This window comes from Pseudonaja textilis, chromosome 6 (assembly GCF_049901715.1).
Source record: "Pseudonaja textilis isolate UNSWEBS1 chromosome 6, rPseTex1.2, whole genome shotgun sequence".
In the NCBI taxonomy this organism is placed as follows: domain Eukaryota; kingdom Metazoa; phylum Chordata; class Lepidosauria; order Squamata; family Elapidae; genus Pseudonaja; species Pseudonaja textilis.
The window spans coordinates 40,636,217-40,780,395 of NC_141995.1; the positions used below are offsets into that span (position 1 = coordinate 40,636,217).

The 144,179-nt window shown below is 36.1% G+C and overlaps 1 long non-coding RNA gene across 1 annotated transcript; it reads right to left on the minus strand.

Annotated features, from left to right (window-relative positions):
* Positions 1-18,582: 18,582 nt before the first annotated feature.
* On the minus strand, positions 18,583-81,932 carry LOC148125456 (uncharacterized). Its single transcript, XR_015744213.1, has 4 exons — positions 81,855-81,932; positions 27,555-27,606; positions 23,146-23,202; positions 18,583-18,605 (listed from the first exon to the last, which is right to left on the minus strand). It is a non-coding gene; the product is annotated as an uncharacterized LOC148125456 (long non-coding RNA).
* Positions 81,933-144,179: the final 62,247 nt, after the last annotated feature.

Here is a 144,179-nt window from a genome sequence, read left to right on the forward strand (position 1 = left end):
ATATTTGTAGCTTGAAAAATCAAAAGTTGTTCCTATTTAAAAAAATATTTTTCTAATTTATTGTAATTATATTTTCAAAGCAATCAATTGTACTTTATAACTTGAATCAAGAGTTACACTGAGTAAGTATGTAAAATGTATTTTAACTAAGAGTTAAACACCAAGTATATTTAGGTAAAAATTTAAGTAACTTGTTTTTTTTAAAAAAGGAATTTAGCTACCCTGTCTAGCTTGAATCTTATGCAATTATTATATGCAATTCACTTGTTATTCATGCCATTATTAAAATTTTTAAGTACACATTCCAAGAACATCTGACACCCACTTGTTAATTTATATTTGTTTGATGAGGAATGGTGAATTCCAGAAAATACGACTTCACCAACAGAATGGTCAATGTTTGGAACACTCTACCTGACTCTGTGGTTTCTTTCCGCAAACACCAAAAACTTTAAACTTACTATTGACCTCGCCCCCTTCCTAAGAGGCCTGTAGGGGGCATGCATAAGCACACCAATCATGCCTACCGTTCCTGTCCTATTGTTTTTTATTTTTCTTATAAGTATCTATCTCATGTATTCAAAACTATATTTATTCTTATACCTGTATCTTGTAAGTGATTGACAAAGCAAATAAAATATAATGTAAATGTAAAAGTTTCAAACCAAGTCTGAATCCAAGGTTAACTAATGCATTCCAAGTTGAATTAACATAGTAATCAAAGTGCAATGGGAAAATGTATTAAATAATTCCTAAAATCAAACTCATATGCATGTGCCAGCTTCAATTTTTGGAATTCGATTCAATTGCAATTTTACCAAACTTCTGAATTGAATTGACTCATCAAACTGTAAACAGGTTTTCAATCATAATTTTTAAATCAGTGTCAATTTGAAATTTTCTGTTAGAACCGAGCAAACTACAACTTATTAAGGTAATTACCCCCCCAAAATCTGAAATTTTTAATAGCACTTGGTTTTGACAAATTCATACTGATTTCTAGTCATCATTTTCAAAATGCTAATATACATATTACTTCATGGTCTATTCTGAAATTTAATCTGTAGTTGTTTGATCCTCCTTTTCCGAATGCAAAATTATACTTCAGATACTTTACTTTTTCTTCATAATCCAGATAGCAAATTACTCCTATATAGTAATCCCTGTAGTCTTGAATTCTCAATTCATTTAAAGTCAATATGTACAATTATACTTCTATTTAGCTAAAGCTCAATTTAAAGGTGGATAACGTAGACTCTGTTTAGAGAATATAGAACCAAAGCTGTGCCTGTATTACCACTTAACCATTTTCTACCCTTCTATTTAAATATGACATGAAAAGTACTTTTTCTTTTTCTTAATATTCTTTCCTAACGCCTTAGCTCAGCCTGAGGTTTAGGTTTACTGATATCAATTCTATAGATCTGGGCTTTCTTCTGTGTATCTCCCTTTATTCTCAGGAAGTTTGCACTTCAGCTTTTGGTATTAATACATAAATGTCATGAATTAAATTATATTATTAATTAAGTATATTGTAAGTACCGTATTAATAATTTACTATTGATATACTCTGGCCATGACAGTTTATTTTAGTAAGTTTACCTACAAACTTATATATTTAGCATTCATCACATATGTAAATTTTTACAGGAAAGAAAATTAGGATATTAAAAATACAGCATTTATCGAGCAAACACCTTTCCAATACCTCCTCTCCCTATTCTATTCTAAGAGTCTCTTATTTTCTTATCTTATCAACACCTTTTATTAAAAATTACAGCACATAAGCTCTTTCCCCTAATTTTTATCTAAACAAAATGTTCTTTATTTTAGGGACCTTCCTGATAATTGATTTGTATGAATTTCCTTTCAATTAGGGTATAATCATATGCCTGAAGCATAATGCTAAGGAACTCATTTCTACATTATAATCAGTGTTAATAGGAGTCATAATGTTAACCCTGGCTTTGGTAGGTTCTATGCTGCTGCTTCTTAATATTGTTTTGCATAACTATTCTCCTTTTTATAGTTCATTGTTCAGCTAAGAAGTGTCTTTGGGGTAAATGCTATGACCTTATAAATAACTCAGTGCCTGACCTTGTGTGCTCTTAATGACTAACACCTGGAACAGATTTTTTTCTTGGTGTAAATAAATGCAAACTGAAGTATGTTTGTGTACATGGGTAGTTAATTTGATTCATTTATTGGTAACTCATAGACATGAAGTATTTAGTCTACCAAAGTGGCAGAATGCATCTTGAGACAAAATAGCAGAATGCATCAGAATGCATCAGGCTGAGAGCCAAGAGGATGCATAAGCTGAGGCTCTAGGGCGAGGTTAATGGTTCCCACAGCCATTATCTCCCTATTGAGTGGCCAGGAGGGACTGAAAAGCTATTAATGCAGAACTGCTGGAGACACTGCAATTAAACTGAGATGCCAAGGGAGAGAGAGGACAAAGGACAAGTAGAAGCAGTTTGCTTATATAAAGGGCACTAATATTATGTAGTCATACAATATAAGGTGGAAGAGCATTGAAGATCCATAACTACATTGTAATTTCTTCTTTTAGGGTTCTTTTTTTCCCCTTCTTTTTTCTTATTTCATTTTTAAGGCCAGGCCTTTTGAAAAAATGAGATGTCCAAGAGTAGATTTTGAGATTCCTTCCTGAAATTTGCTTCTCACTGAGTCTTCAGTAAATGTAATTTCTTTGCTCATTTTTTTGTAAAAAATTGCTAACATGCGTATATAATTTTAATAAAATGTATATACTTTATCAGCAAAATTAAGGTGTATTAAATTACACACTGTCAAAGTGAAAATAAAAAAAGTTCAACTAGTTTCATTTGTAAAATGTGAGGGTCTTGCATATGATCTTTATCATGTTTCACAATGAATGATGTTTAGATGCATTTGAAAGGCAACCTCTGCTAACTTTCATGGAAGCAATGGCAGAGAGATATGGTGAATGGATCAGTTCCTTGGAATTTCTCTCAGGAACAAGGAACAGGGCAGGACTGCCTACAAGTATTCTATATAGAGACTCCCCATGAGGATACTGTAAGAGCACAGTCTCAGGTGGTGTTAAAGTTATGGGAACTGGGGAAAATAATGTTGCCTAAATTAGAAAACTGAGTTGGCTGTCTAATAATTTAAGAGACTTCTTAAATTAGTGAAAGAATTATTGAGAGGAGTGGGACATTATTTGAAATTTTTAAAGATCCATGTTTTAAAAATTAAATGGGAAAAATATAAAATGGATTATTTGATCAAGGTGTGTGTGTGTGTCTATACTCACATGTCTATACATACACCCACACAAACACACACATATATAGGCACACACACACACACACACGTGTGTGTGTGTGTGTATGTTTCCCCCAAAATAAGACTCTGTCTTATAATTTTTTTGCCACTAAAAAAGGCACCAGGTCTTATTTTAGGGGGGATGTTGTCCACTGAATCACCTCACTTGCACGGGTTTTCACCATCAGAGGCATTCAGGAACTTTTTCATCTGGCAAGGCCAGCAAGGCTTTCCTGAAAACCACTCTGGATCAATCCGTTATCAGCTACAGAGGCCTTCAGGAAAGATTGGCCTGCTCCAGAAGACATGGGCCACCAAGGCAGGTGTCGGGGTGTGTGAGGCCTGGCTGCAACTGTCCAACTTAATTTTTACCTGTGCACCCTAGAGTGGGCAAGTTCATAATTGGGGCTTATTTGGGGGGATAGGGCTTATATTGGGCATACGTGTAAAAATCAGTCTAAGACTTACTTTCTGAATAGGTTGTATTTACAAGGAAACACGGTATACATACACACACACACACACACACACACACGTCTGTTTCTAGCTTTATCTCTTCCCCCAATGCTGATAAAATGCAGTCATAATAGTATCCTGATGTATGTGTGTAACTTTAACTGTCACAGTCACTTTTAGCATATTGACATTATGCAGCTGTAGAGTGGTTCAGAATAAGTGTAGAGTGGCTTCTAAGCAGAAAAGCTTAAGGTTGTTCAACATGCTGAGTGGTGCTGTCTATATCATTTTTGCCAGTGGAAAAGGCTTTCTCTCTAAAATCTTATCATTTGTAAATAGACACTGAACAGATAGCAATATAAACAACTTTATTACATAAAGGCTTATACTATTCATACTGGTCATACTGTTTTCCCCTGCCATATTCTAACACAAGGCTAAGCACATTTTTTTTTTCTTGATGCCCATGTGAACTGATTATCACATTCCATGTGTCATCATGCCTATTTTCTGAAATCATAATATTAAGGTCATATTTCTGAATTATCCTGATGATACAAATTTTATCCAATATAGTTGTCAATTGGCACAAACACAAAACTTGCTCCTTACTTTTTATTGAAGAAAACTGAAAATAATACGAAGCAGATCTATGCAAGGCATCCTTAGAATAACATTACCATTAGGAGAAAAAATAGTTTGTACTTTTAATCTTCTGAATTAATTTCATCCAAATTTCATTCTCTGTTAGCTAAATTACCACAGTTTGTGAAGAAATATACAAAACAAAACTTTTTGTGCTGCTCAAGACTTTGCTCTCGCAAAGGCTTTTCTGTCTTTAAAATAAATTCATTATACAACATCTTTACAACATCTTATTTCATATTTTACTCTTAAATCATTCAGCTGTTGTATTTGCAATATCCTTTGGAAAAATCATGATCTGCAATGCTTACATTATTTTCATTGTCTTTGGATTTTTCTCCCCTCCACATTTCTTCCTACTTGAAATCCTGTTTCTAACGAAACCAGTTTTTTATTGTGGATGAATGTGTTTACAGACAAACAACAAAACATTTCTCATGGGTACAGAATATAATAGCAGTTCCGGTTTGAGCTTCTTCAGCGACAGACCGAAACCTCGTCTCTCCAAGGCTTTGATTTGTGCTCGCCACTGGAGCACCCCGAGCCAGCTGGTTTCAGGGCTAAGCCACCCCATAGAGGTGGTGAAGAGGGGGGAGACTGCCTGCAGGGTTGAGGAGAGCCGCATCTCTCCTCCCCAGCTGGCCATTACTCCCTTTCCCGAAGGCAGTTGTATGGTGGTCAGAAATGGCCACCACAAAGAAGAACTCAACCGAAAAAGAATGTGCAGGAGGAAGATAAGAAGAGAAAGTTTTGGTTGACCGAGTCAAACAGCAAAAGCAACAAATAAGGTACCCTGGAATTTAAACTTAACAACGTTGTTCCCAAAGAAGATTTTGAAGCTGCGAAGGAGAGAGAGAAGGGAAAGAATTAGGTTTTTTTTCTTCCCTTCCTTATACTGACAGCTAAGAGACTTAAGCAAGAAACTGAAAAAAAAATCCACTTTGACATTAATAGGCATCTAAGCTGAAAATAAAAATCAAAGGGATAAATAAAGATTTCTGGACATTTTAAAATTTTTAAAAGCTGGAAAGGAGAAAAAAAAAGAATAGAAGGGCAGGATCTGGAAAAATGGAGGAGACTGCCTGGAATTAATGGAACTGTAATTGAAAGGAACTTACAGTGAAATTTTAACAAGATTCCTTAAAGATACCTTTTAATGGAAACTTGGTAACAAAATAATAGAACCCCAGGAAGAGAAAGTAGAAAAAAGAAGCAAGTAGAAACAGCCTTGGATTATTTGGATTACTTGGTGATTTTTGGTTTTTGCATCTAGATGACTAAAATTAACTGGGTGGTTGTTTAAAAGTTTTTAAAATGGTATCACTCTTAGAAAAGAGGATGAAAATGGAACTTAAAAAATGGAAAGAAGATGCACAAGAAGGGAGAAGTTCTTTTGGCTTCGTGTTTCAATAGAGAATAATAAATAGCACACTGACACTAGATAGACCTAGATTGGACCTTTAAATATGCACATTATATGCTGATGTATATGTTTCCTATTCATTCAATAATTTCTGAACATATCAAGCAATATTTCTGTCCATATAAAATGGACAGAAAGATTATACTCTTTTTGAGGTTTTTTTCTTGTCATACCATATGACATGTGGTCCTCTATATGATATCAAAGATATACAGTCACTAAAGTCTTTGATCTTATTGAGTAATCTGAATTTATGAAGTCTAGATATTAGATTTATACTGTTCATTTATTACAAATTTAATGAGTCCTAAACCAGAAACTAGTAAGTGACTAAGAAGATGAGACTTAGATGCTTCTCTGAATCTACTCAAATGCCCCCAGAGATTTGCAATGAAAATAATTTTATAACATATGGGTGCTTTATAATGTAGTTTTCTTGGTGCCTGTTTTTGTTGGCTGTTCCACTTGTGTGATGTTATGAAAATATGTGAATTATTGCATATTAATGCCAGTTAGCTGTTTCTGTGCCTTTCAGGCTCTTATAGTACTCTGGTTGAAATGGCTGAAAGGTGAGTGCTATTATTTTGTGATGTTTATGTAATACAACTCCATCATAAGCCATAGCAAAAGAAAATTCAAAAACACATTAATGTCACAACAAAGTAAACAAATAAATAATAAACAAAACCTAGGTAATATTGACACTGTTTATTGTTCTATTTTGTCAATTTTCCTGTTGCTCAGTTTGACACATTGTTTGTCAATTAGGTGCAAAAACAGGATTTTCTAGAAGGATAGATTTTTGTGGCCAACATAACATATAATCTGGGATATTTTAAATACCGATATATTTATCACAAAGGAGCTTCTATCATATGCATTTAGTTCCAGAGCAGAATTAACAGAACAGAACAGAATAATAGAGTTGGAAGGGTCCTTGAAGGTCTTCTAGTCTAACCCCCTTCTCAGGCAGGAAACCCTATACCATTTCAGACAAATGGTTTTCTAATCTCTTCTTAAAAACTTCCACCACTTCAGGAGGCAAGTTGTTTCACTGTTAATTGTTGTTAGGAAATTTCTCCTTAGTTCTAGGTTGTTAGAAGCAGAATTGATAACGGAAAGCAGAGTTGATTTCAGAATTATATTCTTTAGATTCTCCAGTATACTTTTTTACATCTCACAACCAAGGGATAAGACACAATGGGGAGAATGATTAATTGTTATTGTTATGGCTAAATTATTTGAATAATTTATTTCACTTATTTTGGTTTATTAAGGAGGCCATTGTATGGGATTTGTTCTTTGTTTGTTTATTACTGAAGTATGAAGTAGTGGCTCATTTCCAAATTTTGGAATAGGAGAAATAGCACAGACAATATATGTTTCAAAGGAAGGTGTGGCTTTTCATAATCTTCCTCTATTTAATATTTGTAAACTTAAAATGTATGTACGTAGTCTTTAAAGGAAGAAAAAGTTGGCATCTCCAAAATTTTAATTTCTTTACTGACAGAGGGTAAAAAATATTTGAATTGTCCTGGCTTTCACCCAGACCAAGCTCAGAACAGATGATGCATTAATAGCTTTATGATTTGGTAAATTGAATGTAAAACATATATATCTTTTGCAGTAAAGAAGAAATGAGAGCAGACAGCGGACTACCTACAATTAAGGCATATTTCATCTTCACATAAGTCCTTGTTCTGCACATGGAATTTAATATAACAATTGCAATGTCTGTGAGAAGTTAAATCTTTATGTACACATCTGGTTTTTGTCCCTAGATATCTCACATGCTTTTTCATAATGTCAGGAATAAACATCTACACATGAACAGTATACAGAGATGGTATTCAGAAGGTTCCGGTAGCGGAAATTTTGAGTAGTTCAGAGAACTGGCAAATACCACCTCTGACTGGAGATCTACAGTATCCTTCCCCTGCCATGCCCACCAAGCCACTCCCACAGAACTGGTAGTAAAAAAAATTGAATCCCACCACTGACAGTATAGATGATCTATTCTAAAAATTCAGTTCTGTAGAGTTCCTCAACTCAAAATAGTTTTCCAGAATCATATTTTTGTAGGTGACTTTTGAGGGAATATATTATTTAATTTGGTGCAACTATAAATGGGATAATTTCAAGATTGTATAACAGGGGTGTCAAACTCAATTTCATTGAGGGCTGAGTCAGGGCTGTGGTTGATCTTGGGGGGCTGGGCGGGCATGGTTGACTGGATGGATGTGGCCACCTGGGTGAGCATGACCAACTGGGTAGGCATGGCTAGTTTGGCACCACTCCCCAAACTGCTGGCATATTTCTTTTTTGTATTGGGTTGACCAGGGAGAAACTACATTGATCTGATCTTTCCTCTTTGCACTGGATAGTCTGGGCTGAAGCCATACTGGACTGATCTTTCCTCTTTGCATTGATAAAACTGGGCCAAAGCCATACTGGACTGATCTTTCCTCTTCACATTGAGTTGACCGGGCCGAAGCCAGACTGGCTTGATCTTTCCTTTTCACATTGAGTAGACTGGGCCAAAGCCAGGCTGGCCCAAACTTTCATCTTCACACTGGGGAAACTGGGGCAAAGCCACACTGGTCTGATCTTACCTTTTTGTATTGAGTAGACCAGGCCCAAGCCAGGCTAGCCTGATCTTTCTTCTTCACATTGGGTAGAACAGGATGGCCCATTGGACGGATCCAACCATGCATCCAGCCCGTGGACCTTGAGTTTGACATGCCTGCTATATAACCTGCTTTGTGACAAACCACCACTATGTATACTACAAGTGCATATAAGCTTTTCAAGCTTGCTTTATCTTTCAAGACAAATTGACAATCTTACAGTGCAAGTTGTGATATGTTGACAAATTATGAAACAGGAAACACTTGAATCTGATTACTCTGCTGTAACAAATGTTTCTTCTCCATGTCTTCAGCATTAGAAATAGTTATTTCATAGCACTGAAAAAAATCAAGTGGAAAAGGGATTAAAGATCTCATTGATAAAACCATTTGGCCAGTTACTTCCCCACTAAGAAACGTTCTATTTCAGCTTTGACAACTAGTGGAAGAATTGTGATACTTGGAGTAGTGTGATACACAGACCATACAGTTGGCCCTAGGTATTTTCACTAGATATCTCTCATAAATATAAACCTCCAGCTTAGATTTGAATCTGTGTGGACATAAAACTTTCCAATAGAGTTATTTGACATAATGGACACGATTCTGCTATGATAGATTATATTATTGCTTGTAGCGATAGTATTTAGATTTATATACCCTCCCATAGTGCTTTACATTATTCTCTGAACAGTTTACAGTGCCAGCATATTCCTCCACCCCAACAACCTGGGTCCTCATTTTACCGACTTCACAAGGATGGAAGGCTAAATCAACCTTGAGCTGGTCAGAATTGAACTCCTCAAGTTAATCTGTGTTTGAGTTTGCAGCAATCCAACCAGCACACAAGTAAATAAATCAGCAGGATTCATTTATAGAAGAAACTTGTTTATACACAATAATATAAAACATGATGCATGCATACAATACCCATGCAGTTCTTGCAAATGGTAGCAAGTATAAGGTAAAGAAGCAGAACCAGTCAGAACCAGTAGAATTGAACACAGAAACGTGGAAGCTATATAAGCACAGAAGCAATATATTACAGAGGAGTTACCCTCTCCAAGCTGCCTGACATGGCTGTTTGGTACTCCGACAGGTACTGTTTCTTAATTACCAAAAAGTTCTCATTGGCTTATTTGTTTGTTATGGCTATCCCAGCTCATAATTTCTTATATACTGATTATCTCCAACACTGCATTCTAACCACTGCACCACCATAGCTCACTTGTGTAATAATCTTACTGGTGGGCACTTGAAGTCCATTCACATTCCTAATATCTAATCATGTCTTCCAGACATGTTGGTCTTTGCCACAACAGGAATCTAAATTCTGGAGTTTTATCAGCTTCTAAAATATTCCATAATGTAATTTGGGGCTACACTACAAAAACCCCTTGAAGCAACTGACTTCATGTTATAGTTATAGTCATGATATAGTTTTTTACCATGACTCATTTGTGCTGTCCTTGCATCATGTTATAATGATCTGGAAGGGACCTTGGATGTCTTTTGGTCCAGCACCCTGCTCAAGTAGGAGAACCTATACCATTTCAGATAAGTGAGCGTCTAGCCCAAACTTGTGGCCTGTGAATGCATCATATGCTGGCCATACCTACGCCCGGTTTAGTGAAGGGAAAAAGTCGCAATACATCAGATGACAATGCCATGATGATGTGAGTTTGATACCCCTTGTCTAGATTCTTCTTAAAAATATCCAGCGATGGAGTTTGGAAGATTGACTCCAGGGCAGAGATGCATTTTCTTTACTCACCCAAAGGTTAGGGTTAGGGTATGTCACACACACCTTCCTTCATGGTACTATTGCTTCTAGTTCACCCTGTTTGTTACCCAAGCTTTGAGCATTTTTATATAAGCATTTAAGACTTTTATGCTTGTCCATGGATGTTATGACTATGTTTCCTGCATCTCCAAGTTGTTTGAGTTTTTATTTTTTTTCTCATCATTCACTGCCTCATTGTTTGATTTGTTTTCTTGGAATTTATGATTGGTTTTTTTTTGTCCTAGAGATTCTAAAGATTGGCCACCTCCCCTTCAATTTTAGTTTAAAGCCCTTCAGATGATTTGGACCAGTCTTTTTCCGAGTACATTTTCCCCTGTTTTCATAAAGTGCAGCCCATCCCTTGCCAAGAGTCCTTCATTAAGGTAATACAGTCCATGGTCCAGGAAAGTTTTCTTGGCAACACCAACCCTTTAATTGGTGGTTTATTTCTTGAATTCTTTTTACCCTCAATGGGTGATGATCTTTTTTGGGAAGTACTGATGAGAACAATACTTGTGCTCTTAGCTCCTGAACTTTGTTGCCTACTTGCCTATAATCTCTCAAAAGGTTGTTTGTGTTATTCATCCCAATGCAAAGGAAGAGGAAAGGGTAGCAATCTGTGGGACTAATTATTTTGGTTATTTTCTCAGCCTCATCCTTGATTTTTACTCCAGAGAGACACCATATCTCCCTAGATTGTATGTCTGGTCTGCAGATGGTTGATTCTGATCCTTTGATAATAGAATCTCTTATTATCAACACACACCTTCCTTTTTGGAGGGGTACCCTCTGGGGTGCTTTTCTATTTATTTCAGGTGGTTTATTGATTGATTATTTTTAGGAATATTTGATCATTCCCACTGATCAACAGAAAATATGTATGAACAGTATTTCCAACATGATTCCTTAAATATGACTTTTGTTTGATGCTGATAATCACCACAGTCACTAAGCTAAAATTCCTTTTTGTGGCACTCATTTAGTTATTCACTTAGAAATTTTTCTAGTAACATGCAGTTAGATGATCCACTAAGGTCACCAAATGGCTGGTAAATACTAGAGGACTCTTTTGAGAATATATTTTGTTTTTAGATATATTTGTTCAATGGATCATCAAGTTTGTTTTTACTGCAAGTGGTAGACTCACACTTCAGTTAAGTGTCATTCACAGGTTGTCCTCCATCATGACCATGTCTGTAGTCAGTGTAGATTATTGTGATTTCCTTAATTGTAGCTATTTTTAGTTGTTATTGAAATTACAGTTGCCATTCCATAGTACAATTGTTCCCTGCCATATCTATCAAGCCAGTAATTCCAAAGCTAGATAATGTTTTCGCTGTGAATGGCATACTTACTGTTTTCAAAAGTGACAACTGACCACTGTTTCAGAAATAGAATTTGTTCAACTTTCTTGTTATTTTTTTTATACTTAGGTATCTCATCTGTCATTGACAGAGCCTTGTGAGGAGGTTGAAAGATTTATGCATACACTATAAAGAGTTCTTCAAATTGTCATAGCAGAAAGTGCCAATTTGCAGCCAAAACTGTTCTAATTTCTTAAAGAGTTTCTTAATAACTATTATTAAAAACTGTTCAATATTCTTAAGAATTGTTCAGAGTGAGAACTGTTCAAAATAATAATTGTCACTAGAAATGTGTCTTATACCAGGACATTCCATAATATATGATTATTTCTTTACTGCATAGAAGAGTCTGCTTCAAATGAATCATCTATTAGTATGGATTTATTGGTCTAGAATGTTCCAACACAAAATAATCACAATTACTCATAGAATACTATTTGGTCATCTCCAGATGATCTGCAATACTATACCTCTGTCAATGGCTGCTTTCTTCAGCTTCAATGTTACAATGTTTCTTCAATATGTTATGGTTTTTATCCTGTTATTAGTGTTGTACAATTTTTACTTCTTTGGCACACTTGGGGAATTTAAAACAGTTAGTCCCTTTTAATAATTTAAACAATATGGTCAAAACATGAACAGAGATAGGTGCAAGCATTTTGTATTGACTCATCAATACCTACATAACAATAACACAGTTTAAATCACCCTCAAATATAAGATCTAGCAAAAGCATTAATTAAGCCAAACATATTCAGGTAAGCAATCAATGCCCACGAGAGCCATAGTTTGACATAAAGCTGTTTCTGTACACACAAGGCGGGGGGGGGGCTTCAAATGGTTAATGGCATTCACCTCAGCAAACTTCAGGAAACAAGAGTTCCGATGGCACAGTAGAACTTTAAATGCAGAGTTTTGATCCACCTGGTAATCTGTAGATATTAAGTGTCTTGCAATGGCTGAAGAAGGCATTTTATAGCTATGATTTGCTGTTGTTGCTGGATTACTCAAGGCTGTTTGGACCCATTTCGGATGATGTTCCTTTATTCTGAAATCCAAACACTTATCAGTCTGCTGGTGTAACTGTGGAATTTGGGGAAAGAAAGCTGTGGTCAGAAGATAGGCAGAAGTGGGACAGCAGGAGGGAGAATGCATGCTTCACAAATACTGGAAGAAACAAATAATTAGCTCCGAGAAATATAACAACTGGATGGAGCATCAGCTTCAAAGGGTGAAGATAGTTCACGGACATCAGGGTCCATTGGTGGATCAACTGAAAGCTGCTATCTAGACCATCTTCCTAGTCCATCTTCTTAGCCAATATTGCCTGCACAAGGAAGCTGGATGGGAAAGGATGTGATAGATATTGTAATCAACTGTACTATAAACTGCCACTAGTATGGAACAAAGACTGGAGACTCTCAACTCTTAAGAGTGTTGAAGTAGGAAAACAGCAATTTTGAATCAATTTGTGAAAACACAGAGATAGATTGTGTTTGCAATGATCATGGAGCAGGAGGAGGATAATATCATCTGTTCTTATATTCAGGAAGCAGTGAGAACTGCTGATAGTGAAGTAGAAAATGCAGATATGCTCTGGGACTAAATATAGACTGGATGCCATATCTTCAATTAAAATCAAAATAATCAAATAATCAAAATAATCAAATAATCAAAATAATCAAATAATCAAAATAATTCAATTAAAATCAAAATATAAAAACGACCAAGAGAAATTTGGAATTAAGATAGAACCAAATCAACTCGATAAACTATTGATAGGTACAGAGGAAAAATTTGTATCAAAATATATAACTATTTATTAGAATATGGTATGGCAGAAGAAATAATGAAAGGATTGATGATAGCATGGTCCAGGAATTTGGGACATAATATAGAACTGGAGGAGTGGGAAAAGATCTGGAAAAAAATTATACGATGACAAAATCAGTGATGTATAAAGAAAATATAAAATGAGCTACTGGTGGTATGTAGCCCCTTCGAGATTGGCTAAAATGTATCCTAATTTAAGCCCAAGTTTTTTACAGGGTACCTTCTTTCATGTATGGTGGCTATGTCCAAAAATTAAGAAATATTGGACCAAAATACGAAAATGGTTAAATGAAATTATGAAGGTCCAAATAGAATTTAAAGCAGAAATATTTCTCCTGGGAATTATCAAAGGGAATTATACGAAAGAGATAAAATATCTAATCTTGCATATAACAACAGCAGTGAGATTAGCACTCGCACAATGTTGGAAAGAAGATTCTATGCTGACAGATAGTTTAATTATTCAAAAGATTTTCAATTGCGCAGAAATGGGTTATTTTAAGTTATTTTAAATTTTCAATAAAGGTTTATAAAAAAAGAAAAAGAAAATGCAGATCTGCCTTTAGTTACTTTCTTTATTCTTTACTCTCATTAACATGATAGCACTGAACAATCCTTCAGGATTCTGTCACCATCAAACCAATATTCAACTTACAGTAGAAATAGAATGCTGCAGAGGATTGCTATTGTTTTATAAACTTTAACTTCAGTGGAAAGAGAATATTAAAAAAAAAATAAGTATATGAAGAGTACTTTAGTAATTCAGATGTAACTTAGAAAGAATAAGACTCTTTCCCCCTTGTCACTATTTTTGGCACCAATAGCCAATCATTTCTATGTTAAAATCTTGGAATTTTCCATTGATTCCACTTATCCCCAGGCCACATTTAGGAGTAATTTCTCAATGTAAACCAGGAAATGACCTATCCAGAAGAGATGGATCATTCTTGCCCTTTTAATATTTCTTGTGTCTCTTCCTCAATTTTCTTTTCCTTTTTATTCTCAATGGGATTTGATAGATTAGATTCTCTTTCATCTAGGGAAGCTCAAAGACTATTATTAGATACCTTCTGTCATATGCAGGCTTTACTCCCACAAAAGTAGCAATTGTGGTTGAATATGGTATCTAATTCTATCAAAGACCAAACCAACCTCAAATATTATACTCACATTCTTTTTTTAAAAAAAATATTCCAGTTGTAAAGAAGCCAATCACAATAACTATTCTGCTTTCATTCTCTGAGCAAGGTATAATGTACATTTAAGTTACACTGAATTCAGATAAAAAATAAAGACATTATTAGCATTTGTTGATTTTCCATGCTCATCAATGGCAGATGTAAAGCCCTGACTTATTAAATCAAATTGAATATTTACATTCAATTTCAAGTCTAACTAGAGGACCTCCAATTTGAACTGAACTGAGCTATTTCTGAATTGCCAAATCAAACTCCTTGTTTTATCAGGTGACTTAAGTACATACTTAGTATTTACTGATGTGTATTTAATAAAAATCATTTTTAAAAACTGTGGACATTGAACTGTATTGGTATTAATTATGTTCTGTTGCTTTTCTCCAGGACTTCTATGTTGTATATGTAGCACTCCAATAGCCAATTTTATCCCCATAATAATCATATAATGTGAGGTATATTAGACTGAAAGATGATGAAAGTCGCAAAATAAGCAATGAGATCCATGGTCAAGGGACATTTGAACCCAGATTTTTCCCACTTTTAATTCAGCCTTCTAACTGCCAAACCATACTTGCTATCAAAACTTATATTTCTATTATTGTGGGAACTTGCTCTTTTGGTCTGTGTCCTGATAATAATATCATGGCATATTTCAGCAGTGGATCCAATTGCAGATAATTCATTCTGTGGTTAAAAAAAGAAATCATTATGAAGAATGCTATTTTAAGTTTCAGTTTTATAGATGCTCAGTTCTGGCCACACAATTCCAAAGACCTTTTTCAGGATGTGCATGGATCATTGTAAGCCAAGCTGAGATGCAGTATGCCTCTAGGTAACATTTGATCACATTTTGTGCACCTATTATACTGTATATATCTAATCATTATGAAAAACAGGATGCTCAACTAAACAAATATTTTGGTTGTTGCTAAAACTTTGAAGAAAAATTCATTCTTCCATCATTTATCATATCTGCAGTGGTGGGATTCAAATTTTTTTACTACCAGTTCTGTGGGCGTGGCTTGGTGGGTGTGGCAGGAGAAGGCTATTGTAAAATCTCCAGTCAGAGGTGGTATTTGCCAGTTCTCTGAACTACTCAAAATTTCTGCTACTAGTTCTCCAGAACTGGTCAGAACCTGCTGAAAACCACCTCTGAATATCTGCTATACTTACCAATAAAGATTGCACAAACTTTTGATTCCTTATCTATTTGGCTATGATTATGAATATATATAAAAATGTAACTGTATTGAGGATGGTATTTTAGAATCCACCGTATGCTAAATTGCTTGCAAAAAGTATATAAGCACACAAATAGTATATGAATTTCCATTTTCACTTTTTTTGAATGATTTGTAAAACTGATGTGGAAACAGAACTTAATAGAACTCATGGCAGGGAAAATGATAGACTTGGCAAAAAAAAAAAAAACTGGATAGATTTGCTTCTTCGTAGTCCGAATGTCAATAAGGCCTTGAGTGGCACCCAAGTGCTTGTTTGTTTACCTTCTCCTGAGAAGCAGTGAGCCTATATTGTAGAAGTAGAATTTGTATGCTGACAAGAATGCTTTCTGAATACCTTCACTAAAAAGCTGCATCTTCAGCCAGTGAAGAGAAATTGTACTTTTATTCAATGCACAATTGTCTATTTGAAACAGCTTTTTAATAATTTCTTATTGGAAAGATTTATTATTAGTTTATAATTTTATATTTTTAAAAAATCACTAACCTGCAGAAGCAAAACTATGGTAATAAGTATAATTTAGTTTGTATTTTCTTCATCAAAGTGGCATTTTATTTTGAAACAAATGGATAAAGTAAATATACAGCCAAAGAAATGTGTCATGTTGTAGCATCGTAAGTCTGTAAAATAGTTTTCTTTCAGCACATTTCTTTTCATTCAGAAACACATTGAAAAAAACTAAACCTATTTTAAGAAGGAATATGGCATTGCTAAGTATGAATCAACCATGTATAATAAAAAAGAACATAAGGTGATTAAGATGGCTTTATAGTTGGCCAGTCAATGGCCATCATAAGAATAATGTTTTATTCTGTTTTAAAATATTTCTAATCTTGTGACTGTTGCCAATAGTAAGGCTCAAGTCTATAGAAAATGCATGGGTTCATTTCATAGAAGCTACGAAATGAATCAGATTCCAAACCAATCAAATACAATGTATTAGTGACATTGTGTATGAATAAATGCACCTGAGCAGTTCACAAGGCATATATGATGGAATAGTACCTGTTTGTGTGCCAGAAACTGTTACTGTGAGATATATTGTCTTGCATGCATATATGAAAATACTATGATTAGTTGCCATTTACTTTCCTATCATCCATATATTTGTCAAATCCATTTTCAAAAATCATGCAAGGTAGAATATGAATGAATCCAATAGAAAGCAAAAGATGAAGTACCTTCAATTCTATTTTTACCAGTGGGAGCAATCTTATAGAACAATTGTATCACTTGCTTCTAGACTTTCTAAATCAGAGCCTCTACTAATCCCAGTGCTCTGACAAGCAAACTCTTAAAAGGTGAGGGAAGACAAAATCTTCTTAGCAGGTTATACTGATATTTTAATATCACACAGTTATTTAGGCCAGCTCTTGATTTGTGAACATGGCAGAGAGCCAAAATGGGCTAGGCTTCACATTCTCCTTCAGGTTTTGAGAAGAATTAGTTTAGGAGGCTGATAAGAATGGAAGAATATAAGGTCAGATTTAACTTAATCAGGTCATACTTTAATTCCTAATATACGAAGAGAAAATTGAACATATTCTATGTATCTCAGGAAGACTGAAACTTTTTCAGACTATGGGTTATATTAATTCATTTTATCTATTGCATTTTGATATGTAGGTCATGTAAAATGTATTTAAACAACTAATTCAATGCATTAATTCAATTAAGTAAGTAGAGTTTTATTATTATTAATTGTTGATTCAAAACTCAGAAAGGAGAGGTTGATTTTTTTTAAAAAAGACTAGAAAAATAAAGTGACTACTATGAGCTGATGCTATACTAAATTTTAAAAAATGAAAAAAAGTTCTGTAATATGCAATTTCAAGCTATTTCTCCATTATCTTATTTAAAAAAAAAATCATCATGCCAACTTTACATTGGATTAATTATAATGTTCATGTCAAATCTTTTCTCATTACACCAGTACTGAGGCTTCAGAATTCACATTAAAGAAAGTTCCATATTGAATCATTAATAGGGTTTAAATTGCTGAAAATTATATTTTTTCATAAAGGTTTGTTTAAATTTTAAATGTACTATATATATGTACTATATATAAATGTACTATATATATGACAGGTTTCTATTTCTTATGTAGTTTTGAAATTGTTGATGATTTGTAGTTTGTGGTTTTCACAATTGTACACATGAAGGAAAGCTATATATGAAAAGAAAAACTGGGAAAAATGATCCTTTGTTGTGTAAAAATTGCCCATGTGTCAGGATGCAAAATAAAGGTACAAAAAATTCCACATGAATATTTGGTAGGGAAATCTATTGCACAGTACCCTACTCCTAACCTAGCCTACATAGCTTCACAACACCTAGATAATGCATGTCCTCTTTCAGATGCATATAATATGAATCATGACTTTAACAGCTAACAGCTAAATACAATTAAAATGAAACATGCTCACTTTGATTAAAATAGGAACAATTCTAAACACACTCTAAACTGTACTTTTTAAAATCAGAACCTTCACAAAAGTCAGACAGATGCTATAACTGTGAAATTATTATACCTGGGATTACCTGATCCGCTACAGTGGTTACCTCAAATGTTAGGCAATTTTAGCTGGTCCCAAAACTGTGAAATGTATTCTGGTGTCATTGTCATCTTTTCTTCAGATCAGAAATCTGGAAATTGACTTCAGAGATTGACCAGATGTTTTAATTAACACTGGCAAAACAGAAAGCAGTATGTAGGATTTTTCCCCCCTGAAAACAGAAAACAATGTATATGCAAATTAGAAAATTGTGATTTCCTGTGGATGTCAGAAATTAATTGTTAAATAGTGCATCATCTTCATCAAACCCAGGTCTAAAAACAACAATAACATATTATAACCTGTGTCTATCAACATAAACATTCTAAATTATCCATTTCATGTATTATATATGCAAAATAAAATACTTAAGGGCCAAAAAATGAAACCAGTTTTCCTAAATACTGATTATACAAATGATATAAATATAGCAATGCAAGATTTTGTTAAGTGTAAGAAAGAATTTCTATTTAATGATGAAATGTAATACCACTTTCTCCCCACTTCATACACAGGCGTTATAGATACTGTATACTAGATTTTAATAGCGCTCAGTCCTGTATACCACTTCATAGTGCTTTAGAGCACATTCTAAGCTGTTTACAGAGCCAGCATATTGCCCCCAACAATCTGGGCCCTCATTTTGCAACCTAGAGCCACTCAGGATAAAACTTCTAGCTGAAGGTCGAGTTAGCTGCAATACTGCATTCTAACCACTGAGCCACCACAGCTCTTGATTATAATAATAATTAGATTGTATTTTCTTAAAAAAATTCTTGAGGGATGGCAACAGTGCATCTATCTTTGTACTTCTCTTGGTTTCAAAACCATTGACCATAGTATCTAGATTGGTTGTGGGTATGGATGACATCTTTCTCCTTCTGGAGCTAGTTCTGATTGGTGCTGACAGGGTGAGAGGTTCTGCTTTTTGGGATTCTCTGTGCGGTTTGCTCTTTTTTCTATCCCGTTTCAGAAACTATGGGATGAGCTCATGCTGATAATATCCAGCTTTACAATTCCAGCCTTGTAGGTCCAAATGATGCTATGGAGCTCTTAGTGTATGGGGGTGGGGTGGGGGTTGGGTAAGAAATATCAGGTTTCAGCTCAACCTTAGCAAGACTGAGTGGCTTTGCAGATTTGCCTCTGATTCTGGGTATTTTCCATCCTTTATTCTAGATGGGGTTCACTATCCTTAATGGAACTTGGGTACAAATTGGGAGTCCCAGGATCACCTAGCAGCTTGGCTAAGAAGGTCTTTATGCAACTTTGTGTTGTGGTCTAGTTTTGTCCAGTTCTAGAACCAAAGGCTCTGCTCATAATCACTCACTTCCTAATGGAGTACTGAAATGTGTTTATATGGGACTGCCCTTAAGGAGCATCCAATCACTGCATATGGTGAAGAATATAGTGGAGCACTCAATGAACAGAACGATTTGAGGGACTATTTTTTCACAATTATGTTTACCTGTCCCATTAATTCTGGAGGACAACATGTATTAGGTCCCAGGGATTAGCTTGGTGCTGAAATTACTGGGTTTTTTTCAAAATAATTGCAAAATAATTACAACAGTTCATTTAGTGACCATTCAAAGTTACAATGGCACTGAAAAAAAGTGACTTATGATCATTTTTCACACTTACAACTGTTGCAGCATCCCATTGTCATGAAAGGCCGGGTGAGGAGAAGCGTCCCTTGACGTGAGTGACATGAGTTGGTTACTCCCACCCAGTCACATGACACCAAGCCACCTATTAAGCCTTAGTATCCTACTAAGCCTTGACCAAGAACCGGTTAGTTAAAAAATTGAATCCCACCCCTGATGAAGACTGAATATGGACACAAAAGTTTTTTGTAGTCCTTTATAGATTTTCATTCTATTACCTATGGAAAACTGATTTCTGCATAGTAAAATTAAGTATTAAAGTCCATTTAATATGGCTTTAATATATGCTAGTAAACTATATTATAAATTGCAGCAACACTATATCTGCATCTAGTTTCTAGTTTAGAGATCATTACTTGCATAAAATAGTGTGAGCATGCTTAGAGATTGGTTGTTCTTGAGATTTATTGACCAAATGAAAATAAGGAAAAACTTTCTGACAGTGAGCACTATCAACCAATGGAACAGCTTATGCTCGGAAGTTGTGGGAGCGCCATCACTTGACACTTTCAAGAATAGATTGGACTGCCATTTGTCAGAAATGGTGTACCGCAGTGGTGGTGTTCAAACATTCTTACTACTGGTTCTATGGGCGTGGCTTGGTGGTCATGGCTAGGTGGGCATGGCTTTTTTGCAGCCATCCTCACTCGTTTTGGGGGCCTTCTGGGTCTCAGAGGAGCCTCTGAGGTCCAAAGACATTTTTGCTCCCAGAAGACTCCCCGGGGGCTCAGGAAGAAAAAAAAACCAGAGCATGGGAGGGGCATGCAGCACTCTTCCATGCTCTATTTTGAGACCTTCCTGGCCTCAGAGGAGCCTCTGGGGGACGTTTTTGCTCCCAGAAGGCTCCTTTGGAGTTCAGGAAGGGTAATCGTGGCACAGTGGATGTATGAATAGCTGATTGTCAGGAGGGGAAAAAAAGATCTTAAGGGACAAGCGCCAGGCGGGTGAGGCAAACAAGCATCGAGTGGGCAGGGCAAGCAAGCCAGCAGCTACTAGACAACCAGGTTAGGGGTGTGGCCAGTCAGAACTTACCACAGTTCTGTGACTCATGACAAGTCCTTGCTACTGGTTCGCCCGATCTGGTGCGAATGAGCTGAATATCACCACTGGTGTAGGGTCTTCCGCTTGGGCGGGGGTTGGACTAGATGACTACAAGGTCCCTTCCAACTCTGATTATCTGTTATCTGTTAGTAACTGTTGGTTAATAGAGAAGAAACTAAAGAGATAAAGCTATTATATTGGCAATAGTTTGATAGGGCAATATAATATATGAAAATATAAGCTGATATTCTTTCTTTTGCAAAGGTTTTAGAAGTTTGTCAGATATTAATTTTCTACTTATGTTGCCAAGACTGTTATTTTAAAATATCTTTTCATGTGGCTCAACCATTGGGGGGGGCGAAATTTTTTTAAAAGAAAGGGTTAGGGTTAGGGTTAGGGTTAGGGTTAGCAGTTTGAAAAACATTCCTTTCAAGGCTTTTCTCTCATATTAGTTTGAGATTTTACCAGTCTTAAATTTTAAAAAATAATTTCCAAATCAAGTTTTTGATGCATACTCTAGGGAATTCACAATTTAGGCTTGTGGTGATAAACTGTTCTAAGAGAAGAAGGATTGTTGCTTTTATGCTAATCTCCATTTCTAACCTCACAAATCCAACCTTGCATCCTAGTAGCTAGACAGATAAACACTGGAGAGTGTATCCCTTCCCTATTTTCTGCCTCCTCAGTCCTCTGCACCCAATTGACTGATAGCAAGGCTTGGCAAGCAAGCAGCTATTGACTGCTTTGGCATTGGGGCTGAAATGTCTTAACAATGGAGAATGGTGCGGGCATAACAAGATAGTGACTTGGAGGCCTGTTGGCAAGGTAGGATGCTGGTGGGTGCTGTTGGTCAATGGGTGAGTTTTTTCTTCTTGGAGGGAGAGGACTATTGGTACAAGTTAGAAAGGCAAGTAGGGGCACAGTTTTCTTCATTGTTCACTATTCCCTTTATTCCCATTTCCACCAGCAAATGGCAGGCAATTCTGCAATCAGGTGAGGAGAAGGGGAAGGAGACTTTACAGGGGCTGTCCTCAGAATTATGAAATGAAGGAGAACAAAACAAGACTATATTATATGTGGAAACAAAAATGAGCCAATGGTCATGGGATTGTCTAGTCCTAATTAAAGATAACTGGCTACAGCCAGATTTAAGAAATTGTCCTGATCAAAGTTTTTAAGTTAGAAACAGTCTTCTGATTTCCTGTTTGAGCCTGTTGTTGCTGTGAACTCTGTTGGTATAAATCACTGAACCCCTAATCTTTTGACTGACTGATAAATCTGATTTGGTTCTCTGAACTTTGAACTGGATTTTGATTATTCTTCTGCATGTTCCTTTTAAAAGTCTCACCATTCAAGCAAGTTTTTATTTTTAAGAGACCCTGTTTTATTTACCGTCAGTTCTTCATTTTCTGATTATCTGTTCAGTCTTAAGTAAATTACTATTATTACTTAATAACTGAATTTGCAACCGAAATAGGACAGTAATTATGTAGGTGTATGGATAAATTGTTTTGTTTACAGAACCTACATGTTCACAGGTTGTGTCCTTCAGGAGTAGTCTAACAATTTGTGTTTTAAGTTTGTTCATCTTCTTTGATCCATGTGAATAGGATAATATCCTGTTTTTTATTCATCTCTTCTGAATATATAGCTTTTACCTATCTGTAGCCATTCTTCATTCATCCTCTCTGTTTCTTATCCAAAGCGGCATCTGTCTTTCCCTCCCCACTTGTCCTGTCTTGCCTGCCTACACCTTATCACCCTCATTATCCAGTTGGCTGGACACATACCTTTGGCATAACCTGCAGGCAATTTGTCATCAGAAGCACTCACATCACCCTTTCTATCCCTCAGTCCTTCTGCCAACTCAAAAAAATGGCAGAGGCTTACAGGAAATAAATCCCTGTTCAACACTTTGGCCTAAGCAATATGAAAAATACCAGGAAGAAAAATCAATCAGCTTAGTTTTTGCTATATAACAGAATTCGAAAAGGTAGTTTTACTTACTCTACTAATTTATCAACAGAATGTTGTAGCAGCTGGGGTCAGCCATTAGATACAGATCTTTGTAAGTAATATAGAGAAAGAAATACATACATAAAAATAAGATAGATAAAGTAATCAATGGATGTTGATTCTATGCTGAGACCCTGACCTGTATTTTAAGTGCTAATTATCTGATATACCCAACCCACATATTTGCTCAGATTATTGCATTGAGAGTAAACTGGAATCAAAGCACCCAGTGAATGGATACTTCACAGCTTTTGAAAATCATAGTATTTCAACTTATGACAGCAAAACTAAATTAAGAGAGAAATACCAGGATATACTTGTATTTTTTGAAACTATGTGTAAAAAAAATTGACACATAAAAAGGGACACATTTTAACAACTAAATAATTTATTGCATTTTTTGCTATAAAGTACAATCTTTAGTTTAACTAAACTAAAGATTTCTGCTGTAATAAAACAGAAATAATTAAATAAATGTTAATGTCAAACTTCCAAATCACAACCAAAATATAAACATATAATGTATAAAAATATAATGTATAATGATCAGAAAAAATTGATAATGAGAAAAAATGGTCAAAACTGAATAAATGATATTTTGATAAACTAGATATATTTAATTATATACTTGTGTCTGTCTACAGGTAGTTGAAAAATTCTATTCTATCCATGGATTTCTAGAGAAAATACTTTTAGGATTTAGTTTCAGTCTAAATCTGAAAATCTGGGCAGTCATTTTGAGTTCAGTAGTAAAAGAAAAAATGCACAGTATTAAGTAGGATTTGTTCCAGGCTATAAACTTCATTGAATCGTTTTATGGGGGGGGAAAGGAGCAAAATATGTGAAATTCTATTTTACTTTTTCTTTCCAGGTACTTCAATAAATTCTTAATTGTTCACTGTTCCTGCTGACTGCAGTTATATTAATACTATAACATGTAGCTAAGACAAACAATACTAATACTCTGGAAAAGAAATAGGGATGTCTCAGCACTTGAAATGAACATGCACAAGTGAAAAATAAGAAATTCTCCTTAACACAATTACTCACAGATTTACTACATAAATATAAAAATCAAGAGAGAAAATAAGAAATAAGAAATTCAAAGATTCAGTGGTCTGAGTTACTGTTGTTAATAGTTGTTTAAGCAGGTCTTATAGCTGCTCTGTTACTTTGGCCTACTTGCATACATTGTAATTGATGGGAATTAGTTCTTTCAGAATGTCTATGGAGCTTCTCAGTCATCCAGATCATAATCGTATCAAAGGTACTTTATTTTCTTTTTCCTTTTTCAAAAGGCAGCTGGACTGTTTTTTTGAGGAAAAAGATGTTTCGCTTCTTATCATGGATGAGGCTTCTTAGATGAGAAATAAAGCATCTTCTTCCTCAAAAAATAGTCCAGTTGCCTTTAAAAAAAAAACACCTTTGAGTTCTCCCAGAAGACTCAGAAAAGGAAACAATGTCTTTTTCAGATTACATAATATTTTCATATTATAATAACTAATGTGAGTATTAGATGTATTATAATTACTATAGAAATGTCCATATTCTAAAGATTCTATTATTATGTTCTAAGTATTAAAACAGTATAAATTAATAAAAATAATTCCTTTTACAAAGCATTATGGGTATAATTAGAGAATAATCATACAAATTCATTTTAGAAGGGGAATTTCAATGCATGCAAGAATGATCTAAGTGTAATTTCTAGATATCTTGCATGCTTTGGAATGACTGGATATAGAGATGACTGTGAAATATAACTGTGAAATTTATTCTAAGTGGTAGCTGAGACCAAATAAAAAATACAGTATATAATGATATTGAAATAGACACAATAATAAAAGTTTCCAAATTTAAATATAAATGTGAAGTTCTAAGTCCAAAGTGATCATAAGTACTTAGTAAATATTTTTAAAATAAGGGAGAAGAAAAAGAGAAAACAAAGATAAAGGTACTTTTCAGAACTTCAGTAATAAACCTACTGTGTAATACTAGGTGTAACACATTCTTTTTCAGAAGACTTGCCATTATTTCATAACCACATTAAATATTGTTCCCTAATCAAACTAGTAACTACTTACAACAACATGAGAAGAAGAAAAAGCAGTACCAATTGAAACCTGCTCTCAAAATTAAGGAGATTATAAAACAGGTGTAATGGCTGGGAGACTGGGTTCAGGATGCCAGCACCTTATATTCATCCCTTCAACTTCCTGAAATGAGATCACTGAAATTCAGAAGTAAAATATCCTCAGAAGAGATTTCATTTTGACAAAAAATTCAGCTTGCTGTTTTTGCCTTTGGGAACTGTCTTTTTTTTTAAATTCTACCATGACGACTGAAAGTTTTCTCTAATAGTACAGGTGAAACTCGAAAAATTAGAATATCGTGCAAAAGTTCATTTATTTCAGTAATGCAACTTAAAAAGTGAAACTAATAAATGAGATAGACTCATTACATGCAAAGCAAGATAGTTCAAGCTGTGATTTGTCATAATTGTGATGATTATGGTTTACAGCTCATGAAAACCCCAAATCCACAATCTCAGAAAATTAGAATATTACATGAAATCAATAAAACAAGGATTGTACATAGAACAATATCGGACTTCTGAAAAATATAAGCATGCATATGTACTCAGTACTTGGCTTGGGCCCCTTTTGCAGCAATCACTGCCTCAATGAGGCGTGGCATGGAAGCTATCAGCCTGTGGCACTGCTGAGGTGTTATGGAAGACCAGGATGCTTCAATCGCAGCCTTCAGCTCTTCTGCATTGTTCGGTCTCATGTCTCTCATCTTTCTCTTGCAATGCCCCATGGGTTCAGGTTAGGTGAGTTTGCTGGCCAATCAAGCACAGTAATCCCACGGTCATTGAACCAGGTTTTTGTGCTTTTGGCAGTGTGGGCAGGTGCCAAGTCCTGCTGGAAAATGAAGTCAGCATCCCCATAAAGCTCGTCTGTGGAAGGAAGCTTGTAGTGCTCCAAAATCTCCTGGTAGATGGCTGCATTGGCCCTGGACTTAATGAAGCACAATGGACCAACACCAGCAGATGACATGGCTCAATACAAACTGTGGAAACTTCACACTGGGCTTCAAGCATCTTGCAGTGTGTGCCTCTCCATTCTTCTTCCAGACTCTGGGTCCTCAGTTTCCAAATGAGATGCAAAAGTTGCTCTCATCAGAAAAGAGGACTTTGGACCACTGAGTAACAGACCAGTTCTGTTTTTCTTTAGCTCAGGTAGAACGCTTCTGACGTAGTTTGTTGTTAAGGAGCAGCTTGACAAGAGGAATATGACATTTGAAGCCCATGTCCAGGATCCGTCTGTCTGTGGTGGCTCTTGATGCACTGACTCCAGCCTCAGTCCACTCCTTGTGAAAGTCCCCAACACTTTTGAATGGCCTTTTCCTGACAATCCTCTCCAGGCTGCGGTTATCCCTGCTGCTTGTGCACCTTTTTCATCCACACTTTTCCCTTCCACATAACTTTCTATTAATGTGCTTTGATACAGCACTTTGGGAACATCCAACTTCTTTTGCAATTACTTTTTGAGGCTTTCCTTCCTTATGGAGGGTGTCAATGATGGTTTTCTGCACAACTGTCAGGTCAACAGTCTTTCCCAAAATTGTGATTCCTACTGAACCAGACTGAGAGTCCATTTAAAAGCTCAGGAACCCTTTGCAGGTGTTATGGCTTAATTAGCTGATTAGACTGGGACACTTTGAGCCTAGAATATTGAACCTTTTCACAATATTCTAATTTTCTGAGATTGTGGATTTGGGGTTTTCACGAGCTGTAAGCCATAATCATCACAATTACGACAAATCATGGTTAGAACTATCTTGCTTTGCATGTAATGAGTCTATCTCATATATTAGTTTCACCTTTTAAGTTGCATTACTGAAATAAATGAACTTTTGCATGATATTCTAATTTTTCGAGTTTCACCTGTATGTAACTTTTTGAAGAAAACTTGTATAAATAGTCTTAATAGGTTTGCTTGTAGTTACTGTTCTATCTCTTACCTGCAGCCCAAATGAACAAACTGTAGACCTCCCAACAGAGTTATTTCAATAATTTTTGTCTGAGTTACTTCTTTATATTGGATATAGTGAAAGAATAGAACTTGCTACTTTGATATGTAAGAATGGCCATTATGCTGGACTGCTTCCAAATGTGTTAAAGAAAAATATGCCGCCACTGATGACATCATTCACCGATTGTCATATATTTGTTCCAAGTGTTAGATACAATATATACACCTCTAACAAACAGTTGCTAAGCAATATGAGAGGCACATATCTTGCTCATGGGTTTTCATATGCATTGGTTGGCCAGTGTAGGAACAGAATATTAGAGTAAGTAAAGCTTTGGTCTAAATCAGCATGAAAGATCCTACCCTGTTGTCAAGTTTTCTCAAGTCTCTGTCTTCTGTGTGAATTTCAGCGTTCCTATGATAAAAAGAAGAAAAGGGAAAAAAGTTAATTTTTCTTTTTCTTTAAAATAGTAAGTTTCTTTGCTGAGTCTGCCAACAAAAGTGCCATTTGTGAAGATGCTTTCATAGGAGTCTTTTGATAAACTGCTGTAGATGAGTTTACACAGTGACAAACTGCACCATATGCCTGATGTTGCAGTCTTTCCTACTCACTTGGCTTGCTGCTGTCTCTTTCTTTACCTCTCTGGAATAAAAAATTGCTATAATTCCTGCTGAGTTCTCTAAAAGTGTCTTTCATTCCTACAAACTGTGGAGATGGATAAAAGTGGCTCAAGCAGAAAAATGCAAAGCATCAAGCTTCCTAATGTTTTGCTGTCATGGGTTGTCTTTAATTATTTTGGGAACTTAATAATAAACCTAAAAATATTTATAAAGGTAGAAGCAAGTAAAACAATCAAGGCTACATTCCTTGCATATTTTCTTGAAAGTAAGATCTTATTCAAGCATAACTAATGTGTCTACACTGGTTATCTGCAAAATGACTGCATAAGCATATCATAAGTTTGCATTATAAATTCTGAAATGTTATGCTAGTTACTTGCTTTGAAGTATCTACTTTTGCAAAGACATATCCGGAACCCAGTTGTTATTGTATATGGTAAGGGGGAAGTTCTCTATTGCTGAGATAACTTATGGAAGTCTTCTGCTCATTGGTGCCTTTCCAGTGTACCCAACATAGCTAAGAAATTAACAGAATTGAAATCTTTATATGTAATATGTAGGACATCAGAGTGAATAAAGTTGGTCTATATATTGCCAAGAGAGTTCATTTTATATGTCTTTTTTCCAAGATTTTCTAATCAAAATAATTTCTCAGCTTCTCTAAATCTGTACCAATAGAAGTTTTATATTCTTGAAGATATTCATTCAAAGTTTATAAGAACTATTGTTCTTATTCAAGATGTATAAAGAAAGCAAATATATCTTTAGACAGGGGCTGAGTCTCCATGGATGCTAGAGCATTTTTAATATTTGTCTAAAGTTGACTTTCTTTTCAGTAGGGCTAGTTATTAGATATTAATTAAAAATTAATAATAATGAATTTAAGAAGACCAGAACACACACAGACACACACACAGTTTGAAATTATTGCAAACTCTGTAGTCATGACTAAAGTTTTAATTTTAGAACATTTGCCATTTCTTACTTTCTTTACCATCAACCATTAATGATATTAAGTTCATTTATGAAGCATTCATGTTTTAATACATAGCTTAACTGGCAGAATAATTATTTTAATGACAATGGTATAATCAGAATTGACCTAGTAAAATATTTTAAAAGATTATAATAAAACACCTTGGATATTTTTTCTGAGAACATTTGATAGACAAAATGTATAGAATAAAGTGTCTGTATACATGGAGATGAAACTATATAAACATAGAAATAATTCAAAAATATAGGCAAGAAAAGGTTTTTAAGAACTTTATTGTTTCAGTATAATATTTTATTAGTTAACTAGAGTAATAAAAACATGCAGATCTGTAATATAGATTTTTATTGTTTGAGTAATAAAATGACTAGGCTTGTAGAAAAATTACTTTTTGGATTTTGTGAGCCAAGAGTCATTTTCTTTATAATAATCAAAGAAAGAAACTGTTTATTTACTCAAGAGAATTTCTGATTATCTGTTACCATTTTATCAGGTCGACTGATAATTCCCAGACATTTTTTTTAATAAACCAAAGACCAGTTTATTTACCTTTCGATCTTAACTCATCCTGAGTTCTTAGAATATTGACAATGTATTAAATAATGCTTTTATATACTATAGTCATCGGACTGTCTGGATTGAAAGTGGGGACGAAATAAGGTATGCTGTCCTGTTCTCTCCATCCCACACTGTCCTTCCTTTTCATTCCCAAAAAGTAAAATGGGAAATAAAAAATGGGTAAAACACTTGTAGGAGGGGAGAAAATGGAGTGCTAGTTTAGTTTAGCTGTTTTAATATTAATTTAATATATAACTTCACAATTTTTAAAAAGTCTGTACTTTTTAAGGAAGGTTTCTTAGAAGCATAGTAAAAAAGACTTTTCCCAAAATATAATTATTATACAATTCATTTAAGATTCAGTAAAAGCATTCAACTCTTTCGTTAAAAATCATAAAACAGACAAGACAATAAACCCTGCAGCATAATAATTAAAGTTTGGTCAAACAGTAGAATAAATAAATTCCAGAATTATGAACACAGCATATGTTTAAAATTCTTAGTGATGAATATAGTTTTGCATGCCATAATCTTTTAACCACAACAAATTTAAAATGACATATGGTCATGGCATCGCTACCATCTCTTTCTCAACTCACAGAGAATGCAGCAGAAATGATCCATACTGTTCCAGTTTTAAAGGAATGTTTTCCATCTTTTCGCAACACATTTTGCCATCTGTGGACATAATCTTTGCTAGCATTATGATTGATGACGTGATCAGGGACTAGGCTCTGTCCTAGTACTATTGGCCACTTTACTCTACTATGGTCACATTCCATTACTATTCTTTATGGTTGTTCTGCCTTGGACTGCAGGAGAGATCAGTCTTCTACGGAAGCCCATGTAATATAAGAACAGAAATACAGAAAGACATATGAGCTTTGCCAATGCAATACAGATTTTCAATTTGTCAAAGGTAGCCTTGTTTGATATTCATACTCTTTGCCAGAATCTGTAATTACACCAAAGTCAATAAGTGGCATTTTGATAATGACAACTTGTAAAGTGACAGAGGCCACTAAACAATCATTTGTGTTGCCTATGTGTCATAATGAAAGTAAAAAAGTATTCATATCTGGTGCTTTCTCTATGCTAAAATGGAGTTATATTTTCAGTAAAAAAATCTATACACATTCTTTTCTATAAGAAGAAAATGATTTCTCAGGTTAGTCATTTAACAGCTGGCTCAGTGAGATATAACAATCCTAAGCTCCACTGACTGTCATTGATCACATCTGCTGACTCTGAAATTTTAGCTATCTTCTTCATTACTCTGATCAGATTTTCTATAATGAACTTTCTGATCAGAGTACATTCATGTAAAATATAGGGATTAAAGAAAATGTGCTTCTTCTTTATAGGTTTCTTCTCACTGTTATGAAATTATGTTTTTATGACATTCCTATTATATAGTGTGTGATTCATTGTCTACTTTTGAAATAAACAATCACTAGCCAAACTTCCAAGAGAAAACAATGGTAATTTTATTCTTCATTTTGCAAGGAGAGTGGATCATGCACACACAAGTACAGTGGACATACCCTAAATCATCAATACATTTACCTTATATTTTCTAGACCCATTACAAATTTACCTCTCACCTCTTCTTCATTGGTTTAGTAATAATGATGTCACAACCTATCCTAAGTATCTAAAGTGAATACATTATCTCTGCCCCAATTACATTTACCACTACTCAAATTCTATCTCCCACTGGCTTTATTTACGAATTTCCTTTTATGGTCCTTGTTCCTAGGAGTTGTCTCTAGAGTAACTATCATATCAGTAAATTCTGGTTATGGCTGGTTTCCAGCATAGCAGAGGTCTCTAATCCTAGTTCCTACTTACAATTCTCAAGCTTCAGCCTAGGTTATGATATTAGAAATGCGTACCATATATTTTATTCACAGGCCAACATGTCTTCTTACAATTCTGTAAAAATAATACAATGTTTCCCACAGTAATATCTTCAGTACATATTATTGTACTGAAAAGACAGATTGTTCCTATTTTCAATAAAATGCCCTCTTCTTAAAGTGAAGTTTGTAAAGGAGTGATAAGGCCAAAAGTCTATTGATAAAACTTCTTAGAATTCATTTTGCTTTCGTAAATTGAATTCCACTGAAAATGGTAGTGTTGTGTTTCTCAAATAATATATTTGATTAAATTATCTATACCTATTCTTCAAGTTTTTGAACATATAGAAGAGTTACCTAAACTACTTAAATAGAGAAATGTCAGCTTGGTTCAGAACCTACACAACATATCATGCTTACATGATTATGATATGTATTTTAAGCAAATATTCCAGCAGATAAACAGTTGTAAAACTAAAAACAAAAAAGAAAGAAAATCTATTTTCTTTATACTCAAAGAACAAAATGTTTTTATCAGCTAAAAGAGAAAATAATAGCATAGATCAGTAGAGATTCCCACAGCTGATCCACCTGTTAGAGAAAATATGCCCTTCCAGATTAAACCCAGTTTAAAGAAGGGCATATTTTCTCCAGCAGGTGGATCAGCTGTGGGAATCTCTACCAATCTGTGCTATTATTTTCTCTTTTAGCAGATAAAAAACATTTTGTATGTTGTTGTTTTTTTAAAAAAAATAGGATTCCCACTAGTTGACTAACAAGCAAAAGTCTACAAAATGCTTTTAGCAAGGCCAGGCCTCCTATTAGGCAATGTTGGATAGTTATTCAGGTGACAAATGTCAAGGAATGTATAATGAATAACAAGATGAGAAGGAAGATTCTGAGAAGGCAAAAACTTGTGTGTAAAAATGATGAACTGGTTTAGAAATCAGGAAGAAATAGCAGCAGTTAGAATTTCAAGTGCAAAATCTATATATATCTAGTTTATATATAGATATATATGGGTATGTTTATTTAGAAATAATCTGTTGTGAATTTAACAGGATTGATCCTTACCTAATTTGCACAGAATTGCTGTCTTAGACTGCAGGTCTGAAAAGAGTAAAACTGTCAATCAGTAATATGACATAATTTGCTGTAAATTGAATATAATTATTTAAATTGATTCTGAGTCATATTATGTTTACCTTTTTATTTTTCCTGTCATTCATATAGATTTAAAGTATTTTTCAGACATATCATAATATATAATTTTAATTATTCACTTTTCAAAAATTATGTTATTTCACAATTGTTATTATCTGTTTGTTGCAAATAAAATATTTGGGTAACTTATCTAGAATGTAAAGTGTACAATTAGTAGCCTATGGTTAATACACCATCAATAGTTGTAATAATTGTACAAAGATTTCTTCGCTTTATGCAAAGCAGCAACAAATAACTGATGTTACATGAATTAGAAAAACATTGAATGAATGAATGAATTCTTTAAGTGTAATTAGATACACAAGGAATTTGTCTTGGTGCATATACGGTCAGTGTACATTAAAAAGAAAAGATACATTTGTCAAGAATCATAAGGTATAACACTTAATGATAGTCATAGGGTACAAATAAGCAGTCAAATACTAGGAAACAGTCAATATAAATCGTAAGGTAACAAGGAACAAAGTTACAGTCATACAGTATTGTATTTCTACCTCCTTGCATTATCTTCCTCATGGAAATATCTGTAGCAGATATACAGCACATGCACTATTGGTTCTGTGGGCGTGGCTTGGTGTGTGTGGCAGGGGAAGGATACTGTAAATCTCCAGTCAGAGGTGGCATTTGCCAGTTCTCTGAACTACTCAAAATTTCTTCTACTGGTTCTTCAGAACTGGTCAGAACCTGCTGAATACCACCTCTGTATACTGTTCATGTGTAGATGTTTATTCCTGACATTGTGAAAAAGCATGTGAGGTATCTAGGGACAAAAACCAGATGTATACATAGAGATTTAACTTCTCACAGACATTGCAACTGGTATATTAAATTCCATGTGCAGAACAAGGTCTTGTGTGAAGATTAAATATGGTATTTGATGGTTCTCCAAACTACTCAAAATTTCTGCTACCAGTTCTCCAGAACTCGTCAGAAGCTGCTGAATACCACTTCTGGTACATGCATACTTTAAGCACAAGAATACACTAAGGCAGAAGCTTGTCCACCCCAAGGATGAAACATCCAAACACAAAATGAGCAATGTGCTATACAAATGATACAAACAAAATGTTAACAAGTTATGATATTTATGTAGTTATTTACCAAGCACCAAAATATTTTTACGATCCCCAAGGTATATCACAACCTTTGAACACCACTATTGGAAATTGAAAGTTTAAAAATTTGACACACCCTAAAATGCTGTACAATGCAGTGAGACATGTGCAGATCTGTACATTGCCTCCCGAGTCCTAACTGATCAGCTGGGTCTTTTTTTGTTGTCCTGTAGAGGTGAACAGAGCTGGAAAACAGGTTAGTGGGGTGAGGAGGGAATGGAATTTTGCAGTAACCTTCCCCTGGAGTGGGGAAGGAATGGGGATTTTACAGTATCCTTCCCCTGCCATGCCCACCAAGACATGGTATGCCCACCAAGCCACGCCCACAGAACCAGTAGTAATTTTTTTTTAATCCCACCACTGCACGTGACTGTTTGTTTTGAGAAAGTAGAAAATCTTTTATTTTTAATAGTCGGTTTTCACCAGATATGTGCCAATATGATTTCTGAGCCAAGTTTAGCCTAATCTATACTTGTGCTTTGGTTTGCCTAGATGTAAAAACTTGTTGTCCACAATAAATTTCATGTTGTTGGATAGGGCCAATTGTCAAGTCTGTCAATATATTTTGGATCCTGGGCTTGTATTATGAGCCGCGGTGGCACAGTGGTTAGAGTGCAGTACTGTAGAGTGCAGTGCTTCTGCTGACTGCCAGCTGATTGTAATTTGGCAGTTCAAATTATAACCAGGCTCCAGCTTGACTCAGCCTTCCATCCTTCAGAAGTGGTAAAATGAGGACCCAGATTGTTGGGGCAATATGCTGACTTTGTAAACTGCTTAGAGAGGGCTGTAAAGCACTGTAAAGTGATTTATAAGTCAAAGTGCTATTGCTATTGTATTCTATAGAGTGTTCTATTCCTGCCAGCTTAGTAGCATGTATAAATTTGATGAATTCCCATTCTATTCCCTCATCTAAGCCATTTATGAAGATATTGAACAGTACTGGGCCTAAGACAAAAGCTTGTGGTACCCCATTGCTTCCTTCCTTCCATGTAGATGTAGTACCATTAAGGATTACTCATTTATTATGTTGTGTTACCCAGTTACACATCTATATATTGGTGATGCTGTCTGTCCCACATTTTTCTAGTGTACCAAGAAGTAGGTTGTGGTCTACTTTTTGAATGCCTTGCTGAAGTCTAAGTATACTATTTTCACAGCATGTTGCTGGTCTACTAAGTTGGTCACTCTGTCAAATAATGAAATAAGATTGGTTTGGCATGATCTGTTTTTAACAAATCTGTGCTGGTTACTATTCATAGTTTTATTTTGTTTCTAGATGTTCACAGATCTGTTTTTTAATTATTTTTTCCAGAAACCTCCAGTATTGATGTTAGGCTGATTGGTCTGTAGTTTCCTGGTTTGTCCCCCACCCCACCCCACCACTTTCTTTTTTTTTTTTTTTTGAAGATGGTAACTACATCAGCTCTTTTCCAATTCTCTGGTAGTTTCCTGGTGCTCAAGATTTTTTTAAATACATGCTGCAATGGTTCTGAGACAACATATGCCAACTCCTTCAGGTATATAATCTATCAGGTCCCAGTGATTTATATTCATCAAGGTCAGACAGGTGTTCACTTACTATAGTTTCTTTTTGTGTTAACAAAGTTCAGAGACCACTGATGACCCCAAAATATAGGTGCCTTATATCACCACTACTAGTTAAGTTGTAGCAAAGAATTCTAAAGCCTTGTCCTACGTGTTTTACCCTAATTTTATTATACATTAAAGTTTGAACTGATTTGCGGAATCAACTCATTAGTTATTGACAAGCATCACTGAGAATTATGAGTGGGACTTCAGGCTATAACTATGAATTATAAGATTGAGTGAAAATAGTGAAGGAAAAAAATTAGTAAAAATCCTTTTATTCTGTATTTCTGATCTAACTAAGAGCCTTTGTAGTCTCAGTGAGTTAAAAAATATATAAAGAAGTTTCATGGAATTAGAAGAATAACAGAATTGAAAGTGGCTTTATATACTAAATGTTCCAACCTCATTGAAAGACATTCAGAATTAAACCATTTTCAGCAGAAATATTTCAGGTTTTTGAAAAAAACTAGGCAGTGAAAAATCTACTGTCATCTATAAAATTAGCTCCATTATCCATCTATTGTGAATGATATGCTTACTTGACCCTTGGTAACATTTCTACTCTGGACTGGCCATTCTTTGTATGCGGTTTTTTCTCTAGACAGAACAGAGTTTTGTATTGACATCAAAAGTGTCATGGTAGTTTACTGAACAGCAATCATCTATCAGGTTCTATGCTGTTAAGGAATCCATGAATACTCAAATAAAAGTTTAATATATCATCTTTACTATTTTTTTTCCGAATACACTATTGCATTATTTTCAGTAAAGTGCTTGGAAAAGCAATTTTGTTCTCCCACTACTATTATGCAGTGCTCTTAAAACAAAATATAATCATAAAAAAGTGCTTCCTTCAGAATGGTATGAAGCTGATTTTTCTTATAAAAAAAAACAATTACCACATCATCTTTGAAGTAAAAAACACCTCCAGCCTATTAGTCATTTTCAGACCAGGCTTATAGCTAATGAAACCTTTAAGTAGCTTGACAATAGGCTTTTGTTTGTTTGTTTTTATGACAGTTGCTCTTGACCTTTTATTTTAGTATATTTTCCTAGCATTCAAACGATTATTTGAAAATAGATATTATGGAAATTAAAAAAAATAAAATTCTTAAATGATAAATATGATGAGCTTGAGAGAAAAATGTGTAAACTGATTGGTCTATATTTTGACTGAGATTTGCATTTCAAAATGTTGTAAACTTTTTTTAATGCTTCTATGGGTCAGATAGAACAATATTTGTAAAAGTGACATTGGTACTTTGTTTCCATATCTCTGATTGGATATGCTATATCAAAAGACTCAAAATATTGATTGAGAATATAAAGGAATGGCAGATGTTTTCTTTTCCTTACATATAAGAATGTAGAAGAAACTTTCCTAGATTACACTAGGAATATGTCTTATCCAGCAATATCAAAGTGGCCAAACAGAAGCTTGCATGGAACTTATTTGTAAAATTTCTGCAAAATATTTCAGAACCAAAGTTGGAATGATTACTTCAAGAAAAAATTGGATTTTAAAAGGAAGTGACTATTTCTCTACTTGAATGTAACTAGAAAGTGGTTTTTTGTATGTTTATGATTCACATTTTTATTCAATGTAGTTGATTTATCAATAATTTATCTTTTAGAATTCAGGTACGATTTGCAATTAAGTCTGATAATGAATGGATTTTCATTTCAGAGGCTGCTGTAGCTAACATAGGTCTAAACTGTTCATTCCTGTATTTTGCTGAGGTCGCAGGAGGCAGGATTTTTTCATTTATTTAGATGATTGCTAAACAAGTAGCTTACCCATTCTACAAATTTAATTTACAGTAAAATCAACAGATAAAATATATATGACAAGTACCATTAACAAAACTGGAATTTTAAAAACACTTTTCACTTCCTTCCAAAAGCATTCCCATTTATATTCAAAATTGTCATTGATGGGAGTTCATGTATCTTAAAATGACAGTTCCAGACTTCAGTCAGGCCATAATGAATTCTGAAAGGTTTTTTCAAAATATTCTGTTAGAGAAACTTGATGAGCACCCCGAACAAATAGAGTCAGAAATCCATTAGGAAAGTTGATTGTCATTAATCCTGTACACATCCTCACTTGAAATTTATTAAAGATGGCCAAGTTAAAAAGCATGACCTGGCCGGTGCTAGAGAGGTTACTGAGGACACATTATGCCCCATGTGAGGCGGCACGAATTCTACTGGCAAGACCAAAAAGAGAGAGAAACCATCAGTGAGTTTATCACCAACGTACGAGAAATCGTGACCACGTGTGAGTTCCTAAACATTGATGATGCTATGAGGGACCATCTAGTGCTGGGACTTTGACACCTCACTCTACAAAGCCGGCTACTAGCAAATCCCCAAATCACCTTCCAGGACGCCATAGAAGAAGCAACAGCAACGGAGGCATCCCAATAGTCAGCAGCAGCGATAAAAAAAAGAACAAACCAAATCAAGAAAGGGAAAGCTGCTGCTGTGCACTACAAGGACGTAGAAACCAAATCAGAGGAAGAAGATGGGAAGATGTGCACCAACTCTGCTCAGAATGAAAGGAAGAAACCCAGTAAAGAACAAAAATGCTTTGTGGTGCACTGGGTGCAAAGGGAACCACCCCAGGAGAGAATGCAGGTTGCAGGCTGCCATTGCCAGCAATGTGAGCAAAAGGGACATGGGCCTGCAGGGTATCTCCCTGACCAAGCAATCCAGCCCTGCACAGAATTCCAGAAACTCCCAAGTGGGTGGCTGGAGTAAATTGTTCAGAAGGAACTGATGAGGCAAGAACTCAGTCACCAATAGAGGGGAGATGCACCAAACAATCATAGTGGGACATTCGAGCACTTGCAAATAAAGATTTCTGCAACTATAAGCATCAAAGGGAAACCATGCAAGATGGAGGTTAACTCAGGGTCCTATCTCTTCATCATCTCCTGGGCAACTATCAAGAAATTGGTCCCACAAATAAACAGTGAATGCACTAAAACCACAGAGACTATCAGGGAAAAACTATCAGGGAAACCAAATTCCAGTTTGGGGATCAGTTACTTCAACATAGCCTTCAAAAAATTCAAAGGACAATTATCCCTAACCATAGTAGACTGGGACCGACCTAGTCTGCTGGGATTAGAATGGTTTGAACCCCTGGGACTAGCAGTGATGGGAATCAACTGGATTGACAATAGCCACTTTGAAGACAACCTCTAAAAGACTTCATGGATGTGGTCAATGGACAACTGGGCAAGTATACCAGAACCCCTCACTCTATCCACTATTCAACACTAAAGATTTTCAAAAAGTAAGTAATCTATGGGAAATAGAGTGGGGAGGACTAAGTGGAATCTGGGATGCTAGCAAAGCTGACACAGTCTGTGGAAACCTGGCAGGGTAGGATGGGGGAAGCAATTGTGGCAAGTCCAGGAGAGCATGAGGTATCTCAATGGATTGGGGGAGGGCTTGGATGGCCTGCTTCAGCACTAGGCCCCCCATGCTCTTCCCCACTCTGAGATATCTCGTGTGAATTTAAAGACCAATGCATTTGGTTAACAAATACATTCGGGAAATCAAGAAGTGATCATGGTCATTTAACGTGATTGAATCAAATTAATCCTTGGGTTACAAATGTGATTGGCAGTCTCTATATATAATGAGAGTGAGGGAGGATCTCAGGGAAGTCCCGCCTTAGTGCTTGGCCAAAACAGGTGCCCTTCCAACATGAGTCCCATGTCACACCCACCTTGACCATGCCCACCCAGGCCATGCCTACCATGGCCATGCGCCATGGGCATGCTCTGCCCCCATCGCTCCAAGGTCAAATTCAACCCTGATGTGGCTCTCAATGAAATCGAGTTTGACACCCCTGCATTACATGAACCAGATAACAAATACTGTGCTACCAATGAATATGGTATTACTAATTTCTTTAAAACATTTATAATTTGAACTATTTTATGCTTAATTTCTGGGTCAAATTTTCAATCAGTTTTATTGGAAGCTTATAGCTTAATGAATATTAACTGCATGATTGAAAAATTGGTCAACTTTAATGATTTGTCTATACTGAAGTCAAAATGGCTATTAATTTTTCCTCTCCATAAAATATGATTAAATAGGATAGCTTACATATTCATAGTTTTGAGATTTTGAATGTGTCATTAGGTGTAAAAAGGATTGACATTCAGGGTGAAAAAATGTACAATATTAGTGATACATTATATCCATTGTGAAGGTAATTCCCCACCACTTAGGATTAACAATAAATAATTAATTAATTTACCACACAAAAATTCTTTATCACTTTTTAATTATTCATAAATTACATTAATTCCTTATGTAAAATAATGTGGAGCTCTGCACATTTTTTTTTTAAATACAGGGTGCAGTTATAGTTAGCAGAGAGCTTTGGAATACAGTGGCATGCTAATAAATAAGATGTCAGGGTTCAGACCAATACCCTAATAAAAGCAGGACCCCCAAGCCATTTAGCAAGAAAAATCCAGTTGTTTATTAGGAGTGCCATGTTGGCACAACCTAAGTGAAGCCAGCTCTGACTTCACCAAGTTCGCACCTTGTCTCTGACCCAGTTGACTGGTGACACACTAGGTGTCATTCCCCAATGCCGCAATTTCGCGGGTCATAGAATTCACTGCCTCTGGATGTTGCGGGTCTCTGTGAAGATGGCCTTGACTTTGGCTGGCTGGGATATGTTTTGCTTTTACTGAGGTGTGAATTCCTTGGTGCAGCTGCATGGCACAATTTCCTATCCCCTGCCTATGGCAACTTAGGAGCAGGTCAGGAAAGCTTCACAAGTTTTCATTCTCTCTTACTTCCTGAACGCAACCTGTGCAGAGCAAAAACAATTTGAGGAAAGATATTTCTTTTAAGGATGTGATTCCCCCCATAGGCCTGGTTGTGTTCTTTTCATGGAAACTGGCTATGAGGTGATCAGCTTGGATGCTTCTGCTCTTTACCCAGGATGCCTCTGATAGAGGGTAGCTCTTGATTAAATATTGGAGTTGCCCCCAGTGCCACCTCATAATGGGTTGTGACCTTATGACCACTGGCTCTGGGGGCTCACAGGGTGGTCTCAGGGTTGACCCAAACTGTGCTCCTTCTAATCTTGAGCTGCAATTCCCAATATTTTTGCGATTGTCTGTATGCACTAAAATTGATGCAAACTGGATTCTAATATTCAGAAAGAGCATCTTCATATGTGTATGATGTGGGAAAATTAATTACACTTCATTCAATGTAATTTGTGTCCTTTAAGTCAGATTAATATAATTTGTCTGCATCTAAGCTTTGGATGATGGCATGTGTAGGGAGTGAGTATGTGCTTTTGAATCTATGTGTATATGTAGTGTGTGTATATTGTGCACACACACACATAGACACTTACAAACACACTCCTGAGGATATATCCCATTAAAGCAAAATGATTGCAGATAAGTATTTTGGACAAATTATTATGTTCCAATATAGTTCTCAATCCATAACATTGGAATAAACTACTTTATTGTATTTTTAAAAAATTATAAATTCATAATTTATTATATGTGATAAAATTGTTAAAACTAATTATTTTCTTATATGAACTTATAATGAGAACAAGTGAATTTTATAGTCTCTATTTTTCTAGACATGCCAGTGATGAAACTACTACACCACATAGGCATTTTGATTGAGTTTTACCTTTCATAGAATTATGAATTAGTTTTAATTTAGATATGTCAAGATAAGTCATTAGATAGGCCAGTAGATAGATGCCAAAGCTCATAGAACATTACCTGTAGCTGGTTATTTTATTAAAATACCATTATATATTATTGAATGCTTTTCCTTTTATTGCATACATTTTGATAGGTGTATGCTAATATGTTAGAAAGCAAAAGAAGAATGGGATGGCAGAGAACGAACTGGATGGCAGAGAATGAGAATGGAATGGCACAGAATGGCTGGGTGGAGTCACTGAAGCAGTCGGGGTGAGCTTAAATGGACTCTGGGGGATGGTAGAGGACATTGTCCCTGGAGTCGCGATGGGTTGGACACGACTTCGCAACTAACAACAACAACAACAATAATAATATGTTAGACATTACATTACTTTTATTATACTACTTCTTACCATTTTCATAATTTCACCTTCCAGTAATGTTAGACACCTCACTGAGATATGAGAATTATAACATGATTAAATTATTACTGAGCATAGGTTAGAATTAATCCTTGTTGTAGATTGTTTTTTAGAATGTCTTCCTTTGTGGTTCAGTTTAATTTCTGGGAGAATAAATTAATATGTTGAAGCAAATGACAAACTTTTTCTAAATGCATTTTTAAAAAAAAAAAAAATTAAGCAAACATATGCAAATACTGATTTCATTGAACAGTTGTCTGCAATTCAGCATATTTCTTATTTCATTTAGAATCTGACTTCCAGTATGATATGTGGTATTTTGTGAGTTTAATTTATTTGTTAAAAAATACAGACCTGTCTCCTACTACTTAAACAAGTAACAATAAATTCATAGCTTGCTGCTACTTATCTAGTTAATTATAGAGATATGAAGAAGGAATACATCAAAAAAATACTGCCTCTGGGACATGGGGATAATTCTCCAGCACAGTTGAAAATCCAGATACTGTTATAGAAAGCTTAATGTTCCCATTAATGGTATTTTTTTCCCTTGTATGTTCAAATTGCATAAAAGAAAAAAATTGTGGCATTTTTAGAGAAGTTCACAAACTGTAACCCAGAAAACTTGCCATGTAGTTCCTAGTGCCCTCTCAAAGTTACTACCAATTTATGATTATTATATGACTGGGCAGACATTCTAAATAGAGGAGCTTAGTGACATAATTGTATTTAATTAATTAACATTAAAATTAAGACATTTAGTTTTGTCCAGATCCAATCCTGCAGCAATCCAAATATAGATATACAAATTATGAACTCCTTATTTCAACATACTAAATGCAAGAGCTGCATTTATTTCTGTTTGGAATTTTACAAAGATGCCTTCTGAGAATTGCAGTGAGAATGATTCAAGGTACATTATGGATTTGGAAGTACAAGTCTAGGATTCCAAAATGAAAAACCATAGAACTGTAGACAGCAGCAGCAACAAATAAGGTGGGTCACTAGATTACAGGCCTTTAAATTTTTCAAACAATATAAAAAAAGTGCAATAAGCAAGAAAGCAGACTCCTGGGGGCCTTTACTTGAAGAAAATGCAGGCTGAACTTACATGGGTATACTTTAAGAAAAGAGCAAGTGATTAAAACTATGCTTTTCCTGACTACTTACTGCTCTACCTCGTTTATTGAAATCAGTTGCCGCTCATTTCTGTGAAGAAAGAATGATATGGTCCTAATTTTGCTTCTTTCATGAAATTCCCTCGGCTTTGCTTTTTCTAAGATTTAATGAGCAGTTATTGCTACTCACAGAATTATCTCAATCAGAAAGCGTGCTTAGTAAGAAACTAAAATTTTGTATCCATGGATTGCAGGTTCCTTATTCAGGCAAGAGAGAAAGAACTTCTCAACTTTCTTGCATTTATATACTATCAGCAATGAAGTAAATACCTTTGTCTATGTTTTCTTTGATAACATTAGTAATTTTGAATACAGTTTTCTATATTCTATATTTCAGATTTAAAATGATAGTCTGAAATCTGTAGCAACCATGTATGAGATCCATTGATAACTACCATTCATTTATCACAGTTATAAATTCAAACAGTGACTGAGTAGTTGTTCAACAAGGGCCATCTGTACAGTTCTGTTGTTGTAACATTTACTCTTTTTTGTATTTAAACTCCATTGCTAGTTTATGTAGACTTATGACACCCAAATTCTTTTAACTCAGAATGGTCCTTTGATTCTATTCCTATACTCTCATGTCCTTGATTTTTCCTATCCAAATGTAGGACTTTGAATATAGTTCCATTTAAAGGCAAACAGAAGCCACCTAAACATTTAGGCACTCTATAGGACTGTCAGTTATTACTATTTTACCTTTTATCTATAAGTTCAATCTTTTTTCCTGATGATATAAATATCAAATTAAAATAAACATAAATGATAGATTTTTTACTTGTAAAGATTTATTGCCATTTCATCATTAATATATTTTAGGTTCTTTAAAGCAGATTAATCTGCTTCCTTTGAAAATGAATGCAGTACATTTTAAGTTCTAGTACTTAATCATGTTTTCCAGTTTTACTCTTAAATAATGCTGATATTTAGAAAGTTAAAAGAAAATTATCCTTGAGTACCACTATTTTCATTTGTCTCTCTCGTGTGCCATTGCAGGTGAAAATTGTCATTTAGAAAACATGGTCAAAATAATGCAAACTATTTCTGTTAGATCTGGGAGGACGGTTCAAGAACGGAGGCAAGATTCAGATAGCAACAACAGCTCTTTATTTGTGACTTCAGATCTGAGCAACTAACCCCAGCCACAGCAGCCCCTTATATAGGGCTGGCTGCGGCTAGGCAGCCAATGAAGGCGATTTGAGTTTGCCGCTCTTGGCAGGGCCAATCGTGGCAGCCCGTTTACTGGCCAATCGCATCAGTCTATGGTGACCAATCACGATCGGTTATCAGTGGGCCAATCAGATTTGCAGGCTACGAGCCTGCTAGTCCAGAACAATTTCTTTATCCTTTGTTCTTGTCTAATTGTGATATTATTTCAATTATTTCTAATGAACTGGACACTTTATATTAGCTACTGGGAATAGACAATACAAATACCAGCAAAATAAGCAGAGATTTCATCTGATGAAATTCTTATTGTTAATCTCTTTTCAGAAGATTATACATATAAACCACAGTCTTAAAATGTTTAATTGCTAATGTATTCTCTCTAAATGTTGGTTGACTATACTTTCAGACATTATTATGTAATGTAACTATTATGATACTTAATATGGTTGATAATTTTTGGTTAGTGAAAAGTACAGCTTCTTTTTTAATTCTTTCTCTTTTATTAGAAGTGCTGGAAATGTCACTTAATAAGGGGTTCACCGAAATGAATAGAATATAAAAAAACACTTCCTTTAACTAAAATGTGTCATGGTCTTTTGCTTTGGCTGTTGATTAAAACATACAATAAAAAAGGAAGCAATTATCTATCCCATCAAAAAAATAAAGGCAGAACCACAATTTTGGATTTCATTTTGGCAATCTTATTACTAGAATATTGACACAAACAATTCAGAGAAATAAAATACTACTCTAATCTGAAAATTCCAAATTGTTGATTCAACTAAACTATTGCAGAAATCATTCTTTAACATAAAAACTGATGATGTTTTAAGCTAATATTTAGAACAAATGAAAATCTGAAAATGCTAGTTTTAATTTTCTTTTTAAGCATCAATAATATAAGTTTTCATTTTTTGTTTGTTTGGTGCTTTTAGAAAAAAAATGACATATATTAAAATTCAATATGAAAAGAAAGACTTTATTTGGTCATTTTCAAGTTTCTGTACATAAGTAAACAAAATTATGCATATTAGCAAATAAATCTACAATTGTAGATTACAACAAATTTATTCTCACGTACACAAAAAGAATTATCTTTGTTTTGCTCAAGCCACTATACAAAATTTGGTATTCCCTATATAGCTCTGTGAATTACAATTTGTAAGAAAAAAATCATACACTTGCTCTATTCTGTTATCTTTACAGAATGAAGAGTTTGATGAACCATATTCTTTAATCTTTTCTTCATATTGGATCAAGCATGCCAAGAGTGTCTTTAGAAAAAAGTATATGTTTAGAGTTTAGTCTCCAAAAGATGACTCCAAAAATTGACATGAGTTTATCAAAATAAGGAGATCCAACTCCAAAAGGTTAAATTTAATACCAGTCAATACTTAAAGATAGCAATCCATATCCTTGCCTCTATCTTCAAATATCCAGCCTTGAGTCACAAATTGACACTGGGAATACAGTTTTGAACTTGAACGATTACCTAAGAATTTGATTGGATTGATTCCAAACTAGGGTAAATTGGAGGATGACCCAAGTTCAACTTCATATAAGATTTCTTCAAGGTTCTTTCAGGTTTAAGCTTTGAAACGTAAAGCCTGCCTGAATAAAATGGGGCTATTTGGAAAAAAAAGTGGCCAGAATAATAACAACATTAGCTATTTCAGAAGGAAGATACAAGAAAGTGCCATACGTCCTTTGATTATGCCCATTGGATTCAAGTGCATAGTATATATAGTTGTCCCTGTATTATTTCATTGCTGTTTTTATAAAGACATTATAAATATTTTATTATATACAATATAATATATTTTGTTTTATTATAATATATTTATATTTTATTTTGCCTCCTTTGCTATTTATTGGCAATTCCTTTTATCTGACTAGGAGGAATCTATCTCATGGGATACTGTCAATATTCGTTATTCTGTTAGTGAAATCAGATGAAATGACTGCTCCTACAGCTTATATAATTATATAATTAATTTATTTGGCCAAATTATATGTACAAGGAATTTGTATTTGGTATAGAAGCATTCAGTGTTCTTGCAAAACAACAGAATATTATATAGTATAATAATACGAAGGTGTAGAGCCAATAAAAGAGAGAAGTAAAAAATAATAAAATGGATAACTAGTACTGCAGTCACACCTGTGATTTAATATTTATTCATATTAGGAAAAAAAAAACCAGTAGTCACTGTATTTTGTCAACTAGAAGAATTAAGTATTAAGCTTTATCAAAATGAAAATTGTAGGTTTAGGCCTTTTCTGGAAGCTTATCTCTCTTAGGTTAAGGTGACCAACCATCCTCCTTTAAGGGAGGACAGTCCTCCTTTTGTAAGTTCTGTCCTCTCTCGAAAAGTGTCCTCCTACATGTCTTCCTTTTTGATATTTGAAGACTAATTTGTAAATCTCCGCATTTGATCGATGCCGATCCGATCCGTTGTGTGTGATGTGATGTATTTGTATTTGACATGACGATTCATCAAGGTTCCGTACAGTGCGGTGAGATGCTATTATGAGACACATGCGCTCCACACATAATTGTTTTGAGATAGTGCGCCGTGCGCAAGAGTGCACCTCACGCAAGTGGCTTTGTTTCTTTTCTTCAATTTATTTGTGTCTTCCTTTTCATTGTAAAAAAGTTGGTCACCTTACTTAGGTCATCCCACCAGAATTAAACTATTGAACTTCCTGATGAAGCAGTTGGTAGAAAATAAATAACAAGCCTAGAAAGATAGAATGATATGAAAATTAAGATTCCTTCAAAATATCAAAGTTTTCTGAATGGGAGTACTTTAGATATAAATATGGATTTCTATAATCCATTATAAAATTTATATTTATTTATCTAGAAACAGAGATGGCAATCAACATAAAGCACTTAGTATATTTGCTGTTTCTAATATAGTCAATAATTTCTTACAGAATGAAAAATATATCAGCTTTAATGGAATTTTGCTCCTATCCCATCACTCTTTTAATTGCCTAAGAATATTTCTTTTCCAGTTTTGCTTTTTAAATCTTTTCTATGATAATCACCTTTCACTTTTTGACATATATTTCTTTGGTATATCTCTAGAGCTATTTCTGATAAAGCTATTCAGTCATATGATACATATGATCTTAAATTGTCTCCAAGTCAACAAACAATAAAATTAATTCAATAAACAGAAAAATATTCAAATTCCTTTACTTAACAATTACAGACTTTAAAGTTTAGAGTTTAATTATGGTTTAGTATTACATGGAATACTAATGCAAAGATTTTAGGTATAATTTTTATTTCTCATCAAAAACCAGCTTTCTTGTGTATATTAAAATATAGAAAGAGAAAAAATTAAAAGAATAGACTCTATTATTTATCACTTATATTTTGTTTTTCACTTATAACAAGCTGTGTTTATAAACAAACACACACACATATGTATGTACATGTGTGTGTGTGTGTGTGTGTGTGTGTGTGTGTGCGTATCTTGCTATTATGCCAAAGCTAATGCAAAAAAAAATAATCTTATTTACTGAATAGTTCATAGATCAGCTTCCCAAATTTAAACAATCTACAGAAAAAATGACGACTGATGTATTTGTTTTATACTGTATGCAGTCCTTTCTTGGCATAATTTAGGAAAATATCTTCATTTCTGAAAGTAACCTAGTAACCTAGTGGAACAATGTATAGGCTGTGTTAAGATAATTTTAGTAATGTCCATTTTATTTTTTTATTTTTCTACTTACGGTATGTATTCTTTCAAAGTTCTATGTTAAAGAATTGAATAAAAAGTTGCTACTAGTACATTAACTGCATATCTTCTGATATATAATTCAGTTTTTTCAAATGCAAATAAAAAATGAAAGTCTTATGTTGTGATGCATTGCTTGTTAAGCCTAGATGCTATTGAAATCACTGAAACAAATGATTTTTTTCCAATTGCAATACTTAAATACGGAATAATGCAGAATGAAAAACTTTAATTCTTAAAACAAGAAAAAGTATTTTTTATATCAACAATTAAAAATGTTTGATTAGCTGTCTCCCCACACTTGGATCAAAATGTGCATAGAAAGATATTCCTTTAGATAGCAAAATAATCTCAATCGGTTTAGGATTTTAAAATGTAAAAGGCAAGATGAATTAAATATTGCTGCAGTTGCTGAAGCTCTTTTAATAGTTATTTGCTGCAGGTTGTTTTGGTTAATTCTCTGCACTAAGTTTTGAACAAATGTAACAATGTTAATATTCCTCTTGGCAGCTCTGAAGATGCTAGCCACTATTGCTGGCAAAACATCAGGTGGTTAAATCATTAGAAGATGGCCGATTACTCAAAAACCTGGATTAATGCTGGCTGTAAAAGTCTTCATGGATATAATATTCAAAATGATTCCTCATAAAAAATCTCTATCTTGTTATCTTTCCATCTAAAAGAAGTGATCTCTGAAACAAAAGTTACAAAGCTGGGAGAAAAATACTCATCTGCATAGAAGACATATGACTAATGTAATTAGTCATAGAATAATTATAGTAGTAATTCAGTGTAGACTGAGAATATGAAAATACAAAATATCATAAGAATTATTCAAATATCAAAAATGAGATCCCACAAAAGATTATACCTTTTAACTGAAACAAGCATACGCTGAAATTTTCAGGATGTTTACATACAAGGCCAAGAGTAGATGCAATTAAAAATCTTACTAAACAAAAACAATTAAAAGAATTCCAAATGAAAATACCATAAAGCAGCTACATTGATCCTGGTATTATTAATTTGAACAATGATTTGTTAAATTTAGAGATTTAAATATTTGTAACATTATGGAAATTATATGATAACTCTTATGTGTTTCCCTTTCTATTTGGGTTTTTATCTTCCTATCAGTAATGCTAATTCACCAATAGCAATCCCTTAGAAGGTTGTATATTCTTCCTGCAATTTTGATGGGGTTCTGTGCTGCTCAAAATAATAGCAATTTTCTATGATTTTATCAATCCATTTCATCTGCCCCAGATCCATTTTGGGTTATTTGCAAAGTGCTTGGTAAACAATTGCAAACAGACATGACAATGATATAATGGAGCCCATTGTATGAATTCCTGAAATGTCTTCACTGGCTTTATTTGTAAATTTTGTTATTCATGATCATGCAGCTGCAAGCATATTAAAAGTTTGGATAAATGACCAAGTAAAAAAGACTCCCTTAATTTGAAGTGGTTCTTGCTGAATACATAGTTATGTCCTTGTAGGTTTCTTGGCAATGTTGCAGAGGTTTGCCATTGCTTTTTTGTTGTTTATTTACTTTCCAGACTAGTCAATTGCCCAGTATAATTTAATGGTTGCTTATCTAAAACTTAACAAGATGTTCTGAATGTTATACTCTTTTGTACATAAATCAGGTAGGTTTGTATCATAACGTTTTTCTATTTTCATCATTTTGATGAAAACTTTGGATTTTGCAATCACCTCTGACCCTCCCCACAATTATGTGGGCTGAAATAATATAATCTTCCTATAAATGACTGCACTGAATCTCCATGTTTTGAAGCTTAATTTGTTGTTGCTGAGATCAGCAGTGGAATTCAAACTGAAGAGGAAACCAAGTCCCATAGATAACACATAATTTACATATGCTGTTAATTTCTTCCATTTTATTTCTTATTTCAGTAAAAAAAGACCTCCAGAACTTTAACTGAGCATTGAAATGTGGCGGAAGACTGGGAGTTTACTGATAACTGATTAGGACATTTGTTTAACTAGTAGCTTCAATTTATTTTTTCTTCCACATTTCTAAAAGAATATGCATGAAATATTCGTTAACTTAATAGTAAACTCGATTTATGCTCCTTGGTTTGGCATGGCTGTGAGGCCTAAATATATTGTTAAAAAAAAAAAATCTAACATCACAATTTCTAATTACTTTGAAAGAGAAATGTGTATATCATAACATAATATTATTATTTTAGGTATACATTATAATTTAAGCATTATGACAATTCAACTATTATTTATTATTGTATTTATTAGCATATATTCAAAAACTATAATGAATATAAATTCAGAAGCCAATAAACCCTCTTGTCATAAAAACTAATTGTACAGAAGTTAATAGTAGTAACGAGCAATGTATCTTGATAAAATAGGCTATTCTCCAGCATGTCAATTGAAGAATCCACACCTGGGTTGACACATGCCTTTTTTCCCAGAGACTTTCTCAATCTTTTACCACGCCTCTCTGCCAACTGTCACTTTCCCGGTTTTACAACTCAGTGTAGCCCAATAGACATGGTAATAGATTGGGTCTCAAATTTTTGGAAGAAACATCAGATTCTCGATTGAAAAAAGCTGCCAGGTTTGAATTGTAGCACTGTTAAAGGGCTACCATGGCTCCAGTTCACTCGATTTAGCCGAAGCAGTGCCCTTGCCTTATTTACAGCTCTGAACCTCACTTCCTTATAGAAAGTTCCTCTCCTACGTGAGACTCTCCCCGCCACTTGTCTGAAGCACCACTGCCACTTTACAGTTGATTTTCAGCTGTCACTTTTTCCAACCTCGTGGCTTTAGCGGCTTAATTTAAATGCATTTGCAGGCTTAGACGGGCTATTCCAGACCCCGCCTGTGCTCATTAGTGCCTTGCAGCCATCCTATTCAAACTCGGACAGATAACTGGCCTTCAGACAGACAGCACTACAGCAGCTTCAGCAGGCATGAACGTGTGTGCAGGCTGCCCCAGTTAGCTGGTCTTGTCACCACAGCTCAGAGTTTCATATCACCCTATCCAGACTAAATGCTGGTTAGTAGAGCAGAGGTACATAAGATAGTATGGTTTATTAGAAACAGAAATAATTTTAGAAAATATGAAACAATGTATGATTAAAATGTCTGATAAAATAGCTATCGTAATTCAATGGAATGCTTGTCAATAAATAAATGTAATAAAAGGTATATTTAATGATTTGTAAAACATATGTAAAGAGAAATAAGGGAAAAATTAATTATGGAGATTATATGTGTTTTTCAGGAAGTATGATATTTAATTGAAAAAAAGTGTTAAAGATGTTAAGATTTTAATGATTATTAATGATAGAACTGAACTGGAATGGAATGAGGGTTTATAATTACATATATTTACAATCTTTTTTAAAAAAGAATATAGTGTGTATTATAAGAATGTATCAAGCAGAATTAGATTGGAAGTTATGTATTATGTATGATATTGAAGGTCATAAACTTAAGGTATATATTGAAGTTTAAATAAGAGTTGAATGGATGTAATTAAAAGATATAAAGGTGTCATACTCCAATTAGTAACTACAGGAGAAAACTTGTTTAATGAGAAAAGATAATACGAAATTGAAACAGAACAGACAAAAGTATAAATATAATGATTTGAATTGAGATGAGATAATCAAATTAAAATCGAGAAAATCAAACAAGGGGAAAAACTATATAGAAAATGTAAAATAGTATAAGATATGGAATAGAATACAAAAAGGAGCATGAAATTGAGTTTTGTGTCTGTATAAAGAAGTTCAACCCGGGACCATGCTATTTTCAAAAAAGATGTTTTACTTGTATTTTGTATATGTGAAAACCCAAATAAAACTTTATTGTTTAAAAAAAAAGGTTCAAAATGCAGTCTCTGCAGGCCATCTATGAGGGCATCAGGATGGGCAACCTTCTGACATCCATCAACCTGATCGAGGCATACCTCCATATTCCCATCCTTCCCTTCCACCAAATGTACCTCGGGTTCTGTTACTCAGGCCATCATTTCCAGTATAGAGCTCTGCCGTTCAGCCTATCCTCAGCCTCCAGGAGCTTTACAAAGGTGCTAGCAGCACTGGTCGCACACCTAACAGCAATTCCAGTGCATGTCCAGTGCAACCTAGACAACTTCCTCATTCAGTTCTCCTTGCCTCAGCTAGCACAGAAGGTTCTGGAGATGACAATTCATGTTCTTCAGGAACATGGATTCTCTATCAACTTTCAAAAGAGTCATTAGTACCACCTACTCACCTGCTTCACCTAGGCACAGTTATCTACACCAGGTTGTGGTTCCTGTTACCATTCCAGAGGACAGGAGGCAGCTACTCAATCTCCAAGGTCAAGGTACCAGGTCCCTCAGATAGTGGGTTTCCCCAGCAATAGCCAAGGGAACCCTCTTCAAGGAGCCCAGCTGCCTTACCTTGACCTAGGATGCCAGCCTGTTTGGATGGGGAGCGCTTCTCCAGTCCCAGCTGGCACAAGGACAATGGTCTCAGGCAGACCTGAAAAACAACATAAACTGGCTGGAGCTTCAAGCAACCCACCTCACCCTTCGGCACTTCAAGACCACTTTAGAGGGACAACACTTACTGATCATGATGGACAATGTGACCGCAAAGGCACACATCAACCACCAAGGGAGAACCTACTCCAGGTCCCTCATGCATGAGGTGAACCAACTGTATCTCTGGGCAGAAGCTCACCTGCTTTCCATCCAGGCAGAGCACATCTCGGAGGCAACAAACTCACAAGTGGACTATCTCAGCAGGACCACGGTGGACCACTGCAAGTAGTGGTTACACCTGGACTTTTTCAGGAAATGTGTGAGAGATTTGGCCACAAAGTCCTGGACTTATTCACCACCCCAGCAAATTCACAAATTTAAGTTATTTCATGAGATTTGCGACACTGGGAGCAGAGGGAGTCAACGTGCTTCACTGCCCTTGGCCTGGAGGCCTATTATGTACATTCCCTCCTCTTCCCCTCATACTGGAGTGATCAGGAAACTTCTATTGGAAAAGGTGGAGATCTTACTCATCACTCCCCATTGGCCCAGACGTCCATGGTATGCAGACCTCATCAGTCTATTTGTATCCCATCCTTGGAGGATTCCTCAGGACAGGGTCTCTCTCAGCCAGGGGGTCTTGGACCACCTGGAGCCTCAATGGATCCAACTGACCACCTGGCACTTGAAAGGAGTATCCTGATGAAGGACAACTTCTCAAGGAGAGTGATACAGACTATCTAGGTTTCCAGGAGACCTTCCACCAATAGAATTTGCAACTCTACTTGGAAGGCATTCTGCAGATAGTGTACTAGGATGGGTCAAACCCCATGGCAGTCTCTATTCCACAGATCCTGAACTTTTTACAAGAGGATCTGAAAAAGGGTTAGCCCCTACCTAGCACTATCCCCAGACAACTGGCTGCCTTGTCTACAGTGCTGACTTACGAGGACTTGGAATCCATCGCTGGTGGTACATACTTCCATCAGGAGTGCACTTAACTTAAAACCACTACCTGTACTTCATGCCCTTACCTCAGCACTCCTTAAGTCACTTAGGACTACGACTCTGCAATACCTGTCATTCAAAGTTGCCTTTTTAGTGGCCATCACTTCGCCCAGGTGAATATTGGAACTGGAAGCCCTATCAGTTAGAGAGGATCTTTGCATTTTCCACACAGACAGGGTTGCTTATGCCTGGACCCCTCCTTTATCCCAAGATTAACTCCTAGTTCCACAGGGCCCAGGAGATAGTGCTACCAAATTTCTGTCCAGGACCTTCCCACCTGCTGGAACAGAAGTGGTACACTCTGGACACTTCTGTGGATATATCAGATAACAAATAATCAGAGTTGGAAGGGACCTTGTAGGTCATCTAGTCCAATACTCTGCCCAAGCAGGACACCCTACACCATTTCTGACAAATGGCAGTCCAATCTCTTCTTGAAAGTCTCAAGTGATGGTGCTTCCACAACTTCTGAGGGAAAGCTGTTCCATTGAATAATTGTTCTCACTGTCAGAAAGTTTCTCTTTATTTCCAGGTTAAATCTCTTTTTGTTCAGTTTCCATCCATTATTCCTTGTCTGGCCTACAGGCACTTCAGAAAATAGCTTGACCCTTTCCTCCCTGTGGCAGCCCCTCAAATATTGGAAGACTGCTATTATGTCTCCCCTGGTCCTTCTCTTTACTACTTTACTACTTTACTATTACTACTCATATTTAGCTAGTTGTCCACTAAGACTCCAAGATCCCTCTCACAGTTACTGCTATTGAGCCTGGTTTCACCCAGTCTATATGTGTACTTTTGGTTTTTCTTGCCTAGGTGTAGGACTTTACTTTTCTCTACATTGAATTTCATTTTGTTAGATATGGCCCAGTGTTCCAGTCTGTCAAGATCCATTTGGATCTTCTTGGGTGTTAGCTATTCCTGCCAGCTTAGTATCATCTGCAAATTTGGTAAGTTCCCCTTCTATTCCCTCATCTAAGTCGTTAAGGAAGATACTGAAGACTACTGGGCCTAAGACGGAACCTTGTGGCACCCCACAGCTTACTTCCCTCCATGTAGACTTAGATTCATTAAGGATTACTCATTGAGTACAGTTTGCCAGCCAGTTGCAAGTCCATCTAGTGGACTATTCCACTTTTTTCTAGCTTACTAAGAAGTAGGTTATGGTCTACTTTGTCAAATGCCTTGCTGAAATCTAAATATATTATGTCCACAGTATTTTGCAGGTCTACTAATTTGGTCACTGTGTTGAAGAATGAAATAAGATTGGTTTGGCATAATCTGTTTTTAACAAACCCATGCTGACCGCTAGTTATTACTTTACTTGTTTCTAGATGTTGGCAAATTTGTTTTTTATTATCTTTTCCAGTATCTTCCTGGGTATTGGTGTTAGGCTGATTGGTCTATAGTTTCCTGGGTCTGTTTTTTTTTCCTTTTTTGGAGATGGGAACCACATCAGCTCTTTTCCACTCGTCTGGTAGTTCCCTGGTGCTCCAGGATTTTTGAAAGATATGGTGCAGTGGTTCTGAGATGACCTCTGCCAGCTCCTTTAAAACTCTGGGATGTAATCCATCAGGCCCCAGTGATTTGTTTTCATCAAGATCAGACAGGTGTTCTCTTACTATTTTTTTTGCTTATTTTAATGTTTATTTCTAGTCTGTCTTTTACAGTTATGTTTTTGGTGGGTTGAGCTATAGTTTCTTTTTGCATGAAGATGGATGCAAAGAATGAGTTAAGCAGTTCTACTTTCTCTCTGTTGCCTGTTACTTCCTTGTCATCTTCTCTCTTTTGTGGACCGACTGTTTCCTTGATTTTTTTCTTGTTATTTATATGTTGGAAGAAACTGTTATAATTATCTTTGACTTTTGTTGCAAGTCTTTGGTCATCCAGAGCCTTTGCTATCCTGACTTCGTCTTTGCAGATTCTGGCTATCTGCCGATATTCTGCCTTAGTTGTATGTCCTTCTTTCCGTTTTTTGTACTTGTCCTTTTTTTCTTTCAATTTGTCAGGGAGATCTTTGTGCAGCCATGCTGGTTTCTTCTTGGATTTCTTGTTTTTCTTTTTCAGTGGTATTGTGCTGGTCTGGGCTTCTATGGTCATACTTTTTAGAGTGTCTGAAGATTCTTGAGTTGTTTTCCCCTTTAGAATTTTCATCCATGAAATCTTTCCCAAGTTCTCTCTGAGTTTATTGAAACCAGCTCTTTTAAAATCCAGGACTCCTCACCATAGAATAGAATCCCTGTTTGTGTTGTTCCAACCATCTTCAATGGGTACCAAGGTCATTTCATCAACCATAGGCTACTGAATAAGGGTGTATATAGCCAAGGTCTATGAAATGGAGGCTCTCCCAGTACCCAGACAAGTAATTCTATGCGAAGTGCTGTGACTATAGCCACATAGGCAATGCAGGTCTCAATTGAAAAGATCTGCAGGGCAGCACTGTGGTCCTTCTCCATCTCTTTTTATATGCTACAACAAGCTGGACACCTTTGTCTCAGCTGAGGTTGCTTTTGGCAGGAGGGTGCTCCAGTGAGTGCACATCAAAAGGTGCATTCAGGACCAGACTGATTCCCACTCATAGGGACAGCTGGACTTTGGTATGTCCCATGTGTGGATTCTCCAATCGACGTACTAGAGAAAGAGCATTGTCTTACCTGAATGCCTTTTTTCAGCAGGTCGATGGATAACTCACCCCCCCCCCCCCTTGGTGACCATCTGGTCCCACATCCAGGAGATAAAGAGTCAATACCACCATGGAGTTCATCAGATAACTGTGCCTTTGTTGTAAATTGGGAAAGTGACAGTTGGCAGAGAGACATGGTAAAAGATTGAGGACTCAGTTTCTGGGCAGAAAGGCATGTTTCAACCTATGTGCGGATTTGCCATTGAAAAGGCATTCAGGTAAGACAATGTCCTTTTTTCCTCTTAATTATTTTTGAGGGCTGTCCTCTCAATTAAGAATATATTGTGATACACCTCTGAAAGTTCAAATGACAATCAAAACTAGTCATTTAGAAGCTCCAAATGTGCTTTGCTATCTTTATATAGCACTGATATCATGTTTTATAACTTGTATTGAAATACTAATTGTTGACAATTTTAATTTGTACATTTAAATGTTTTAATTTCAAACACTTTACCATTAAAATTATAAAGGCAAGTCAATGTTTTTGGCAGTCTAATATTGAACAACACAAATGCAGCTGTAAAGCTTTTATAAATATATGTGTGTGTGTGTTTAAAAAATAAGACAGTCTTAATTTATTCAGTATATTACCCATCCTACTGCTAGCTGGAATACTTTACATATTCAAATTAGTTCAGCCAATGAATTGAAGCAATTTAATATGATGTAAATATATAATAAATATTGCACCAAAATGTCTGCAAATTATTATAGCAGGTAGATTAATGTTTCAATTTCTGATCATAAGTTTGACAGAATGACCTTTCTTCTAAATTTTCAAATACAGTTAGAAAATGTACATGAGCTGAATATTAGGAAAAGGATAATAAAAGAAGCATTGGCATGTGCATAAAGTTTTATTTAGGAAACAAATGTTTGTGCTGATACCAACAGTTTTATTCAGCAATATATAACTCTGTGTCACTTGCTTTCACTATATCACTGACTAAAAATGAGAGATGATCTACATTTTTTATTAAAAATCAGCATAAAGTTATGACAGTGATATGTAGCATTCCTGCTGCAGTAATGTGGGACTTCCATTAGTCAATTGTTTTGTTATGATGAGAAAAGATTTAGAAAGTTTCCTTAGTCAGAAGTAACTTGAATTGCATACAATGCTACATGTAAATGTGGGCGAACTCTGTAAACCAAGTTGTGGTTTTCTCTGAAAGAAAGAAGATTCAACAAATAGAAACCAAGTGAAAACAAGTAATCTGTAGGGACTGAATACAAGGAAATTAACCTATAAATTCCTACTTAGAAGAACTTTTTAAAAATTAAAGATCGATCATTTGTGGAACAGATTATTTCTCATAGAACTGACCTTTCAGTAATGTAACTAATAAAATATTCCAAATATTATATTCTGTATAAAAAGTTAACAAAATCTAACATGCTTTTGAAATATTGTGTGCATAAAGTTCCATTAAAAATGTTTAAATATAGTTGCACCAGACAACAATTATTCTCTCTTTGTGACATTCCTTGCTTCCAGATTAGTAACTGTGGTGGTCTGGCACTTGAAATGAGACGCAGGGAAACGTCTGAGCAAATGCCAGCCCCGAGTAAACTCAGGTAGCAGCTTTTATTGAGAAACAGAATGCATATACAGAAAACAATGACCTCAACAGGATGTTACCTCAACAGGGTGAGAATATACAGCTGCGGAAAGTCCCATGAGAATATACAGGCACGGAAAGTCCCATGGGAACGTCTCTGCTGCGTACCATGAACTTTCACCTATATTCCTGGTCCTTTTAAGCTCGCAGATCAAAACAGGACGAAACACCCATAGCAAAGGCACTACTGCCCCCACCAGGAGCATTTGCAAATCCCTAGATCTATGCGAAATAGCTGTACAAAGGATTTACAGAAAATGATTAATAAAATATATTACCATATTCCCTCCTTTTTTATTTATTCAAAGACGGGGGGTGTTTTAGTGGCATAGTACACAGTTCCCATGCGACCTGGTCCCATACGTTGAAAGGCTGAGGTACACATTTGAAATAGATTAGGAATACATTGAATACAGCAACATAACATAATAAGTATAATAACAATTATTACAACTAATTGAAGCAATAAACGTAACCATGAGCTGTCAGGAAGCCAATCCCATAGCAAAGCCCAAAGTGACTTATTGAAGCCATCTTTTCCTGCTTCGTGTTCAGCTATGCGGTCTTCCATATCATGAACAGTTCTTGTAATGTTAGGCTCATAATTATGTATAAAAACACAACAATGTGAATGAATTAAAGCACAAACTCCTCCTTTGGCAGCTAACATTATGTCTAAAGCATAACGATTTTGTAAAGTAACTTGGCGAATTTCAGACACTTCTTCATTCAACATCTTAATGCTTCTAATAGTATCATTAAACATAGCAACAGTAAAATTATTTAAAATATGAATATCTCTATAGTTCATAGCTATTCCCAAAGGTGGGATTGCTGCCCTAGAAATCTGAGTCCACAAATTACCACCCACAGTCAGGCCAGAATCAACTTCTCGATTACGAATACGCATCCCAATCGGTAAACCCTCCAATTTATAGATGACAGGAATTACAAAACCTATAGTACATACTCCAGACCAATTCTTTGGCCACTGTTGATAGGCATCATCCCCACATAACAACCATAACCCATCCGGAAGAGGAAAGTATTTTAAATGCTTATGATAGGTATTGTCTGAGGCCTCACTTTCCCAACTCCACATTAATCACATCCAAGTACAGAGAACATATGCCCCGTTACCAATATCAGGCCTCTTAGTGACTGTCTGATTTATACAACAGTCATGGGGACCGTTCAAAGTCCGGGATAACGTAGAAGATATCCGATTTATGCAGTTGTTCTGACTAGTCTTGCTTTCTACACATTTCATACATCCTCCTTCCAAAGGAATCACCTTCTGGCAGAGCGTAGTATTTCCCAGCAAAATAGATTGAGTCCCTACAGGAGGACGGTAATAACAAACCGAGGCTTTAGTAGTGAAAGTTACCTTTGTTGTGAACAATGTTTGATTCCACTTTTCGGGGTCTGGGCCCCAGTGAATCCAGTGACTAAAGTTATTATAAATATCTAACTTAGTACTGGTTCGCTCATTCAAAGGAACACCATGTAACAAAACTCCACCTTTCCCAGACCCAGGTACATGCATACAAAGCCAACAATTAGTTACATTTAAACCCTTTGCTGCAATCCGGACATCCTTGATATAGGAATTTTCTTTCCATAAATTATCTCCGAGGTCTCTAGTTTCTGAGATAATAGCAGCTCTTTGCCTCCATATTGGAGTTCGTGGAGGCATAAGACGAATGGAAAGAGAGTCTGTATAAGGTAACTTAGGCAACTCCAATTGACACCGATATTGTCCATAGTCTGAAACAGAAACATTAAACAGGATCAGAGTTGTTGCACAGGCTGAAGATATAATATCCTTATCAGGTCCCGAGTAAAGAATGTCTTGATCTTTATGCCAGGACCAATATGCTGGAAATATCAAAGGATGCCGCTGTTTGCAGATCAATTTAGTCCGATTCCCCAAAGGAACCTGCTGCATACAAGTTGGTAACCTCAGATAAGCAGTCATCTTTTCCCAGCCTTCACAACGCTGCACCTGGACTGCCGGCATCAAGAGAATCAGGAACCACAGGTACGGAATCAGGAACCACAGAAAGGCCATCCTGCTCCTCCGAAACCTCCTTCACTGGTGCCTGCGAAGGCGCCTGTGAATGATCAGGCCGAACGCACCGACCAGGAACCCAACGAATTTGACCAAGATGTTCGACTGCTGCATAACCACGTCCCCATGTAATCAGCTCAGCAGGAACCCATGCCGGATCCGGAAGGAACCGCACCAACACTCGAGGCCTCACCGCATCTGTAGAAGGAGAAGAAAAATGCCTGCTGGCCGCACTCGCAGGGGGGTTACCAGACAAATTTAAAAAATTTAAAGTATATAAAGCTAGATTCAAATGATCTTGAATTGCCGGAAGCCCCAGGAGCTTCCCTCCTTTTTTGTTTAATTTAGCTAACATGTTCTTGAGCGTGCCATTATGACGCTCCACAATAGCCTGTCCTGTGGAATTGTATGGAATCCCAAATTTATGTTCCACGGACCACTGTTTGCAAAACTGATCAAAGACTGTGCTCCGATAAGCCGCACCATTGTCTGTTTTTAAAGTTTGAGGCGTACCAGCAACTGAAAATGTCTTAATGCAATGATTGATGACATGTTTAACCGCCTCACCCCTTTGAGGGGTAGCCATTAGAAATCCTGAATAAGTATCCACAGTCACATGTATATACTTCCAGGGTGCAAATGATGGATATTGAGTAACATCCATTTGCCAAATCATTGAAGGTTTCAACCCCCTGGGGTTGACTCCCATAGGGATAGCCGTGCCCTGCTTTGAACAAGTTGGACATTGTTGAATTATGGCAGCAGCTTCTGCAGCAGTAAGTTTGAATTGGGATGCCAACGCTTTAGCGTTTTGATGAAAATAACTATGGCTGTCCCATGGCTGGACAGTGAGAACTGAAGTTACAGCACTGTCAGCTTTGGCATTACCTTGTGATAAAATTCCAGGCAAATTACTATGACTACGAATGTGAGCAACAAAACACACATTCACACGTTGCTCCAAACATCCTTGCAACAACAAAAGCAATCGTAGAATATTGGGTGATATTCCAGGAGACAAATAGGAACCTGCTACAAAGGGTAACAAATTATACACATACAAAGAATCCACTATTAGATTGAAATCCTGATTTTCAAAATTTTGAAAAGCCAAAACTACAGCAGCAAGTTCTGCCTGCTGGGCAGACTTCTGCTCTGATGTCACTTTTGTATGCCAAATTCCAGATTTATCTTTCCAAACACAAGCACCAAAAACTTTCCCTCCATCAGTAAAGACTGTAGGAGCATCTGATATAGGCTGAGTCACAAAAAGATTTGCTAAATTAATTCTAACTGATTTATACAAAGATAACCTAGGATCGGCTGGAGGATGACAAGAAAACTTCCCTGGCCAAGAATCTACCAAAACCTGCAAAAACTCACTATTGCAAATCATTTGTTCCCAGGTAGCTAAAGCAAAAGGAACATAACATGTTACTGGTTCCATACCAGCAATAGCCTTGCAGCGCTGACGAGCACGATTAAAAATATCAGCGAGCTGTTCTGTGACACAATTTATGGATTTCAATGGTGTATGAGACAAATGAATCCATTCCAGAATCCTTAAAGCTGTTTTTTCTTTTACCTGAACTATCAATGCAGTAGCCCTTCGTTCTGAGATTAAAATCACTGATAATGGACAATCTGGCAAACATCTATCTGTCCACCTACGGCTTAAAGCTTGTTCAATCAATGACAAAATCCCCTTCTGTTCTTTATTCAGGGTTATTATGTCAGATGCTTGCTTAGCACTAGCCAAAGCTTGAAACAAAGGACTTAATTGAAGGGTAGTTAAACCCAAATACGGTCTGATCCAATTTATATGACCCAAAAATTGTTGTAAACCTACCAAAGTTAAAGGATCAGGAAGAACAAATTCCAATTTCAGAGGTGTAATGTGACTCAAGAATAATTTATGACCTAAATAAGCAAAAGGATATTCCTTTTGCAATTTCTCAGGGCTGACTATCAGCCCTTTCTCTTTCAGCATAGCAGTTAAAAAAATGACAGCAGAATCCATTGCAGCATCAGAAATATTAGCAGCTATCAAAATATCATCCATGTAATGATAAACCTTCCAATCCGGGAATTTACTCCGGAAAGGTTGCAAAGCCCAATCTACAAACATTTGACACATGGTAGGACTATTTAACATTCCCTGCGGAAGGACAGTCCATGCATATCGCTTAGCGGGCTGCCCCTGATTTATACTCAAAATAGTGAAAGCAAACAAATCTACATCTTCAGGGTGCAGAGGAATGGAGAAGAAAGCATCTTGCAAATCTAACACTCTTATGTTCCATCCATCAGGTATTAAATTAGGATTAGGTGTCCCACACTATAGTGGGCCCATTGGCTTTAAGATTGCATTTATCCCCCTCAAATCACGAAGAAATCTCATTTTTCCAGATTTCTTCTTGATTACAAAGACTGGAGAATTATAAGGACTAGTGGTAGGCACTATATGTCCCTTTTCCAATTGTTGTTGAACCAATTCATGTAAATGAACTAATTTCTCACTAGTCAAAGGCCATTGGTCTATCCACACTGGCTCCTGCTGGAGTAGCTGTAATTTTAATAACTCCACAGGTGGGTGTTCAGTCATCATGAATGACAACCTTAGTATCAAACTGTTGCATCAAATCTCTGCCCCACAAGTTAACGTGAAGGCGCAGAACAATCGGTTGGAAATGTGCAATAGCACTTCCCTGCTTTGTTTTGGCAGAAAGAATGCTCCTACTGACCCGTGCATCTTGAAGTCCTCCGACTCCTCGAACAGATGGTGTAGGATCCGTCGGCCACTCCCTAGGCCACTCACTTTCGCTAATCACCGAAACATCTGCTCCACTGTCCAGCAATCCAATAAACTGTCTGCCTTCAACCAAAAGAGTTAATTTTGGTTTCTGATCAGCCTTGACATTTTGCATGATGGAAAACACACTAGACTCACTAAACATATCTGTAGATCCAAATCCACCCTGACGAATTCTATCCGACTCCCCCAAAGACAGATATGGCAAAACTAAAAGCTGTGCAAAACAATCCCCTTTTTTCAAAGATTGAGGAACAGGTGAATGAACTTGAATTTTGATCTGACCCTCATAATCCGAATCAATAACCCCAGGAACCACAAACAATTTACGCTTATGAGCCGATGATCTAGGAAGAAGAAGACCCACAGAAGCCGGAGGCAATGGTCCATATAAATCCGTTGACCCTAAACAAACTACATGTGGATATCCTAATTCCAAATCCTCAGCTAATGGAAGATCAATTCCTGCTGAACCTTTTGTAGCTGGCGACCATATTTGATCCCTACCTCTCTCTGGTGGCTCCAACCCTTCGGACATTACTTCACTCTTTAGAGTAGGGAGAATGCCCTGATCCCTGCTTCCTAGTTTTTTCCCTCAGAATGAAGTCTGCACTGATTTGCCCAATGGTATCCTTTCTTACATTTCAGGCACACTGATTTAGGACGAACACCCTGTCCCATTAATCTCTTTTTTTGCTGACTTTGACCCCCTCCAGGAGCCCGACATTGCACTTTAAAATGTCCAGGCTTCCCACAATTGAAACAATTTCCCTTTATAGCATTTCCTGCTTGCAGAGCCAGAGCCAAAGTCTCCATGTTAAAAGACTGACTCCCAACCTTCCTACATGCATTAATCAAATCTGCGATTTCTCGCTCTCCACTTGCTACAAGTGGATTTAAGATCTTTCTGCAATCTGCGTTAGCTTGTTCTACTGCTAACTTCAAAAGCAATTCGTTCCTGGCGAATTGATTATCAATTTGTCTTTCAATAGCCACTTTCAATCTGCTAATGAAATTTTCATAGGGTTCATTGTTCCCTTGTTTGATGTTAGTAAAGGTCTTCTCACCACCTTCGCCATCAGGGAAAGCCCCTACGGCTTGAAAAATTAACTGTGGGAGAAGAACGAACCCCTCCTCAGGCATTCCATCTTTCTGTTGTTCCACTGTTGTATAATTACCAGCTCCGTAAAGCTGATCTGGGGTAACATTTGCTGTTCCCCTTTGAACTGCCAGCTGTCTCCATTTCTGATCTAACACCAAATATTGAGCTGGAGTTAAAATCATATTCAACAGAGCTTTCCACTCAGCCGGAATCATTTTATTTCCATAACCAACTGCTTCTAACAATGCCTGAGCATATGGCGATCTAACACCATATTCTTTTGCTGCTTGCTTAACTTCCTTTAAAACTCTGAGAGGTAAAGGCTTCCACACCCGCTGCAGATTTAATGCAGCGTCCGCGCCAATTTCTACTGGATTAAGTTGAATCTCTACTCCAAATTCCACCAAATCATCTCCTGATAATTCCCCTCTATTTTTTGCTTCTTGAATAGCTGCAGTAACTGCATCTACTTGAACTCTTAAAGGCAAACTCTTATCTTCTGACAAAGTATTTTCAGTGCCTGACAGTCCTCTGGATTTATCTGGAGGTGCCGTCGGCGGCAATAAACGTACCGCATGGTAAGGTGGCAAACCTTCTTCGGGGGGTGCTAGGAGCGGTTGTTCATGAGTAGTTAACGCATCCATAACCACCCTCCAGGTTAACAAAATTGAAGAAGGGGCACGAGGTTCTTCGTGCAAAAATATCCCTATTTTTTTCCAGGACTCTACTTTAATACTACCTCCCTCTGGATATGACTGAATATGTTTCCAAACATACTGTAATAAGTCCTCAATTTCTTTCTTTCCTACGGCATGTCCTCTACTATGAACTCCAAAACCAAAACTATTCCCTATGATCCCTCTCAATTCCCTGATGTGCCCTTTCTGAGCCTTCGAGAGATCTCCCCCCATACTCATGAAAAGAATCTATCTCCGTCCAGTGAAGAAGATGAGGGCCCAGTCGACGTCCGCGACGATGAGTATAGGATGCGGGAAACGTATAGCCTTTCCAAGCTATCACATCGGAACGTATAGCTCTTCCAAACTATCACGTCGGGGTCACCACTTGTGGTGGTCTGGCACTTGAAATGAGACGCAGGGAAACGTCTGAGCAAATGCCAGCCCCAAGTAAACTCAGGTAGCAGCTTTTATTGAGAAACAGAATGCATATACAGAAAACAATGACCTCAACAGGATGTTACCTCAACAGGGTGAGAATATACAGCTGCAGAAAGTCCCATGAGAATATACAGGCACGAAAAATCCCATGGGAAAGTCTCTGCTGTGTACCATGAACTTTCACCTATATTCCTGGTCCCTCTAAGCTCGCAGATCAAAACAGGACGAAACACCCATAGCAAAGGCACTACTGCCCCCACCAGAAGCGTTTGCATATCCCTAGATCTATGCGAAATAGCTGTACAAAGGATTTACAGAAAATGATTAATAAAATATATTACCACAAGTAACACATAAATACAAAATTTAGGGAAAAACCCAAACCTCAAATAATAATGAGAAATGATTATCATTGGGTTCTGCAAGCCACAAATATTAGAACCTTAACATTATTTATTTTGGTTATTTACTTGCAGAAAGTTGAAAGTTGACTAAAATTTCTGATAATTTTGTGCTACAGTGTAATAATGGATTACTAGCTCAACCTCTGTTTGTGACCAGAAACACATTTGAAGTTGTATGGGAGACTAGTGTACTTATCTTCTATATAACTACTCTGCAAAGGGTTTTATTTTCAGTTTTTCCAGGTAAACTATATTTCATAAAAAATACGGCTTGCAAAAACAACTACAATGAAACATATATTTAGGCTGTTTCAATTATTGGTTTATTAAAATTTATATTTTGAATGTACTTGGGTATTATCACTGCTAAAACATTCTGTATTTGAACAATATTTACAAATATGATTTATGCAATATACCATTAATATTTAATCAAATTGATGAAACATAATAAAATATGAACAGAAAGCATCCTGTAGCCTTAGCACTTCTCAAATGATGCTGTAATAATTGTCTTGCTTGATGTTAAAATGTTTAAAATCAATATAAAAGATCACTCTAAATTTCTTGTAATTCCTCTAATCCCCGTAGAACAAAATACCCAAATGCAATGTGGCATAAAGGTAACAAATGAGTCAGCAGAATTTTCCAATGAAGTATCAAATGGTAACTGATCCTTGCTGGAACTATATTGTCATTATTGATAAACCACCATTAGAATTTCACTGACTCCTATAAAAGCATTAATAGAAGAGAAAATGCAAAAAGGTGTTTTTAATCTTACTAAAAAGCAGAACGGCAGTGGAACCTTGCAGACACAATGTAGACAGAAACCTAAAGAATACATTAAAACATTGGCTTGGAAAGAAAATACACCTGAAATATGTAGTAAAGAATTGAAATACCTGATTGTAAATGTATTAACAGCAGCTAGGATTGTATTTGCTAAAAACTGGAAAAATGAGAAAATACCATCACAGGAGGAAATCATTAAGAAAATATTGGAATGTGCTGAAATGATAGATTGACATTTGAAATCAGACAACAAGATGATAAACAATTTTATAAAATTTGGAATCTATTCTATCAATGGTTAGACAATAAAACATGGTAATGAAATATGTAGATTCTTAGAAAATAATAAATATATAAAGATATATTCTTTAAAGATGTATTCTTTTCTTATTATATCTACAAAATGATTGTAGGATAGATTTGAGATGATAATATGAACTGTTATAAAACAAATTAAGTAAAGTATGATTATTTCATGAAACATGAATGAATAAAACTATAGTCAAATGATTGATTAACAATGATATTAATGTATTTAATACTTGATTGAAAATATGAGAATATATAGAATGTAATTGTAATTGAAGACTACGAAATGGAAGCACAAAACAATTTGTAAACCAATCGGCACACTGTATGTATATATATGGAAGATGGCTTGATGTTTTTATATTTTGTTTGTCTATGTTTGTCTTAAAAACCAATAAAAATTTTAAAAAAACAAAGTAAAGCTTATGGAATTGTGTGTATAGGAAAAAATGTTGTGGGAGAGAGGATTTTAACTGCAATACTACAAACAATACTTATTTAAAAATTATTTTGATTGTTCCCAGGTGTAAAATTTCATGAGAGATCTTGATTCTAAAACCTTTGTCTGAGCCTCATTATTTAAATGAAAACTGCATTGATAAGAGAGTATAACTAGAACTGCTTTAAGATTTAAATATTTACCAATAGCATATTGGTGTTGGGCAAGAAGCAGTTCCAAGATTTAAAGAGCTTTGAATTAACTAATTAATTCATAACTGAAAGGATACTTTTCATTATAGGCTATTTAAATATGTATACAGAGAAATGCATTTACTTATTCCACCAGTTTAATTCCAAATCTTTCTGTGTTCAGCAGCAATTTCTGGAGAGGTAGACTACTTATTTTTACATTAATATTGGTAAATTCTTCATAAATTGTTTTACCACATTTCCAATCATGTACAAGCATGGAAAATGATGTGGTACTTTGTCATACATATTTGTTTGCATCTTCTGCCATCCTAACAACTGATTTTGATAAAGAAATAGTTTCCAAATTGTGCTGCATCAAGACAACACTACCTATACATGTTACTGAATTTGTGTTTACACTTCATGTATACCTAGGCACCCAGATATTGCAAGGCAACCTTTGAAGATACTTAAAGAAAAAAATAAAATATAACAAACCTCACCTGTTGTTTCTGGTTAGTTAATTGAATCATAATTTCTACTGAACATGTGGGCTGTTTATTTCCTGTTAGAAATAATTATACAAGGAAAACTACTAAAGTGCTATCAGCAGGAAGCTAACAATTGTATATTGATAAGAGTTTGTAAAGCACTGTATTTTTTGCCAGACGGAGTAACAGATGGGTTTATAATGTATACAAAAACTATCTGTATGGTTTCTCTTCTTCACTGGCAACCACAAAACATGTAAGACTCCATGGCAATTGGGTTATTGCTTTCTGATTACTAAACATTTGCCTTGATGATCTACACTTTAAATTCCTTAGCCAAAAATTTGGCATCAAATTATCTTCTCCAAAATCTTAGTCTTTAGAAAGTATACACTGCAGGAAAACTACTACTTGTGCCAGTTGGTCTTTTCATAGCAATTAGATAGTCCTTCAGATATTAGAATTATTACTATTGATATTTAATTTTGAACTAAATCATGCCTTCGAGACAATTAATTATTGCAATAGGATGTCTTTTTTAACCAACATTAGTTTACATTAATAAAAATATTGTTTTTGTGAGCATGTTCTGGGCAAAACACACTGGGATATGACATCTATGAATTGTATTTCAAAATAATAATAATTTGTATGCCATATAATTTCAAAGAAATATAAATTAAATCATATTTGACTTTTGTTCAGATATTTCCATTATTTAGTCCAGTTCACACTCAATTCATAGAGTAAAATTGTCAGCATACCAAAGGCTAAAATAGTTTCCAGCCAGAAACATTTTATACCTCCCTGGTATACAGGATGTCAGGAAATACTGATAGAAGTTTCCCCAAGTTTTAAGATTCTAAGTTTTCTTAGAAAAAAGATTTAAAAAATAGCATAAAGCACAGCAACATTGAATCATCTATAACTGGAAAATATGAAATCAAACCAAATCTCTAATCAAAGTGTATCAAGAAATAACACTTTTTAAAATTACAAATTCATATCACTAGGTTGTATGGAACAGTACAAATCCGATCTGTCATGGCATCTTTGTAGTGTAATAACATTCTTTTCAATTAGGCATTTCTTTTTATCACATTTTTTTTAAACATCTGGAAAAATATTTTTAAACATCTGAAAGAAATTATTTTATTTCTCTTTATTTAGAATGTTTTATTTTGTTTTTGCCATTTTTCAAAATGCAAACTATTGTCTAAATATGCTAAAATGCAATTAAATAAAACAAAATCATTAAATATGCAATAGAAACAATAAAAATAAAAGAAACCAAACACACTAAAACTAAAAAAAGAGAAAATCTATTTACTTATTATGTTCTTGAGAAATTCTTACGTAGCTGATATAAAAGCCACAACTGTGCAGCTCACAATAGTTACTTAAAAACCAAACAAAAAAGATCAAAGCGTAAATAAATAAATAATAAAACAGAAACAAAAAAATGGAGCCACAATAATCTGTGTTGTTGCTGCCGTTAGTCATTATATAACAACAGGTTTAAAGTCATAATTATGATTTTCAGCCACACTTTCCATTTATTTGCCATCAGGGTTCTGACTGATGCCTAATGTAAGCAGGAGCCTCAAGCAAAGTTTCAGGAAAAATCCAGTTGTTTATTAGCAGCAACATGTTGGCACAGACATAGTAAAGCAGCTCTGACCCCATTCAGTTTCTGCCTTGCCTCTAACCCTGTTTCCCCCTCCCCCCAAGGTGTGTCATTAGTCACATTCCCCAATGAAGCAATTTTGTGGGTTGTAGAAGCCACTTCCTCCAGCTGTTGCGGGTCTCCATGGAGATGGCCTTGACTTCAGGCAGCTAGGATATGTTTTGTTTTGACTGAGATGTGGATTACTCGATGCAGCTGCAAGGCACCATTTCCCATTCCTCTGCCTTACTGATTTCTGTGGGAGATGGCCTTGACTTTGGCCAGCTAGGATATCTGTTGTTTTGATTGAGGTGTAAATTCCTCGATGCAGCTGTGAGGCTTGATTCCCATCCCGCTGCCTATGGCAACTTGGGACCAGATTAGGGAAGATTCTCAAGTTGACATTTTTAGTGTAAAATTTTACAATTAAATATTTCTGTATCTTATTATTAAAACCAAATTTACATTCTCACACTTTATAATTTTTTTTTTCACGATGTTAAGCAAAATTCTTATTGAATAACTCACCTTTCCTTACGTAGGCTTATATGGCATTCAGTTATTCTTGGGAGTGTTTCATTGACATATATCCTATTAAATAATTTTTTTAGTTTCTAGCTGAACAGCATCCCTGGAATTATTTATGTATTAGGTATTAATAATATTAAAATTATTATTAAAATTATTTTAGTTATTTAAGTTATATAAATTTCTTTTTAATATTTGAAAGAAAAGCTGGTTAGTCAAACGTCATGACTTCTTAGAAACATGACTATCTGTCTTCCTTCCTTCCTTCCTTCCTTCCTTCCTTCCTTCCTTCCTTCCTTCCTTCCTTCCTTCCTTCCTTCCTTCCTCAAAAGAGAATATAACATAAACTTCATAGAATATCTTTTAGGCAATCTTCTACATATAGTGGATTGAACTCTCCTTGATGGGATTCAAGATGAATGCAATATCCCTAAAGGAATAACTAAAAAATGTGAATTATCCAGTCAGCCATAAAAGAATGAAGAAATTGTCACTTTGGAGACTGAACTGTGCAGTTTTTGACCTTGAACACAAAAAAGAACAGAATTCTCTGTAAGTAAAAAAATAATAATTTCAGAACTTTGTAATAATATTTATTTAGAACTGCTGAAAAATTAGTTAACATCAAACTAGAATTGAAAAATACTTTCCGGCGCCTGATATAATGTCCTTCTCTAAATAGGCATTAACTACCTTACAGGCACAGCCAATATGTTCCAACATCATGGTAACCACAGGAAATATCAAGTAGTACCTGATCACATCCCAGAATAAATTATGTCATGTCACCTTTGTTAGCTTTTTAGAAATTTTATGATTGCTGATATTGTTTTCCACAAGAAATATAACTTTTTGCTGATAAAAATACGGCCTAACAGCCCAGTTTCTGCAACTCTGCTCTACTAAATTTACAGGATATGGCTTCTTAAAATGGAATCTCCTATTACCATTATCCCAAGGGAAAAATTGTCAACCTCTGTCCCTAACTGTTCCCTGCCACTTGTCTCTATCACATGCCATTAGATCTTATTGCAAATAATGCAGTCCACTTGGTTGGATGCAATCCTTACTCAATATTTCATTCATTTTTCATCCTATCATATTTCTTATTTAGATTTGCAAATTGCCATTTTCTGTTTGCTTCTTTAACTACTGCCATTTAATTCACTCCTTCTGAGCTCACGTCACCACACAAACCTTCTGTTTAGGGATTATCCCATTGACCCATTTACTTTTGCTATGTCTGTACAGCTTGTCATTTCTTTCCAATGATAAAAAACTGAGCCATCTTCAAGGAACCCAGCTGAAACTATGTCACAATTGTAGACCAATGAAAAACAAATGGCCAAGAAAATGTACCAATAAACTAACACAATAAAATAATGTAACTTTCACAAAAAGCAAAATAACTCTAACAATCTCTAACTCTGGAAAAGCATGTTGTTCAGGTACCATCTTAAAGCCTTATTTTAATGTTTATTATTTTTGTATCCCATCAGAATCTAGAAATAAGTTTTTAAAACTTCCTGTACTATACAGGCATTGCTTATTTGCTTTTTTTATGTAGACTTGAAGTCCAATGGATTTCAAATAACTTCAAAAGTCTTTTTTATGTCCAGCTACCTGCAATGGCACAAACATTTTAAAAATAATTATTCTATAAGATAATGAAGGATTGTATTTTCTAATTCATTCTTATATCTGCAATATGATTTCTTTGCACTTCTCAGAGATCAGCAAATATAATTTTTTTATGTCAATAAAACAAAATTGTAAGATAAGAATAAATCTGACAAATAAATAAATTGTTCTTCAGAAATTGTTCTTTGCATTGTCATGCAAAGTTATTAATTGCTGAAATCAACTAAAGATGCAATATTACACTTTGGATGGGAATAGTGCAGAAAATATGACTGGAGATTAAATAATGTAATAGTGATTTGTCTCCTCATCCCCCTCTGGTTATTATCATCCCAAACATTCATCATTATAAACCGGTTCATTTTTATTTTATTACATTGATTCCCTGTACCACCCAAGATAGTTTGTACACCTTTAGAATTCATAAAACATTGATCGTTCTAAATTATTCAATGCTATAGTGTAGGGCCATTATGTCATTTAACACTTTAGACAAATCAATACAACTTTAAAAAGCCATCCTATTTGGAAGGTATTACAAATGTGTTTTGCTTGAATCATTTGTTTTCTCCAACTTAATCATGTTGCATAACTTGACTATTTCAATATATGCCCATGTATATGTGTAAGTTTATATGAATATTGTCATAAATAATTATTGATTATTTGATGTATTTGATGTATTTGAAAGCACCTATAGAATATAGGTGTTCTATTGATTTTGTTCTTAGTATACCACTTTTTCTTCAATTTTATTCTGCATTCAGGGTTGGAAGAGGACTGTCTTCACCACTAGGCCACCACCTTGCTCACAAGTAGACAAAGCACGTGATGTAAAAAGCTCACTCAAGAGAATATATTAGGCAGGTCAACAGCATAAAAGTGGCAGGTGAAACCAGGATGATCAAAGTCCTGTTCCTTTTTACATGTGTGCAGTTTCACACTAAAATGGAGTAGCTCTTTGATTTCCTGATTATTTCAGTTATTTTTATGCTGTTAAATTCCTCTTCCTCCATCTCTTGGGTAGCCCCTGGAGCTGAATTCGGCATCTGCAAGTGAAATTAAAAGATGCTGCCAGCTTAAACTTTCCAAGACTGAACTACAACACTAGGGATATGATTAATGGCTTATACAAATCTTTCTAATGCTTCTACAAAAACATTGCTTCCATATTAAATTTTCACTTTTTATATTTGACCTCACTCTTTATATTTAATAGATAATAACTTGGCAGCCAATTAAGAAGCGATGTAATTTAAATATATATAGGTTATTATTTTAGAAATAACCTAGCTCTTGTTGAAGTATGAGAAACCCATCACCCATGTTTAAGAATACTTAACATGAAATATGCTGGTACCCTGTTTTTGAGAGGAAACTAAGTGTTACATTTTTAGCTTAGTGTGTTAGATTTGGTGAAAGAGATTTTGAACAAATATAGTGCTTCCTTTCAGTTTATTTTTTTTTCTTAGCGCCAGTTGTTTTTTTTTCTATAATCTCTGCTGTTCTTAAATCTTTACTGAAATATTTAAAACAAAAGAAAAATACATGGGAAGGTTTTTGTGGGAAGGATATAACATTTGCAAGCATCTTCTACAAACTTCTCTGAAATATCAGCTAATATTTTTCAATACTATCACGCCCTTTCTCACCAATGCAGTCTGCCCTAATAATTATCTGCTACACCAAATTGAGCATGAATGATCTTTGAAAGTGCTTATTATTAATTAACTATTAATAACACTCTCAAAGAACTCTCTTATAATATTGCCAGATAGCCTTATGTCAAATGATCTTATTAACCATACAACAAGTGATACATTTATTAATTTTGCAAAAGAAATCTGGCTCTGTATTGTTATGTTTTTTATTTTAAAATATTATATTCTTTTCTTAAGTTATATTTTTTGCATTCTTTTCTTTCTCTAATAAAATATTTTCAATCTTTTCTTAATATGTCTGCATCTGTGTGTAGAACATCTTTTTCTGGGATCTTCCTAAAGCAATTTATTTTGTCTGTAACGGCACAATATCGTTTACTTTGCTAATAATTTCTTGAATATTTTGGATCATATTTTTGTCCTTTTTAATCAAATTGCCATGTAATATTTAGAGTTTACTTTGACAGGAGCCTATCAATATAGTAATTCATTTATTTGTCCAATTGATATTATCATCCATCACAACAAGATACTCTGGACAGCAATCAGAATTAAAATAGAATAAAAACAAAAACATTATTAAATACAGGACCTGAGAAACCACAACTCATATCACTAAAATAATCAAGAAGAATCCCAGGTCCATGCACAGAAACAGATTGTTTTTAAAGGCCATCATCGTCTCCAGAGAAAATATGATCCATAAGGTACTGTAAGGTACACAGAAAAAGCACATCTTCTACTCCTGCCAATTAGCATCCTTTGGCTGACAGGAATTAAAAGCAGGCCCATCCTGCCTGACTATATCTTGTAGATAGAAAGAACTGACGAGAGAGACAAAGCCATGCTTTCAAATGGAAAGAATGAAGGTTATTGAGAGCAGCATAAATCACAGGGAAAGAAAGAGGGGAAAAAGTTAGAATCCAGCAAGGGGTTGAAATAAATCAGCATTCAACTGCTGATAGAATTCTTTATTGGCCAAGTGTTATTAGACACACAGGGAATTTGTTTCCAGTGCATAAGCTCTCAATGTACATACAACAATAGTGATAGATCATGATCATAGTCATGGTAAAATATATATTCATTGTAAAAAAAACCCTTTTTTTTTTTACAATGATCAACTCTTAATAACAAATACAAAATAAAACAATAAATGAAAGTTAAAAGCCCAGGCATTCTTAAGAAAATGACACTGCTGATAGAAAGGTGGATATGCTCAGTGATTTTCTGACTGCATCTAGAGCAAACTGGAATCTTCAAGACTCCCTTTTCCAAATGGTTCCACAGCTATCTAAAATTCATCCTGAGTGCTCCCATTCAGCCCTGGCAACAAGCTACTAGTCGGCAGGAAAGGGGAAAATTTCTACCATTCAGCAGCCATAGGAGATGGAGGTCATATCTGAAAGTTTTTGGTTCTGGGTCCAAATTACTCAAGATTTTACTGTTCGGATTAAAGAAAATTATTGTTTCCCAATACCCTGTATCTCTGATACACCAACTTTTTATAAAAATAAGTATGATTGCATTTATATTAAAATCATCATATATAATTTCCATAGAAATATAAATGTTTCAAGAAAGAAATATAACTGCATTGGAGCATTATATGGTCCCTATAATTCAGATATGAATCTAAGTTTTAGATACAGATAATTCAATTCTTTAATTTTCCTGGAAAGTCATTGAGAAAAGAATGCCAAAAAGAAGGGAGAAAATGTTTTGAAAGTTCATCAGATTGCAAATAAAGGCACTGGACAGAAAGGATAATGTGCAGGTTTTCTTCTGCCATATTTCTATGAATTAATGAATGAATTAATAAATGAATGAAGATAGAAATAATAAAATAATTCTGAAACTCTGACAATGATGCTTGTGAGAAAATATATTCAAACACTGAAATAGAATTTAGCAAAATTATATTTGCTCTTTGCTAATAAGTGTAATATCCAATGGTCCTTGTTTACAGAAATGTAAATAGGCATTTTTCATGGACAAGATTGTAAATATAATACATATTGGTATAGCCAACAAGCTTACTATTTATGAGACTCCTGAACATGCTGAAATCAAATGTGAAGCTGCATAAATTGCTACTTTTTGCTCAGAATAGCTGAATAAATGTTTTGCTGTTTCAGCCATGAACTTTTGTTGTAGATAATATGTTATGCAGCAGAACAAAGATGAGATGCCAAAACAAAAAAAAGAAAAGCATTCATATTGGATTCAGGGGTCAAGAAAAACAGATCTAGTTTGAGCGCAAAACAAATAACAAAGGATTTTTGGTTCTATGTCTCTACAAGTTTTTGGCATGAAATTTTGTAGAGTAATCTTAGTTTAGCTTCACTATCTAAAACCATGTATTTATGTGGCCTGACATCAGAATCAAACTTTTTGAAGGCAACAATATACTCTGTTGCAGGATGGATCAGCAGAAAGTATTTGACAGTGCATTTTAATTGTTACAATAAAACACACTACTTAAAAGATGTAGGATATTGGTCTTCAAATTTTACTTTCTGCTAAGTAGACCCTAGCAACCAGCTAGAATTCGGTTTTCAGAATTAGCAACCAGCTAATTCAGTTTTCTCACAGCATGACTGTTGAATTCAAGTTCTGAATGAAAATTCACAGAATTAAAAAAAGAAAAGAAAATGTATGTGTGCATAATGAAATGTATGTCGCATAATGAAATTATATATGTTATATATTATATATATTATATATATTATATATATATATATATATATATATATATATATATATATATATATATATATATATATATGTTTTCTGAGGTTCTGCGGGTATTTGTATGTGGATCTTTGGTTGTTCGGGTTTTCTCCCGCGTAAGATTCAAGTATCTAGGCAACGTTTCGATGAAGTCTCATTCATCATCTTCAGGCTTCTGTCTCCGGCTCTGTGCTTCTCAGAGTAATGTGAGATTGCACCTGCTTCCTCCTTTTAACTGCCAGTGGGGTGGGACTTGATTGGGTGGGGGCTTGGCTGTGTTCTGATTGGGTGGGGTGTGTTCTCATTGGTAGGGGTTTGGCTGTGTTCTGATTGGTTGGGGGTTAGCCGTGTTCTGATTGGTTGGAGCGTGTTCTGTTCAGGTGGGGGCTTGGTTGTGCTCAGGTTAGTCTTAGTTGCTGGGGATTTGAGCTGGTGAGTTGTGATCTTGCTGTTTGGCTTCTAGTTCGTGGTCCTGCTGCATCTTCATAGTGGGTGTCGGTTTGCTTCATGTATGGCTCAGAGGGTTTGAAGTGGGTAGTGATGCAGCTGTAGTGCAGCTTCTGGTCCATGGTCGTGTCTCATTTTCTGAATGGGTGAGAGTCTGTTTTCTATATGGAAGTGTGGTGGTGGCATCTTGTGTGGCTCTCATGGGTGTGGGTCTGGTGTCCTTCTTCATGTTAGGTACTCGTCTGTTCATGAGGCGGGTTTCCAAATGGCTGGAAGGCGGGAGGTGTCATCTCGTTTGTTCATGCTGTGTGGGCGTTTTTCTATCTCTATGGCTTCTCTGATTATTCTGCTGTTGAAGTGTTCGGTTTTGGCGATAGTTCTGGTATTTTTAAAATCAATTTCATGTCCTGTGGCTTTGAGGTGTTGGACCAGGGAAGAGGTCGTTTCTTCTTTTTGATTGAGTTCTTATGTTCTTCAATGCGTGCACTTATTCTTCTGTTAGTTTGTCCAATGTATGTGGTAGGGCAGGCAGTGCAGGGATTTCGTATACTCCTTGGTTTTCTAATTCGATTTTGTCTTTGGGGTTTCTTAGGATGGTGGATATTTTTCTGTTTGTGCAGAATGCTGTTTTGATGTTGTGTTTTTGGAGGATCTTGCTAATTTTGTCTGTAGTGCCTTTTATATATGGGAGGAGGGCTTTGCCGTTTTCTTGTTCTCTGTCTTGGATTTTGGTTGGGGTTTCTTTTTGGATTAGGTGGGTAATCTTCTTTCTTTGGAATCCATTGGCTGTAAGTACGTTGGTGAGAGTGTGTAGTTCGGTTTTTGGTGTTGTTCATCGGCTAAGCATTTTGTTCTGAAGATGAGTGTCTTGGCTACGGAATTGATCTGTGCTGGGTGGTGGTGTGAGAGTGCATGTAGATAGCGGTTAGTATGTGTTTTCTTCTGGTAGATGGTGTGTCCTAGGGAGCCATTGGATCTTTTGTATACCAAGACATCTAGGAAGGGAAGTTGATTGTTGGCTTCTGTTTCCATGGTGAATTGTATTTTGGGGTGTAGGCTGTTGAGGTATGTGAGGAAGTTGTTCAGTTTTTCTTTCCCGTGTGGCCAGATTATGAAGGTGTCATCTACGTATCTGAGCCAGAGTTTGGGTTTGTGGTCGTATTTTTCTAGAGCTTGTGTTTCAAAGTGTTCCATGTAGAGGTTTGCGATGACAGGTGAGAGGGGTGATCCCATGGGTGCTCCTTCTATTTGTTTGTATTTTTGTCCATTGTAGGTGAAGTATGTATTGGATAGGCAGTGGTTGGTTAGATCTAGGATGTGCTTGGGGGGGTTGTATTTGTTTTGGATGGCTGTCAAGGCTTCTTTTATTGGCACTTGGGTGAAGAGGGATATGACATCGAAGCTTACTAGTAGGTCGCTAGGTTGTAAGTTTTGTTTCTTTATGATCTCGATGAACTGGAATGAGTTTCTTACGTCCCTTCTTTCTGCATTGCAGCTCGCACTTTTGCCTGCGACGCTGCCTTGCATCAAGCCAGCATTCCTGTGCTTGATTCTCAGTCAGAGACTCTGATACGCCGTCCTCCTTTTCCTGATTAGCCTCAGGTCTTCCCTCCCAGTTATCTGCCAACACCTGAGGCACAGTCAGGGAGGAAGGCATTGCCGAAGAGGAAGGTCCTGGGAAGGAAGGCATTTCCAAAACCTCCCCTTCCCCATTGTCCAAGTCTTCATCCTCTAATAAAGCAGGCTCAAACCTCAGAGCCACAACATATATATATATATATATATATATATATATATATATATATATATATATGTGTGTGTGTGTGTGTGTGTGTGTGTGTGTGTGTGTGTGTGTGTGTGTGTGTATGTGTATGTGTATGTGTATATGTATATGTATATGTATATGTATATGTATATATGTATGCAGGTTCTTTTGTTGTGGTAGCCTGCGTCCTGCGTTGTGAGCAATAAAACACACAAGGTCATCACACAACCCATTACCCAAGCAATGTTACAACACAGGAGGAAAAGAGATCAAAACACAAATGACCCAGGAGATTACAGCAGAAGATCCAGGATATCCCCACAACAAAACTCACAAGACCATTACACAGCCCATTATACCAACATCAACTCCATCAACCAATCAAACGGCAGCAGAGCAGCCAACCAGACCAGCACAACAGCCCCCCCCCCCACCAGTATTTATAGAGAGAAGGCAGCTCCGATCACACACTACTTACACTGGCACGAATATATATATGGATCTTTGGTTATTCAGGTTTTTTCCCACATAAGATTGGCAGTATCTAGGCAACGTTTCGATGAAGTCTCATTCATCATCTTCAGGCTTGTGTCTTCGGCTCTGTGCTTCTCACTCTGAATTTGGGGCAGCCTATTGCTGTGCCAGAATGGTTTGGTCTTCATCCTGATTGATTGGGAATCTTGGTCTGTGTTTATTGGTCTTGGAGTTTGCTGTGTTCTGCTTGATTGGTGTTTCTAATATCTTCTGTCTGTTTTGTGGCTCTTTTTGTATCTTGATTGGCTGGCAACATTGTGTTCCTTTATTGGAGGCCGTTTGTGCAGCTTGGCTCCCGGTAAATGGATGGCTATGATTTGTTAGGCAGCTAGGTTTCATCTGGGTGCCTGGTTGGGGTGTGTTTGAGCTGGAGGTATCAGTGGGGGAATCTGTTTGTGCCCAGGTGTTTGCCTGGCTAGTGGTGTGGAGATTTTTTTTTGTTTGTGAGTGCAATAGAAGAGATGATTCCACCAGACTGTCAATCATTTAGAAGCCTGCACTCACAAACAAAAAAATCTCCACACCACTAGCTAATTTTTATTTGAGTAAAAGAAGTTCATTTAATTAGAATATAAAGAATTTAAGTATATTGTATAAATATAATTGTATTGAAATAACATATGACATGACTGCAACAATGCTGTGATGGTGCTATCATAACTTTGAACGGTGACTGAACAAATGTTCACAACTAGATGGGATGTATCTGGCTAGATTTGTTAAACATTGAACTAGCTTCATGTTAATATTTTTCTTACAAGATAGTACATATTTTTAGTTTCTACAGATGATAATTATTTTTCTTCTAATTTTACTATCACTGCTGTACTTTTGGTTCTACTTTATCATATCTTTTCTTTGTTATATCAATATAGAAAAAAGAAAGTAGTCCTCAGGTTACAATAGGTCACTTAACAATGTTCAATGTTCAATGTTACAATGACACCTCTAAAGTACTTACAACACCCTTCCCAATTTAGACTGTTGCAACATTCCTGTGGCCATTTGAACTTACAAGCAACTGCAAGATGTTGCAGCATGCCTACCATCTAGCCCCTACCCCCTTCATTCTGCCTTGTCAGGGCTTCACAGTATTGGACCTGCTTTGGGAGTCCACAGGGTTCCACATACTCCATTCCTCCCCAGCCAGCTCCCCTCACCAATTGCTCACCTTCCTTTCTAAATTCTCAAGAGGTTTGAAGTATGGAAGGGAAGGAGGCCCCTCCATTGCGAAGTCATGTGGCAGAGTTCCAGAAGTGGCTGACTTTTTCTGAGACAGGTTCCATTACATTCATAACTCAAGGATTACCTATACACAAAAATATCAATTTTCACTAGTATATTTTATTTTAAAGCATCAGATATTAAATGTATGCAAGAATGTTATATAATCTATTTGAAATACACACTAGAGACACAAAGTTTTTTCTCATTGAAAATATTCCTTGAAATTAGAAGATAAGCTGGATCTAATTTTAATAGCTATTTTGTTTTTTTCCATTTCACTTTGGATTATTTCCATTATAAAACTAGTTGAAATTTGCTCTTAATAAAAAGGCTATGAACATGTTGCATTCTCGGAATGGTCATAGATTACATTTTAAATAAGATATTGGATAATGGAGAGTTAATTTAAATTATAATAACTTTGCTGCTTTGAAAATATTTTCATTAACATTATTTTGTTAAAAGACTTAAGGTTGTAAATGTTAAATTACATTGCTTTTTAAACCAACTACTTTTTAATTCCATATATTATCTAATTAATGTATTTAACTGAATGCATTATGTACCTGAATCTAAGTCACTGTGATATATGAAAGCAAATAATCCAATCACAGCTAATGTGACTTAGTGTGCAGATAGCTAACCTACAGAAATCTACAATACTCTATGAATAACCATATGAACAGAGTTGGACAGAAGTAAAGACTGGAGTCATATAAAGAAGAAATTCTGAAAACACTGAGTTAAGGCTAAATTCTAGACTCAGATGTATTAGGTTAGAATACTATTTAATTTTCTGTTGAAGGTCAGATTTTCTTGGCACTGATCTGTAAGATTGTTATTAAGATTACTATTAAGATTGTTATTATCATTATTAAACACTGAGTTAAGGCTAAATTCTAGACTCAGATGTATTAGGTTAGAATACTATTTAATTTTCTGTTGAAGGTCAGATTTTCTTGGCACTGATCTGTAAGATTGTTATTAATAATAAGAATGTTATTAGTAAACAGCAGGGAAGAAAACAGCACCACACTTTTTTCTCCATTTTACATCTCGTTTTCTCTTTCTGACTATCTTTCTTTCTATGTCACTTTTTCTGTTTATCCACATGCAAATGAGTCAGATTGATTTTGTAGAAGCCTTAAATGATTGTTTGCAGTATTTTTTTAAAAAAATGAATAATAATTCCAGGTTACAGGTAAACTTTCAACAAAATGACTCACATCGTGTGAAATTTATTGTACAGTTGCCAAAGAGAAGTAATCTTGGTCATGATTACAAAGTATTCTTTGGAGCAAGGGTTAGTGTTATGTCCTGAGGACTCATGGAGTTCTCACTCAGGTCCACTCACTTGTGTGGGCGTTATTCCCCCATTCCCATTGGTCAGTTCTCCCCAGCAGCCAGCTATAAAAGCAGGCTGCGGGGTCCAACTGGCTGCTGATTGCTGCGAGCCAGTTCCAGGCTTGGCAAGCACGGTCAGCCCTTTATTTGTAAATAAAGTACTGTTGCACTCATGCTCTGGTTCAGCCTCTCATTGCTCAAACTTAACAGTTAGAATATTTAATTCAATGATAGTTGTGTTCCAAATGATTTGCAGCATGCTAGTAAAAATACACTTCTTTATCAGTTTGCTGCAATAACATTAATTTTTCCCCTTTATTATTAGGAATATTACTATATATTATGAATATAATTACTATTAATTACTATGTCCGCAAAATAGATACAAAAATATTGCTTCAAGATTTTAGCTCAGATCATCTAGTACACACACACATTTCTACAACAACAAAAAATGTTACTACAGTAATTACAATAAATCTGTAAAGTAGTCACTTTTCCCCCAAGGACTGCATTCAGGAGTAGTAGTAGAAGTCATACAGTGTATACTTTTAAATCTAAAGAATGTTTCTGTTTCCAAGTGTCAAAAGGAAATACCTTTGTATTTATTTCTATTGCTTTAAATAATTCAAACCACAGAACTATTTTATATAAATAAAACAAAAACTGTCAGAATGCACTGAAACTTTAATGCAATGCTATGGTAGGCAAAGCCCATGGTATCTTGTTTACTCTTCTCTGCCAGAATTTATATAGATAGATAGATAGATAGATAGATAGATAGATAGAGGTATTCAGCTTTGTTTGGGTATTTTCCCACGTCATTATAGTTGTGCTTTTAAAATTGTAGTGACATTTCAGCAGAATCTCTTTTCAGCAAAAGCCCCCAATAGACGAAACACAATGTTGCCAGCCAATCAAGACAAAAAAACTCTACAAAACAGACAGAAGATATTAGAAAGACCAATCAAGCAGAACACCGCAAACTCCAAGACCAATAAACACAGACCAAGACTCCCAACCTATCAGGATAAAGAAAAAAACCATCCTAGCAAAGCACGAGGCTAAATTTAAAAACAGAATTTAAATTTAAAAACAGAATTTAAATTTAAAAACAGAATTTAAATTTAAAACAGAAACGGCTGTGAAGCTTGACACACAGACGAACCCAATACACAAGCCTAATGATGGCAGATGAGATTCTGCCAAACGCCACTACAACTTTAAAAGCACAACTATAATGACATGGGAAAATACTTGAACAAAGCTGAATAGCATACATACGTACATATATACATACATACATACTTACATACATACGTATCAAGACCTGCATACCTGTACCCGTGAGGTTCTCGCGGGTATTTGTATGTGGATCTTTGGTTGTTCGGGTTTTCTCCCACGTAAGATTCGAAGTATCTAGGCAACGTTTCGATGAAGTCTCATTCATCATCTTCAGGCTTCTGTCTTCAGCTCTGTGCTTCTCTGAGTGATGTGAGATTGCAGCTGCTTCTTCCTTTTAACTGCTAGTGGGGTGTGACTTGATTGGGTGGGGGCTTGGCTGTGTTCTGATTGGGTGGGGTGTGTTCTCATTGGTAGGGGGTTTGGCTGTGTTCTGATTGGTTGGGGGTTGGTCGTGTTCTGATTGGCTGGAGGCGTGTTCTGTTCAGGTGGGGGCTTGGTTGTGCTCAGGTTAGTCTTAGTTGCTGGGGATTTGAGTTGGTGAGCTGTGATCTTGCTGTTTGGCTTCGAGTTCGTGGTCGTGCTGCATCTTCATAGTGGGTGTCGGTTTGCTTCATGTATGGCTCGGAGGGGTTTGAAGTGGGTAGTGATGCAGCTGCAGTGTGGCTTCTGGTCCATGGTCGTGTCTCATCTTCTGAGTGGGTGTGAGTCTGTTTTCTACATGGAAGTGTGGTGGTGGCATCTTGTGTGGCTCTCATGGGTGTGGGTCTGGTGTCATTCTTCATGTTAGGTACTCGTCTGTTCATGAGGGCGGGTTTCCAAATGGCTGGAAGGCGGGAGGTGTCATCTCGTTTGTTCATGCTGTGTGGGCGTTTTTCTATCTCTATGGCTTCTCTGATTATTCTGCTGTTGAAGTGTTCGGTTTTGGCGATAGTGGCGATGATTCTGCCACCCCTTTAATACAAAATCCTTGTAATTACCTATCCTGAAAAAAATAAACATGTGTAATTCATTTCCATGAATCAAGAACAAACAAATAGAAAAAGGCAAACAATACATATAAACTGAAATTTTGGATGTATTTTTGCCTTTTACTTTTTTTATTTTACAAATACTTTTAGACAATTTGTGACAATGTTTAAAATATTGTATTCAATTATGGGGGGAAAAAAACCTTCAATAGCCTTATGTTCTGACACTTTAAGTAATAATTTAAACCTTGAAATATTAATCCTAACCTTGAAATATTTCTATCTTCTTAGGAAGACATAAAGAAAATGTATTTCTATGAATGAGTAATCCAAAGCAATGAGGAGAACAAATCATTACTGTAAAAGGACTCGCTTTCACCTTCTTTCTTTCTGTAAGCTACTGTAAAATCTGCAGTTGTATGAAAACTGATTAAAGATCTCTCTAATTTGACAGCAGGCATCAGTCAAACTGAATCTAACACTACTACTTCTCCACAAGAAGTTTACAACCACCAAAGTATTGTAACTTATTTATTCTTTGGCCTGTGCTAACTTTTCAAATCTGTTTCAAAAATATGACTTCACAAAGGTGTTAGTGTATAGTACAGAAAAAAATCAGAACCTTTTCTTCTTTGAATTAGCCTGAACTTTATTAGGGAATGTATTTGAGCAGTACATAGCTTAAACAAATAACAGAACAAAATTAAAGCATACTATCTAGTGGGCATATGCTCCATGTAAACACAATATCTATAAATAAATTTGTCTTGTGTAAATTAATTGCAAATATAATATTCCAATATTTGGGATAGAACGATTACTTCCTAAAGCACTGTATTACTTATTTCTGTCTATTTAATTATTTTTAAATTTATATGCCACCCACCTCAATCTGCAAAGTGACTCTGAATGGCTTATAATTAAAACCCATGACATTTATTATCTAAACTGTTCCTTTAAATACCAAGTGTGTTACAAGAACCTAACTGAAATATCAGGTCATTACGCAAGCTAAGGACAAAAATATTTATAAAATACATGGAAACTGAATACATATATTTACTTGCCTGTCCAGAAGCAAATATTTAATATTATTTTTGCAAACTTCTTAATTAACAGCCATATCTTAATCAGAATAAAGCTGGAAGGGACCTTGAAGATCTTCTAGTCCAACCCCCTTCTCAAGCAGGAGACGCTATACCACAATCTGTACCACAAAGCTATATATTACAAAGCAATAAATCATAACATTATGAATCAAATAGCAAATGGGCCTACTTAATATCTTGCAAACCAAAATGCAGAAAGTCTGCTTCCTAATCCTACAATTTCTATATTTTATGCAATGAGGTTATGAAGCATTTAATGGGATAACAGAGAGCTTTCCAGCACTTGCCATTAATTAATTAATTCAAATGGCTGAAATTTACCTGAGCAAATTTCATAAAATCCTTTCAGAGCTGATCATAAGCATATTTAAAAATGCACTTTTGAATGGAAAATGAATTGGATGTACTGACTATGCAATAAACAGGGAATTAGTATCTTTCAACAAAATCATTTGCTAGGAACTGTTTTGTTTGGTTTTTAGTTTCAGTACAGATTTCTTTGAAAACTATTTAGTTGCAAATTTATGACATGACATCTAATATAAAAAGTCATCCTGAGGAAAGGAGTAATGTGGAAACATTTCTAAGATATAAATTTAGATAATGCTTTGTGTCTTCTTCTCTGACAATGAAAGATTGATTAAACTAGAGTTGCTATATTTGGGTTGCTATAGTCTGAAAAACTACTAAATGTCAGTAAAGAATGAGACAGTTCTCTCTCCAGTTGTTCTATCATTCTATTTGGTGATGGTGAGAGACAACCTGTTGAGCTGGATTCAGTGGCCTTTTCACATCTATGATTCAGAATAATAAGGCTGAATAAAATTTGCAATGTGATTGCCATTGACTTAACACAAGGCTCTTGCTTTACACTAGCTTTCATAATATAGGCTTGTAAGATATATACCAAAATGCTAATTTCTTATAAGGGGATAAAATATTGCAAACAAATTGCAAACAAATAGCATTTAGTAATTTCATGTAATATGATATTAACATTTAAAAAATGATGAAAAGCAGCACAATTGACTCATGAGATTTCCCAAAATGATAACTTGTAATTGTTAGAAACTCTTTTGATGGTTTCAGCAGAACTTCTAGTGCATCAACAGATTCCAATTGATTGGGTCTGGCTGAACTATTTATCATATATTTCTTTATTTTTACAACCATTTCCTCAGTGGCTATTAATGACTTATTTTACAAGAAAGAAAGATCAAGACCTCGAAATTACATCATAAAAGACTGGTCTTAAATTTGTCACATATTTGGTAACATCTCTGTAGGATAGCAACTCTCCTAATCTTAGAAAAATATTTTGAGAGACCTTTTTGACATATTTTAGATTCCTATTTGTTCATTTTTATAGTTTGTCTTTTCAGCCCAAATCTTCAATCATAGTATCAATTTACATGGAATAATTCATTATCATTGCACCATTAACAGCCATATATCTATCTCTATTTCTATCTCTATCTCTAGCTATATCTATATATCTCCCTATCCTGATCCCCCCCCCTCTCTCTCTATCTATCTATCGATCTATCGCTGTTAATGGTGCAATGATAATGAACTATTCCATATCTATCTCTCTATCTCTCTTATCTATCTATCTGGGATAGATAGATAGATAGATAGATAGATAGATAGATAGATAGATAGATAGATATAAAAATTCAGAAGAAATTTCCCTTTATTTCTATAGGAAATATTTATTTCAATAGGAAATATGCAAGTAGAGGATATATATATATATATATATGGATCTTTGGTTGTTCGGGTTTTCTCCCGCGTAAGATTCGAAGTATCTAGGCAACGTTTCGATGAAGTCTCATTCATCATCTTCAGGCTTTTGTCTTCGGCTCTTGCTTCTCAGAGTGATCTCTCTCTGAGAGGCAAGATCCCTCACTCTGAGAAGCAAGAGCCGAAGACAAAAGCCTGAAGATGATGAATGAGACTTCATCGAAGCGTTGCCTAGATACTTGAATCTTACGCGGAGAAACCCAACAACCAAAGATCCACATACAAATACCATGAGAACCTCAATATATATATATATATATATATATATATATATATATATATATATATATATATATATATATATATACTATTTTATTTTATTTAAAAAAAAACTTTTCTCTATTCTTTTCTACATACAGTATGTTTAATTGTCTTTCAATTATTCATACCAACTTCAGATTAAAATATAATTTCCTTGAAATATTATCTGATGTTATCTTAAAAGTTTACAGTTTTTCTTTCTTTTTTCATACATAGAAATAAACACACAAATATACAAAGATGTTTATCATATACAGTAAGTAATATTTTTACTAGGGAAATGCACTGCCATCCAAGTAAAAACAAGAGTTATTTTATTAAAGGACATCTTGCCTTTGTAAGCATTCTGTAGTAAAACAAAAGATAACATTGCTCCCAAAGAAGGTTGGAAGCAGCGAAAGAAAGTGAAAAGGGAAAGTTTTTTTTCCCTTCTCTCTCCTTCCTTACATTGACAACTAAGAGATTGGAATAAGAAATCGGAAAAATCCACTTTGGCATCAATAGGCAATTAAGCTGAAAATACAACTAAATGCCAAAGGGACAATAAAGATTTCTGGACATTAAAAACTGTTTCTTTTATAAGCAGGAAGGGAGAGGAAAAGAATAAGGGCAGGATCTGGAGGGAGGAGACTGCCTGGACTTCAAAAGAATCTAAAGTAAAGATACATTTTAACTGAGATTTTGCAACTAAATAGTAACCCCAGGAAGAGAAAGTGAAAAAAAAGGAAAGTGTAAAAAGAAACAGCTTTTGTGTATTGGGACTGCTTGGTGACTTTTGGATTTTTGGTTATTATATTTGAATGACTAAAACCAATTGGCATCACTTCCGGATGAATTGAAAATGGAACTTAAAAAATACAAAGAAGATGCACAAGAAGGGAAGGGCTCTTTTGGCTTCGTTTTTCAATTTTTAGAAATGGAGATCTGCAACTATGAGAAACAACAAGAAAAGACTGTAAAACAAGAAGACTGGGACAAAGAAGAAGCCACCTTTAATAAACAAATAACTCTATGTGGGGAAGAAAGGGGAAAGTGGGGAAAGAGAATGGAGAATTTAAGACTTAAAAAAAGAGCCAAAGAAGAAAAAAACAATTTGAAAAGTGGATATAATGTTTGAAAGCAACAGAAAAGGGAATACAGAAGAGGGAAATGGAGGTGGAGAGACAGGGGGGTAAAAAGGGAAGAGAGAAGAAGAGAGGGAAGAAGGAAAGGAAGAGAAGTTACAAAGGCTTGGAGCAAGATGTAAAGAAACAGGACCTATTTAGAGATAATGGGTGAAAAGCTAACTGAAAAAGGCATTCTGTGAAGGTACATAAGATTGTATTGTTATATTTGTAATAGAAATAATTTTAGAAAATTGGAAACAACATATGATTAAAAAGAGGGATAAAGTAGTTGGTGTGGTTTGGGGAAATATTTGTGAATAAAATAAATGAAATAAAATAAATGAGAAAATTGAATTAGGAAGGAACGGGAACATTTTAATTAGTCAATGTTTTATAAAATATAAGTGAAGGTGGGGGGAAATTAACTACGGAAAGTTTATAATTGTTCCCATAGAAGTATGATATTTATTTGAAGAGCAATGTGCAAAATGTTAAGATTTAAATGAATATTAATATTGATGATAGAATTGAATTGGAATGGATTGTTGTTTTAATTATATTATACATTTATATATATTTTTCTTTGTTTAATAATACAGTGTGTAGTTTTAGAATGTGCCAAACAGAATCCGAACGGAAGTTATATATTATATTAAGTGTTACAATTTTAGGGGAAAGATATAAAGGCGTCATACTCCGATCAGTGATTACAGGAGAAATTTTGTTTAATGAGAAAAGATAGTAGACAGTTGAAACAGGACAGACAAAGAATATAAATACAATGATTTGAATTGAGATGAAATAAATAAAATAAAATTAAGAAAGTTTAAAGAGGGGAGAAACTATGTAGAAAATGTAGAATAGTAATAAGATATGGAATGGAATATATAAATGAGCATGAACTTGAATTTGTGTCTTTACGAAGAGATGTAACCCGGGATAATGCTGCTTTCAAAAAAGATGTTTTACTTGTATTTCTTTTCTTTTTGTGAAAATTCAAATAAAACTTACAAAAAAAAAGCATTCCGTAGTAATAATGCATTAATTAACATGTCAGCCTTAGACCATCAGAAAAGTAACAAGAAAGAGAGAGACAAAGAAGAGAGAGAGAGAGAGAAAGAGATAAGGCATCTTTGTGGGCCGAGCCTCAGAGAATTTACTTGAAAAGAATAAGACATCAGATCTATTGATTTCATGTTCTGGACACTGCATTTTTTGCGGTATATAAGGATCCAGCATGGTGACGAGCTCATAACTGAACTGAAACACTAATCTTCAAATTTACTAGTAGAGTGGATTGAATATATAAAGCCTTAGTTATGTACAGACTTGTTTTCCAAACCGCATAAGTAACTGAATAATAATAATAAAATATGTATATAAACTTTTCCCCCAAGCTCACATCACCATGACATTGCCACAATAACTTGTCTTTAAAAAAAAAAAAGCCATATAGATGTAGTGTAAACCCACATTTTAAAAGAGAAAATTATAAATATAAACTGAAAATTCAATTTAAATATGTTAGCACTAGGGCTGCAATAAATTATTAAATATTTTTTCTAGTCCTCCATGATTGCTTTAATAGATCTAGTCTGTCTATAAGTAAGTTACATGTCACAAAAATATTATTTTGATAGATTTGTGTAATACATGTTAAAACGTGGAGTATCATAGAATAAAATAAAATTGAAATACACTTGAGTTTAACAATTTTAAAATCTTGATTTTAAAAGTACCTCTTTTTTAAAGAAGATATAATATACAACTTTCTAATACGCCTGAATTTTACAGAAAAGTCAAGTCTAGTTAGGCCTGCCATGTTGTACATTATTAAATGTTTATGACATTTGGAGAGACTTTTTGACATTTAAGATTTACTTATCATTAAGATACTGCTAAGGATTAAATATTTCTTTATTGGCAACTGGACTATACTTATGACCATTTTTGTGTCCCAAGGTCACTTTTACCAATCTAACAAGCATGGGGCATCCAGATTCACTTAACAATCGTGTTACTAACGTAACAAACTCAGTGATTCATTTAACAACTGAAATTTTGGGTTCAGTTGTAATCATAAGTCAAGGATTACCTGTTCTTTATTTTTTTTCAGATGTGAAGCTGAAGTGATTTTCCTGTTCAAGCAGACTTATAGATATCATGTTTCTGGAGTTGCATAAAATATGTTAACAGTACATTAACACAGTGATACAAATTTTAACTGAAGAAAATTCATTGTCATAGGATGAGTCTTTGACTTTAGATTATAAAACTGGTTAGGCAGATGGATTTGGACATTTCTTTTCCTTTGAAAGATTCTCCTCCCTCCAAAAAGTTATTTGTCATGTTTCCACATACAGTACATAGAAAACCGAGCAACCTTTTCCTTGTCCTTTCCCATGGTACCTAAAAGGAATTGATTTCAGAGGCAGAGGCACTATATTAATTTTATATATAAGACAAACGATTTTGAATTGGTCAGAGATATGTTTGGTCACTACTGAAAAATGCTATACCAAATGGAACTTGAATAAATCTAGCAAATCTATTGGTATGCTTTGAATGGGCCATTTAAGTTCTGAATAAAGGTAAAGGTTCCCCTCTCACATATGTGCTAATTGTTTCCAGCTCTAGGGGGTGGTGCTCATCTTTGTTACAAATCCAAAGAGCCCGTGCTGTCCAAAGACGTCTCCATGGTCATGTGGCCAGCATGACTAAATGCCGAAGGTGCATGGAAAGCTGTTATCTTCCCACCAAAGGGGTCCCTATTTTTCTACTTGTATTTTTACATGCTTTCAAACTGCTAGATTGGCAGAAGCTGGGACAAGTAAAGGGAGCTCACTCCATTATGCAGTGCTGGTGATTCGAACCGCCGAACTGCAGACCTTTCTGATTGACAAACTCAGTGTCTTAGCCTTATAAGGGACCCTATAAGTTCTGATATCTCCATTTATTTGAGTAAATTGCCTTTCATTACTTAAAAACCTTACAAGAAACTCCTTGTTCTATAGCCTAGTAGATTCTGTAGGTTTCTGCTTCAATGAGCATTAGGAGTCTAGCAAGTGATCACTGCATTTATAGTTAAAATGGATGTTTTTTTAATTCCAGTTTGGCACTACCTATTGTACACAAACTGGTTGGTTCTAACAAAAGGCAAGTGAGTCGTTCATTGCAAACAAAGCAAAACAAAAATCCTTGGAAAGTTGATTAATTCTATATATTTCCCTTTCATCTGCCATACTCCTAAACTATCAATGAACTGGTTTTCTGCTTCTTACTTTGAAAGCTCTTGCATAGCATGTTCAAAACTATTATCTTTAACAGCAGTGACTGGGAACAAAAAGGAGTACTTTTCACCGAGTCCGAATACCTTAGCAAAAGGAAGTTATCAGTCACAAAGCTACTTGAGAAGTATAATGTGAAGCATTTTGGAAATCCTGAAAATTAGATTTCCAAAGACTCATTGGACTGGGAACATCTTGTTGATTAAGTTCTGAGGATAAAGCTTTTGCGGCTATTGGAGGATAAATTTCTGGGAAAATAAATGAGATACATAATAGCTTCAAGCCTTTCCCTAATGGTATCTAGTCATGGCACTAATATATTCCTTTTCTACTGTGTTCTCATGATATTATTTTGATCTTGTCTGTCTACAAATAAGACAATGTTAAATGATACTTACTGTAGCTGGACTGATATAAAAGCAGTCCTTCTTCACCTCACTCTGAAATCATCAAAGGACAAACTCAAGATTTGTATAATTGCTATATTATACAAATATTATGTTGTCATCCATAGCCTCAGAGAAAAGTTAGTAATTTGAAAATAAGGCAATAAAAACAGGATATGAATTGAAAATGGGACAGAAAATGTTATAATGGCATTGTTTTCTGTAGACTTAAAAATCAATGGAAAGCACTTTATCACAATAAGGAAGAAAGGCCTTAGCTGATTTACTTGCATAGTAGAAATTTAAAGAGATTTCTTTGAGTGATTGCTCTATATTTCAATAGTACTTAACCATTATACAATATCCTTAGACACTATCAAACTTCCAACAAAGACATATTTCTGTCTGGGGTCTTAACAAATGCTTTTCATCTTTAAATCTTTCTCTCAGGTAAATGAATTTTTCTCAAATCTATGGATGTTAAAGCATTGAAAATGTATTTTAAAAGTTATAAAATTAATTTACCCCATGATTCACACAAGGAAATCAAGAATGATTCTATATTAATTATAAAGCAATTCTGAAGAGGTCTATCTGAATCACATCATAATCAGAGGCAAGCAGTCCATTTCAGATCCAGTCTATAGCCTTTCAAAACACATGTATAATTAATAGCTTATATATGCATGTTATATTTTAATGAGATACTATTTTTTCACCCAAATCATAAAATATTATTGTATTAAATCTTTGTAAATACAAGTTTTTAAGTAGAACTATGTCATAAAATTATAGATACAAAATGACACTCCCAGTATAAGGGATGCCTGTAAAGCATGGTTAATATATTTCCTGTCACTATCATTTCCTGTCTTGTTATTTTTTTTTTCCTTTTCAAGTTAGCTTGTCAATGTTTTTTTCCCCAGTCAACTTTTTGTTTCATTGATCTATGTGACCAGAGAATTTTTTGTAGAAGTTTTCTACATTTGATTTGTTACTATTTTCACCTAAATAAAATGGCAAATGTAATACTTCCTCAGTCCCTTTTTAAGATTGTGAGAAAAAAAATCATTATTTGAAAAAAGAAACAAAACAAACTCCACACTCATTTCTACACAGAAAAAATAGCTGACAAGACATTTCCAACTTGGGGGGGTTTCAATCTGCTTATGAGATTGCAAGGAATGTGAGGAGGTGTGTTCTCAGGTGAATTCCAGAGGAGTAAGAGTCAATTCAGGCCAAATATTATTTGTGAGACAGAGTAAAGACAGTCCATCCCCAATTGTTCACAGAGTATATTGTAGACACGGGTAATAGAGTCCCAAGTCTGGCAAGATTTTTTCTATAGGTCTGAAACAATAAAGAATTCAGCTTGGAAGTCATGTGTCATTCTTGGCTTGGGGTCTGACAGTAATGGATCAACCTTTTCAACATTCATCAAATCCGAGAGCATATGTGCTTCTACCACCATATAGTTTCTTCCTGTTTATAGAATTTCTAATTTCAAACAACAAAAAGAAGCAATTGGATTTACTCTGTGTTTATTCAATGGTCAGACGTACAACACTGAGAATTCACAGCCAAAAGTACTCATACCTACTGATTACTGTAATACAAAAGCAACCCTCTCTGGTTCATTTAAAAAAAGACAATTTGAAATCATTTGAAAAAAAAGGAAAACTTTATTATTTAAAGTTCCTGAAAGTCAAGTGTATTGTCAACATATATCAGGACTAAAAGGCTGTGTTTCCTGAAGTTATAGAAAAGGAATATACAAAATAGTTATATGATCAAAGCATAATTGCAATTCAATTTTGTTCCATTTTGTTGTGTTTGCTGATAGAGAGCATTCAGTGGACCATGAGATGACTATACTTAAGTGGGCAAAGGTAAATTGTCAGGAAGAATTGTAAATATGAATGAGGAGAGGAATTATATTGTATTTTGTATATATTTCCTATCTTCTTTTTTATTTGTGTATTTGTGTTTGCCATGTAGTAGTTCTACAAACTTGAGAAAAGTTAGCATTTCATGTTTACTTTGTAAGTCTAAATAAAGACCCTGTGTCACCCCTTTTCTTTCCTTCCTTCCTTCTTTCTTCCTTTTCTTTTTTCCCCCTTTCTTTTATATATGGGTTTGGTTGCCCCTTACTTAGTCAAGAGCCTTACTTAACCAATCATGCAATTGTACAATGTACAACATCATTGTACTTCAAAGTAGCAAAGGATAGCTGCCAAAGAAGTAAAGTAAAAAATGTTTGAAAGAAATCTACATGTATGATTTTCTACATGTTTGAAATAAATCACTTTTTTTCTAAATCTTTATATCTAAACAATCATTACATGTTGTGCAGCTTGTACAAAGAAATAATAAAAGAGAAATAGGTGGATATGAAGCAAGATTAATATACAATAAGTCTTCCTATCTGCATCCAATGCTAAACTTCAGTAATAGTGATAAATCCTCAAATCTTAGAATCAACTGGTTCTGAATAGAACTGTAAAAGCTTAGAAGAATGTGGAATGGTTTTTTTAAAAAAATTAAATGAATTTTAGAATTGGTACATATCCAATGAACTATTTTGGATTAGTATGATGGTAATAATTAAAATTTTCATAGTTATAAATATGTGTGTATTGTAATGACCAACACTTTTATAAATAATAATGCACGAACTGTATGTCATAGTCCACAGAAAATGCTATTAAAAGTTGGTTATTTATTATTAACAGCAGCTATGTTTATAGCAATGCTTGGAGATATTTTTTAGTTTTCAGTATGTAATATCACAAATATTATTGCTAAAGCAAATAGAACAGCCTGACAAAATCAATTTTAAAGTCCAATAAATAAGTTAAAAGGAGATGTGTTAAGATATCATAATGACAACAGCTTTTCAGAGGACTACATTTTCCCCAACAGAATTGTGTACTGGCCCTTTCTAAAATTCATTACTTTGTTTTAGTCATGCCCAACTAACTTGACAATTCATTTATAATGCTTTATAAACAGAGATTTGGTACATAAATATGCATGCACACAGAAAATGCTTAAAATTCATAATCCACAATCACTGCCTTTAGATACTACTAGAATGTGGGTGAATCACTTTTCTCTGCTGTTCACAGGCTAAAAGGTACCATAGCAGGGTAGCTCTATTTTCTCCTATCTTAAATTCCATGCATTTAATCCTTCAAAATAATAGAGCCTTCAGATGAGAGCCAAATGCAGAACAGGTTTCTCTCTGTTTCCTATATTTCTGGAACTATTGGAATGCCACACCACATTCCTAGTCTTCCAACTGTTTCTGAGCACTGGGCTCTCTTCTATTGTCCTTTTCCTCATGCACCAAAATGCTATAACTACCCTGATTGGTCTCTTTATAAGTATCCATGATCAAAGGTTTCGATATTGCAAGCACCTCCAACTATTGGAAAATCAACATGCCCCATCCTTTCATTCTGTTGGCAATCTTCATATATCTGTTTATGTGCCTGAGATACAAGGGATGTCCTAATGTGAAAGGGAAATGTGAAATCTGAAGGAGAAATGTGAGAAAAGGGAAACTACAGAATGAATATTTAGGTTATATGTTTAAATATTCTACCAGCCTAAGGCTAATAAAAAACCCAAACAAAAACCCAAACAAAAACCCTCAGATACTAAAACAACAACAACAACAGTATTCTGATCAGTCATGCAGCTGTGGGAATTCTTACCAAGAGTCTGAGACATAAGGTCTAGCTGGAGAACCAAAAACAAACAAATAAACAACAACAACAACGATCAGGATTAGGGAAGACTGTTCAAGTTCTTTCCTAATATGTACTAACAAGTGTTAGTACATTAATAGGACACAGGTTCTGCAGGTCCTATTTCAGACTGAACATGGACATTCCAGAATTTACAATAGGTTTTCTGACATATATCAAGCAGTTCAATACAAAAATTTCTTGAAATCAAATGGAAAGGCAAAACAGAGGTTGCAAATCACAAGAACACACCTTAAATTGGTGGGTGGAGGTATTTGCATGCTACAATGCACTTCCCATGGCAGTTTTGGAGAGCTAATATAAAAACATTCCATATGAGCTGAGATGGCTTCCCTGTGGACAAAGAGCAACTGAAACTATAGGACTTATACATTAAAATGATAATTCTCAGGTATAGAAGGTACTGTATAGTAAGACTACTATACAGTACCTTCTATACCTGAGAAATATTGTTTTTAATGTATAACTTCTGTTATCAAATCAGTACAATGTAGTTTTTCTAAATGTGGCTAAATTTTGTTACATTGTTTGCAAAATTAGTCAGACTCTGTGTGTCCCACTGATAATCCACCACTGATCATAATATCTTGGTGGTGGTGGTGGTGGTGGTGGTTGTTGTTGTTATTATTATTATTATTATTATTATTGAAATTCAGTTAACTGAACAATTTAAAAATGTATCCTAAATATTATTGACTGGTATTGAAGGTTGATAACGGGTTGCTGCCAGCATCTGAAGGTTGATACGGGTTACTGCCAGGTATTGACCAAGTATCTTTCTTAAAATGTATGATGTTCCGATTTTCACAGTTCTTCACAAGTCTGACAAGATGATGATGATGATGATGATGATAATTTTAGTGCTGTTTTTGTAATGCTGGTCTCTGAGCATAATAAAAAAGTATTAAAATAATGGAATCCCCTATATTATATAGCATCCATGAAACACATTTACATTCATCAAAATCTTTTCTGGCTCAAACAGATATCCACATATGTGCAAGCAGAATAAATTATATCTCTATTCACACATGCACATAAAGCATGAAAAGTTGACTGACCCACAAAACCTTCATCTTTGCATATTTTCTAAGATTAAAAAGATGGGTCTTGTCAAGAAATTATTTTTATTGATTTTTTTAAATTTAGTTCTGTGCAAGAAATTTCTCATGCATTTTGACATTTCTCTCCCAATTTCATGTCTTTCGTCTTTTGCTAAAGGAGAAGATATTTTTAGCTCAATTCATGGCAGCATTGTGGGATTTTTATATTTAATTTAGCTTTGAGATGACAGTGTAGCATATGTGATTTTTCCTCATTCTACAATAATTTCTACAGTGTTCTACAGTTTAGTCAACTTTATAAGCATGCTTTCTATGTTTCAAATAAACCTCAAGGGAAGTCAATATAAGGAAAGTTTTTCTTTAGAACTATTTCAGATCAGGAAGTTAGAACACTCAATAGAGTTAAATAACAATAACAACAAAAATTAATTACAATAGCCAATCTTAACATCACAATAAAAGGAAACTCAAAAAATCCACCAAAAAGCATTACAAATATATATTTTAAGCATCCTAAGAAAAACAAAAAATAACAATAAAACAACAACAAATCAGAAACCAGAAGTCTCTACTGACTGGTGGAAAAAAGAATGTAGGAAATTGAAGTACACATTCTGCAATAATATAATTTTACTATGATTTTAAACAATCTATATAGAAACATTTCTAGGAATATGTGTTTGGTGTGTTATATTTAGTGTGCAATCACTTTTGATACTTTCTATTTCTTTTTCTTTTGTAGGAGATAGATTAAAACCTGGAAAGATTTAAAAACCAAAGAGATTTGGATTTCTTTCTTTTGCCTGATTTTTTAAACAAGCTTGCCACAATAATAATCAGTATGGCACATTGTTATAAAATGTACATCCTATGGAGTCATTTTGAATTGTGGTGTATTTCCAGCACTCATGTTTAACTGACCGGTGAGGTATAGAGAGCTGGTTTCCTTCTGAGACATGGCAGTGGAAATATAACAATATAAAGCAGACACAAGCTCAGCAATCTGAAGTAACTTTGCTGAGAAAAGAAGAAGAGCCATTTTAACTCAAAATATGTGTACAAAAATGCTATTGTAAAAAACTTAACAGACTGAAATTACTTTGATAGCTTTTGGGAGACAAACATTGCCAAGCATAGTCTCTCTAGGAAATTCTTGATTTGATTTCTCAATTACTTCTTCTTTGGAAAGTGGAAGAAGGCCCCAGAGAATCAACTATCCTTGAATTGATACTAACCAATAGGGAAATCTTAACTGATGAAGTGGAAGGAACAGCAAAGTGACTGTAATGGTATAGTTCTTTATTTTAAGGGAAAATAAAGCAGAGAAGAGTAAAATACCAATCTTAAGCTTCAAGAAAGCCTATTTTAATTGCCTCAGAGTAACAAGATGTAGGATTCCATAGAAGAAGAAGTGAATAGGAAAAATAGATAAAGATGGGTTGCAGTCTTTTTAAAATGAGATATAAAAAGCATAACTACACTATAAAGTATAACAAGGGTTAAAAACAACAGAAGAAACTAATGCTGATATAGTAATGTGAGAAGTGTTAATAAAGTATCCTTTTTATGACTCAAATCTCATGTTGAAAGATAGATTATGTCCTTGGAGTAAGGGAGTGCAGTACCAGGCATATGCCTTTGAAGCGCTGGGAATTATCACACTTTTTGGAATGTCTTTGGAATCCCAGATACCGGGTAAGAAAGTGTTTGTTATGTGCTGGGTACCAAAAAGATAATAAAATGTAAGTTGTATCCTGAAAGATGTATTGTAAATCAAGCCATTTGTATACTGTGTGTGTGTGTGTGTGTGTGTGTGTGTGTGTGTAGTTTTAGAGTATAAAAGTAGAGCGAAAGCTATGCTTTTTGTTCCTCCCAGCTGCCAAGGGTGGAACCCATCTGCAGATGTATATCCAATAAAGCCTTTTTCCTTGGATCAACTTTGAATCCTGGTGGTTTTTTCTTTAGCCACAATCTCACAGTAAAGTTCTGAAAACTTCATGTATAGGCCAGGAAAGTAGGATAGATCACTAAGGAAAAAAAGTTTCTAGGGGCTTGAAACACTAGTCTAAATTTTAGAAGAAGTTAAACTGTTTGATTTTATGAGTTACAGGTTTTATTGTTAAACAAATGACTTTCATCTCCTAATCGTGCGTGGTTAACACTCTCAAAGAGAGTAATGATAAGCCAAGATTCCCAGTATTTTTCTAATGTTATTTTTATTTATTTATCATATTTAGAAACCACCAACTTCCTCATTGAGTGACTCTGTTTATATATATTTATATAAATACTGAGCAACAAATGGACCAAAATACAATCATACTTCATGCTCTTCTCTGTTGTAATATAGCAAAGCATTTCAAAGTGTCTTTTGACATTCTAATTAGTAAACTGTTAAAAAGGGGCATGTTGGCATGATGATTAGATAGATACAGTCAGTATCTATCTTGAAAATCATACTTCATAAACAATCATTAATGGTTCTTCATCAAAATGGAATGACATATTGACTAGGTTAACAAGGTTCTGATCCTCTACAATGATTTGAATGAGGAGGTGGCAAGAATTGTAGATGTCTCAGAACTAAATGAGATAACCAATATGCTAGTTGTCAGAAATAAAATTGAAACTACTCAAATAAGTTAAAATTACAAATGGGGGGATAAAAATGATTCATTTAGAAAATAAAAATTAAAGAGTTAGAACCCAGTAGTTTTGATTTCACTGGATTTGGATATCTTCATGGTTGGAGGCACAGAATTCAGTAGTCTAAATTTAGTTTTATTCCAGTTATTATTCTTTGTTTGGAATATATCATTTGTAAAAATTTCTACATTAGGAATAAAGAGTTTGAATATATATTTTAGAATAAAATATAAATGATTACACTGCCTTTTTTCTTTCCTCTGAATTTTCAGTCTGATGCAAAAAGAGTTTTAAAATACTCATAATATGACTGAATGAAATTAAAATTTTGCCGACTCCTAGATTCACTTCTACATCCATAATACTTCTACCTTATAACTTCTATTTTCTTGTTCTACTATATTATCAAAAACATTTATGATCAGGTCCTGCAATATGTTTTTCAAAGACAACATAGTTTCTTTCATCAATTATTGTGATTAGCATTAATTCCATTGAGGAGTTCTGTGAATACAAAGAATGGATAGAATGTACAGTATATACAGTATTATATCTCTGCTATTTCCAACTTGTAATCTTTTCTCTGGTATTATGTATTAAAACTGTAATAGTTATTACAGCTTTAATTTGTGATATTGCATTATATATTTTATTTTTCATATTGTCCTTTGCTATTCTTTTCTCATCTAGGAATACCGTTCTGTCACTGAAATTAATGGGAAACTCATACTCCCAACTTCAGTAACATTTTGAATGTTGAAAGGGTAATTTTAAAAATATGTCCCAAGCACAAAGTATAAAAGAAACACAAAGTGGTGTTATCCAGAAAACTCCACTGCTGAGAGTAGTATCCATCACGGCATTTGTTACAAATAACAGATAATCAGAGTTGGAAGGGATCTAGTAGATCATCTAGTGCAACCCCTGCCCAAGCGGGAGACCCTACACCATTTCTGACAAATAGCAATCCAATCTCTTCTTGAAAGTCTCAAGTGAAAGTCTCAAGTGATGACGTTACTTCCATCTAGCTTCTAGAACTTATTCTTTATGTGGCAGCATATCTCAATAACTCTTATAGTTAGAAAGTTCCTTCTGAGATCTCTCTCACCTATTACTCTTACCAAATATAACCTTTTCCTTATATTTGTTCTGTTTTCTGGAGCAATATAGAGTAAGTCGGGTCCTTCTCTTTATGTAGCAATCTTTTAGATATTTGAAGTATGTAATGTAATGTCATGCTGTAATGTAATGGGCTGCCTGCATACAATCATGCTATCACAGATGTCTACAAAAAGTAACATATGAGCTAAAGAAGCAAATTTTGTCACTAACTTGGTGTTTCTCATTGTTGCCCATAATTTCCAAAATATTTTTAGAATGATTGCATTAACTGAGTTGAGGTAATTTTTTTGTCTACCTGTCTGTGGTTTGCCTTAGTTTGTCAATTGCCACTTTTCAGGTTTATGTGTCCACAATGATTGTTTCTAACATCTGATAAAGTATCTACAAAATATTATAATTATAATTTGTATATTTAGAAAAAAGGAAGTACAGATAAAATAATAGAGCAATGTCCATATACTGATTTCTAAGACATAAAGGAATCTATAATATGAATATATTACAACTTCTTAAAAAACAATAACAGCAATAAGCTGCATACTTACTTAGATTCTTATCTTTTAATTAATTGCAGGCTGTTCCTATGTGGAAATTTATTTCAGATGTTTTTCTTCTTCCATTGCTTCACTTAATTGGTTAATTGGATTGTCATGATGGTTACACAAATGAAGACTTGATGCTTTTTTGCACACCATGCACCTTAAACAACAGTACATCAAGTATATAGAATTGCAAATAAATATCGAGCTAGTATTATTATTAGTATTATAATTAGAATTTCTCTATCGAGAAAGGATATTGCTACACTATTTCTATTAGTGAAGATGTGCATGAAAATACACTTCATCCTTTCATTCAATAATTAATGCCTTTTTAAAAGATTCCAGATGACACCTATCAAAATATTAAAGCACGGAAGTCTGAAAATGACATCCTCATAATCTAAGTATTTCATTCTTTTAATTTAGTGTAGTGGATGTATTCATTTTGCCCAATTAGTACTCCAAGCATAATAATTGCAGGAGATAACTCGTAAGTAATTATCTTGGAACTTTAATTGATTATGATGGCTGCAGAATAAATCTGTTCAATCAGCATATTTCACTTATGGAATATAATTATATTATATAATTCAAATGTGTGAGCTATGAATTTACTTAGGTCTGAGAACTGCAGCAATCATTTCAAGTTGATGATGTACCTTTCTTATGCACAACATCATAGTAGGCAGTTCTTATTGTACAGACTTCAGGGAGATGAGAAAGCAATCGTTTGACTGATCGAAAGAATACAGGAAAGATCTCCCTACTCTCTGCCATGATAAAATTGGCTGAATTACATAATCATATATTTTTTTAAATGTAATCTATATTGTTTAAGTTCTCTTGACCCTAGCTTACCATATAGTACTGATATCTGGATATCCCATCTATCAACATTTTGCATTAGCTCACTTATGGTCTGATGGGGTGAAGATTAGCTTACTTGTGAATTGATAGTGTGTGATTTTTTCCCACTTGTTTCTTAGTTATAGAATATTTTGCTAGTATATGCTACCTTTTAGTGAATAGAGAACAGTTAATAGAGGATAGGTAACTCTTTTAAGCCATCTGGTCATAGTGGCTGGCAGATGGGCACTGAGATACCTTTACAAGTATATGGGAGAGGTTACTACTCATTGGTATTACAATTATGAGGTAAGCTATCAAACACCACTGGACTCAGTGGATATAACTCATTTTGTGTGAATGAGAAAAATTAGTAGTATAGAAGTACCTCTTAACAGATAAACTGAAAGAGGTTATTATGAATAATTATAATGTCAAAAAATATGACTTTGGAATGGCAACTTAGAAGGAATGGCAACTTAGGAGGATACATATACATCTGCTTTCTAGCTTTCTAACTTCTATATGCAAGTTGCAAATACCAGCTCTTGTTTTTAATAAAATGCCTAAGGTGGACAGACACTTTATAAAAATTTAAATTAACTGTTTTTGCATAAAGACTTTAACACAATAAAAATAAGACTATTTTGTAAAATAATAGAAAGAATAGCAGGAAAATCTGCCTGGGATTTTGTTTTTGTATTACTCAATGTAATTTATAGAAAATTATATATTTTAGCACATTGCAATATATAAACTTCAGATTTTAAGCTAGTAAAAAAATGTTTCATCAATCTCTGAATTCCTGACTCTAGCAGTTTTAAGAGAAGTTGTGAAGATCAGATGGGAGAACATCTCACTATTTATCTTTTTGAGCTTTGTTAATGAAGCAATAAGAACAAGTTACAGTATAAAGATTGCACGCTAATAGTTGGATGATAAAATTCAACACCTGAGTTCAGTTAGAAAACTGAGATTTCATAGTGTTCCAGTTTTTAGTGAGTTTAATGGAGTTCTTGATAAAGCAGATGCTGCATCTCAGAAGTGTAATAGACTAGAACAATGTTTTTCCTATATACCTTGCCATGGCAGTGTGACTTAATTCCATCTATTCACAAGTGACTTTGTGGAGAATTAATTCCAGAGGATTAGGCAAAAAAAAAAAAACACCTCCTATCATCAGCCATGCTTTTGATGGGAACAAATAAAATATTTGTTTGGCTTTGTAAAAAAAGTTTGGTGTCCTTGGCAGCGTTTGTAAGTAGAAATTCTTTTTCATTCAGAATAAAAGAATGTTATGACTACTGGATCCATGAATACAGATTTACCATTTCACTTAAAAAACTCAATATGTTTTTCAAGTTGCTTCTGTCAATATGTGACTTTTTTATCATGCCATATGCTATATATTTTATTGATACAAAACATTCCAACCATTCCATCCAATTAAACTGTATTTCAGTGCTTGCTTTCAGGGAATGAGGCTGAACAAAGGTTTCAATATCAGATTTGTCCTTGTAAACATATCTTTTGAACATGCGTTTCTTCAGATTTTTTTTTGATAGACACATTTTTCTTTGTGTTAATTTGATAAACAACTCACTCTAACAGTAAATTCAGTAAGTGTGGTAAAATTGTAGGTGAAATATGACTACTGTCATTAGAAGAAAGCATTCATTGTAGGTTTAGGTTTGCAGAAATGTAGAACAGAATGGGAGAAAGAAATCCTTTTCAAATGTATTCAGAATATTTGAAAGGTATTTAAGGTATATATATATCCCATTTATCCCCTTATCCAAATCATTAATGAAGATGTTGAAGAGTGCTGGGTCTAAAACAGAGTCTTGGGATAGCCTTCTACATACTTCTCTCCTTGTAGATGCAGTTTCATCGAGGACTACAGGAGTGCGGTTGGTCAGCCAGTTATGAATCCACCTGCTGGTATTGCCAGTCTAACCCACATTTTTCTATCTTATCAAGTAGTAATTTGTGGTCTACTTTTTCAAATGTTTTACTGAAGTCAAAGTAAATTATAGCCACAGCATTCCTCTCGCCTACTAATTTTGTCACTTTGTCAAAAAATGCAATAAGATTGGCGTGATCTGTTTTTGACAAACCCATGTTGGCTTTTGATTGATTTATCTTTTCCAGAATCTTCCCAGGTATTGAGGTCAGGCTGACAGGTCTGTAATTTCCTCATTTTTTTCACCTTTTTTGAAGATGGGAACTACTGTACATCAGCTCTTTTCCAATCATTGATAGTTCCCTGGTGTTCCAGAATCTTTAAAGATGTAGGCTTCACATAATGTGTCTGAAGTAGGATAATTTGACCTGGTCATTGGTCCTCAAGTGAAAAGTCTCATTGGTTTGATGATCTATCATAACCTATCTATCAGTCTATCAAAGTTGATTTGTTTGATGACAACATGAATAAGTAAAGTCCATGGAAATCAAAAAGAAAAAACAGTATAAAAGGATGAGAAGGTACATGCTTACAGAAAACAGCACCAGTGAAAGAACTAGGTAGTCTAAAAAGGCAGAAGTGGTGGAACTTAGAGAAAAGTATATGTTAAAGTCAATGGATAAAGTTATCCATTCCATTATGTCCAACTCTTGGAGATTCTATGGTCCAGGTCTCTGTTCTTTCACTACTTCTTTGAGTTTTTCTATGCTTTGGCTGGTGTCAGCTTTGATGGTGTCCAGCCACCATATTCTTTGGCAGCTAGTATCTCTTCCAAACATATTTGCTTTCTCTACTAAATTCCCCCACATGACATAGCCAAAATAAGTGATTTTATAAAAAAATGTACACATGCAAGCAGAAGTTGCCATTATGAGGAAAAAGTGGAAGAGAATTTCAAGGATGAAAGGAGTTTAAAAGCAATCCAGTGAGGAGAAGTGAAGTTTTTTTTCCTCTTTGCCTCGGGGAAAAAAAATTAAATAATTATTGTGGAATAAGCAATGAATAGACAGGATTTTGTTATGGAATTTTTATAGTATTGTACCTTTTTCCTGTCACTATATAGCCCTGGGGTGTTATACATTGCCACAGCAGCATCACATGAAGTATCAGGACTTTCCCCACCTTCACAAAACCAGGCATGGGCAGGAACATGATGCCCACGATGCATCTGGCCTGCAGACCAAGTGTTTGACAGCCCTGCTATAGTCTGTTCTAATTTTCTATTGCTTTGTTCATGATGATCTTGTGTTTTACAACTTCTATCAAAGGAATTATCTCCCCGGGTTTTATTATTTTTCCAAGGAATCTTAAGGATTACTGGCTCTTTTCCCACCACAGAAGAGATTAAATCAGTCAAATGAGCTCAGCTAAACTAATTTTTACATGACCATAAACAATGTTGAAAATTTCTGGCTTACTCCATTTAAAGCTTTTACTGTGTGCTTAGGACTCTATGTACCTTGTGTCTATCATTATTCTTAATTGTTTATTAAAAACTCAACCTCTTGACTGCTAAAGTTCATTGTGTTGTTCCCTTTTCATTGTTTCTGTGATTTTTGCTTTGTTTGCAGTGTCCTATTATATCTAAGTCTTTACTGTCCGAGGAATGTCCAAAACCCTGTATCAAAATCCTTCAGGAGAAAGGTCCAATAAGATAAAAGCAGAGGTGTTTCTGACATGCTTCACTGAATTCCAGAATTTTAGATAACGTATGGTTACCTTTGACCTTTCTGAAAGTACTGCTAATTTCCTCATCAGAACAAAAGCATATTTCAAAATGTCTTTGCAGTTCAGACATTAGTTCAAGTATCCTAGTTTCCCAAAAATATGACCTTCACCTGCCATTTTAAGCTGTTTACCCTTTACAAGTATAATAATTTGAGATCATTGAGTTAAGACTGCATTAGGAAGTGAAGCTTTGTTTTCTAAATAAATTGCCATTCCAATATATGTCTGTGGTTTGTATCACAGAGGCAGAAAGCAGCAGTGGGATTCAAATTTTTTAACAACTGGTTCTGTGGGCATGGCGGTGGTCATGTTATTGGCTGGGCATGGCCAACTCAATATCACTCACATCGAGGCATCTTTTCATCTGGCCTCTCATGACTGTGGGGATGCTGCAACAGTCGTAAGTGTGAAAAATGGTCCTAAGTCACTTTTTTTCAGTGACATTGTAACTTCGAATGGTCACTCCACACAAGCAAAGTACCAGCAAAGGAGGGGGGAAAAACTCCAGAGAAGTTCTAGAGACAGGAAGTCTAGTCCTGCCAAGAATGTAATAAGAGTTAACAGAAAGGCAGTTTCTGTAAGCAACACCAGAATGGTTCCTTCCTGCCTTCCTTACGGGATTAGGCCAGTAATTTCTTCTAACAACCAGTTCTCTGAACTACTTAGAATGTTAACAACCGATTATAGCGAATAGGTGTGAACCAGTAGAATCCCACCACTGGCAGAAAGCCTTAGTACATCCAATTTTAAAAAGAAAGTTTCAATCCCAAATGCTGCAAAGTTTGCTCAACACAGTTAGTGCTTTATGTTCAACAATGATCATCCCTTGAGGTGTGTTGGGGCAGAAAACCACATCAAGATAAAGTTGTTGAATGGGTCTTGGAACTAGACATAGTTAACAATATAACAGAGAGAATTGGTATAAGAGTTAAGCTAAGATAAAAAAAAAGTCCTATGTAAAAAACTGAATGAATCTGGGGCTAGATTGCAGAACAAGCAGTGAACAAATTGCTGCTGGATGAATAGTAAAGAAGAATCCAGAAGTAAAATTAAGACTGAAGTCATTAAGATTAGCCAGAAGTTAGTTAGAGACAGCTGGAGATGTCTCCAGTAACATCAAATAACTCAGAATGAACAATAGAATACAGTATAATGAAGATCCAGCAGAAATATACCAAGACCTTGTGAAATATGTAAAAGATCATATATGTTAGGTGGAGAAATAAGTTAGGATAACCTGGGCATTCTCCAGCATGACAATTGGAGAATCCATGGATGGATTGACACATGCCCTTCTGCCTGGAGACTGAGTTCAATTGCTTTTGCCACACCCCTTGTCAACTGCCACTTTCCCCAGTTCATGATTCAGTCTTGCCTAAGAGGTGGCAAAAGATTGGCTTGTAGTTCTCCAGATAGAAAGAGTTTGTGGTCAAAGCTGAGTTCTTGTATTCCAGGTTAGCTTCGTAGCGCCTTCAAGTGCTATGGAGACATTTTTTTTCCATTTCTCTTCTTCCTGGTCTTTTGTTGTCATTTCCCTGTAGCCCCCGCTTGCTGCCAGCCTTGCATAACACTGAAGGGAACAATTTTCCTGCACGAGGGCAGCAAGAGCACACCTACTTCTGAATGCAGGCTGTTTCACTAGTTGACTGTTCTCACTGGAAAATTTGTTAATTCGAGGTTGCTTCTCTCCTTGATTAGTTTCCATTCATTGTCTCTTGCTTTATGGTGCTATGGAGAAAAGGTTAACTTTCTTTTCTTTGTGGCAGCCCCTCAAATATTGGAACACAGCTTTCATGTCCTAGTCCTTCTTTTCACTAAACTAGACATATCCAATTCCTGCAATCATTCTTCATATGTTTAGCTTCCAGTTCTCTATTAATCTTTGTTGCTCTTTTTTGCACTCTTTCCAGTCTCAACATATTTTTTGTATTGTGGTGACCAAAATGGAATGCAGTATTCTAAATGCGGTTTTACTAATACTTTATTAAGGTTCTGAAGTTTCAGTAACCTAAAACTTCTCTGTGGTGACAAACCATGATTTCCCTCCACACACACACACACATATAGACCCCAAGTTCAGTAGTGGCTGTAAAGGTGAATCTTACCACTGTGAGCAACAACTTAAAGGATTTATATCACAATATTTGTCTCATGGTAATTTGAACTTCTAGGAGGCTGTTTGATTAATATTACTTGGAAATCTAAAATTGTGGCTATCCAATTGTTATTGAGCTGCAATCCCTTGCCTATAACATCTGGGACTGATAGAAATTGGATCTTAAAATGTCTGGAGAACTGCATATTGCACCTGACTAATGTAATAGAAGTCTGATTCTTTGATTTTGATATTTTTGGCATTGAATGTATATTTGAATAGTGATCATTTAATAAGGAATTTCTGCTTAATGGAAATGCAAAATGCAATGTTCTGGCTTGTTTCTAATCCATTTTAGGGAAATGCCAAACTGTCAACAGTTCCTGAGCAATATGAATGCTGTAGATTTTCACACCCCTTTGAATTCATATCCATCATTTGAAAATAACCACATTTTTCAGGATGAGCTGTCACTATTAATTTGAATAGTAGCTGTTCATCTGGAATTCATCCAATTTTTTCAGCAAACCATTTGGTTTCTTTTACCACAGAAATAAAATGACATGCAGAAATAGACCATCAGTTTCCTTTACTTTGCTTGAAAGTTCTGAAATATGTATTATCCTGGTTTATTTCCAAAGACATTTTAAATATATTTGGGACAATACTGCATAAGAATGTTTTATATTTCTATAGGTCTGAACAACTGACATTGCTTTCTCTCTTTAATGGGACATAACAATATAAATTTGTGATAAACAAAAAGGTAACATGTACTGTATTGTGAAATAAGCAGTACTTTAATATTATGAACCTCCCAGAGTCATATACTTGAGATAGGTAGCCATATAAATGGAGTGGATGGATGGATGGATATAGCATATTAGTAGGAAAAGTAGATATATTTTTTGCCAAGAGCTACATAATAGACAGCAACATGTACATAACCCTCAATTTATGATTGATTGATTCATTGATTGACTGATTTTATTTTAATGACATCCTTGAAGCTCCATTGTTATTTCCACCAGCTGACACATAAATGGTGAAGTATAATAGGGTAATTCACAAGTCAAATATTTCAAGATTATCTTTCAATAGTTATTTTACAAATATTTGATATCTTGCCTGAAGCCCAATTATATTTGATTTCAATATTTCTATTTGCCTAGTAGTTAAATATGTAATGTATTTCACATTTGTTATAGTGACTGTTAATAAATAATGGTGAAAGTATAAAAGAAAGACACATATCATGCAATGTATTGTCAAAAGAGAAATAAATCTACTAGGTGCTCTTACTTTGGCTTTCCTATTGACATGTCACCCACTTTACATTTCTGGCTCCTTCCACAATTTGCCACATTTTCAGCATTAATATTTACTGCAGGTTTGTTTATAGAGCAAATATCAATGTTATGGTTGCATATATATATTAATATTTACTGCAGGTTTGTTTATAGAGCAAATATCAATGTTATGGTTGCATATATATATATATATATATATATATATATATATATATATATATATATTATTAGTTTTCTTAAGTTTTGGGTACTTACATGTATGGTATTCAGCTTTGTTCGGGTATTTTCCCATGTCATTATAGTTGTGCTTTTAAAGTTGTAGCACGTTTGCAGAATCTCATCTGCCATCATCAGGCTTCTGTATTGTGTTCGTCAGACGAACACAGTACAGAAGCCTGATGATGGCAGATGAGATTCTGCTGAAACGCTGCTACAACTTTAAAAGCACAACTATAATGACGTGGAAAATACCCAAACAAAGCTGAATACCATACTATCATATATACATACATACATACATACATGTGTGTGTGTGTGTGTGTGTGTGTGTGTATGTATCTATGTATGTATGTATGTATGTATGTATGTATGTATGTATGTATATATGGTATTCACCTTTGTTCGGGTATTTTCCCACGTCATTATAGTTGTGCTTTTAAACTATAATGACATGGGAAAATACCCAAACAAAGCTGAATACCATACATATAATAAACTAGCAAAAATTAAGAAAACATATATATATATATATATATGTGTGTTTTCTGAGGTTCTCATGGTATTTATATGTGGATCTTTGGTTGTTCGGGTTTTCTCCCGCGTAAGATTCAAGTATCTAGGCAACGTTTCGATGAAGTCTCATTCATCATCTTCAGGCTTCTGTCTCCGGCTCTGTGCTTCTCAGAGTAATGGAGATTGCAGCTGCTTCCTCCTTTTAACTGCCAGTGGGGGTGGGACTTGATTGGGTGGGGGCTTGGCTGTGTTCTGATTGGGTGGGGGTGTGTTCTCATTGGTAGGGGGTTTGGCTGTGTTCTGATTGGTTGGGGGGTTAGCCGTGTTCTGATTGGTTGGAGGCCTGTTCTGTTCAGGTGGGGGCTTGGTTGTGCTCAGGTTAGTCTTAGTTGCTGGGGGATTTGAGCTGGAGAGTTGTGATCTGGCTGTTTGGCTTCAAGTTCGTGGTCCTGCTGCATCTTCATAGTGGGTGTCGGTTTGCTTCATGTATGGCTCAGAGGGGTTTGAAGTGGGTAGTGATGCAGCTGCAGTGCAGCTTCTGGTCCATGGTCGTTTCTCATTTTCTGAATGGGTGGGAGTCTGTTTTCTACATGGAAGTGTGGTGGTGGCATCTTGTGTGGCTCTTATGGGTGTGGGTCCGGTGTCCTTCTTCATGTTAGGTATTCGTCTGTTCATGAGGGCGGGTTTCCAAATGGCTGGAAGGCGGGAGGTGTCATCTCGTTTGTTCATGCTGTGTGGGCGTTTTTCTATCTCTATGGCTTCTCTGATTATTCTGCTGTTGAAGTGTTCGGTTTTGGCGATAATTCTGGTATTTTTAAAATCAATTTCATGTCCTGTGGCTTTGAGGTGTTGGACCAGGGAGGAGGTCGTTTCTTCTTTTTTGATTGAGTTCTTATGTTCTTCAATGCGTGCACTTATTCTTCTGTTAGTTTGTCCAATGTATGTGGTAGGGCAGGCAGTGCAGGGGATTTCGTATACTCCTTGGTTTTCTAATTCGATTTTGTCTTTGGGGTTTCTTAGGATGGTGGATATTTTTCTGTTTGTGCAGAATGCTGTTTTGATGTTGTGTTTTTGGAGGATCTTGCTAATTTTGTCTGTAGTGCCTTTTATATATGGGAGGAGGGCTTTGCCGTTTTCTTGTTCTCTGTCTTGGATTTTGGTTGGGGTTTCTTTTTGGATTAGGTGGGTAATCTTCTTTCTTTGGAATCCATTGGCTGTAAGTACGTTGGTGAGAGTGTGTAGTTCGGTTTTTTGGTGTTGTTCATCGGCTAAGCATTTTGTTCTGAAGATGAGTGTCTTGGCTACGGAATTGATCTGTGCTGGGTGGTGGTGTGAGAGTGCATGTAGATAGCGGTTAGTATGTGTTTTCTTCTGGTAGATGGTGTGTCCTAGGGAGCCATTGGATCTTTTGTATACCAAGACATCTAGGAAGGGAAGTTGATTGTTGGCTTCTGTTTCCATGGTGAATTGTATTTTGGGGTGTAGGCTGTTGAGGTATGTGAGGAAGTTGTTCAGTTTTTCTTTCCCGTGTGGCCAGATTATGAAGGTGTCATCTACGTATCTGAGCCAGAGTTTGGGTTTGTGGTTGTATTTTTCTAGAGCTTGAGTTTCAAAGTGTTCCATGTAGAGGTTTGCGATAACAGGTGAGAGGGGTGATCCCATGGGTGCTCCTTCTGTTTGTTTGTATTTTTGTCCATTGTAGGTGAAGTAAGTATTGGATAGGCAGTGGTTGGTTAGATCTAGGATGTGCTTGGGGGGGGTTGTATTTGTTTTGGATGGCTGTCAAGGCTTCTTTTATTGGCACTTGGGTGAAGAGGGATATGACATCGAAGCTTACTAGTAGGTCGCTGGGTTGTAAGTTTTGTTTCTTTATGATCTCGATGAACTGGAATGAGTTTCTTACGTGTGAGTTGATGGATTCTGCATAGGGTTGTAGTTGTTTGGCAAGAAATTTGGCCAGGTTTTGTAGAGGTGAGCCTATGGAGCTGACTATTGGTCTGAGTGGGGTTCCTTCTTTGTGTATTTTGGGAGACCATAAAGCTTGGGGCATCTGGATGATTTTTCTCTGGGTATGATTCCTTGCTGGATTTCTTCACTGATGGGGGAGGCTTTTATTTTGGATTTGGTAGTTTTTTCTAGGTAGGTGGTGGGGTCTGTCTTTAGGGGTTTGTATGTGGGGTCTTGGAGTAGGTTGGTTAGCTTGGTTTGGTAGTCAGATGTGTTCATTACCACTGTCGCGTTGCCCTTGTCTGCTGGTAGGATTATTATGCTGGTGTCTTCTTTCAGGTTAAGTAGTGCAGTTTGTTCTTCTTTGGATAAGTTGCTTTTGGGTGGTTTGCTAGTGCAGAGGATGTTGGTGATTTCGAGTCTGATTTTGTTAGCATCATCAGGGTTGGTTTTGGTCAGGCTGGTTTCAACTCCGCATATGATGGTTTCTGTGGGGATGTGTTTGGGAGCGACAGCAAAGTTGAATCCTTTTGAGAGGATCTTGGTTTCAGCTTCAGTGAGGATCTTGTCTGAGATGTTGTGCACTGTTTGTTTCATGTGTGGCTGTGGGGGGGGAGGAGTTGGTTTCTGGCGTTGTTGTAGTTTCCTGAGTTTGTTGGTCTGTGTGTCTGTCTTGAGGATGGTCTGTGTTTCGGCTCTCCAGACAGTGAGTTGTTTGGATTTGTCCCAAAGTAGAGGGTGAATCTTGTTGCTGAGTCTGAGGTGGAGTGTGAGGAGATCTTTGTTGATTTGGTCTAGGAGAAACCTTTTTGTGTGAACACTACAGACAAAATTAGCAAGATCCTCCAAAAACACAACATCAAAACAGCATTCTGCACAAACAGAAAAATATCCACCATCCTAAGAAACCCCAAAGACAAAATCGAATTAGAAAACCAAGGAGTATACGAAATCCCCTGCACTGCCTGCCCTACCACATACATTGGACAAACTAACAGAAGAATAAGTGCACGCATTGAAGAACATAAGAACTCAATCAAAAAAGAAGAAACGACCTCCTCCCTGGTCCAACACCTCAAAGCCACAGGACATGAAATTGATTTTAAAAATACCAGAATTATCGCCAAAACCGAACACTTCAACAGCAGAATAATCAGAGAAGCCATAGAGATAGAAAAACGCCCACACAGCATGAACAAACGAGATGACACCTCCCGCCTTCCAGCCATTTGGAAACCCGCCCTCATGAACAGACGAATACCTAACATGAAGAAGGACACCGGACCCACACCCATAAGAGCCACACAAGATGCCACCACCACACTTCCATGTAGAAAACAGACTCCCACCCATTCAGAAAATGAGAAACGACCATGGACCAGAAGCTGCACTGCAGCTGCATCACTACCCACTTCAAACCCCTCTGAGCCATACATGAAGCAAACCGACACCCACTATGAAGATGCAGCAGGACCACGAACTTGAAGCCAAACAGCCAGATCACAACTCTCCAGCTCAAATCCCCAGCAACTAAGACTAACCTGAGCACAACCAAGCCCCCACCTGAACAGAACAGGCCTCCAACCAATCAGAACACGGCTAACCCCCAACCAATCAGAACACAGCCAAACCCCTACCAATGAGAACTCACCCCCACCCAATCAGAACACAGCCAAGCCCCCACCCAATCAAGTCCCACCCCCACTGGCAGTTAAAAGGAGGAAGCAGCTGCAATCTCCATTACTCTGAGAAGCACAGAGCCGGAGACAGAAGCCTGAAGATGATGAATGAGACTTCATCGAAACGTTGCCTAGATACTTCGAATCTTATGCGGGAGAAAACCCGAACAACCAAAGATCCACATATATATATATATATATGTTATATGTGTGTGTGTGTGTGTGTGTGTGTGTGTGTGTGTGTGTGTGTGTGTCAATGAGGATATAAACAAAAATAATAGTTTTTTATTGGTATTTTAAGCAAGGAATTTTTGTATCCACACAAATGAAGTTTTTATGTATTCATATCCAATTATTTGAGAATAGTAGTAAAATGACTCCATAGTAATAATTATTGAATTTGATTCCTGAAGATGAAATTGCATTTTAGCTATTATTTTAGCTATCATATAAACTGTATATATAACCTGTTATTGGTTTACATATTTAAAATATCTATTTGAGATTTGGGAAGCCTTATAAAATGTATTTCTTTTTTTAAGGGATTAAAATAATAGCAAACCATTTAGCCAGTTAAACAGGTTTTCTATTTACTAGATGAAAATATCTGCTCTGAAGACTGAAATGTAGTTTAGGCTCTGCAATCTTTCCCTTATTCATCCCATACTGAGCTCCTGAATGTAACCCCCCCCCCACTGAAGGACATGTGTTGCTCAGAATGCTCAGTAGTAGCCTTTTTAGCTTGCTAAAATATTTCGTTCGCTTTATTACCTAGAGATATCTTGCATTCTATTTCTATGAAGTAATTTAACTAATAGAAATTAAAGATAACTAATACATTGGTTGGTCTTTTAGTGGCAATAGTTCTGTTTTGTCTGTTACGTTTCCCTAAATGCATTTCTGTACAGGTCCTCAACAGATCAGGGGATAATTTACAACAACGAGTCTTCTGTTTTTATTTTGGTTCACTGTTAGGCATAATAGCAGCACAAAAAAATAATTGTGCTGTCATATAACAAGTTCTGTGAATTTCTGTTTCTTTTCTTTATAACATTGACAGGTACACACAAGAGCACAATATATTCACAAGACAGTCAATGCTGTACACTAACTAGAAGTAAAAGAAAACAAAATCCAGATTGCAAAACTGATTAATCTTTATTCCTCCTGTTTGAACCCATTATTTCACATGTTGTAACATTAATTATTCTTTACTGTCACAACCTTGATAATTCTGATTGTATGAAAATATGAGAGATAGAGAAAATTGATTAATTTTTACTAAATAGTTTCTAGACAATTAATCTGTACTGTGAATTGAATCCTAATCCAGTTAAAAGAGTGTTTCCAATTGTAATCAATAAGATTGACCAGTTATAACTAAAAGAAACATTGGTGCCACTGGCATAAACAACTGGCTTAATGTTGATTGAACTAGCATTCTTAATATTCCTAGTATTATTTCTAATAAGCCAATACTTATTATAGTTTTCAGTAGATTGAAGGGGTTTGTAATTTTCATAAAGCAGCTATTAAATATCACTAAATAGCACATTAAATGCCAGACAGTATTATATTTTAGAGAATTGTTTTGGCTTGATGATTAAAAATATATTAGTTCATTTACAGCACAAACAATGAATGAGACAATTCACCTAGAAAATTATTATCATTCTTCTGTTTTACTAGTTAATCTTGTCTTCACATACGTCTCCCACAGAAGATTGGCTTTGTTTGTCATCAGCCAGACTTGCTGAATGGTCTCATAAGAATGATCCATCTGTTTGTGATTTCTGCAATTTTTATCTCATTCTGAAATGCTCCTAAATGTTACACTCAGGTGACAAAATGGTCAATATTGCCATTGCAGTTGATGCCCACCAGATTTCTTTGTTAAAGCCAGAACATGTTATTTGTCTTCTTCAGTTGCCAACTGGACCACAAAGTTGGCCTTCATTTGTTGTTGCTGTTTTCAGTGTTGTTGCTCTCAAGTGCCCATTGGTACAGCAATTCAGATATTCCAGACTGAAGCCTTAGAGGAGAACAGAATGATCCAATTATGTAGCCTTATAATGGACTATATCCCAAACAACATTATTGATCAGACTTTTTATGTTTACTCTGAAGCTATCTTGGCAGCTAGAGATAAACCACATTGTATCATGCCAATGAAAAATAACTGAACGTGCTACTCTAGTACTTCACATCACTTCCCAAGTACAGCTCTGTCGAATGGCATATGACTATTCCAAAAAGAGCAATTTGGCTATTTATTCTTGTTCATATTAGTGTGAAGAAATAAAGCAGCATGTAGTTTATGAGTATATTTTATTTTTAAAATAAAAAGACAGCTCTGTTTTACAAGAAAGGATTTACATGAAATCCTGCAACTTTCTTTGGTGAATTGGTGATAGAATTTAAGATGAACAGGATTGTATGATTTTGATTAGAGTACTTGGTAATTGAAAGTTGTCTTATACAAACAAGTTGTAATTTCAAAGCAGTCATAAATCTATGTTAAATCATAGAAAATACACTGGTAGTTCCTCATCTTTTTCATGGTGGTTTTTCCTGTGTTGGACAGTATGTACTTTATAATAAATTTCTGTTGGAATGCATGGATATCAATTCTGTCCCCATAGTAACATTTTAGAACTGAAACCAAGAGTGTTTCTCACGGGCATCATAAATCTCAGTTTCATTAGGATTATAAGAACTCTAAAGACTATAAAATAATACTTAAGTGTTAAAGAAAATAAGTTTTCAGTAACAAATCTGGGACTAGAACAACTAGTAACCAACAACACTAGACTTAACAACTACCTCGATCTCATCTTCTGCAATAGTTTGAATTCAATTTACAGAATAAAAATTAAAAAACCCTTTTCCAACAGTGACCACAACATGATCGGCTTTTGTCTCAACATACGTCCATACAAAAATCATCAAAACAACAGAATCCCCAATTATAATTTAAAAAAAGGTAACTATGATCTTATAAACAATGATCTCTCATCCCTTGATTGGCAATTTCTATTCACTGGATGCAATACTGTGGAAGACCATTACAATATATTTTTACTTGAAGTAAAAAGAGTAATCAAACTATATATACCATTAACAACTCCCCAAACCAGAAAAAACAAATTACCCATAACAATAAGGAAGCTTCAATCCAAAAAGAAATCACTTTGGCGGAAAAACAAATCTGGTCACGTTGCCAACTTCAAAAGCCGATACAGAAATGTATGCCACCAGAAAAAAACTGAATGCACCAATTATCACATTAAACAAGAAGAAAACCTTCTATGCACCAATTCCACCCTCACTTTCTACAATTTTGTAAACAACAAACTAAAAGACTCAAGGTCCATCCCACCCCTGAAAGGACCTAATGGTAAAGACTGCAATGACGACACTATTAAAGCCAACCTCTTTAACACATTCTTTGGTTCAGTATTTGTAAACAGCAATGGATCATGGCCAGTATTTCCTAGTTGAACCACAGACAACTACAATGTTCTAATACATATCGATTTTACAGAAGACAATGTTGAAAAAGCACTACGCAATCTAAAACCATCTCTATCTATTGGACCGGATGGAATATGTGCCTACTTCTTTAAAAAGCTATCCACTGCCATAGCCGAACCTCTACGCATAATTTTTGAAAAATCTTTCAGGACCAGCTCCTTACCAAAACTATGGTCACAAGCCACGGTCATCCCCATCTTCAAAAAGGGAGACCCCAGCCTAGTTGAAAATTACAGACCAATCTTTTTATGCTGTCTCACCTCTAAAGTCATGGAATCAATTATTAACCAATCCATCATCCTCCACTTAGAAACAAACAACCTACTCTCTAATAAACAATTTGGTTTCAGGAAAAAAACTATCCTGTAATCTGCAACTCTTACACTGCAAAAACATATGGACTACACAACTCGATCAGGGCAAAGCAATAGATGCAATCTACATAGACTTCTGTAAAGCCTTTGATTCAGTGGTACACGACAAACTACTCCTAAAACTAAAATCTTGTGGTATCTCTGGACACCTGCATAACTGGATAGAAGCATTCCTGTCAAACAGATAACAAATGGTCAAAATCCTATCATATTATGTACCTGTCAACAGTGGTGTCCCGCAAGGCAGTGTTCGAGGACCAACTCTTTTCATACTCTACATAAATGACCTCTGTGATCATATCAAGAGCAACTGTGTTCTCTTTGCTGACGATGTAAAGCTATGCAACACCACAGACAATACTGCTACCCTTCAAAAAGACCTTGACTGTGTATCAGAATGGTCAAACAAATGGCAACTCAAATGTCAACAAATAAATGCTCTGTCCTACATATTGGCAAAAAAAAAATATATCAGAAAATAAAATACAGGCTGAATAGTCAAGACTTTGTTGATGATCCAAACTCTGTCAAGGACCTTGGAGTACTTATCTCTAATGATCTAAGTGCTAGAGCCCACTGTAAACTACATAGCTAAAAAGGCGTTGAGAGTTGTTAACCTAATCTTACATAGCTTTTTCTCTGGTAATATTACACTAATAGCTAGAGCATACAAAACATTTGCTAGACCAATACTCAAATACAGCTCATCAGTCTGGAGCCCGCAATATGTATCTGATATTAACCCAGTTGAGAAAGTCCAGAAATATTTCACAAGAAGAATTCTCTACTCCTCTACTCGTTGCAGAATACCTTATGCCACCAGACTCAAAATTCTAGACCTAGAAAACCCAGAACTACGCCGCCTTCAATCTGATCTAAGTATAATATAAAATCATATATTGCAATGTCCTACCAGTCAATGAATACTTAAGCTTCAACCATAACAACACAAGAGCAAACAATAGATACAAACTCAAGGTTAATCGCACCAAACTTGAGTGCAGGACATACAACTTCAGCAACAGAGTGGTCAATATCTGGAATACTCTACCTGACTCTGTGGTTTCTTCCCCAAACCCCCAAAACTTTAATCTTAGACTGTCTACTATTGACCTCACCCCTTTCCTAAGAGGTCTGTAGGGGGCGTGCATAAGCGCACCAACGTGCCTACCATCCCTGTCCTATTGTTTCTTTTATTTTTTATTTTTCTTATATGTATCCATGTATTCATAACTATGTTTTTACTTATACCTATTATCTTGTAAGCAATTGACAAAAATAAATAAAAATATAAAATAAAATAAGAATGTTCTGACATTAAAAAATAAACAGACAAGAATAGAAACTTATCAATTAAAAAAATGATTTATTTGGGAAAGAATAGCCTCATAACCATTGGAACAATACATGTGGTAGAGAAGGGAACAGGAAATTAAAGGGTTAATCCATTTTGTCTTCAACTATATATAACAGCCATAAACATACAAAACTTTAATATTTCACATATCAAAATCAATATGAAATGAGTCTTGTTCAAACTGCTCAAAGTACTCTTTTCAGAAATCACAAGCTCAATTGTTTGTCACACGTAAAAAACATTCACATTTTAAACAAGGTTAAATAAATTTATGAAACTGGGGCACATTAGAGTGTGTAATTTCAGAAAGCATCTTGGAAGTTATAAAAGCGATTATATCCTAGCAGGGGTCTGTTGAAATATTGAGTTTCATTAAAGGCTTTTTGAACAAATCCACTTTTTAAAAGTTCATAGAAAGTCAAAGAATTGAGGATAAATAAATCTCCAAATTCTTCAGATCCCACATCTCCTAGTGCTGTAGTTTGTTTTGCTGAGGACCTCCAGGGTTTTTACTAGGCACACTAGTGAACAAACTTCAAACCATAAAAGAAATACGTAGCTTAGAATCCTTTCATAAGATAAGAAATATGCCTATGTTTGTTTAAAGTGTAAGAAATATGACTTGCATCAGCTAGGGAAATAATTCTGATAGTTCAGGAAAGAACAGCATATAATGAGCTTTATTTCTCTGAACTACCATCATTTAAATCATCGTGAATTCAATTTGGGTTGAACACCACACAACCAAATGCAGCAGGGGTTCCAAATATATTAACTGTATACATGTACTTACATTTAAATATACCTTCTCTACCTAAAGGAGGGAGTTATTGCCTGGCCAAAGCAGTTTAAAATCTGCTAAGATGAACATGGACCTTCAACTCATTCCCTGGACTTTCATAATTTTTAAAATTATTTACATGCATAAATGTTTGGATAGTAAAATGACTCCATTTTAAAACAGATATGTTCTATTGAAAATAGAATTGAAGGGGAAGTAGAAATGTTGTATTTTGTTTACAATCGCCATTGAAGCCATCACATCCAGTAATTTAAAAGATAAGAAACATAATAATTGAAAGACACCCTTGAAGCAGAGAAGTTTGCAGCCTTCAGCACTTTTGTCATAACACTGAAAGCAGCTCCACACTCTCATGCTGAAAGTGCTGCCACTTTATAAGTGTGGAGGACATCATAACATACATACAGAGGGACAGAGCTTATGTCATATCAGTCTACCCATGCTTTCACCAATTGGTTGCATCTGACATGAATTCCTCGTGATTTTGCTAGAGAAGGAGTATCTTTTTGAACACCAGCAATATTTTAAGATCAAAAAATCATAAATGCACATACATGAAAATGTGCATATATGAAAATGTACATATATACCTGTGTATGTTAATGTTTATAGGTACGGAAATGTGCAAAATATACAAAAAAAGAAATGAAAATGAATAATTATACATTCCTGACTCAAATGTTCACCTGAGGACATAATGTTATAATACGTAGGGAATTTGTGAAGCAGTACAATAGAAATGTCTCAAAAGAGTTTAATTATATCTTGGCAAGAACAAAGAAATAAAGAAAAAAAGAAAGGAAGGAAAGAAAGAAAGGAAGGAAAGAGAAGAGTGAGAAAGAGAGAGACAGAAAGAGAGAGAGAGAAAGAGAGAGAGAGAGAAAGAGAGAGACAGAGTTTGACCATGCCCAACTTGCGCGCGACCACCGAACCGGTTGTTATGCCAGTAGCATCCCATCCCTGCACACAGTTCAAGAATATACATTACAAATATCTACAATATTGAATGTACCGTAATATGATGCATTTTCTCTCCAAGGGAACTCAATGTGGCCTACTCAAAAGCCTAATGGCAATAGGATGAAGAAGCAGGAGGAGCAATGAAAAAGGAGCAACATGTATTATTTCCCTTCTCTAACCTTTTTCTTTTAAAAATCTTTCTGATTCAAAGGTTGTTGTTGTTTTTTTCCTTCTGGGTTTTGAGTAAAAGAGTTTGGAACAACTCATGCATTTCACATGAATAAGAAGGACAAAAGCAAATATTCTCCTATAGTATAAAATACAAGTTCTATAATAATTCTGATTGAATACTTAGTAAAATAAGCCAAGAGAAACCTGTCTTGATTGCCCAGAAAACCCATGTCATTGCTTTTCTACTCATTTCAGTTCTTTATGAAAAAAGCAGGAATGGATAATTTGATAAAATTAAAATTATAAATATTTATTAGTGAAAAAATTATTTCATGAATCTAGCACATTTACCATATTTCAAATAAAGTCATAATGTAAGACACAAATGATAGAAATGCAAAATTAAACAGCTGATAAATACTGTATAATACAAATTAATAAGCCTTAAAAGCTAATTCTGAAAAAATATTGCTTTTATTGAATTCAATATTATAAAATTAGTAAATATATTTTATTGTTAAATAGTACTATCATATGGGAATTCATTTGTATTATCTTAAGATGAAAAGCAAATTCAAGCAAATATAGGGTTTTTCTTCTTAAATCTTTTTAAAAATCCTTAATGAATAGCCACCATCAAAAAGTTATAAATTTTCTCTGGAGACTCATCTTTATTCAATGTGTGACTGCTTTGTTTTGTTTTTTTAAGTACAGCTTAGACTGAAAATACATTTATTTAAATAGATTTTATAAAGTTAATATAATTACATGGAAGTTTTGGAAACCAGCAATTTTAATTATTGTATATGAGAGACTGGTGAGCAGTTTTGAAAATTGCAGCTATATGTATTCTGTAGTATAGTAATTGGTTTTTATTTTTTAAAACTTTCATTTAAAATGCGTATTTCCGAGTCTGCAATTAACTAATTATAGACAGACTTCAATCAATAACAGTTTTCAGATCTTAAGGAGGAAGAATTTCATACATTCTAGTTTAGAAAATAATTATTTTTGTTTAATATCCTGACACCTAGGTTTCTTCCTGCCGTTTCAGCAGTGTGTATGCTGTTTTATTTTATATAAAAAAAATTAACTTTCTTCTTAGCTTCTTCACAAGTATCAGTGTTTCATTCATTAGAAAGCTGCCTGCATTCTAACAACAGTGAGTTCTGATAGAGGTCAGTGACTCATCTTTTGAAAAAGGCTGCACATAACTGAAATAGTTATAAAAGGCAAGGACCTCATATGCTTGTCAGGTTAGGGACATCATTTGTTACAGAAACAGTTCCCCAACTTGTAATTCCACAAGTTCCTAAAATAAATAAACTGGTAAATTCTGTGCCCCATTATAAAAATAATTATTTATCTGTGGAAGGGGAACAAGAAATAAATGTATTACTTACTTTTAATCATTAACATTTAATCTATGCACCAAATAAAACAATGAGCATAACTTAGCAATTGTGTTTCATGGCTTCTTTCCATATATAATTTATTATGTTTGGTTTCACACTAAATTGATAGGATCTTTAAGAAATATGATATTGAAGCTGTTCTATAGTGAAATTATAATCATAAAATTGCTTTCATCATACTTTGTTAACTTAAACTCACTTTTATTAATACTACTAGTATTTTAATGATAAAACAAACTAAAGATAACCAAACAGAAACTTTCCTTGAAATTAAGGCTAGAAATTAAAAATAATGAGGAAAAAATACTGAACTTCTCTAATACAAAATTAATAAATAGTCTTAGAAGTATGGATATATTATTCTACATGCCAAACTTTTCACTGGTCAAATGTGTTCGGAATGTAAGTTACCTAACAACTATTTGGGTTGGAAATATATAAACCAGGATAGACATTTTAATACTGTCTCTTTAAGAAAATGCAAAACTGTAATTGGGTGTGGTTTCTCAAAGGGCCATAAGATGGAGCCAGAAACCTGGGTTGTTTAGTCTTAGTCTTCATCTCAGAAGAGAGTGTGAGTGAGTCTCTGTTTTTCTTCTGTTGGAGAGTATTGTCATTCTTCATAATTGACTGTTATTCATGGATTTGATGTAATAATACACACACAGCACATAGATACACTGTACAGTACACTGTACAGTTCTGTTTTTGACACTGGACTTTGTTATTGGATTATCCCTGGACTAAAAACTGACTGATTAACCTGTGAATGACTTTGGACTGCTTATTTTGAACTTTGCTTAACGTTTCTGAAAGTAAAAACCTACATTTACTGTACAGTGTATCTATATGCTGTGTGTGTGTTATTCAAACACTACTCTCTATACATCTCCCTGTATGCACCCTCATTCTCCTAACAGGGAATTATCTCAACAAAATGCAAATATTAGGTCTCAACATACAGTAATAGCCTATTACAGAAGTGCCCAAACATTTTTATCTCACAGTACTCTTAGTGTCCCAGTAATTTTTTTGTGGTGCCTACAGTTCCCGAACTATGCACTTTGATGTCTTGTGGCACTGTGACACAATTTAGTAACCATGGGCTTAATAGAAACCATGAACTCACAAATGCACTACAAGGTACTTTAAGTTTTCAAGGGAAACTTGGAGATATTAGGCTAGTAGTTCACTAGGTATCCAATAAATGTTGACTATCTTTATGCTTCCCTTAACATGCAAAATATCCCAAAGTGTTCTTCAAAGTTTGCTGTGGTATTCTGAGTGAATCAATTCAGTTTCAGAACTATGTTTCCGTCTCATGGTCCACATGCAATAGATATTATGCCTTGTAGGAATAATTGTTTTGCTGGTTAAATTCATGATGCATATTACATTTTAATCAAAGCAAGTTGTACAATGGAGTTTAGTAGATATATTTTAGCATTCAGATAATTAAATAGATATATAAGATATTTAAAAGGTTCATTTCAAAATATTGTTCTATAATAAAAATCATGACAAAAATGCAATATTGTTGTTTATTCGCAGAACCAAGGGAATCACCATTAAGAAAAGTTGGGTCACTATAGAAAGTTAATAAATAAAAATAAAAATTTAAAAAGTAAGGATGTAAGTAATATTTACAATTAGGCATTACAAATCCTTACAATTGTAAATGTTACAATTCCTTAGCCAAAACATTTTTGTAGTTCTTTCTAAATTGTTCACAACCTCCATGAAGGTGTGATTCACAGTTTGATACTATTCTGCGTTAGAAGTTGCAGAGACTCTTTCCTATAAATACAATATCTCTGGCAAGATTATTACTGGTGATTAGATTTTAAAATGGGTAAGAGAAGGTCTCTTCTTTTAGAAGAGAATTTTGTCAGATCATATAAAGGGACGTTTTTAGTGTGGTGATAAGCTGCGAGGAAAACTCTGAAATTTGACAACCAAACAACAATTTACATCAGGGGTCACCAACCTTTTGGACCTCAGGGACCACCAAACTCATAATTTTAGATCCCATGAACCACTAACCAGTTCTGTGAACATGGCCTAATTTTTGGGTGTGGCTTGGTGGTCATGTGACTGGCTGGGCATGGCTTGTATGTAAATATTATAAATATTTATATAAAAATTGATTTTTTTTATATAAAAAAGAGCAACTTTTACCCAAAATCAGGCAAAGCAGGCAGATTGAGTTGCTCACAGAATCAGATTCACTCAGAGATCTATCTATCTGCCATTGGCTAGCTCAGTCTTTCACATAAAATTTGCTTGCAAGCAAACTCATAAAATTAACTCACAACATACCATGCATGTAAATATTGATTTTTTTATTAAAAAAGAGCAATTTTTACCTAAAATCAGGCAAAGCAGGTCGATTGAGTTGCTCACAGAATTCATTCAGTGATCTATCTATCTGACATTGGATAGCTCAGTCTCTCAAATTTGCTTGCCGTGAGTCTGCACTGAATTTGCTTGCAAGCAAACCTTCAGTCCTAAGGGAGGTTCACCTGTGCTGAACCGAAGATCTAAAGACTAGCTAGAAAGCAAGAAATCCAACCATTTACTGCTTCCTAGCTAATCTAAATCTCCTGGCACAGCAGAACAGATGATGGTCAGAAAAAGGAAAAATAGCAATTTAGCAGGAAAATTTACCCGGTAAGGAGTGAGTGGATGGGGAGGGTTCCCGCGGGCCATGTGGGCAGCGCAGCCTTGTGTTTCTGCGCAGCCTGGATTAATTGCTTTGTGGGAGTGCTCTGGGGGTGAGTTTTCTCTGTGGCCCACCAAAATTTTCTCATGGACAACCAGTGGGCCAAGGCCCACCGGTTGGTGACTGCTGATTTAGATTGTTGCAATTGATAGTTGGTTGGAAACAAGAAGAAACAATGAACTACTGTATTGAGGTATAAACCTCAAACTTATAAACCCTTGACTAGAAAACTTCACTAGAAAAAAATGACAAGTATCTATCCCACTCTAGAAAATGAGAGGATAGAGAAAAGACTATTTCTCCATAATTATTGTAGGTCTCCTTTTTCTACTTGTTTTCCTCAGATAATAGTAACAACAAAAACAACAATAGTTTGATCCTGAAATAAACCAAGGCTTGAATAATGGGTACCAAAGTAATGGAAGCTCACAATCTTCCAGTAACATGGCCAGAAATTTTAAGAACTTATTATGGAGATAACTTCTTGTGTGTGCAAATACTTTATCATTTTATGATTTAGCAAAAGAATTTCTGTCACTTACCAACCTTTCCCAGTTTAAGAAGTCTGTATCTGAAACTATTTCAAATTATGCCTATAGTCACTGATATATTAAAACCTGGCACAATTATCCTAATCCTACTTAATGTTTGCTATAAAGAAGACTTGTTCATTAGTATTTAAATCACTTACATTTCATTTTAAATCAACTAAAATATATCCAGTCATTGCAACATTGTAAGCCTTGGTCTGATTCAATGCCATTATCTAGTCAATCAGGTTCATGAGGACACTTATATAATATAATCATGATTTTATGAAATACTTTTTCTTTTTGAAAATTTTAGTTTCAGCTGACTGTGGCAAGCAAAGTTAAAGGGTATACTCTAGAGCATCTTTGCTTCTGGCATAAATATATCTTTAACCATGCACTTTAAGAAAGCAGGTGCATATTTACAAAAAAACTGAGAAAAACATGGCCAGTAAACTGCTGATGCTAACTATAATTATGTAACAGTTATATTCCATTATTTCCATGATGCTGCTTTTCTCATTTCTCAGTTTTAGTACATGGCAAAGCAAAGCAACAATACAAAGCACAGTACAAAGCAACTGATCTGCAAACAGCTACAAGCAAGCAAAGCTATAACAAATAGCCCACATGAATTTGTCAGTAACACGTCAAACAAATCTTATTTCATTCTTTGTCAAAGTGACTAAATTAGTAGATCAGAGAAATGCAGTGTACATAATTTATTTGGATTTCAGTAAGGCATTTAACAAACTTGATCACAATCTACTTCTTGGAAAGGTAGGAAAAAGGTAGGAAAATGGACTGCACCACCATTAGATGGATTTGTAACTGGCTGACAAACCACACTTAATGTGTAGTCCTTAATGGAACTACATTTACAGGGAGGGAAGTAAGCAGTGGGTACCCCAAGGCTTTGTCTGAAGTCCAGTACTTTTCAATATCTTCATAAATAATGTAGATGTGGGAATAGAAAGGCAACTCCTCAAATTGCAGATGACACCAAGATGGCTGGATTAGCTAACACCTCAGAAAATAGTCTCAAGATCCAGGTTGATCTCAAAAGACTAGTACACTGGGCCTTAGGCAGTAAAATGAAATTTAATACAGAGAAAAGCAAGGTTTCACACATAGGCAAGAAAAATGAAAAGTACAGGTACAGACTAGTGAAACCTAATAACTATGAGAGGGATCTTGGAATTTTAGTAGACAGTCATCTAAACATGAGCCAACAGTATGCAGCAACAGCCAAAAAAGCCAATGCAATCCTAGGTTGCATTAACAAAAGGATAGAATCAAAAGTATATGAAATACTAGTACTCCTCTAAAAAGCCTTCGTGCAATATTCACACTTAGAATATGCATCCTGTTTTGGTAATCCCAATAAAAAAAAGATGTTGATGTCAAGGTTCCAACTAATGAACCCAAACAATGCAGCACTCTGAAATTTTCAGCTTTGTCAAAGAACTTTCTTACTGAGTACATAATTTTGGCACAAATAAAAACAAAACCAGCTCTAAATATTTCCTGCAGTTTCAGTTTAATTAATGAATATATAATTCCTTTCCTCATGGTCACAGGTCACATTGTCCAATTAGGTGTTCTGGCAACTCTTTGGCAATTTTCTTCAGAGTCTAGCCAGCACTGGTTGAGATTACCTTGGTTCCCATGGGATGATCTGTTGTTGCTGTCTGGTCTGACATTCCAGACTTTCCCCCTCCCACACTGTATGGCAAGATGAGAAATGGAAAGATGGCTGCAGCAGACATGGTTCATTTCAAAGTTGACAGTGGATCCTCCTAGAAAGTGAGAAACACCTGGAAAACAACAAACACATATACACATTAATGAAGACCAGGGTCTCCTCTATCTTTAGACCCCCTTTCTGGGGGTACTTCTGATGAAACTTTCATATCAATCGACCCGTCTTCATATTCTGTGCTTTCACCCATCTAGCTTCTGACATCGGATATTCCTTCCATTAGACTAGGTATTGGAGTTTGCCTTTGTATGACCTGGAATCCAGGATTCTTTTAACCTCGTAGTGTGTCTTCCTTTCTACTATGATTGGATCTGAAACTGTCCTGGCTACTAGCATCAGTTCCTACCACCAATTTAAGCAAACTGCAGTAGAAAATTGGGTGAACTTTTCCCAGTAGGCATAGCAGTTTTAACTCCACTGTGACTGGATTTATGATTTTCACTATTGAGAAAGGCCCTATAAATTTCAGACCCAGCTGAGTTGACTTTTTGGAAAGAGTTTAAATAAGAGAAATTAAAATGATTAGGAGCCTAGAAGTTAAAATATATAAAGAACAATTGCAGGAACTGTCTATATCTAGTCTAATGAAAAGAAGGACCAGGCCTGACATGATATGTCATGCATTTGTAGGCAGAGTGAGAAACAATGGATGGAAACTAATCAAGGAGAGAAGCAACCTAGAACTCGGGAGAAAATTCCTAACAGTGAGAACATTAACCTTTAGAACTGCCTTCAGAAGTTGTGGCTGCTGCATCACTGGAGACTTTTAAGAAGAAACTAGATAGAAATTTATCAGAAATAGTAAGAATAGTAAGAAGAGTGGCTTGGACTAGATCTTTTTCAACTCTGTTACTGTTACTGCAATCCAATGAGACATTTTGCATATATTGTAGCTTGTTCCTATTAATGAAAACAAGAGAACCAGTTGGGTGTAGTGGTTAAGGCACCAGTCAACAAAGCAGGAGACTGTGACTTCTTGTCCCACATTAAGCACAAAGCTTAATGTGGGATTAGAAACCTTGGATCAATCACTTTCTCTCAGTTCTAAGGAAGACGCAATGGAAGACCACTTCTGAATAATCATGCCAAGAAAACTGCAGGCAATCTCCAAATATTAGGCATGACTGAATAAAAGGGGAAAAAACAAAAAAACAAAACTGAGATTAAATATAATTGAGTTGTAATTAATTATATTATATGCAACTATATTAATTGATATTAGCAGAACATAACATGAAGGGAGATATAAACATGAAGGGAAATATCACTGCCAAATGTTGTGTGAAGAAAATGCTTTGACAATGAAGCTCTTTTTATTTAAAAATAACTAGACAGTATTTTAGCTCTAACTCTGATGCAATGTTCCTACTTAATTTTGTCCTCAGCTCAGGACTGAAATAGGCATAAGACTCATTTAGTTTTATTTTGACATTATTCGGTGGCAAGCTCAAGATATAAAATTTCACCATCCTTGACTTTTTTTATGTTTCTGGCTGAATAATCTGATTCATGTCTATTCAAAATGAAACTTCTCTGCATTTATGAATGCTATTTCCCATGAAACTTTAAGGTTTTTTTTAATTTGGTCTGTGTATATGCATATATTTATGTACAATATGAATATACAAAGGCACATGTAAATATATATTCACACACATGCATATTTTTGTATATTTTATGTAAGTTTTAAACAGGATCTAAAGGTACAAAATTAAATGTTCTTGCTGATTTTTAATTCACCTCCCCAATATTTTTCATTTTCTTCCTTACTTTACTTTGTTTGAAATTGACAAAAGTGATTTTTTCACATAGGATTTAAAACTTAAACTGTATTGTATATTCCACTTTCCATCTTCTAGGTGATTTATTATGTCCATTTTAGGATGTACTATTCTTCAAAGAGTTTAATATAGGCATAAATTTATCAATATTTTTTAAAGTTAAAGAAAGATGGGAGATAATTTTTGACTAGCTTGTATAGTTTATCTGAAAACTAATTTGATGATTTTTAAAAAGATTTTTAATTTTTAAAATTGTGAAACTTTACTAGATTTGAAAACTTTTTCCAAGAGTAAACCTCATTTGTTCTTTCCACAATGGTTATTACATCCCATAAGGTTCATAAAGTGATCATAAAGTTGTGATGTGCTTATATACTCCAGCATGCTTTCCCATGAACCCTGAAATTCTCTAAAGCTTGCAGTTCTACATCGAAAGATAAGTCTGGAGCAAGGAGAATATTGGAGAAAACTATTGAGAAACACACACTGCGATTATTGTTTAAACTAATATTTATCAACAGCCAAAGCTGAACTTTTTAAAACAATAGCATAATGGGAAAAATATAGACTTGAATTCCAGATAAAAGAACTTTATGCATGCAGCAAAATATTTTTAAAGGAAAGTATTTCAGGTAATAACCTACACTCTCTTATGATTTTTAATGATGTTTTTAATGATATTTTAAATGATATTTTTGCATAGTAGGCCATACTGTCCCTTTCCATTATTTTTAAAATGTAGTTTGTTAAGAACCCTTATCTGAAACTTTATTCTGCTTAGGAAAGGTTCCAAGATTTAGGATTTTAAGTTTTCCTTATGCTAGAACAATAGGCTTATTTTCAAATTGACCAATTACAAAAAATGGCTGAATAAGAATATTAAATCCAAAATATATAAATATTATAAATCCTATAATATTTTAGAATGTTTATAACAGATGTAATCACAGTAATATAACGGTAGTATGTGTTGTGTTACACATCATTTCTAACCATTACTTCACATTAAAACGTTTCCATCCCAGTAACTCTGATCTGAGCAACTGAAATCTATTCATCATCATGAAATGTGCAATACCATGAATGCATTGCACTGATGCAAATTTAATAATATGAATACTCCACACTTAATTAACAACTAAGATGGCAAAATCCCAGGTCACTTTCCAAATATTAATGAAGCAGAAGTTCTACTACATAGATTGCAAGTTGGAAGATGTGCATTCTAGAATTGTTAAGGCCAAGCATTGAACATGATTAAGAGGAAGAAGGAATAATAGTTATATTTGCCACCTGGAATTATTTATAAAAATAATAAAGGCAGAGTAAAGTAAATAAATAAAAGCCATACCTGAAGAATAATGATGTTGCTTTAAGGTATGAAATCAACAAAAAGATTTACATGACTAAATATTAAGGATTAAAAAGTATCATTTATTTGTATTACCCACACACTACAAGATAGATATGAGATATTCCTTTGGTTCAAGAGTCACAACTTTATTAATAATTATGACAATTTGCATTAGTGTCTGCAGACTCCTGCTTCTTTCATCAAATGATAAAATCAGTATTGTAATGCTTCCTGATAAGTTCTACTGGTTTTGGATATCTGGGCAAATTCTTCATATTTAGTCATATAAATCACAGTACTTGTACAAAGGAGTCAGACTTGCATCACCCTGAGACAACACTGTTTTCAGCAGGCTGAAAGCATTTGCCCACATCCCCAAGGAAGCAGATGATACAACAGTCATTGGTCTCATTTAAGACAGTGATGAGTCTGCATAATGACGGGAACTTGAATAACTGGCCCTGTGGTACAGCTGGAACAATCTAGAACTGAACCCACTTAAAACTATAGAGATGAAAGTGGATTTTAGGAAGAATCTTCCTATTCTACCACCTCTTACAATATTAGACAACACAGTATCAACAGTTGAAACAAGGTTTCTGGGTGCTGTAATCTCCCTGGATTTGAAATGGACAACCTAACATTAGAACCACCAGTCAAAAAGCACATAAAGAATGTTCTTCCTGCATCAAGTCAGAAAGTTCAAACTGACCCAGGATCTGTTGATACAGTTCTACAGAGGAATTATTGAGTCTGCCATTCATACTTTATAACTGTCTGATTTGGTACAGGAACCAATCAGGATATGTACAGACATTAAGAGATTGTTAGGGCTATCCATTGAGGACCTGTATAGTGCATGGGTCAGAAAGAGGGATGAGAAAATATTGACAGACCCCTCATGTCCTGCACATAAATTGTTTCAATTCCTTCCCTTGGAACCAGGGGTGGACTGCTGCAGGTTCGCACAGCCTTGGATGATCCTCTAGCTAAGATTCTGTGGAGTTTGGCGAACCCACAAATCACACCCCTGGTTGGCCCTGCCCACCCCACGCCACCCCATCACAGGAGGTCCATTTTGAATGCTAGGTAAGTACAGGGCCTTCAAGGAGACTGGGGAGGCCAAAAAATGGGCCTTCTAGAAGTTCCAGAAGGCCAAAAATGGGCCCATTTCTGGCTTCCAGAGGGCCTCCAGAGCACAGGGAGGAGACCATTTTCACCTTCCTGAAGGCTGAAACAAAGCCTCCAGAGCATGGGGAGGATGAAAATGGCACCCTGTATGGTGCAGGAGGCCGACAAGGCCATGCCCACCATTGCCATGCCCACCCAAGAACTGGGCAGAGAACCGGTTGCTGATATTTTTGAAGCCTGCTTGAAACCCACTACAGTGCATTGCATGCCAAAACAACAGAGTTGTTTTTCCTCTTACCATTAGTCTATTCAACATCTCATTTCTAGAGTACTGTCTTATGTCTAAGCATATTTAACCATGTAGTATGGCTGTATTATTATTACTCTTTTCTTATTTTCTACTATCTTCTCTTATTGGTATAATTATTATGAATATATTACTTTGTTGATTGTATTACAAACAGCATAAGATGAGAGCTTATGTACTGGATATAAATTCCTTGTGTGTCTAATCATACTTTGCCGATAAATCTACTCTACTCTACTTCTACTTCTACTCTACTCTACTCTACTCTACTCTACTCTACTCAACTCAGCTCAACTCTACTCAACTTTATTCTATTCTATTCCTAGTTTTTATGGTTTTAATGGTTTTAATGTTTTTGTGGTTTTGAACTTTATAGTTATTTTTTATTGTTTTGTGTTTAATGTGAATTACCCAGAGTCACATATCGGAAATGGGCAGCTATATAAATTGAATGAATGAATGGATGAGAGGTGTTTTATCTCTCTAGACTAACCAATAGGATTACAATAAGATGAATCAGTGTCCATCTGACATTCTACAAATCCGCAGAATATATTATGACTGAAAATTTGATAAATTGTGCACTTTTATATAGCTTAAGAAAACAATTTATTAGGTCCACGATTGTAATTATTTCATGAATCGAGAACCATCATGAAGAGCCAGTTAGGTGTAGTGTTAAACTGCTGGCCTAGAAACTCACAGGTCTCACATTGTGAGACTGTGACTGTCATCCCTGCCTCAGCTGGCCCTCTAGGAAAGAAAGATGCTTGACTCCATAAGAAGGTTACAAGGCTCTTTTAGTAGAGACAACTGGATGCAATGAAAGCAAGGGAAGATCTGAAGAAAATCTATGCAAATTACTAGTTGTTCCAAATTCTTAGCCCTCCGTCCTTTGACCAGTTTGTTAGTGCCTAACAGGATGGCAGCTGGATGTTTTGAGAACTGGGCACCTTTAAAAGCAGTTAACATTCTATTCCTAGTAGGCCTGATAAAATTGGTTCACACCTTTGCTTTCTTTCTGCACTGATCTCCCTCCATTTCTCCCCTTTCCCCCTTTTTCTCCTCCCCTTCCTTCTCAGGATTGTAGCAGGCTGCAGCACAAATGATAGGGAAGGCAGCCTGACAGAGAATTCCTAGTCTTGCTTTAATCGTGAAAGCTAACCTGTGCCAGTCACCTCAGCCCAACCCACTTCTTTGATTGTTGTTGTGGAGAAAATAGGAGGAGAAAAGAGTATTATATGTGTTTGCTGCCTTATAAAATAGTGAAGGCACAATAAAAATCAAATAAATAAAAATTGAAAAAGCATGATATAACATTATGTTAGTGATAATCAAATTCTCATCATAAATTTACTGCTAATGTAGAACTGGGATGAATATAATCTTTACAGCTATAATCTACCACAGCTGACAAGGGAATACTATTCATCCATCAAAATGTTCCTGGTTTGGTTGTTGTTGTTACAATTATTTGACCAAAATGACACATTCTAATAAGGTATTCTGACAGGCTGTGTGTGTGTGTGTGTGTGTGTGTGTGTGTGTGTGTGTATTATAATGCTGGCTGAACGTCATGATATTTCAAGTTGATTTTAATTATCAGTGCTATAGTCAGCAAGAAACGATGTAGGGCAGCCAGTGTATTCTTACACATAAAAGCATGAAAGTTTAGCTGCTAAACAATTCTTGAAAATCTTTTAGTAAAGAAGTTTGAGGGGGAGGACATTTCTGAATATTGCTAAGTGACTAGGTTCCAGGATCATTTTCCTTTTCCTTCTTATGTAATTCTGTGGAAAAAAATTACTTTAATATTTGCTGCCACTACTTTTAGCTTCAGGATAGAAAAGAATATATTTATATTTTTTAACCCTAAGCTGTATTTCACTGGTTATAGAAGAAGGAAAAAAGGTAATTGCATTTGTAACAAAAGAGAAAATTCAAATGATGTTTGTGTATGTTTATTTAATTTTCTTATAAAATTTTATGTTAGAGTTTAGAAAATGTGTGGGTTAGTTAGACTTCTCCAGCTGAAGAAAGTACCAATTTCCTTTCTTTAACTCACTATGATTTGGCCCACCAATTTATTTCTCGGAGATTGATTCCTTCTACTCTGTACTCACACACGAAGGGTAATGTTGTAGTTGAGCAATGAGAGGCTAGACCAGGGCTAGGATGCAACAAGACTTTATTGTAACAATAAAGGACTGAACGTGTTAGCCCTGCCTGGAGCAGGCTCACAGCGATCAGCGGCTGGCCGGACCCTGCAACTGGCTTTTATAGCCGGCCGTCAAGGGAGGCTAGCCAATGAGGGGCAGCAAACGCCCCCGCAGCATGAACGGACCTGGGTGGGGACTTTGGCAAGTTCCAGGGACATAACACCCCTTCCCCCCAGATACGAACACGCATAGTCACTTAAATAAGCGGGCGGTCTGTGCTGGCGACCCGAGCGTCGTAACTCCAGTGAGTTACCAAGTGTTTCAGAGTTCAAGGCACCCGGTGGGGTTGGTGATGGGGTGCAGCCTCGCCCTGAGGGTTGCACAGGCACCGGTGTAGTGCTTCTGGTTGGTGATGTCGTGGCCCCGTCTACTAGTTCTGGTGGCGGACCCATCGGGCAGTCCCGGTCTACTGCCTGCTCCCCTGGTCCGGGCGGTGGTGGTGAAGAGATTCTGGTATGGTCTTCGATGGGAGCTTGGTGTGGCACCTGGGGGTCGACCTGAGCCCACGATCCGACACTGGTGAAGGTACCCTGTCGCTTCCTTAGCTGGTCCAGGTGTCTCCTCCAGATGCGGCCGTCTTCCAGCTGGACTCGGTACGACCGGGGACCGGTGATGGCTACTATCACTCCTGGAATCCACAGTGGGTCTCCGGCATAGTTCCTTGCAAATACATGTTCCTGCAAGACAAAATCTCTGACCCCCGTCATTGAAGCGAGAGGGGTGTCAGGGCAATAGTGAGGGTGGAGCCTATCCAACACAGTTCTTAGGCATCTACCCATCAGAAGTTCAGCAGGGGATTTGTTGGTGACCATGCAAGGGGTCGAGTGTTGGCTTAGCAAGAAACGGGGGAGTCTGTGATGCCAATCTTCTTTGCTGAATCTGGCTAACGCTTCTTTTGTGGATCTAACGGCTCTCTCCGCCAGTCCGTTGCTGGCAGGATGAAAGGGAGCCATGAAGATATGTCGGATGCCAAGATTTGTGGCAAAACGGCTAAATTCTGTTGAGGCAAACTGGGGGCCGTTATCCGAAACTATGGTATCTGGTAGCCCGTGTGTTACGAATAGGCGAGTTAGAGCCTTGGTAACTGCTAGCGTGGTGGTCGTGGATAGTTGGGCCACATCGATCCATTTAGAGTATGAGTCTACGACCATCAAGAAGGTTTTGCTGTGTATTGGACCCGCTAAGTCAATGTGTAGCCTTGACCAAGGCGCGTTGGTGCTCTCCCACTTTGTGGGGGTGGTGACTGGAGGGGATGGTCTGGATTCCTGGCAGGGTTGGCATGAGCTTACCCACTTGACGATGTCGTCGTCCAAACCAGGCCACCAGACGTATCTCCGTGCCAACGCCTTCATCCGGACGATGCCCGGGTGGCCCTCGTGTAGTGCCTCTAAGACTGGTGTGCGAAGTGAGGCCGGAATAACAACCCGGGTGCCCCACAACAGGCAGCCCTGTATGCTAGACAGTTCCTGTTGACGGGTCTTAAAAGGTGTGAATTCGGCTGCAAGGTTAGAGCCCGGCCACCCCCTCCTCACCCAGTCCAGTACCTGGGCGATGGTTTTGTCCGTCTTGGATTTGGTGGCGATGTCGAGGGCGGTGACAGGAAGGTCGAGCTCGGTGACATCGAAGATGGCATGGACCGGTGCCGGGTCTTCTGCTGGAGCTGGTAGGGGGCAGCGGCTGAGGGCGTCTGCGTGGCTTAACGTTTTTCCTGGGTGGTGGATGAGCTTGTACGAATAAGCCGCCAGGAACAAGGTCCACCTCGTCATTCTGGGGGACAACACTTGGGGAGTCTGCTTGTCTCCGGAAAGAAGACCCAGGAGAGGCTTGTGGTCCGTGATTAGCTCAAAGTTGTGGCCAAACAGGAATTCATGAAATTTCTTAACCACGGCCACTGCGGCTAAAGCCTCCTTGTCAATCTGACTATAGTTACGCTCTGTCGCTGAGAGCGTTCTGGAAAAGAAGGCGATTGGTGCCTCGGAGCCGTTGGGTAGTCTATGGCTTAATACGGCGCCAATCCCAAAAGGGGATGCATCTGCGGCTAGTACCAGTGGAAGGTGTGGGTCAAATTGAATAAGGACCGCATCAGATGTGAGCAGTGATTTGACTGCGCGAAAAGCGGTGTCTTCCTTGTGTCCCCAGTGCCAAGGTGCTTTTTTATCTAAGAGCCTGTGTAAAGGCTCTGCTACTGATGCTTTGTGAGGTAGAAATGATGCATAAAAGTTCAATAATCCCAAAAAGGCTTGTAGCTCGGCTTTAGTGGTTGGCGTGGGTGCCTCATGAATTTCCTTGACCTTGGACTCTAGGGGGTGAATGCCTGAGGCGTCAATTCTATAGCCCAGAAAGTCCACCTGTCTAGTGGCAATGGCACATTTCTCCTTTTTTAATTTGAGGCCATGCTGTCTGAACCTGTCTAACACTGCTCTGACTCTCTGGAAGAGTTGGGGTCTGTCCCTGGCCGAGACTAATATGTCGTCGAAGTAGGGTACTACACCAGGGAGGCCCTGTAGTATATGCTCCATGAGGGATTGGAAGATGCCCGGGGCAACACTTACGCCAAATTGGAGATGCTTGCACCGGAAAGCACCCCTGTGGGTCACAATGGTCTGCAGTTCGGCTGTTTGGTTGTCAACAGGGAACTGTTGATACGCTTGTGACATGTCCAATTTGGCAAAAATGTTGCCAGGCTCAAAGGTATGCAATAAATGTTGAATGACCGGGACTGGGTACGCGCTAACTTGTAGAAAGCGGTTGATTGTTGTTTTGTAATCTGAACAAATTCTCAGGCTGCCATCCTTTTTAAGGGGTGTGACAATTGGCGTCTCCCATTTGGCGAAGTCTGTCGGCTCAATGACCCCTTGCTTTAATAATTTATCGAGCTCTGCGTCCAGTTTAGGCCGAATGGCGAATGGGACTCTACGCGGTTTCAGCCGGACTGGAACCACTTGGGGTCAACTGCAAATGAGATGGGGTACCATTATAACACCCTAACTCATTGCTGAATACGTCTGAGTAGTCAGTGAATAAGGAGTCAGTGTCAGAAGCTGAGACAGCATGGACTCCTGTTAACCCTAGGCCGAGGTAGGGGAACCAATCAAGCCCCAGAAGACTGGGGAGGTTGCCGTTAACTACCACTAGAGGCAGGTGGCCTTTGAAAGCTTTAAAATTAACAAGGAACTTGCCTTTGCGAGTACTGGAATGTCTTTTCCCTGATAATCCCTCAAGGAGATCTGGCACTTCTGGAGCTGGTTTCTGGATAGTCTGGGCTGGATTTTCTTGAGGGTGCTCCAAGAGATGATTGAGAGCGCTGACCCCGTGTCAACCTCCATACGACAAGGTTTACCTTCTAATAAAATGGAGAGTGTTATTTTACTAATAGAGTGACAGGTGTGGTTAGCATGGTAAAAGTGTGACAATTTAGTACTTGCCTTTGGGGCCCAGAATGGGAAAAGGAAGGAACCTTTTGTGCTGAGTTGTGCGCGGCCTGGCAGACTCTAGCGATGTGGCCCTTTTTGTGGCAATGGTTACAGATGGCACCCTTGAACTTGCACGTAGCTCTCGAGTGAGGTCCGCCACAGGATAGGCACAGGATGATGTGTTTGGGTGTGCTGTTGGGTTCTTGCCTGGCTCCTGCCTGTGGTTGTTTGGTATGGGTGAGGCGGTGGATGTCTGTTTGATCGTTAGGGTCGTCTTCGTTGACTACCTCTTCTGAATGAACGGTGGCGCAGCTTTGTTTGGGAACGGGACCTTGAATTTCAGTGGCTGACTGGGTTGCCAGCTCTGCTGCCAAGGCTTCCTCGACGGCCTGGGATAGGTTGAGGTCCTTCCTGGCGAGTAGTCGCCTTTGGAGGTGAAGGTCTTTGACCCCGCAGACGAGCTGGTCGAGGAGCATGTCATCAAGATAGTTCCCGAACCCACAGTGGAGGGCTGCAGTCCTCAAGGTGGCCATATATTGGTTGACGGTTTCTTTTTCCGCTTGCTTCCTCATCCGGAAGGTGAAACGCCTCGCGATTTGTGATGGTCTGGGGGAGTAATGATTGGTGAGAATCTCTAGCAACTCTGCCCAGGGGACATTCTTTAACTCACGTGGAGCGACGAGTGCTGTGGCGGTATCAAAAACGATGGCTCCGCAATAACTGAGGAAGAATGACTTTTTTCTGTGCTCCCCAGCATCAGCCAGACCGATAGCGTCGATGTAGTGGTTAAAACGATTCTTGTATGACTCCCACTTTTCTTCTTCTGGCCTGAACGGTGGGAAGGCTGGGTTGGAGTTCATGATGAGGACTCCTGCGCGTTATGCTGTTGAGAAATCTCTCTGGGACAACAAAATGGCACTTTGTGCTCTTGTCAGGCTAGTGACTACAGCTCTGGAGAGGCTCCACAGAACCTCTCTGCTCTCTCTCTGGGCTACAATTGTGGCTAAGCTGCAACGGCTGTTGGCAGCATTTTGAATTTCGAGCTCCTGGAGAGCATAGGCGGTGATGGCTTGCCGCCTCTGATAGCGCTTTGAATTTCGCGCCTGCGTAAGTGTCAGTGACTCGGAATAACAGCACCGCGCTGTATTCCGGCAAGAAATCCAAACGACAGCCGTTTGAATTTCGCACTCTTTTGTGTTGAGCGGCTGCGGCTCGCAGCGCTTCACTTTCCCCTGTAGCTTGCTAACAAGCGGCTACAGACGCTTATTACTTTCGCTCTTGCTGACCGAGCTCTCCGGCGGCGCGGCTGCGGCTCAGCGGTTTTAGTGATTTCAGCTGTTGCGAATTGCCTCTGGTAGCCATCCCACCCTCGTCGCCAGTGTTGTAGTTGAGCAATGAGAGGCTAGACCAGGGCTAGGATGCAACAAGACTTTATTGTAACAATAAAGGACTGAACGTGTTAGCCCTGCCTGGAGCAGGCTCACGGCGATCAGCAGCTGGCCGGACCCTGCAGCTGGCTTTTATAGCCGGCCGTCGAGGGAGGCTAGCCAATGAGGGGCAGCAAACGCCCCCGCAGCATGAACGGACCTGGGTGGGGACTTTGGCAAGTTCCAGGGACATAACAGGTAACATCTTTGCTCACAAACTGAGTGAAAAGATCCTGTATTTTAGTGTAATAGATGTCCATTTTACATTAATGACAACGTTGGCATGTAGGACCCACTTTATTTATTTATTTGCTCAGTTCATACAGACATTCATCTCAACTGTATGATTGTGGAAAGCTTATAATTTAAAATTGGCAAAAAGACAAACAATATTTTTTAAAAGTAAAAAAACCCCAAACGATTAAATTGACAAAATTCATGCCAAGGTGTAAAATATTCTATACTTACAATAATCACTGTATGGGTTTCATTGGTCCTCTAGATCTTGATGCGTGGGGTACAGTCACATCTTTATGGTCTTATAAGAGGTCAGTAGGATTGGAGCAAAAATAACATCTATGGAATGATATTCCACATAATGGTTGCCACAACAGGAAAGGATTTCTTTTTGAATCCCAACAGATGACATTTCTTAGAGGATGCCATATAAAGTTATCTTTCCTGATAGACCTAATGGAAAGATAGATATAACTGACCAGAGGCAGTATATGTTACCCAGTGGTGTGGCATAAAGATCTTAATAAGTCATCACCGCACATTGAATTGAACCTGGAAATGTACTGAAATGTACTGTAGTTCAGAGATCGAAAATGTAATATGTGCTTCATGGTGAACACTTACAACTGCCTGTGCAGCTGCATTCTACAGGAAATCTATGACAGCTTCTGTTTCAAGGCAGCCCTATTTAGAACACATTCCAATAGACCATACCAGAATTGACCAATGCATGAGTGACTGTGAGGAGACCCTGCCAATCCAGGAACAGGGAAAATAGCACACAACACAAAGTCCCTTCTGATCACTTTTGCTCTTTTGGATGGGAACCATGAGTCCAGGAGAATTCCCAAACTGCATGTAGGTTCTGTTTAGGGTAATATAATTTGTTTTGTAGTCCAGAACTTGCTGGAGTTGAGCTGAAGCCTGTTGTTCTTCATTCAGATCCCCAAATACTAAGGACCTGCATAATATTATTTAATCAGCTCATGGCTGAGATATAAAGATATAAAGCCATTGGTTATCCACACCGTATGATAACCTCACCCAACGGCATCATGTAAAGCTTAAACAGGAGGAGATATTGCTAAAGACACCAAAAAGCAGGGGCAGAGTACTGGACCCATTTCCTCAAATCAACACTGACTGGAACCAGACCTGGAGAAATACAATGCTGTTTGCTCCCAGCCCCTGAGTCTATCATAAGTATACCATTGTTATAGAGACTACTATGCCCATTTTGTTTCCACAATAAGTTATCCAATATCATTTCAGTCTCATTCTTGGGCCTGAAACTAACCTGAAAAGCAGAGATGGGATGCTAGTGGTTCTGCCTGGTTCTATAGAACCGGTAGCTCTGAAAAGCAGCAGACACAAACTGGTTCTGTGTTTGCTGCTGTTTGGCCCACCCACCCACCTGGGCTCTTACCTGTCCTTTATTTTCTGCTTTTTCAACCTCAGCTGCTTTGCACGGCACAGCTGAGGTTGAAAAAGCAAGAAAAAAGTGGCTTTTCAAATGCTGTACACCTGTGCACAGCACTTTTCAGCTGTCCAGGCAGCACTGCTTAAGGTTTTTTTTTATACATGCACACAGCAAAATGTAGTCACCAAACTGGTAGTAACACCAGTTGAATCCCACCCTTGCTGAAAAGGGTACAAATAATCTGCTCTATCTACTCTGATCATCTTGCCAACAACCTTCCCTAAAGAGAGACCATGACTTCTTTAAGAATAGAAGAACAATACACTCTATCAAGGAACAATTTACCACTGCCAAAAGTGAACCACACAATGCCTACCAACAGGTCTAAACTCTTCCAAATTAACTGAGCAAAACAATACCTGTAATTGCCTGTCTCAAGGCTGGAATCCAATTGGAATTCAAGAAATTTTGACTGACAGATTCCCTACAAATTACATTGAGTGATCTTTCAGGTAAATGTGTGAGCCTTCTCTATCCAAGACCACCATAGTCATCTTAAACAAGACCACCAGATACAACAAGGGCAGAAAAATACAAATGGAAAACACAGTCTCCTAGTTTCTAACCTGGTGCCTTAGCTACTACAATAAACTTGCTCTATCATGGTGGTATTATTTTCCATTAAAGCCAAAACAAATGTTGTACTAGTAAATCCAATGAAAGATAAAGAAGAAAAGGATCTGAAAAAAGCAAACAAACAAAAAAAGAAAAATATGAAAAAGGAAGCCAGAATTTTGAAGGAATTACAGAATAGGATATTTTTTCAATATAAAAGTTGATTGAACATTTTATTAATCCATCTATGACCAAAGTTAAATTAAAATTGTACCTACCTATTGCCTACTCTTATATTAATTATTTGACTGAGTTCTTGACATTCTTGTAAATCATGACATGAGTCCCATGTGATGCCTTACCATGACCATGCCCACCCTGAGCATGCCCCGGCCCTGGCCCTCTGAGGTAAAACACAATCCTGATGCAGCATATGTATGATAGGTTTAAAAAGAAAATATGTACATGGTTGTTAATTGTGCCTGACACTGTATATTAGAGACAAGCACCATTAGATCCATGATCAAAGATATCTTGTAAATAAATTGGATCCTTGCTATTTCATAAATAACACTGTAAAAAGCAGGGATGTCAAACTCAATTTCATCGAGGGCCACATCAGGGTTGTGTTTGACCTCACAGGGGCAGGGCCGGGGCATGCCAAGGGGAAGTGATCATGGTGGGTGTGGCCAGGGTGGACATGGTCATGGTAGGTGTTCTGTATCGCCTTTCCTCTTTCCCAAAAGATGAAAGAGTACACACACACACAAACACAGGCAGGCAAGCTGGCTCAGACTTCACAGAGTTAATTCTTTGAAACTGATAATATTCTTGGCATTCCACCAGGTCCTGCCTGCCAAGTCCGAACTGACAGCAAATAAAATTTTACTCACAGAAAATCACAAGGTAGTCCACAAAAACAATCATTCATGAAGAAAATCTGAAGTAAGGTTAAACTTTGTCCCGTACAAAGTTTAAGGAGAAAACACACCCACTTTTATCCCCTGTGGGGTGTGGCTCAATGACTCAGCTCACTGTCTTATCCTCCCATGCCTCCTATGTTGCTGCTCATGTTTCTCCCTAAGACGCTGCTTGGGGTCGAGCCAATACTTTTCCTCTTTACTCCCTGTCAGGGGCTGCTCCGACATGCCCTCCTCCTGATCAATCTCAGGCTGTTCCTCTCGGCTGTCTGATGGAACCTGAGGCATTGCCAGAGAGGTCCTGGGGAGGAAGGCATTCCCAGTTCCTCTTCCTCATCTTCCAGGTCCTCTTCCTCTGAAAGCATAGGTTCAGGAATCGGGGCCACAACAGTAGGCATCACATGTGACTCATGTCGGGGGGGCACCTATGATAGTCAAGTGCTAAGGCAGGACTTCTCTGAGACCTTCCCTCACTCTCATTATACAGGCAATCCTTGAGTTACAAAGGAATAGAGCCTGCCAATTACATTTGTAACCTGAAGATTCATTTGATTTAATCATGTTAAATGAATATGATCACTCCCTGCTTTCCCCAAAGCATTTGTTAATCGAATGCTCTGGTCAATAAATGCACATGAGGTATCTCAGAGTGAGGAAAAGTATGCGGGGCCAGTGCTGGAGCAGGCCATCAAAGGTCTCCCCCAATCTACTGAGATACCTTATGCTCTCCTGGTCCCCACAATTTCTTTCCCCCATTCTGCCCCACCAGGTCTCCACAGACTAGGCCTGCTTTGCTACCATCAGGATTCTACTTACTCCTCCCCATCCCATTTCCTATGGATTACTTACTTTTTGAAGATCTCCCGAGCTCCAGAAGAGGCTGAGCCACTGGCAAAGGAGTCCAAGTGTTTTATTCAGATGATGGCAATGCTGTAAGAACATGAAATCTAAGGAAAACATTTTCACTAGCTTGAGTAAAAGACTTTGGCAGGCATCTGGTAGTAGAAAAGGCCTAGACTGGGCCACAGCATCGCTTCCTTTGTCTCATTGGGCTGAACTGCAAGCTCTTGCCATGGCCCAATCCCTAAAGCTGCTCATTTGAACTAGCCAGTCAGCAGCAAGCAGGAGGCTGCTCGTCACCAGCCAAACTGCGCCCAAATTACACCTGCAGGCCCTCATGGCAGAGAAGCCATCTTTTATTCAGATGAGAAAAGCTGTTTTTCTTACATCTCATATTCTTACAGCCTCACTGGCTTCTGAATAAAAGACTTTGGTTTGTCTGCCACATGTCCCAGCCTCTTCTAGATGTCTTTGAAAATTAAGTACAGCCATGACAAATGGGGTGGGGAGGGCCAGATGCAGCCCATGGAGGCTCCCTTTTAGCCTGTAACAGGCTGTGGAAAGCCTCCGGAAGGTCCATTTTGGCCTGTGACAGGCCAGGGAAGGCCTCTGGAGGCCTGAACAGAGACTCAGAGGGCCGGATACAGCCCAAAGTGGCTCCATTTCAGCCAGAAACAGGCCAGTGTAGGCCTCTGGAGGCCCTCATGGCCTGTTTGGGCTGGTAGAGTACAGCAGGAGGTCATACAGGCCAAAAATGGGCTGCATGGGGGATGCTACCAGAGCCACTATGGGCTGGTCCTTTTCTATTTCCAGGCCATCCCCAGATCTATGGGCCTTGAGTTTGACACCCTGGTTTGAAGCATCCTTTCTTTAAAAAACAAAACAAAACAACTAAAACTTTTACCTCTGGCTGATTCTGTATGTATCAAATTGTGTGCCTAACATGTGTGTATGCTTATGTATGCATGCTAGAAAAGAAAGATCTTATGGCCTAATGGGGAAAGAAAAGAAACCTTGAACTAAAAAGTGTGCTTAAAATACAGCAGGACCATTTTGAAATGATTTTGAACTGCTTAACCTTGGCTGTACCTTTACACAAAATAGTACCTTAGAAATTTTGAGATAATTAATTTCTTGTCCATTGTAGCATATTTTCACAAATACATTTTCACTCCTTTGCCTTTAAACTGAAATCTCTTAGCCCATAAAAGATTCATACCTTTTCCCTAAACAAAAGAAATTTCCACAAATGGGAAAAAAAAGTTTCCATTGACTTACAAAGGAAAAAGGTCATCAAAAAGATAAGGAGGAAAAATCATTCTGGGTATATTATATCTTCATGTAACCTATGTTGGTCATGTATTAACATTAGCAGCTGTTGCTTTTTAAATACAGAGAGAAAAACCATTGCAGAACTTGTTAAAGTATTTCATGAAATTTAATTATCTGTGGTTTATGCATTGAGATTTTATCAACCGTTACTAACTTAACTTTATCTCTATATAAATTCTGTCACTGTAGCTAAAAGTATGTGTGCAATTTGTAGAAGCAGAACAAACCTCTTGAATCTGACACATTTCTTTTCATAATTGTAATTTTTTTTCAGTTTATATATGAATGAATTTGTGAAATGAATGATGCACTTCTCATTGTAAGAATCTTACACTGTTACTGACATAGCTGTGTTGTTTTTGCTGTTTGATGATGATAAAGACAAATTAATCACTGTGCTATATTTCAAGCAGCTCAGTTTAAGATGCCATTTTTCAGCTTATAGGTAGTCCTCAACTTACAACCAGTCACTATTCATTTATCCCCAAAACTACTGTTGAAATTCTGATTCAAACAGAATTCCTAACAGACAGGAAGCAGCAGGTGAAGCTAGGCAGAATCACATCTGAAACCTGTACAATTAGCAAAGGGGTCTCCCAAGGCTGTCTGCTTTCTCCACTTTTCTTCTCTCTATATACCAATGACTGTATCTCAAACGATCCATCTGTTAAAATATTGAAGTTTGCTGATGACACAACAGTGATTGGTCTCATTCGGGACAATGATGAATCCGCATACAAGAGGTTGTACAATTTGCCTCGTGGTGTAACCGGAACAACCTGGAACTGAATACACTCAAAACCGTAGAACTGATGGTAGACTTTAGAAGAAACCCTCCCATAGTACCACCTCTTACAATACTAGACAACACAGTATCAACAGTAGAGACCTTCAAATTTCTAGGTTTTACTATATCACATGACCTAAAATGGACACCTAACATCAAAAATATCATCAAAAAAGCACAACAAAGAATGTTCTTTCTGTGCCAACTCAGAAAGCTCAAACTGCCCAAGGACCTGCGGATACAGTTCTACAGAGGAATTATTGAGTCTATCATCTGCACCTCTATAACTGTCTGGTTTGGTTCTGCAACCCAACAGGTCAGACAGAGACTTTAGAGGATAATTAGGACTGCAGAAAAAAAAATTACTACCAACCTGCCTTCAATTGAGGACCTGTATACTGCACCAGTCAAAAAGAGGGTTGTGAAAATATTTAGAGACCCCTCACATCCCAGACATACACTATTTCAACTCATTCCCTCAAAACGATGGTATACAGCACTGCACACTAGAACAACTAGACACAAGGACAGTTTTTCCCAAATGCCAGCACTCTGCTAAACAAATAATTCCCTCAACACTGTTCAACTATTTACAAAGTATACACTACTATTACTGTTAATCTTCTCATCACTCCTGATCACCCCTCCCCTCCCACTTGTGACTAAATGAGTGTAACTTTGTTGCTTGTATCCTGATTTGA